Below are 118,859 nucleotides of genomic sequence, written 5' to 3' on the forward strand. Positions count from 1 at the left end.
AACATGTTCTCATAAAGCAGGGAGCCCGTGTATCCTTGAACTTATTGGCAAGAGCTTGAACCTTTTGGAATAAAGATCAAGGGGAAAGGCTGGGGAAGGAAGGGCTTCTGAGTGCATCATCGCAGGGGTTAAGTCAGCCATGAAATTAGCAAGAGGTTCATCTAACTTCCTTCTATCCAGATCTCTGTGTCTGGGCTTCACATTTGCTGAGATAAAGGTCTCCCATGGGGTTACCCCATGTCTTCAACAGAAGGATTCTTTCTTGGAGTCACTATTTTCAATGCTAATCAGAATACAGGATTCTGCTGAGGATCCAGCCCTAGTGCCCGCTGCCCCTCCTTGCACAAGAGGTCTACTCTCTCCTCCAGATCAAGAACATAGATGGTCGACTCTTCTACAAAGCACCAAGGCCAGCCTGGCCCCAGCCACTTGCTCTATTGCCTGCGCCTCTGAAGAGCCTGAGGCAAGGGACAGAACTTGCTAAGTGGCCCTGTCTTGCACCCACCTATTGTCCCTGTCCCTGATCATTGGGCTCAGCCTTAGCCTCTGACTAGATAGCAGGCTCCTAGTCCACATCCAAATAGCACCCTCAGCTTCCACCTTCCCAAACAGGCACAGAACAATCTCACCCATATCTAACAGCCTGGAAGAGGAGTCCAGCAACCGACTATCGAAACAGCCAAGACACCCACCTCCATCAGTTACTCTCTGTATGTCTCCAGACACGCTGATCATCTTCCTCCTGCTAGAGGGTGATGGAGTCGTAGTTCTGAGGCTCTCAGCCTGACATCCTATCACCCCTCCACTGAATCATCCCCAGATCATGGCCCTTCTCCTGCTACTCCCAAAGGTCTTATCACGCTGCCTCTGCTGCACCTTGGGACCTTGGGGCTTGGTCTCTTTCTCTTTCTTTCTCTCTCTCTCTCTCTCTCTCTCTCTCTCTCTCTCTCTAATTTTTTTGAGACAAAATTTCCTCTGCTCTCTGTAGCTGGCTCTGTAGACCAGGCTGCCTGCCTCTGCCTCCCGAGTGGTGGGATTAAAAGCCCCCTCCCCGGCTTGGGCTTGTACTTTCTCATTGCTCTCATGGAAGCATAATATCTTCTCATCCTTCAAGCAGAGATGGAGAGAGCCTTGTACTCATACAATTCAGCCAAAGCATGCAGTTGGAACAAATGTCCTGTACTCCAATGGCTTCTGGCCTGCAGGAATAATTTTTGCCCACATGCCCTTGTCTCAGGAGACCGTAACAGTCTCAGCTCTGCCCAAGTCTGCAGTATCAGAGGCTCAAGGTGGAGATGCAGGTCACACCCTGGGCCCATGGGGCTTGTGGGAAAGGGTGGAGACCAGTGGTTCACAACAACTCCTTGTCTCTTCACATTCTGCTCAGAGGAGGAAGAGGCCATCTAGATGTACTTGTGTCTCTTTGGCCAAAGCAACCTTATCATTGCCTTCTGTGTGGGTGTGATGTTGATCCTGATGGGAGGGGGCTGCTAGGGGAATGGCAGGAACCCAGATCTGACTGTGCACTTCAGAGCAGGCCATTCTTGGATAAAAACTCCTCCGTGATGAAGGCTTAGACACATGTCAGGGACCAGGCGAGCCTTCATGCATTCCCGCATGGGTGGAACCAAAGCGATCCGGCCATTTCACAGAAATGAGGCTCTGAGAGGGTGGGCAGAGGGACACGGGCTGCTGAGAGAAGCAGCCGGAAGGCAGAAGATCCCAGAAAACAGAGACTGATCAAGAGGGCAGGTACTCACAGGAGAGGGACCAAGATGGCGGGTGACCAGAGGAGGGAGTGAGGTAGTCTGAGGAGGGGAGGGTGAGCAGTGTCTTTGGTTGGTTGGTCTCACCTTTTTGTCCACAGCAGCTGCTTTTTTTTTCTGTAAAATATGTTTATCAATTTTATTTTTGTATAAAACACAAGGGAGAGACATGGCCAGTCAACACATGACTGACCACAGGGAAAGGAGTTTATCAAACTTCGAGAGTCTAAAAACATACAAATGTGTCTTTTGTCTACAGCAATTGTCTATGCTTCCCCACACACCGACTGGTACCCTCTGCCCAGTCACACACAGTGAGGACAGCAGGTCAGTGACTCACGTCCTAAGCAGTTTTCTGCTGCCCCTTCTTTCCGATCAGAGGCTTGTGGATGTGTGGAAGCACACCGCCCCCGGCTACGGTAGCATTGATCAGTGAATCCAACTCTTCGTCACCTCGGATTGCAAGCTGTAAGTGGCGTGGGGTGATGCGCTTTCCTTTGAGATCTTTAGAAGCGTTACCTGCCAAGTCCAACACCTCGGCTGTGAGGTACTCCAGAATTGCAGCACTGTACACAGCAGCAGGGGCGCCCACCCGTCCATGGCTTGTGGTGTGAGTCTTCACGTGTCTGTGGATGCGGTCCACAGGAAACTGGAGCCCAGCTCTCTGTGAGCGAGACACTGCCTTAGCCTTGGCCTTCCGGCTGTCTTTTCCAGCTTTGCCTCCTGCCATGGTCTCGGCCGCGCAACGCCCACTGCAACCCCGCGCCGCTGCCGCTGCTCTCCCACAGCAGCCACTCTTGAAAGCCTACCTCTAGCTACCCTGAGCTTGTCTAGGGTTAGAGAGGATTCACTGTTGGTGATAGGACGAGTCCTTTGTATTCTCATTTTCCCTCCATGATCCTGGGCTGCTAGAGGGTAGCCTGGATGCCCACGAGAAGGAGACACAACCAGCTTCCCAGGGCCAGAGGCTTTCTTTACAGTGCCTCCTGGACCCAGGGGACCAACAAGCTACTTCTACCACCTGCTTTAGTGAATGAACTTTAGCCTTTACACAGACTCCAACCCAGGATACCCAACCTAGACACGGCACTTAGATCCTCAAGCCACAGGCAGAGGAAGTAAGCACCACACACGTGCTCCTTCTGGGGATTTCGCAGAGCTGTATTTCTGGGGCTCTCAGAGGCCCTGGGTCTATCAAGAAGGTGGGGTGGCTTCAGGGGGGGGGTAGGGGAAGGTCTGGTGCAAGATGAGCAGGAGGGGGCTACAACAGTACTAAGCAGGTCCCTGTAACACAGCTTGGGGTTCATCCCATGACTTCAATAGCATCACTTCCTGACTACAAACAGGGAAAAGCATGCTGGGCCTCAGAATGTCACAGGGGGTGGCAAACACTTTTCATGTATCTCAGGGTAGAAGCAGAATGAGCACTGGACTGAGAGCCGCAGGTCTGCAAGTCATGACTCTCTGTCTCTGAGGGTCAGACTCATCTGAGCTTCTGTGAAATTGGGGTGACCTGCCTTCATCATACAACGGAGTGGCAAGAAGGCTCTTCCTGACCCCAGGATTCTCTACACATGGGACACTGGGTCCTGACTGAACATTTCAGACTTGTGTTTCAGGAAGGAACATGTAGCTCTCCATAGATGTGTGGAATGCCCTGAGGGATGCCACTTGATGGACTTGTCCTTGCCCTAAGAACCCCAGCTTGTTCCTCAGCAGACCCCCAGAGGACAGTGAAGAAACAAGAGTAAGCAAGAGTGATAAGTTTTGGGAATGTTCTGCTGACCCTGATTTCAGTGAAATCAGGAAAGCATAACGTCTGGCCCTACTGAGGGGATTGGAAGAGTCAAGGGACAACAGTGTAGGCTCCACAGTGGAGCCTTACGCCATGTTCCTGCACATAGCATTGTGTGCAAAGACCTGGACACCAATCTCAGAGTTAGGAAGTAAACACCAGGCTTGGGTGTGGCAGCTGGGGCAAGAGGGTCATGAGTTCAAGACCAGGCTGGGCTGAACTGTGAGACCCTGCCTCAAAACACAATAAAATTATTCCTCCTTCACACACAAAGATATAAAATGGACCCCCGTCTGCCCCCCACTGCTGATTTTAAGAAAGTAAAACACCTCTTTGGGAAAAGACAAAGTGACCAATTTGGCTACTGAGAGCAGACACTTGAATTGACACATATAATGCTTCCTGGGGGAGTTATGGCTTGGAAACACATCCCAGGACTCCACGTTAAGTATCAACAAGGCTGGGGAGGTGCTTTGATGTTACAACCTGCACAACTTTGGTCTTGACAAGACTGAGGTGAGAGAGAACAATGAAATGACAGGCACGGTAACATAAAGCTGAGACCAGCGAGCCGTGTGCCCAGACAGAGCCGCAGCCTGTACTGGAGACGCAGTAAGAAATTATACAGCGCTGGACGAGGAGGCCAGTGAACGACTCTCAGTAGGGAGGCCGTCTCAGGCTGTGGTCATCTTGGAGATGTGTGCTTGGACACTGTGATGGACACTTCCTGCACACACTGTCAACCTCCCTGCCTGGACCTGGGGAAGACCTTGCCATTCCCATGGGTCTGAGGCATTAGAGTCCTGTGCTCGTACCAACAACAGACGTGCACTCGGGACTTCATCTGCCCCTCTCCCCCACGCTTTAAAGTGTGCATTGATTCTTGGCTCCAAACCACATCGAATCCTTTCTGCTTTCACTTGGCTATATGCAAATTACATCGCCAATACAGGAACATCTGTTAATTAAAGGAGGGACTTGAATGGCTGCAGAAGCTCTGGTGCATGGCCACCTGCCCCTTGGCCAAGCATGAAGCCCTCCCTGAAGGCGACAGGTGGGTGTGTCCCTCCTTCTCGATGGTTTTCTGTTTAATTTGCATTTGCATATTTTGGGCTTCATGTGTGAATTAACACAAACGGTGCCCTACATATCCACACTTCTGCAATATGCTCTCTCTGCTTAATATAATCAGGGAAGAACTATCTATCTTAGTACATATAGGGCACCCTCATTCCTGAGGAGATGAATACGGACCACTTATTTGCACTTTTCTATGATGATGGACATAGGGGTTATTTCATTATATATATATATATATATATATTTATGCTTTGTGATTACAGACAGTTGTAAAAGGAGCGTCCTTGTACCTCTGTGTAGGAGGTGGGGACTCTTGGTCTAGGGCTCGCACATTTTGATTTAATAGCTATGTTCAGTTGTTCTCCAAACACTGCCCCGACTATTTCCTCACCAGTGTTCGTCAACCGACAAGTGAACATGCTCTTTGTATGTTGCCCGTGTTTTCGAGGCTCCAGTGTTTGGAATTCTTCTTAGAGTCACCTGTTCTTCACTGAGTTGTTGGTTTACCTCACTGATGTGTCGGGGGCGGGGTGCGCTTTGCCTATCAAATGCTCCTGTGTGGCCTCCCTGTGACTTTCCTTTTTTAAGTTAAAATTTGAAGTTAGTGGGGCTGGGAAGATCGCTCGGAGGTTAAGAGCACTGACTGCTCTTCCAGAGGTCCTGAGTTCAAATCCCAGCAACCACATGGTGGCTCATAACCATCTGTAATGGGATCCAATGCCCTCTTCTGGTGTGTCTGAAGACAGCTGCAGTGTACACACACACACACACACACACACACACACACACACACACACACAATCTTTAAATAAAAATACTTGAAGTTAGCATACAAACGAATGAGTTTTATTATGGTGCTTCATAAATATATCACTGTGCTTCTTTAATTTTTTTTTATTATTTTTTTTCGGAGCTGGGGACCGAACCCAGGGCCTTGTGCTTGCTAGGCAAGTGCTCTACCACTGAGCTAAATCCCCAACCCCGCTTCTTAAATTTTTAAGTTTAATGTGTTAGGTGTTTTGCCTGGATGTATATCTGTGTGCCCTGTGCCTGCAGAGGCAGAAGAGGGCAACAGATCCTCTGGGACTGGAGATGCAGATGATTGCGAGCTGCCATGTGGGTGCTGGGACTTGAGCCCCGATCCTTCGGAGAGCACCCCATGCTTGTAACTGTGGAGCCATCGCTCCAGCCCTATGATGCTTCACTCTTACTGCCTCCACCTCCCGCCCACTCTTGCTGTTCCCCCCCCCTTTCCCCAAATAGTCCCTCACACTGGGATGCCCTTACTACTTTTTCCCACTCTCCTCTCCTTCCTCCCATCCTCTTCCCTCTTTTGGTCACCTTTTAAATTTCACCACACAGCTGAATAAGACCCCCTTGTGTGTGTAGATCGCATTTTCATTATCCATTCATCCATTGCTGGATGGCTAACCCTTGTTCCTTTCTCAGTTACTGTGAGTAGTAGAGCAGTAAACATGGCAGCAGGACTGTCTCGGTGGTATGTTGACTTAAGTTCTCCCGGGATACACCAGGGAGTGGTATAACTCATCCCGTGGCAATAGTTCTAGTTTTAGTTTTCTGAGGCACATCCATCCAGAATTCTATAGTGGCTGCATGTGGTGGTTAGTGTTGTCCTCTTGATACAATGCAGACTCACCTGGGAGACGGCCTCTGGCATGCCTCTGGGGAGTATCTTGATTCATTGATGGAGGAAGACCCATCTTAACCTTTTAGAAATTTTATTCATTTGTGTGTGTGTGTGTGTGTGTGTGTGTGTGTGTGTGTGTGTGTGTCCCTGTGGAAGTCATCCTTGGATCCCAGATCAGTCTCAGCTGCTGTGGCTGAGATGCTGAGCCATCTGAGGTGAGGGCAAGACCGTCCCCTGGGCAGGGAATTCTCAAGAATGGGAACCGGGCAGTTGTGTGCACTCATCACTGTCTTCCTCTGACCTCAGCCATAATGGGATCACTTGCTTCCAAGTGCCCGTGATGGTTCTATTGTACTGTGAGCTACAACAAACCCTCCCATCCTGACGCTGTTTTTGTGTCTCAACAACAGAACGAGAAGCAGACATTGACATTTCTCCCAGTGGGGAACAAGGACTCCTCTTTCTCCACATCTTCCATGGTACTTGTTGCCACTGTGTTTGTGATGACAGTCATTTTGAGTGGCGTGAGACGGAAACAGCTTTAGTTTGCTTTTCCTGGATGGCTAATCCCACGGAACACCTTTCCAAGTGCCGGTCATTTGTACTTTGAAGAGTTGCATATCCAGTTTACCAGGCCATTTATTGATTGGATAATTTTTTTGAGGGTACTTACTTAATTTTTGCAGTCCTTCAGATATTCTAAATATAAATCCCATCACTGATATGTAGCTGGCAAAGATCATTTTCTCACTCTATAATCATTTCGGTGATTGTTATTATCATTATTTCTTGCTGTGCAGAAGACTTTCGAATTCATGTCATCTCGTTTGTCAATCTTGGAATTGCTTCTTGTGCTGTCGAGTCTTTCAGAAAGTTCTTGCTTACCCTACTGTCTTGAAGTCTTAGGCCTAATGTTGCTCTAGTGGCCTCCAGTCTTCAGATCTGTCTCTACCAGTCCAATACATTTAGAACTGGTTTTTGTGGGGGCTGACAGGTACAGTCTTCTTCTACAGAGACTGCTGGTTCTCCCAGCACCCCGCGTCAAGGCACCACCATCAGGTCTCAGAGTACTGGCCTTCCTACCTCAGTTATAGTCTCTTCATCCACAAATGCATTTAAAAATCATTTTTAAATAAGATTTATTTATTTTATGTATCTGAGTACACTGTACCTGTCTTCAGATGCACCAGAATAGGCATTGGGTTCCATTACAGATGTTAGTGAGCCACCATGTGATTGCTGGGAATCGAACTCAGGACCTCTGGAAGAGTAGTCAGTGCTCTCAACTGCTGAGTCATCTCTCCGGCCCCCTAAAAATCCTTTCTTTAATTTTACACTTTATAGCTTACTTTAAATTTGCCATGGGTTTTGCTTGTTTGTTTGTTTGTTTGTTTTGAGACAGTCTTTACCCTGAAACTCACCATGTAGACCAGGTTGGTATTAACCTCACAGAGATCCACCTGCCTTCCCCCCACCCCCCATCCCTGCAAAATGCTGGGATTTAAAGTGTGGGCCACTAGGCCTGACTTGCCATAGTTTCGTAAAACTTTAATTGTTTCTTTTTTAAAAATATATGTTTGATCGAAATAGAATCAGTTCACCCTCTCTGCAATCCTACCCATGTTCCTTCCACTCTCACCGACAGTCTCCTGTTCTTGATCATTGTCATTACATATGTGTCCATATGTATCTGTAGGAACACATGCACACACATGACCCCGAGTGTGTTTTGTTGTTAGTGTGTACATGGGTTCAGGGATGACTGCTATGCACTGGATGACCAACAAGGGGGCTGGTCCCTGGGAGAGTGTAACTCTCTTCCCAGAAGTCAGTAGTCGCCTGTAACTCTTTGTCTAGGAATGGCACTGCGTGAGAAATTTTCTCTTCCAGTCTTACTTATGCAACCATTTCCATGAAAGGTAGTTTCACAGCAGACTTCCTGGTATTCCGACTTTTACAATCCTTCAGGCTCCTCTTCCACAATATCCCCCGAGCCACAGATGCGGGAGCTGTAATCTGCAGAGGCGTCTATCAGGACTGGGCTCTAATGATCCATTGATCTCGGTATTGTGTCCAATTGTGGTTTTCCGCGATGGACTCCATTTGCCGTAAAGACAGGCTTCTTTGATGAGAGGCGGAAGCCACACTTATCTGTGGGTGAAGGGATAAGATAAAGGATGCAATTACAACCTCACACTTAGCTGCCACTGCAAAGTGGCAGTAGGAGATTCTCTTCTAAGGTCCAATGACCACACTGGCCATGGGACGCCAGGGAATCTAAACGGTCTAGGAATATAAACAGAGATCTAAATAGAATAAATAGAAATTGTTAAGAGATAACTCAAAGTGGTCGTCATTCTTCGCAATTAGGGAAATATAGGTTGAAACAATCCAGGCCCGATTTCCCTCCTGTTGAGTAGGCCTTAGGTTCCATTAGACGCTGTTGGGAACCACTGACATGTGAGCGTCACATTGTCTTTTGGATAGCTTGTCACGGTGGTCATTGACGAGGGTTTTAGGTATTCTGGCTGGGTAGAACTGTTTAAGTACTTTTCTCTCTTGGAAACTTGCATAGTATTTTCTGGTCCCAGTGAAGCTAGACCTTGGGAAAGAGGCTTTCAGGTTAGATCCAGCTGCAATCATCCGAGTCCTGTGTACTGAGTGCGTGGTATCTTTCCCACCAACCAAGCTCCTGAGAGGTACGGTCTGTATTGTTTTGGGAACTACTTGAGTTACCCTGACCACCACCTAAGAGGAGGTTTGTCATGCCCAGTGCAGGACTTTATCTGCCAGAGAATTAAGGCCAATGATTGACAACCAGGAGTTCAAAAAATTATAAAGCTTCTGTATAGCTAAGGAAATGGTCAACTGTGTGGAAAAGATGATCAATGGAATAGGAGAGAATCTTTGGCAGCTGTACCTCTGACAGAGGATTAATATCCAGGAGAGAGAGAGAGAGAGAGAGAGAGAGAGAGAGAGAGAGAGAGAGCGCATGTGTATGTGTCAAGGAATCAAATGGCCTAATTAATAAATGGGGTAGGGAATCTAAACAGAATTCTCAATAGAATAAATAAAAATGGTTAAGAAATACCCCCAAAAGAATTCATCTATTCTTCACAGTTAGGAAAATGAAAATGGTTTTTGAGAGTTCATCTCACCCCAGTCAGAATGGCTAAGGTCGACAGAACAGCTGGCAACCAACGCAACTGAGACGTGAGGAAGGGGCCTCGTTCACCTCGCTCACTGCTGGGGGGGGGTTACCAACTGGTGCAGTCACTCTGATAATCAGCATGGAGAATCCTCAAAGAATAAATCTACCATATGACCCACCTAGACCACTAGCATGTGCCCAAAAGGACTCAACATCACACTCCACAGATACTCCCTCAGCCATGTTCACAGCTGCTCTATTCACAATAGCCAAGAGGAAACACCCTCAATGTCCTTCCACAGAGGAGTGGATAATGAGCGCACGGTCAAATACTATTCAGCTGTAAAGGAAAACCAGACTCTGCAATGTGCAGGTAAATGGGTGGACCTGTGTGAGGTAACCCAGATCTGGAAAGACAGAAGCCACACGTTCCTGCCGGTCTGCAGTTCCTGCTGTCCAAACCCTCGGTTGTGAGTGTGCAGCACAGAGTGACCACAGGAACCAGGAAAATATAAAGGAGCCATGAAGGGGTGGTGGGAGCTGGGGGGAGCTGGGGCCTGGGGAGGGAATAGCAATACACAGATGATATGAGGTGGGAAATAGAAAAATGGGGAGCGAGGTCAATACAGAAGGAGAAAGAGAGCTGAGGCGGAAGAAACACCAAGGCTGTCTGATAAAGCCACAAGGAATCAATCACACTATTTTATATATCTACCTAAAATAATACACAATACAAGTAAGTGTACACACACACACACACACACACACACACACACACACACGGTAGTTGTGCTGACAATGCTCCTCATGAGGACCATAGATTAATTTATCTATTTGATCTGCATAGGTGTTTTGCCTGCATGTATGTTTCTGTACCATCTACACATCTGCTACCTCTGGAGGTAAGAAGAGGTTGCCAGATCTCCTGGAACTAATTACAGATGGTTGTGAGCTGCCATGTGGGCACTGGGACTTGAACCAGGGTCCTCTGCAATAGCAGTCAATGTCCTTAACCTCTCACTGGCCTCAGTTTGCCAGTTTTGGTAGACACATTGGATTTTTAGTGCTGTGAGATAGCTGTTTATTTATGATAGTACAGTGTCCTTAGTCAGTGCAGTATCTTTTCCCAGTGCTGAGGACTGTACTCGGGTCTCATGCATACAAACACTGTGACAACTGTGCTGAGCCTCCCAGTTTTTAAACTGGCCATTTTGTCCATTTATTTTTGAGCCAGGGCCTCACCATGCAGCCCTGGCTAGTTTATAACTGTATCCGGCTGGCTTACGTACTCACAGAGAGACACCCGCCTCTGCCTCTGCTTCCAGAGCTGGGCTGGGATTAAGAGTGTGCGCTGCTACCCCGGGCCCTTGTTTCAGGGCACTGTTCTGTTCCAAAGCGAGTATATATTTTTTATACCATTTCAATTATAATAGTTTATTATGTATATTATTAATTAAATTGCTTTTATACTATGCTTATATAATGCATTCTGATTATCCCTGCTTCTCTTTATCTCTACCCCGCCCCTGTCAACGTCCCCTTCTCCTCTCTACAAATCTCCTTCCCAAATCCCTGCCATTTATCTTGCCACCCACTGAGTCTAACCAGGGTCATCCATGTGACCACGGGTTTGAGACTATCCACTGGAGGCCTCTGAGCTCCTCAGTGGGTACGCAACAGAAGACATTGACCGCTCCCTCCCAGACTGTATTCATAGCCGGAAGTTCAACATGGAGGGCCAGGGTCCCTCCACTTCCCCATGCCCACCTGACTGCCGACAGGGTCAGTCTTCTTGAGGCTCAGGCAGCTGCTGTGCGCTCATGATTGCAATGGCTGTCACACTGGAAGGTAGCACTTGGCAGGCCCCCTCTCTCTTCTGGCTCTGAGGTTTTTTCCTGTGTCTTGGTGATAGCTTGTTACATAGTCTGATTGTATCTAAATTCTTACCTCACTGCTCTTCTTTTTGATGATTGACTTTGCTCTTCCTGAATGTTTTCACCTTCAAGTATTAGTCCGTTAGTTACACAGGGCAGTTCCTATCTGGTGGCAGTTGGTGCTGAATTTAATGAAACTGGAAATGTTGACATCTGTATCATGTTTAATCCTCCGACCCAGGAGCACAATCTATTTATTTTATTTATTCATACAGTTCCCATTAAAATGCTCCGCTCCGGGCTGGAGAGGTGGCTCAGTGGTTAAGAGCACCGACCGCTCTTCCAAAGGTCCTGAGTTCAAATCCCAGCAACCACATGGTGGCTCACAACCACCTGTAATGGAATCCGATGCCCTCTTCTGGTGTGTCTGAAGACAGCTACAGTGTACTCATATACAAAATAAATAAATAAATCTTTAAAAAAAAATGCTCCGCTCCATTTTGATGGCGTTACCCCAGCTGTGGTGTTGAGTGGCTGTCATGATTGACACCTGTCTTTGTGTATTATAACTCACCATAGCTGATAGCTGGGAGGCTTGGTGCAGGCAGGCAGCCCCTTAATGGATTTGATTTGTTTTGTTTTGTGACCTAGTTTTTCTTTAAGGGTTGTTAGTTCAATTTTCTAGAACACAGTGTATTGTTTGACAGCGTTGCAGGGTAAATTCTTACTCTTCTTACCCCATTCCTTACCTTGCCATCCCTATCTGCTGTGGCCATCTTGGATTACTTTGTGTAGTTAAAAATAAACATTACTTTAAATCACTATTATCACATTATTATTTATTAATAAACAGGAATAAAATTATCCATGGAGTTTTTAAACCACAGTCTCAGAAAAGGCTACAATCGGAGTCAGAGTTTGTTTTTTTCTGACCCTGGGGATCAAATAGAGAGCCTTGGGCAGATGAAGCCAGCCCTGTACTGAGCTACAACCCAGGCTGGAACCCAAGTTTTTCTTTTGATCTGAGATGGGATCTTGCTACGTGACCCAGGCCCCCAACTCACAGTCTCTGTCATCGGCCTCTTGAGGGCTGGGATTACAGGAGTGCACCTCCAAGGTAATTTTGTTGTAGTTTTCAGGATTGGTATTTAAATTCAGCTTAGCGCTCTCCCATAGCGCTACATCCGAGTCCCAAGCCAGAAAGCCTGGATGTGAAGAACGCCGTGCTTTTTGTTGCTTCCGGGTTGGACTGGAAGTGACTGTGTAGCTCAGGCTACCTCTCAGCTCCAGTCCAGCTCAGCCTACTGGTGTTGGGATCACAGGTGTCAGCCTTTGGACCTGTCTTGGCAGGTGACTTTGATGACTCCTTTCACCTGAAGCCCTGACTTGAGGTTGTCTCCGGTACTGTGAGGCGCCCCTCCCCCAACTTCTTTGAGGATGCTGGGAACTTCCTTTGCAGATTTCCAGATATTCGTGGAGAACCTGGCTTCAGGCGTCCTTGGAGTTTGTATTTGGTCTTTTTCCCGTCCCCAGTGAGATTGCTTTTCTACTTCAGTTCCATGGCTTGCTCTCTGGGCCTTCACCTGAGGTCTGGGCTCTGACACTTCTGGAACCTCTACATTTAGCAGGGCCAAAAAGGTGTGTTGGGACCAAGACTCTTGTTCGGAGACCGGGTTCTTGTGGCACACCCTCGCATCTTGCTCTGTCCTTCAGCTGTGGTACTAGATGGGATTCCATATGAGGATTCATCTTCTGCTTTAGCTTAGACTCCAGCAGTGAAGGACCCAGCGTTCTTCATCACTGAGTTTCTGTGCCTTGTCACTTTGAAGTATGGCCGAGGAAGCCTTCTTAGTCTTTTCTTGTCAACCTTCAATTTCTCTTCAATTTAGTTTCATATTTTATCTTTTCTTTTTCTCTATGACTTTCTTCAGACTTTGGAAAGATATTATATAGTCTTTCGCCTTGAGAGCTGACAAGTGAAAAGAGGGAAGGGAACTGTCTTCTCGGTTCTCAGGAACAGGTTTCAGGCTGTGGCACTTCTCTGATAAGTCCTCTGAAGGGTTTCTTCGGCAATGGAGGGCACAGTGGTGGGCGGAGACAGCATTCCTGCTCAACTGGAGAGGAGTGCTGCAAGAACCACTTTTAGAAATTCGTGTGACTAGGGGCTGGAGGGATGGCTCAGTGGTTAAGAGCACTGACTGCTCTTCCAGAGGTCCCAAGTTCAATTCCCAGCAACCACATGGTGGCTCACAACCATCTGTAATGGGATCTGATGCCCTCTTCTGGTGTGTCTGAAGACAGTTACAGTGTACTCACATACATTAAATAAATAAATACATACATACATACATACATACATACATACATATTTAAAGAAATGTGTGTGACAGTTCCCTCTGACAAAAATGCTTCCTGTGTAGTCTAGGCTAGCCTGGGACTCTCCATGTAGCCAAGGTGACCTTGAATTTCTGATTCCTCTCCCAGTGCTGACATTATAGGCATGGCCCGCCATGACTAATTTTTTTGTAGGGATCATGTATGTGAGGTGAGCACTCTTCTAATTGAGCCACATTCCAGACCCTTCTGGCTTTCTAGTTTGTTCCGGTGCAGTCAGGGGCTGCTAGACTCAAGGCCCAGGTGATAGTGGGGGCTGAACCAAACGTGGGGGAAGGCTGAGCTCTCAGATGCTCCTTCACCAGAGCAGACCCATGTGTTCGCAGGAGGCAAAGGTCCCTGTATGTTGCTCTTCATGCTGCCCTATAATTTCCTTCACAGTTTCTTTTTTTTTTTTTAAAGATTTATTTATTTATTTCGTATATGAGTACACTGTAGCTGTCTTCAGACACACCAGAAGGGGACATCAGATCCTATTACAGATGGTTGTGAGCCACCATGTGGTTGCTGGGATTTGAACTCAGGACCTCTGGAAGAGCAGTCGGTGCTCTTAACCACTGAGCCATCTCTCCAGCCCCCTCCTTCACAGTTTCTAACCTCTGCATGCCACATAGCCAGGGGCCCACCGGGACTTCCTGAACCTGCTTGTCTTTCATCTTTCCTGATATTCCCCACTTCTGTTCTCGCTCAGGGATCTGACCAGATGGAGCCAGACAAGGGACGACGCAGGCCCACTCAGCACAGAACCTCTGAGTGTTCCCTGTGTGTCTGTCCAACTTTCAGAACTCAGCTGTGTTTGGAGGGCCATCTTGGGTGTGATATTTGATTTCTGTTTCACTTTCCTTCCTTATCAATTACTTTATTTACCATTCTCGGGCTTATTTTAAACCTGGCTGTCTGGTTTTTTGAGCTGTACAAGTAACCTGTTCATTTTTAATCTTTGTTTTTCTCTGATAAATATATCCTGGGCTCTAGATACTGCTTTGAAAAAGGTTTGGAAGGGTCCCATCACCCATTTCTAAGTAGTTGATAATTTCCATCATGATGTTTTAGAGGCCAGGCCTATAATCCCTCTACTTAGGAGGCTGACACGGAGGATTTTGTGAACTCTAGGCCAACCAGGGGTATAGACCCAGTTTTTTTTTCTTTTTTCTTTTTTTCGGAGCTGGGGACCGAACCCAGGGCCTTGCGCTTGCTTAGACCCAGTTTTTAAAAAGAGGCCAGACCTGGTGGTGTTAACCCCACTAGGGAAGCAGGTGGATCTCTGTGAGTTTGAGGTCTAGCCTGGTCTACAAAGTGAGTTCCAGAACAGCCAGGTCTACACAGAGAAACCTTGCCTCAAAAAGAAATGAAGAAAGAAAGAAAGAGAAAGGGGTTGGGGATTTAGCTCAGTGGTAGAGTGCTTGCCTAGGAAGCGCAAGGCCCTGGGTTCGGTCCCCAGCTCCCCCCCAAAAAAAGAAAGAAAGAAAGAAAGATAGTCTGGGGTGCACACCTTTAATTGCAACTCTCTGGAGGCAAAGACAGGAGAATCTGTGAGTTCGAGGCTGGGCTGCTCTATAGTTCTCTATACATCAAGTTCGAAACCAGACAGGGCTACACAGAGAGACTGCCTCAAAAAACAAAACATGAAAGGGAACAAACAACAGAAGCATTAGTTCAGGAATGAAGTCATAGCACATTGCTTCATATGTGGGAGGTTCTGGGTTCCACCCCTCGAAACACACACACACACACACACACACACACACACACACACACACACACACACACACAAGGGGGAAAGTTTGAAAGAGGAAGGGAATCAGCAGAAGGGACTAAGAGAGAGGGTGAAGGGGGTGAATGTGATCAATGTACCTTATATACATTATGAAAATGTCACAATAAAATCCATCATATATGTAATTAATACATGCTATATAATGTTTAGCAACCCCTCTCTATCCAGGCCTGGGAGTGGAGCTCAGAGGTAGAAGCTTGGTGAGAGACTCTTGGTTCAATCACTAGCATCATCAAACAAACAAGAAGACAGAGCAACTTCTATCCTTCTTCTCCAGTTGCTAGCAGTCTCTAATCTGCTGTCTCTCAGTCTCAGTGAGAATGCTGTCCCAGGAACATGATGAGAATGCTCTCTGGGGCACATGATGGACATCTCTCATGACCATCTCCCTGCATCTTGCAACCTGTGGTGTCTTTGTCGTTGTATGTACTAGCTCAGCAGTTCTTTACAGGCCGCGTAACAGCCTTAGTCACGGGCACATGTGGCTCACCCATATGTCAGTCAGTCATCACTTTCATCATTTCTGTCTTTTGCTTTCTGTGGGTAATGCTAGTGACCAAGTGTCTGTATCAACAAGGACTAGATGTGCTATGTAATAAATGATGTCTATGCTTAGTCATTTTGGAGAGGGGAAACCAACTATTTTCTACCCTAGCTGTCCTGCTTTAACATTCCCACCAGCACTGTAGAAAGAGGCCAAGACCTTTGGGTTTCTAATGCAAGAAACCACTGTATGATCCAATGCTTTAGCACACCCCTGTTTTATTCTAAGAGGTGCATAGTCTTAGTCCTAATGTCTGAGTTCTACACAATTTCCAGTTAATTTTTGATGTCTGAGGGTGAGTTCCATTTTTGTCCTTTCCTACATCCATTTCCTACTTTTTGTTATAATGTAACAAGACTCTGTCTAAAGAGAAACCAAGCTTTCAATTTGGTCTTGTACCCTTGTACTTGGCTGAATGTCCCCATTAGCCCCAGCAATCACGTGCATGTGACATTTATTCCTTACGATTTTCTCCGATCTGTGTGTGTTTTTGTTCCCTTCCTTCCCACCCTGGATGTAGTTATTATTTGTAACTGAACACCTTCCTGTCTTCTATGCACACAGACTGCCGTTGGAGCACTGATTATGCTCATTCTAAAGTCTTACTCTGCTTGTTCAGTTACCTGTGCGTCCTTGAACATTTCCCATGATGCTCTCGCTTCAGCTTTTGTGACGCTTGTTTCCTTGGGTGTGTGTTCAATGAGGTTCAGGGCTCTGAGCTCACCCATGGCTTCTCATTTCCTGTTTACCAGTGAAGATGCTGCAGCTCTTCCTGCTGCTCCCTTCTAGGCATCAGGAAGGAGCATCTAGCCTTACATCTGTGAGCCCAGCAATGCACTTCCCAAAGTCGGATGACCTGGTCTAGTGGGGTTTTCTAGACTCTGGCCTCTAAAGCCCAGGAGTCTTAGCTTTTTGCAAGTTGAGGAAGGCACAGTGTTCAAACTTCTGCTCTCAGTAGCCTGGCATCTTGTGCACCTTTCCTTGCAGACTTAAACAGAGTCTGCCTTTCCCAGGATGTTTTATTTTATTATCTTGCCAATTGCGGTAGCAAGGAACTAAAATGACCGTACTGGCTTTATCCTGTTCTCTGTAGAAAATGAGTATACCACTCCTTTTCTCATGCGGTTGCCACGGGGTGGGCATGTTCTTTGTGCACTGCGGTCCCCTCAGTGTCTGAGAGCCGTCACATTACCTATTGGCAAACATGCCAGAAGGAGCCCATGGGGACTCATAGAATCAAACTGTCCAAGAGCCTTTCCACACTGAGTCCCGCCCACGAGAACTTTCCAGAGATTCTAGGGCTTCTCTGGCAGTGCCTGAGTATCCACTACACCCGCTGGCTGCTGTGACACCGTCCTAGTGCTGGTGTGGGCCCTTGTGCAGGCAGAAGGTACACACCCCTTCCCCTGCGGCATGGACTTGCATGCGTGAGAGCTTGGAAGCCTGCCGTACCCTGGAGTGGGTTATTCCTCCCTTTCCATGGCCACCTCTGTATTCTTCTCATCTTTTCCCATCCTGTCTCTCGGAATTTGCTGCCACTCCTTGTCTTGGCTGCGCTCCTATGGTAACCAGCTGTGCTGTGGGAAGTCATGAGAGACTGGATCAGGTCCAGGCCTTTCTACTGGCTCAGTCTCAGACCTGGGAGGTGAGGTTCATCTTCCCCACTGCCTTAGCTGAGGAGGTGTGGGTACATAATGAAAAAAAAAAGGCACCAGAGGCTCAGTTACAGAGGGCTCCTGTGGTAGTCACTCTCTATCTGGGGTGAGGCACAGGGCTCACTCTGCCATGTCTCATTCATTCCTGTCCAGGGCCACTCCTGAGGACACCACAGTGAAGTGGCTGATGGTGTTCATCTTTTATCTCACATTCTTGTCTTACCCTCCCTCCACGGCAAACACTGGGGCGTGTTCAAATAGGACGAGCGCCATTATTATTATTATTATTTTTTTTTTTTTGGGTTTTCTTTTTTTTTCGGAGCTGGGGACCGAACCCAGGGCCTTGCGCTTCCTAGGTAAGCGCTCTACCACTGAGCTAAATCCCCAAACCCGACGAGCGCCATTATTAACTTGGGATAACAACCTTAAATGCATTAGATGGCTAAAAGGTTGCCACATAGGATCTGACTATTCAAAGAGAACAGGTTTGAGCTCTCAGGGGGATGCTAGACAAGAACCCTTACTGCTTGGGAGACGTGTTACAGCTCTGGGAAGCTGGGAGAGTGGTGGTTCAGGGGTCAACTGGGAGCACTCCCTGGCAGGGCAAGTCTCTGGGAAGCGGCTCACCAATGGGGAGCAGCAGAAGTCTGCAGGAAGGAGTTCCCACCCACAGCCCAGGTTTTAGGGGCTGAAGCAGAAATGAGTCATCCTGCTTGCCACTAAGTCCCCGAGGCTGGCTATAGTCAGCTGTCCACGCAGAGGAGGTTAGGCAAAAGCCTCATGCGCAGGAACCTCTGCTGAGTCCATCTCCTGTGAGTCTCGAAGGCAGTCTTCCTCCCGTCTATTTTGTCTCAGGACAAATACAGTAGTTGAAAACTAGTTGGGTCCTGATTGGCTAAATGTGTGTATGCAAATAAGATGAGAAGTGGGACCAATCAGGAAAAGCAGAGCTATTACGATTCCCGTCTGCTCCAGTTGCTTCATCAATCTTGAAGGCTGCTGTCTGCTTCTCTTGCTTGGGGCTCTGCCAGTTTTATTCAGCTGGCTTACATTCAGCCAGGGGCTTAGGTTTCTTTTGCCCTTGTGGCTTAAGTAACTTGAAGGGAGCCTCATATCAGTCATGAAGCTGTGTGGGGCGGGGTGAAGGCGGGTGTAGGGGTGGCTCTCATCTCCATCCACAGGAGATGAACCCCATCTTCAGGTACAAACTGAAAGAATGGTTTCAGGTCCAAACTGGAAGTTGTCTGGGTACAAACAACTCAAACAAGGGGCAAGAGGCCCTAGGCTGGCCAGGTATGACCCTGAAGTCGGGATCAGCCACCCCCAGCCATTGGGACAGGTTGCCGACATCACACTCTATCTCCCTTTGCAAAATGGCTGTTACCATATGTGTGGGATGTGGCCATCCTGACCAGCCGAGCAAAGTCCTTCCTCGAATTTTCTAGTCTCCATCTGACTTTCTCTGTCTAGCCATTCATTCATTCATTCATTCATTCATTCATTCACATACTCATTCACTAATTCATCCAACAAGCGTGGTTGAAAGCCTACTGTGAGCAGCGCCATCCAAACATAGACCTCTGCGGACTTGAGTCACCATTCATGCTCCCATCCATCTAATGCCATTTCTGGGTGCTCCCAGCTCAGAGCCTATTGACTGCTTTCTCAAAGTTGACATGTCAGAGCTGAACAGCCAGAAGTGTAGACAGAGCTCTCTTTCCGGTTGGGATCTCTTGAGATAAAACTAAACATGTTAATAACAGCAGCCACATTAGAGTGAGACTCATGAGTGGGACTCACTGGGCACTGATCAAGTGTAAAGCATCGTTAGGATGATTAAAATCTGCCCAAATCAATGCTAGTATTAATAACAAGTTCTGAAAGATGATATGTTTTGCCTCCTGACATTCGTTTTCCAGTAAAGAAGCAAAGACAAGAGAGATGAGGCAATTAGGACCCCGAGGGACAGCTGTGGAATCCTTTCTTGATGCTCAGGGCGCGAACCACAGGGCTCTCCCAGTTTCCTTGTTGCTGTTGTGATACAACACTGAGCAAAACCAGCTTGGGGGAGGAAAGGTTTATGTGGCTTACAGGTTACGTCCACTGAAGGAAACTGAGGCAGGAAGCTGAAGGCAGAAATGGAAGCAGTGACCATGATAAAGGGCTGCTGATTGCCTTGCATTTTAAAAGTCCTGCAGCCTTTTAGAAAAATCCAAACACCGTCTCTTTTAAAATCTAAAGTCTTTTAACCATGGGCTCATGCAACATTAAGAAAAAAAAAAGGTTAAGTATTTTATTACTCCGAGAGAAAAGAGTTATAGCAGAGCTACAACCAGATTAAAGCGAAACCAACATCCAGCAACGCACATCTATTCCTGTAGCTCAGTGCCCAGTGTCTTGGACTCACCCATTAGCTTCTGGGTTCCGAAGACTCTGGGGAAATCCCAAGGTGAGACTCTGCCATCACAGCACACACAGATTGTCCAGTAGGCTCAGGACAGCTTCAACCACATCTGCTGCTGTCCTCAGTGGTCACCAGACAGTCTATGACATACCGGGGCCTCCGCTGCAACCACGGCTGTGTCTTCACCAATGGTTCCCTGGCCACTCTGCAGGGACTCTGACCTCCCACATGGTGGGAAACCCCTACAACCCCTTCAGTGCTGGGTTTCCATTGCGACTGAGGCTGCACCTCTACCCATGCCACTCCTGGCTCTCCAAGGAGACTGTGACCCTGCCACAAAGTGCCAAACCTCAGTTGATCTTCATGACCCTGCCACGTGTTCAAAGCTAGTGCCCCGAAGAAGACTCCTCTACACTACTGAGTTAGGCTACCAGCCTGAGGTGCAGCTTTGCGTGCTGACCCGAGATATTCACCCCAGAAGAGTTCTCCTTAGCAGTACTCGCCTCTTAGTAATGACGGCAGATTTTCCAGCCCCAGGTGACCAGTGTCCATTGTCAGCAAAGCATTGGCTTCTCTTCCAGATTCTTAATTAAAAGAAAAAGTTGCACAACTGGTGCCAGAAGAGTTTTTGATGGACCCTCAAGCTTCTCTCTGAAACTCAATATTCTTGTCCCCAGGGCTTCCACAATAGTCCCTTAAGATTAAGAACCTCCAGCACCAAATTATTTTTTAAAAAGATTTATTTTATGTATATGAGTTCTGTAGCTGTCTTCAGACACACCAGAAGAGGGCATCGGATCCCATTACAGATGGTTGCGAGCCACCATGTGGTTGCTGGGAATTGAACTCAGGACCTCTGGAAGAGCAGTCAGTGCTCTTAACTGCTGAGCCATCTCTCCAGCCCTCCAGCAGCAAATTCTAAATGCTTGATCCTCCCCATGTACCAACATGGTCATGTGTAGCACAGCAACACCCCACATTCCTGGTACCATTTCTGTCCCAGTTTGCTATTCTGTGGATAGGATAAAACACTGACCAAAAACACCCTACGGAAGGAAAGGGGTGTTTTACAGGTTAAGATCCATTATCTAGGGCAACCAGGACAGCATTCAAGGTAGGAACTGAAGCAGAGGCCATGGAGAAATGCTGCTTACTGGCTCACATTCTGCTAACTTACTTTTCCCTCCACTTTACATCTCTGTCAAAACCTCCCCTCCTCCCACTCTCTCCTCACACAGCTCCTTCCCCCCAGGCCCCTCTCCCCTTCTCCTCTGAGAAGGGCGAGCTCCCAGCCTGGCTCCTCAAGTCACTGCAAGACTAGGCACATCCTCTCCCACTGAGGCCAGACAAGGTAGCCCAGTTAGGGGAACAGACTCCACAGGCAGGCAACGGTACCAGCTAATTTTCTTATACAGCCCAGAGCCACCTAACCGGGGATAGCATCACCACAGCGGGCTGGGACCTCCTCTTTCAATTAGCAATTGTAACACTACCCCACACTATCCTGCGCCATCACCAAAGGATTTGCACATTCCTCATACCTGTCTCCCATCCTGTCCGGAAGGACTCTTTGGTCCAGGCTTTCATAATCGCAGGACTGCAAGAACAATTTCTACTTTGGCCACAGGGGGGCGCTTCCTGGGTGGAGAGACTGTTGTGACTAGTGCTAAGGATCAAGGCAGTGAGAGGGCTGTGAGAAGCTCCTCTGCGTTACCTCCCTGGTGTTGTAAAGCCAAGTCCAGTAAAGACTTGTTTTGGGTCTTTCCTTGGCCACTTTCACTAGTGCTGGCAGAGGGAGCAACACGAAGAGAGAAGCAGAGAGCCAAGGATTGTTGCATTAAGGACTACCGGAAAATCATCAGTTTTCAGCAATGACTTCACATCTGAGGACCTCAGGGCTCCTCTGTGATGTGGCCTAGCCTGGCGCCACCCTAGGACCCAATGCTACCCATGGCTGACCTGGACAGTGCTTGACTTAGGATCCCTGAGGCTGGGCTCCCAAACTGCTGGCACTTCCAAGCCTCAACTCAGCCTCTTAGTGCAATCTATCTGCATCTAATTTCATGGTTGTGAGAGTCTCTGCTGGCCTGGAAGGGGTCCCAGTGGCTGGAGCATGATTTCCAATGTCCTGGGCTCCTAAACATCCCTCCATGAGACCAGTGTTGTCTTCCACTGAAGAGCTACTGCCTTGGACTCACCCACCAACAATGTGTGCACCAGGAAACTGCTCTGTGGTGGGGATAGACCTGCTGATCCCTCCTGGTGACCCATCTACCCACTAGGATCAGCCTCTGGGGGTCACAAATGTCTGCTTCTGAGTGACCCAGGCAGTGCATGAAGTTCTTGAGAGGCTGCCAAGTTATGGCTCCTGAATGCTTTCCTGACAGAGGCAGGCGTCCCAGAAGCTGGCAGAGACCCCTGACAATGGATGTAACTGCTGAACAGCACCAAAATTGCTGAAGAGTGGGGGCAAAGGAGTAGAGCGCAGATGAAGGCCAGGAGAGTCCAGGCAGGAGAGCCGCAGACCCTGGTCACTGGAAGAGTACAGGGTTCAAAGTCCCCAGGGTCCCAGACCACAGCCTGAGAATTGCCAGCCTGCAACTGTAGCCCACACAGAACTTAGGCTCCTTGTCCTTGAGGCCTGCATGGAGACCAAATCAAACTGTACCTACCACTTTCCACTGCTACTCTCCTACTGCCACGGTCACTGCTGTCAAACACTGAGGCAAACAGAAGCCCTGGAGGCCAGCATGTAGGGACCCTAGTCACGTGATTTGTGACAGAATTCTTCTAGCTACATGAAAACATTTTATCTCAATTATAAAGGAGTCAGTTCACCTGTAAGGAGGCTTCGAAGCTGAACCCAGATAAGCACCTCAGCCTCCAGTAAAATGGGCACTCGGCAGTTTCCCCTCGGCAGAAAGAAATGGGCTCTGTGCACAGCTCTCCTCTTCCCAGTGGAGAGGTGAGGCGAGGAAGATATGCTGGAGATTTCCACTCCACTTAACATCCCAGCTGGTCCACCAGGTTCTGTATCTTTCCTTCTGGAAGAACCAAGCATCCTGATGGTGGTAGTGATCTTTTCAGTGATTTTGAGATATCTGAGATAGCTGGGCTTCCCAAGAAAAGTTTATTTAGCTTATGGTGCTGGAGGTGAAGGGTGTGGATCTGTTTTGGTGAGGGTTTCACCATGGCAGACAACAATGGCGGGAGGATGGATGGGGGAAGCAGACAGTCACTATGTGGGAAGCAAAAGAGAAGAACTCAGGGGTGGGGCCTTAACTCTCTTCCAAGAGCTGCCTCATCTCTTCTGATGACAGGGTCCCTGTGATCCAGGGCTCTCCCACCAGATCCCAGTTCTCTCTCTCTCTCTCTTTTTTAAGATCTATTTATTTATTTTATGTATGTGAGTACACTGTCACTGTCTTCAGACACACCAGAAGAGGGCATCAGATCTCATTACAGATGGTTGTGAGCCACCATGTGGTTGCTGGGATTTGAACTCAGTACCTCTAGAAGAGCAGTGAGTGCTCTTAACCACTGAGCCATCTCTCCAGCCCCCCAGATCCCAGCTCTAAAAGGTCCCATGGGCTCCCTAATACTGCTGCTTGGGGAGTCAAACTCCAAGTCACAGACCTTTGGGAGACAACCAAGTCATAGCCAAGGTGTAGCGACCCTCTCCCAGGCACGTCATCAGTTGACTTCCAAGAAACCCTGCCAGCCTCTGGGAGTTTATTATTCTGTAAAAAAATGTTTTATTCAAAACCCAGTTGCTGAGTGCCTGCCCTATTAGACTGGGTGAGGATGCTTTGGGAGACCATGTGTGTTTGTACTGCTGGTGGGCACTTTTCTTGACCTTACACGTGTCACCTCTACACTCATCTGAGGGGGTCTCACTTGACACCATTTGCTGACATTGAGACAGGAGTTTGGAGAGCCTGAGGGATGTGCCTACATGTGCATAGTCAGCGAGGGACATGGCCAGGACTAAGGCTGGCTGTGGTTGGTGCAGTCTGTAACAACCTAGATCTCCTTCCTGAAAACTGCTCTGTGTGGCTTCCAAGCAGTCCTGTCACCCAGAGCGCCTGGAGCGTCCAAATAAGAGAACCATGGGCCATGGAGGTCCTTAAGATCAACCTTTACAGGCCAGGGACTTGCTTACCATTTTGTGGGGGGCGGTTTCACATTGTACATTTCTTTCCAGGGAGGTTGTTCAGTGCCTAATTTTTGTGCACACCAGTGTGTGACCTCCTGGTCTTTAAGGAGTGGCAGCCGAGTTCCAGCTGGGCCGAGGAGAAAGGGACATTGTCTACGCAGTATCCTCAAGACACCTGCTACATCTTTTCAAGACCTTTCTTGGTCCTTCAGCCGGAACATCTGACCTTCAGGGATCTTCTGAAGGGCCACTTGGTTGCTGTCCTTGGTGCTGATCAGCAGGTTGCCTGCTTTGTGACCACCTTCCAAGGACCTCAGCCCCCAGTCCACCTCCCCAAGGCAGAGAAGGGGTTATCTGTTCTCTATATCAAGCTGGATTAGACTGGCTATGGTGGTACATCCTGTCATTCCTGCACTTGGGAAGCTGAGAAAGAATGGAGAACTCAAGATTGGCTGAGGTTTCATAGTGAGACCCTGTCTAAAGAAGACGAAGGAGGAGGAGGAGGAGGGAGAGGAGGAGGAGGAGGGGGGGAGGAAGAGAAAGAGGAGGGGGAGGAAGAGGAGGAGGAGGAAGAGGAGGAGGAGGAGGAAGAGGAGGGGGAGGAGGGGGAGGAGGGGGAGGAGGAGGAGGAGGAAGAGGAGGAAGAGGAGGAGGAGGGGGAGGAGGAGGAGGAGGAAGAGGAGGAAGAGGAGGAGGAGGGGGAGGAGGAGGAAGAGGAAGAGGAGGAGGAGGAGGAAGAGGAGGGGGAGGAAGAGGAGGAGGAGGGGGAGGAGGAGGAGGAGGAAGAGGAGGAAGAGGAGGAGGAGGGGGAGGAGGAGGAAGAGGAAGAGGAGGAAGAGGAGGGGGGAGGAAGAGAAAGAGGAGGGGGAGGAAGAGGAGGAGGAGGAGGAGGAGGAGGAGGAGGAGGGGGGGAAGCAGCAGTGGAGGTACAAGGCCCTGGGCGCGCCATTTTAGCCCTTCCTTATCTCCAGAGGAGGATGCTGAGCTCTTGTGAGGAGCCACTTCCCGTCGGGCAGTTAGTTGCAAGAGTGCCTGCTGAGATAGAAGCTCCCTTGGGTGGAAGCACATTAGTAATGGCTGTTACCCTGAATAAGCATTGCTCTGACAGTCCATTTCCCTTTTCACACACTCAGGAGGCTGAGGCTGGAGGATCATAAGTTCAAAGCCTGCCTGGATTACAGAGTTAGTTCAAGGCCAGTCTGAGTGATTTAGAAAAGTTATGCCTCAAAATAGAAAGTAAAAGGGGGCTGCGGGTCAGGGTAGAGTGCACATCTAGAGTGTGCGGGGCCCCGGATCTGATCCCTAGTACCGTGAAAACAAACAAGCGGCCGAGCAAAACAATGGCTGCACTCCAGCTCGGCGGCCTGCACCTTCTGCCTCTGCTTCCTTTTCTCAAGATGACAACCGGACCTCACAAACACATCTATTCGCCCTTCCCCCACCCTGCTGCTGGTACCTGTAAACATGGATCTACACTGTTCCTAGTGCTGACCCTCTCCTAGAGCAGTGGAGACCTGAAGGCTCTCATCCACACCCTCTCAGCTATCTGGACAGCTCACACCCAAGTGCACAACCCTAGGAAGAGCTTTGTATAAAAGCAGCTTTTCTAATGGGTCCATGATGGGAAAGTGAAATTCAGCCCAGGTCATACAAAACCTCTTCTTCCTTCTAGGTCCTTCTGGCCCTGTTAATTCCTCAAAGGCACACACCATACACTGGCTTCATGTGCAAGCTCTTGGTCCAGAGAGAGAAAACGTGCCTCAGGTTTATGTTGTACAGGCACGGAGAGTGTCCTTCCACATTCCCATGGAAATGGCCAGCGCCATAATAAGAAAACAGGAAAAGAAGAACCCATGGAGGAACTTAAGGCATGGTCCAGACACGTCAGAAAATTTAGAACCTTGTAAGAGCACAAAGGAAGAAAATACTTTTTAGGGGCTCAGCATTAAGAATTCCCTCTGACTTCTCTTCACAAACCAGGTAAGGAGAGAGGGGAGCGTTTTCACCTACAGAAGGGAGGCGGGTGCTCTGGGAATGGGAGGGAGGCGGGTGCTCTAAGAGAGTGGTGAGAAGAAGCCACAAAAAAAGCTTCTAAAGTTCTTGTTCTTCATTGTTCACACAGGTAAGCTTATCCAACAACAGTACGTTTGATGATGTGTGCTTGTGTGCACGCACATCCCTTTATGTATAAGTGAAGACAATGACCACAGTCCTGACCAGAACAGAGCAGAAGAGAGGCCATGCAAGGCACGGTGGGTGCAGCCGTCACCTTAGCACCTGGCAGGCAAAGACAAGGTTTGAAGAATTTGGTCGTGCTTCGCTTAGAGGCGGCTTTCATGCTTCCTGTTTATTTACTTTTCTGCCAGTTGAACTTTTTGGATATGTGATTTGCCATCTGGCATTAGTATAGGGGAGTCAGAATGTCGTTTTTGCCTTAACATTTTGTCTGGTCCCTTCCTACACTGATGTTCCCAGTATAGGAAGTACATAGTACATAGCTGTTCCACAGTTCTTAAATACCGTGGTCCGGGTTCGCACCCTGCATCTCCTTTCCACTCCGGGGGTTTGTCACTGTCACACTGGTACGTCTAGACATGCTTTCCTCATACACGCTGACAAGCCCACCCCAGTCATCTCTGGCTCAGCGTTCTCATTCATCGGTTGGGTCACAATAACTTTCCAGCCGCTTATCTGCTGGGCTGGAAGCCCGGTGTCCTCAGAGCAGAGCTGGAGAATGTCCCTGAGAGTCCTCTCAACCAGAAGAGGCCTGCTGTCACCACCCAGAAAATTCTTCCAAGGGGTTATTGAAATTCATGATGCTACCCCCATTTCTTTGACAGAAGACAAGAGTTCCCAATTGCTGACGTTAATGGAACCTTTTCTTCCTTCCTAAATGTGGCGGAAAATGTCACTTTCAAAGGAGGGAGAGACAACCATCAAGTTTAAGTGTTTGGAATCCCTGTTGAGCCATTGGTAAGGCTCCGTGAGAACGGTCTGAATTTTCCCATTTCCCTAGGCCTGGGAAGAAGAAAGAAAAGGTTTTCGTGTTGAGATTTTTAAGCCTATTGGTATTGGAACTTGAACCAAATGCATTTGTATTATGAGATGGTCATGGGCCAGGATTGAAATGTTATGGTTTAGATGGAAGATGTCCTCCTTAATAAGCCTGCCCATGTGTTTGAACATTTGTTTACCAGCTGCTGGTACTGTTTGGGGAGCTTGTGGAGTCTTTGGGAGGTAGGGCCCAGAGAAAGTGGATCTCTGGGTTTGGAGGGTGGGGGCCCTTGAGGTTCATAGCCCATGTCTACTTCCTAACTCATATGTACCTCCTGGTTTACTAAGATATGAGTAAGAAGCCTCGTGTTCCCATGGTCCTGGGCTAGCCTGCTACCATGGGGCTAGCCTGCTACCAGGATGGATGTCTCCCATCAAACTATCAACCAAAATAAACTCATCCCTTTAAAAGAATGGTTCTAATCCAACAGCTGGGTGTCAGAAAATTGGAAGATGATTTAAGGTATGCTTGTATGCATGTGTGTATGTGTTCTGGGAATTAAACAGGGCTTTGCACATGCAAATCAAACATCTCGCTATTAATATACACCTCCAGTCCAGAAAAAGAGACAATTCTGCAAAGAACCCTAGCTCTGAATGGGAGGAGACAGACTGTATGGAAGCTAGGAGGCATACACGGAGATGTCCAAAGTATCTTTTAGAAAGAAAGGTTAGATGTTCAAATGGAGGAAATCAAAGAGAGACTCAAGGGAAGGCGTCTATAGCAGAATGTGCCACTCAAAACATAGCTGCCTGAGACCAGACTATCACCCCTCAAAATATGCCTGGAAGAGACACAATAAGGCACTCAAAATATGTCTCTTTGGCTGGAGGACTATTTTGAGAACTAGCAGACACAGAAAGGATTGTCTCTTCTGGTGTTCAGGTACAAAAGTCCAGAACTACAGCTCCAAGGTCAAAAGAAATGTATGTATTCTACTTTTGGGGTGAAATGTCTAGTGTCCTCTAAAGTGGGCATTTCAATATCCACTCCTGTTGGCTGTGTGTGGAGGTCTCACTGGGCTGCTCTGACTGCCACCAAGTTGTTTGTCCCATGACTTTGAATCTGCCCCCTCCCCACTCCGTTGCAAACTTAAAAAGAAGAAATATTTATTTTGGATCATGGGTCCAGAGGTTGCTGTTATTGTCTATTATCCTGTTTCCCTGCCCCCGATTCACAAGAAAAATAACTTAGAAATTACCATTTCCCTTACATAAGAAACGTCTTATCAGGGCTGGGGATTTAGCTCAGTGGTAGAGCGCTTACCTAGGAAGCGCAAGGCCCTGGGTTCGGTCCCCAGCTCCGAAAAAAAAAGAACCAAAAAAAAAAAAAAAAGAAGCGTCTTATCATTTGCCCAATGTCTCCTTTTCCTCACCTACCCACTCCCGTTCTCTGGCAACTACCACGATACTTTTCTGCTTTTACGAATTGGACTGTTTCAGACCCCACATGCCCCCTCTGTAGCTAGGCCTGCCTATTCTGCACAGCCTGCTTGAACACTTATGGAATACGTGTCACAAATAAAAACAGCCAAGAACTGTAACTGAATTTGGTGTACCTTTGTCCTCTGTGTCAGACAAGAGCCTCCAAAGGGGGCTTCCACAGGGAACACGCTGGGCCCTGGTAGTGCCCATGGAATGACATACTGGATCCACAGTGTAAGTCTGGACTCAAGTGTATGTGAACTTTGCCCGTGGAGCCCACTAGTCTGGAGCACAGAGATCACCTGAGTTTTGTGAGCCGTTTCTCTACAATCCTATTTCAAGGAGTAGTGAGAACTTCTAAACTTGTTGTCAATTGGTTAGAAATTAGGGTGACCTGGGGACCCCTGAGTTTATAGCTGATGTAGTCAGGTCTGGGCCCTTTGCCCTATGACATCTGGGTTGTCATTGCCCTTGTGTGGTACAGACCCTCTTCTGCTTGTCTTAGTACAACCCTCTTCTGCCTTGGGTCCTCCACATCAGCTCACCCTCTGCTGGACTGACATGGTGCCTATCAGCCTCCCCTCCCCCAAATCCCCATGTGGCTGTCTGTCAGCCCAGCAGTGCACCCCAGGGAGCTCTTGCCATCTTCCAATGTGTAATGTAAATGGCCCATTTCCTTGGCATAGTGTAGCCATCCCCCTCTGCAGTGCCTGTGCAGGAAGGGACTTTTAAGTGTTTTGACCACTGTCCCAATACCTGGCACAGGGCAGATGTTCAAGGAATGCTAATTCACTGTATGGTTGCTCACACAACAATGTTCAAAGTAGCAAAACCATGACAGCCCTTTAAGTACCTACGAATGGTAAATGGAACATGCATGTTACAGTAATGTCCTAGTTAGGGTTTCCATCGCTGTGTGAAGGCACCATGACCAAAGGCCACTTGAGGAAGACAGGGTTTACTTTATCTTACAACTCTCATGCCAGAGTCCACCAGTGACAGTAAAGCTAAAGCAGGGCAGGGACTCAAGGCAGGAGCTGAAGCAGAAGCCGTGGAGGAGCACTGCTTACTGGCTTGCTTCTCATGGCTTGCGCAGCCTGCTTTCTTATGTAATGTGGGACCCATCACTCAAGGGTGGCACCATCCACAGTGAGTGGGCACCCCCCAATCAGTCATCAATCAAGAAAATGTCCTACAGACCCGCCCACAGCCCATCTGATGGCGGCATCTTCTCAAACGAGGTTCCTTCTTCCCAGATGTGTGTAGGTTTGTCTCATGTGACAAAAACCAACTGGCACAAGTATCTGTTTTTAAAAATTAATAAATAAAGTTGTATATATTTATGGCATACTGTTGTTTTGAAATATATATTGTTGTGGAATGGTTAAATTGAGGTAATTAGCATTTTAAAAATCTCACATATTTATCATTTCTAATTCTTGTTTTGTTTTGTTTTGTTTTTTGGGTTCTTTTTTTCGGAGCTGGGGACCGAACCCAGGGCCTTGCGCTTCCTAGGTAAGCGCTCTACCACTGAGCTAAATCCCCAGCCCCTTGTTTTGTTTTTTGAGACAGAGTCTGATGTAGTCAGGGTGGCCTCCAACTTAGCTGAAGGTGACTCTGAACATCTGGTGTTCCTTGCCTTCAGCTCCCGAGTGTGAGGATTATAGCTCCGTGTCACCAATGCCAGTTTCTGTGGTGCTGGGGATCAGACCTAAGGCTTCTTGGATGCTTCTACGCAAGCACTTACTGGGGAAGTCCCCAACCCTACTTGTCATTCTTTTGTGTTGACATATTAGGGCACACTTACACATCAGAGCACCAGACCATTATCATGATGAACAAATTATGTGTGATCTGCATAAAAACAGCTTGAGAATGCCTTACCCAGAATGCCTTACCCAGAATGCTCAGGCCAGACGTGTTTTGAAGTTTAGACATTGTCAGATTCTGAAATATTTGCATATGTCACAGTGAAATATCCAGGGGGCGGGACCCACACTCTGACACAAAGCTCACTTGTGCTTTGTACACATCTTACACAAATAACCCGGAACGTCTACCATATTTTAGAGTGTCTGCTTTTTGACTGACTGAAACCCATGGCAGGAAGATAGGTGTGGAATTTGCTGCTTGGGCTATTTTTTAAAAATCATATTTTGGCACGTTTTGAAGGTCAGATTTTTGGATTAGGGGCATTCAACCTGTTCACAGATGTGATGCAAAGTTATGACCCCATTTACAAGGTGAAAAAACCCACGACAGCTACCAGAATGGAAGGTTCATACAGCGAGAAGAACGATTCCTAAGCTGAGAGTCACTCGAGGGAGGAGGTCTGGGGCGAGTCACTGCCAAGGGACCTGAGAGGGTTCTCGGAAGCAGCACTGGCCTACTTCTTCCCCTCAGTGGTGTTTTTGTGGGCGTTCTCATTCTCATCGTCTCCAGGCGGTAAACAGACATTCACACGTTCTTCTGAATGTAGGGCATAGTTCACAATATAAAAACAGGAGAGTGGGTGCGGGGGGTGTGTGGCTGAGGGGTGGATGCTGGTGAATTTCGTGTGGGTTTAGTGTGACCACAGAGCCATGTGGCTTCCTCAACAACCCTCAGACAGCTGAGGGGCCACGTGGAGAAGGGGTAGCGGAGTTCATCTGTCACGGGAGAATGTCAGATCCAGAGGCAGAGGGAGGATTAAGATGCATGGTGAAGGTATGGGTAAGACTGTAACACAAGGCTGAGCAGGAGGCAGGAGAAGGCAGGAGAAGGCAGGAGAAGGCAGGAGAAGGCAGGAGAAGGCAGGAGAAGGCAGGAGAAGGCAGGAGAGAGAGGTCAAGTGGAGACCATCTGGCCATGGGACCAGAGACCCTGACAACCATAGATGCTTATGGGACCACAGTGTTGGCAGCTGGCCAGAGTGACAGTCATGGTGGCAGGTCCACATGAGAGAACTTCAGGGGACCACAAACCTTCAGGGGACAGCATCTGCATATGGCTGTGATGCTGAGCAGGAAAGAAAAGGGAAGTGGACCCAGGGGTCTACAGTGCAGTGGGGACTCACACAGAGTGGCACAGAAGGGGAACCCCACATCACACAAAGTGAGACAGGAAGCCTGCAGCTTGGGAGCACGTGGGAAGAGGGTTAGGATGGGTAAAGGTGGGCTGTGTCTGGGCCCACACAAAGCTACCTGCCTTTATCAGTCTGTGAGTAGCAGGCTGTGGTTGGCCACCGTTTTAGAGAGGTTGTCTTACAGCGTTTGTGATGTATGTGGTGTTACCTGGCACAATGACAGATATGGCCAAAATGGGTGTAGTTATGCCAAGGAGGCTTCTTAGAGACTATTTCTCATCTCCACAGCCTACACTCTCCATCCACTCAAAATCACCCCACTCGAACTCATGTGAGGGAGATCAGAACTACTCCCCAGTCCCTCAACCTGGATCTCAGCCATGGACAAGACACATCTTCAGGAAAGTATCATCAGGCAGCTCCACCACGGAAGGACACTGGGGAGGACACTGGGGAACGTGTCTGACCAATCCAACCCCCTGCATATGGTCTTTGGTTTCAGAATTTTACCATGGACCTGGGCTTGTATGCTCTGTTTGATCAAAAAGATTAATATGCAATTTAAATTTGATATAAAATGAAACCACATAGACACTCTACGTAGCTACCCTTGGGTCCTTCTTTTCTGTGACCCAAATACTTGTGGTTTTGTTTGCAGCACAAACCCAGTTGTGAACATTTTCTCCCCCCCCCTTTTAAAAAAAGATTTATTTATTTTATATATGTGAGGACACTGTCACTCTCTTCAGATACACCAGAAGAGGGCATCAGATCCCACTACGGATGGTTGTGAGCCACCATGTATGTGGTTGCTGGGAATTGAACTCAGGACCTCTGGAAGAGCAGTCAGTGCTCTTAACCACTGAGCCATCTCTCTAACCCAACACTTTCTGTTTCTATAGTCATAACTATCCTGGCCTAAGCGGTCTTCATCCTTAATCTGTTTATGATAATAGGTTTTTGTTTTGTTTTTTTAGCATTCTATTACAAAATACTTGAAGCTAGGCAGTGCATACAGAACAGAGGGTTATTTAGCTCATACTCTGGAGACTGGACTGATTGATCTGGTCTGTATGATACATGATCTACTCATTGGCCGTGCAAACCATTCACGTGGAGAAAACATCAGTGAGCAAGAGAAATCAGATAGAAAGGCATGACATCAGAGACTGGGAAAAGTTCCGTAGTTTATCAACAACCCTTTCCTGAGAACCCATCAGTATTCGAGAGAAGCACCCCAAATAGTCGAATCACTCCCACAGGGTTCTGTAACCCCAGCCCCAGAGGATCTGATACTCTCTTCTGAACTTGCTGGGTATTGTGTCCACATGGTTCACAGCCATACGTTCAGAGAAACACTCATCAGACACGTACAATAGAAATAAACCTTTAAAAAATATATTTAAAACCTATAGACAGTATCTGAAAAAAGATATGGCCAGATGTTTGCATTGGAAAGGATTTCAATTATTTTATAATCATTAAAAATAGTTTTTTTAAAAATAAATTTACACAAATCAAAATGTGTTTTATTTTGTTTTGGTGTATGGGATCATGTGATCAGCACTGAAACAAGGAGGCAGCTACAGTTTGTCACCTAAAGGTTTCTGGCACGCTAGTCAAGCTTTTCCTTGCCACCAAGCCGGGAAACCAACGACCAGTCTTCATCGCTACTGTCTTCTCTTTTCTAGGACACCACGTAAGAAGAGTTGGGCAGATGAATCTGAGCTTGGCGTCTCCTGAGTAACGCAGCCAAGAACCAGTCAAGTTGTGTTCAATACGAGCTCTCTTCTCTTTCACTGTTGGGATGCATTCTGTTGTCAGCTGCACTGCCTGTCTTTAATCCATCTATCTGCTGTAGAATTTGGGGGTTGTTTCTGGTCCGCGGCCACAGTAGAAATTTTTAGAAAGCCCTTTTCAGGAACCGATAGAATACAAGATCTGATCCAGTTAACAATTTAGAAAGTTTAGACTTCTTTAGCCAGCCCCACCCAGTTGGTGTATGTGTGGATTAGTCATGCTTTGCAAGGGCATGCAGGGCATTTCCTAAAAATAGAATACATCCTAAGCTGTAAATAACATAAGAACAAGCCAGGCACGGTGGAGCATGCCTGTTAATCTCAGCACCTGGGCGCTGAGGCAGTTGGGATGAAAGTCCCCCCTCACCCTGGGCTGCATAGAGCCTGTGACCATAATACCAACTACTCTGAGAATTAGGGGATGGTCTGCTTGACCTCGGAGTTCTGGATCATCCACAGCAGCATAGCAAGATCCCTTATCTTAGAAAGAGATCGGCAGATTGGTGATGCAACTCAGTGATACAATGCTTGTTTACGGTGTGTGAGAGGCTCTGGGTTTAACACACATGCGTGCGCGCGCGCGCGCGCGCGCACGCACTCACACACACACACACACACACACACACACACACACACACACACCCTGGTGATCTGTCATTGAAGTGCTCCCCACAATTAACAGGGAAACCCACAGCTAGACAGTGTGTAGAGAGAGGGAGGCTTTGGGATCACTCCGTCCTAAATGGGATGTCTTCAAAGCATCCCATCTGCCACGGATCAGGGATCTACGCGGAAGGGGAGGCAGAAGGATTCTAAGAGCCGGAAGTGGTGGAGGACTCCAAGGAAACAGTCTTCAGAATGGAGCAGCAACCACAGGATGGACACCAGTGCCCACCAATGAGAAGGGCGAAAGGATGTACAGTCCTACCCCTAGCCAAGATTGTGTTTGCAATGGACACCTACTAGGAACAGAAAATCAGCTTTCTTCCGTGGAGTGCTGGATCACCCACACTCCAGGGCAGGCCTCATGCTCCGGAGCAGCTGGCTCCCTTTTTTTGGGGGGGGCTTTTTGTCTTGTTATTTTATTTGCTTGCTTCCCCCCCCCTTTTAGAAAGAGAATGTACACGAAGTAGGTAGGATAGGGAGGTGGGGGAGAATCTGCAAAGGGTTGTGGGAAGGGAACCATGATAAAAATATATTGCAAGAAAATTTTAAATAATAATAAAAAAACACAAGCTGAATGTGCATTAAAGATGGGGGAGAGGGGACAAAAAACAAAACGAGAAAGAAGCAAAGGGGAGAAATCTTTTCAGAATGCAAATTCAGGGGCAAATGCCTATTAACGTAGTCACTGAATTGCTGTATTCTTTTAAAGCATCTATTGGACACACATTTGCTTTTGTTTATATGTTATACTTCCAAATGTTTTAAAGTTCACAGCAAATGAACAAACAAATAGTGGGAATGATGGGAAGAGATATAAATTAAAATTAGCCATAGTGAAGGTGGGCCGTTTGGCATGTTATACTTCGAATTCTCCTCCTCCCCCACCTTCTCCTCATCTTCTCCTCCTCCCCCACCTTCTCCTCCTCTTCTTGTCCCTCCTCCTCACCATCACCATGACCACCACCATCAGAGAGCTAACTCCTATGAGGCTTACTCACCACCACTGAGCTATCTCTTCAGTCTTGATCTCCATTATGGTAATGTCTCACATTTTCCGTAAAATACTTTTTTAAAAAACTGAGGTCATGGCATTATTGTGTAAAACCCTCCTGCTCCTCGGTTCTGTGTTAAAAACACAATGGGTTAGTGGCGACCAGGTCAGCTGCTCGGTCACTTGGCACATCCTGGGCTCTCTTCTCCACCACACCCACTCTGGCCTCCTTGGATCCTGGACCCCAGGACTTTTGCATTTGGTCTTCCCTGGGCCTGCGCTCTTCTGAGTCAGCATGGCTTGACTCCGACAGGTCTTTGTTCAAACGCCCTTTCATCGAAAGACTCCCTGGACCACCCCAAATAGATCCTCCAACTTGACTGCAACCACATTTCCTATCTGGATTTTGTTGCTATTCTTTCTTCCGGGGATCAGTGGTACCCAATGCTTGAATGGTTCTCAGACACCCCCCAACCCCAACCCCCCCCCCCCGTCTAGTCTACTTGCTATGACAATGTCAACTTCAGTGAGGCAGGGGCCGTCACATTTGTATTCTGTGACCAGATCAATGATAACATCTAGCATATAGTAGCTGTTCCAGAAACTCGCTGAATGAGTGAAAGGGGTCTTCGGTCTCTTCAAGATGTGTGGGGCCCCTCGCGATCTTCCGTACAGACCCTGCAACCTGTGGGCTTGCTGTGTTCTTCTGCTTGTTTGGATCTGGCTGCCTGCCCTGGACATTCTGGATCTTAAGGCCATCTTCTCAGAAGGTTCCACTAGAAGCCAGAATGCTCAGATCTTTCTCGTGGTTCTGGACAAATGGGAGCCATAGAATCTCTGAAGGTGACTTTGGAGCCTTGACCTGTCACTCACCGGCTCTGAGATCACGCAGGTTCATTTCACCTTCCTAGCATCAGTTTTTTTCATCTGCCCAGAGGGAACCCAAAGCCTACCAATCCCGCAGGGTGACTGGAAGAAGGGAGCACTTTCCCTTGCCAGGTACCACTGATAAACATGTTCGCAGCTCTCCTAGAGTCGCCAAATGGGTTTTAATGAGGCAGCCACATCATCTTTGGGGCTGTTGGCTGCCATATCCATTTTCAGAGAAAGCCTGGCCCGCCCTCTCCCGCGGCACCTTCGCCCCGCACCCTCCTCTGCTCGCCCCGCGCCCTCCCGCTCGCTCCCCGCGCTCGTGCTCCCGGGCGCCGGCTGCGGAGGGAACTGCTCTGCCCGCAGCTGGCGCAGCGCGGGGGCGGCCGCGGGTGGGCGGGAGCCGCGGGCCGGGGCGCCGAGCATGAGCCGCCGGCGCCGGCCGCGCGCTGCTCGGGGCCGGGCTGCGGCGCGAGGGCGGCGCGGGAGCGACGCTGGCGCGGACCGAGGTAGGCAGCGGCAGCCCCGCGCGCCCCTCGGCTCCTCCGGCGGGCCGTCCCCTCGGGTCGTCAGCGCGGGCGGGCGTGGGTCCGGGGATGGGCGCCGGGTAGGGCGACGTGGAGCCCCGCGTGGAGTTCCTGGAACTCCGCCCCGGGCTGGACGGCGGGACCCCTGCGCCTCCTGCACCTGCGGCGCACGGGGCGGCCGGGACGAGCATGGTGGGAGCGCACCGGGTGGCAGGCGTGGGCACCACTGGCAAGTCCACTGCCCAGGGCCTGGCGTGGGGGAGGGGGCCGGGGATCCGAGGAGCTCAGGGCTGCGCAGTTGGAAGTTTCCATTTGCTCTTGTGCGTTCTGGGTCTAGGGTGGTATCTCACGCCTTTGCTCTTTGGCAAGGAATTGGGACATAAGCACTGCATTTGAAGGTAGAGAGCCAGGGGGCATGGTGAGGTGCGTCCCTCCTCTGTCCCGTGGGCCGGGGTCATTTGAAGGACCGTTTGGGAGTGCACACTTTTGACAGGTACAGCTGGCTAGCTGTAGTCAGAATAAGCCTGTGTGTGTGTGTGTGTGTGTGTGTGTGTGTGTGTGTGTGTGTGTGTGTGTGTGTGTGTCCCCGTCCATCCTGCGGCCTGCTGACTGGGGAGGGACTGTGCTGATGGGTCCCTGATCTCTCCATCTCTAGCTACCTCTGAGAGATGCAGCTAGTGGATATTGACGGAACCCGCCTCTCAGAAGCTGCCTGGGGGTTGAGACTTGAGGTGATCAGGTTCCCTCTTTTCCTATTCAGGACATCGAACCTCCATTTATGTTCACATCACCTGCTTTTATTAGCTGTATCCCACTGTAGGACAAGGGAAAGACTCAGATGGCCTCCTGCTCTGGGTTTAGATCGGCACTCAGGGGCCTTCATTTCCCAGGGCTCTCCCATTTTCTTCTTGATTTGGTCTTGTCCACTTCAGCCTCTGTGGGCAAGAACCTTCTCTGCTGGGGCTTGGGCTCTCCAGAGCAAAACAGCACCCCTTATCCTGGTGGAGAGTTGGGAGACTTGTGAGCCATGGGCGGGCTGCAGGCCCCTCCGAGACCTGGCTTCAACAGAATCATACCATGGTTCTTAACACTCCTGGGGATTTCCATGCTGGCCTTCATGTACCACTTTAGGGCCATAGTACCTTAGCCCAGGAAGGAGCTCCAGGGTAGGAGGACATCAGGGACTCCAAGTTGTGTGGTCTGGGGACAGAAAAGTGAGTTCCCTGCCTGGCCAGCATTTCTTTTTTCTTTTTTTCTTCTATGGCTTTGGACTGTAATGGTCCAGCAACCCTTTGGGTGGTCATCAGCTTGAAGTGTGTGTGTGTGTGTGTGTGTGTGTGTGTGTGTGTGTGTGTGTGTGTATGTGTGTGTTTTCCTGGGCCCATAGCCTCTGCTTCTGAGAAGAGAGTAACAGATTGCATGATAAGGTGTGGAAGCTGTGTTCTCTTGCTCGTGTCCCCTGGGCTTTGGGAGCCCAAGCAGATGTTCTCAGACAGGGGTGCCAGTGTCCTGGTCCAAAAACCATCCAGGAGTTTGCTGTTTTGTTTTGTTTTGTTTTTCTGAGGTGTGTCTTCCTGCTGCCAGTGGATAGCTGTCTTTTACCTGGCAAATCATAGCAATGGAACCGTTCATACAGAACACATCGGGTTTTGGTGTAACTTAGCAACTGCAGACAGAGGAGGAAGGAGAGGAGAGGGAGGAAGAGAGTCGAAAGAGGAGGGAAGATGCTGGGCCCTACAGAGGCCTCGTTGAGGGGTTAAAGTCTCTCCCCCAGTACACAGGTGAGGAGCAGGCTTGCCTACGTGGTTGCTGGGTCCTGGAGAGGCAAGTAGAATTTGGAATATGCTGGAGTGGTCTGTTTCTTCATCCAGTAGAACTACTTCAAAGGGGCCTGCGGTGAACAGCTTAGTTGGCTGAATTTACATGTAGTCACGTCTTCCCTCCTTGGTGAGGACCACTCCACACTGGCTTGGGGCTTTGGCTAGTGTTGTCCAGGCAGCCGACAGGGCCTTGGAACGGTCTTAGAACTGCTGTCTCCCAGAAGCTACATCACAAAATAGGTCGAGAGAGAATGCCATGCCAAGGCAGGGGGTGGTGAGCTCCTCCCTGCTATGGAGGGTCTCAGTAGACAGTGATGCCCATGTCTGCCTGGCTCTATGCCATAGGTGAGGCCCTGCTGGGAAGAGACCTGGTCAAGGCATCTCTGGACTCTGCCAGGTCTCTACCTTCTGCTCTCGGATGGGACTCCTCCCTCCCTCCTTCCTGCTTCTCCTTCTGAGGCCATCTGCTCCAGCTATGGTCTGCTCTGGCTGTTTTTCTCTCAGAGCTTCCAGAATCTGCCTTGTGTGATTTCCGCCCACTCCAGGCTGCCTCCCAGGTTTCTTTGCTCTAGCTTGCCCACTTCCCTCCTGCCTGTGAGTGTGCACTTAGCAAGGAAGTGATGTGCTGAGGAAGGGAGGAGGCAGGGGTACTGTGGGGCATCTTGAAGGTGATGACTCTGGGGGAATGGCCCTGGTACCCTGGCCCTTTGGGGTCCCCTTTGGGGACACATGAGCCATTTCACTTTGGTGATCTGCCTTTCTCACATCTTTCTGGCCTAGAGATTGGGGCTGTTGATCCATTTGAGAGTTAGACACAAGGGATTTCCTGGCCCAGTTCAGAGTGGGCAAGCTGTTAACGAGTCCATCGGAACAATGTTGTTGGGTTGGGGTCACCAGGAGGGTTCCATACAGCAATCCTAGGACACAGTTGGGAAAGGGTGGCTGGCATCAGCAGGGCCATGGTGTGACTAGAACATGGCAGGGCAGGCAGAGTCCAAAGGGCCAGGATGTTGCAGCTCAGATCTGGAAAGTGCCTTGTGTTCTGGGAGAGCTGGCAAGTGGCTGCCTTAAGTACCATTCAGTGTTACCTGTGAGTTGAGGGCCTTAGGTGTAAATGTTATCCATTACTAACCCTACCTAAGGGTGACAAGGAGGGATGCTGCCCAGGGAGACCCAGATGACTATGAACCTCTTTGGAAAATCACCTTTGATCATTCAGGTACAATTGAGCATGATTTAGGATTACCCTTCCTGTGACCGTGAAGCTTCTCCCTCATCATTAAATTGACACAGAACTTCCTCAGGGATCCTTGGTTGGTCCTGGGATGTGAAATAGATTACTTAATGTGAAGTCACCCTCCACACTGTGAGGACCACTTTGGTTTGGAGCTACGCTTTGGCCAGTGCTGTCCAGGGCAGCTGACAGGGCCAGGGAAGCCAGTCTGTCCCTCTTGAGATGGCTGTGAAGTCAGGGAGCCGAGTACTAGATAACTCCCGGAAGGGAGGCCTGAAATTGAGCCTGTGGGACTTCCAATGACTCTGAGTAGAATAGCCTGGGGCTGGTGCTACACACACACACACACACACACACACACACACACACACACACACACACAGAGAGAGAGAGAGAGACAGACAGACAGACAGACATACACACACAGACATACACCAGTGGGAGCACTCCCAACATGGGGTGCTTTCAGTTCCTCAGTAGACAGGTGGTGGTCCTCAGAGGTGAAGGGATTTGCACAGGGCTCCTCTGTTCTTAAGTTCCCCAGTTCCTGCCCACCCTCATCCCCATGCACACTGACTTGAAGATGTGTTCTCTGCCTGCTTACTCCGCTGTCTCACCTCCCACTCACTTCCGCCCACTCCCATCTGGTACTCACCCCTTCATCAGGGAGACCCACTGCAGAGGCTGTGGACTTCACCGTCCCGGATTCCAGATGCTCGGTATCCAGGTCTGGCTGCCTGGCTCTTGGTCCTCCCTCTCCTTTGACCTCCCTGGAGGCCTCTCTATGGCTTTACTTCTTGTCCGAGGACAGTCCGTGTTTTTATCTGTCAGGACCTGGGCCCTACAGCTACAGCTTCCTTTCTTCACACTGAGCTGGCCCGGTCTCCCCGTAGCCCCAGCTTGGACCTGGGGCTCCTTTAGCATGTGAACTGTGTATGCTGGTTTCCTGGGTAACCATGGGTAACCAATCTACTACCATCCTTCCCCAGAGCCTCACCTGTCTCAATATTACCATCTGAACAGCCAGCTGCAGACCCCTCTTACATTAAGGCAACATCCAGGCTGGCCTAGCCCACCCTAGACTTGTCTTGAACACCCCCTTCCACTTCTGGTGTCCTTTCTTCTGAGCCTGAACAATTTCAATGGCTTCCTTCCTACGATACACTTGCCCTACACAGGTATGGTCTCTGTTACGTCTCCCTTGGCCCTTAACATTTTTTTCTTTTCTTTTCTTTTCTTTTTTTTTTTTTTTTGGAGCTGGGGACCGAACCCAGGGCCTTGTGCTTGCTAGGCAAGCGCTCTACCACTGAGCTAAATCCCCAACCCCGGCCCTTAACATTTTTTAAGTGAGTCTTCCTGTGTGGACATGATATAGAAGTACCCAAAGTCTGTTCATTGAGTGTCTCCAAGTGTCTTGTCTGTCAGTGATTCCCTAGACCTGTCTACTCAGTCCTTTTGGACCTCCCATCTCCTGGACTCCGGCCATTCTGAGGAGGTGCAGTTTGGGTTCTCTGAGCTGCTGGGCACATCAGGGAAGAGGTGGAGATCTGTGTCTGAGAACATTTTACATAGAGGCATAAGACATGTTGTTCTCCACCTTCAGGAGAAGAGAGAGGAATAGACTTAAGAGCTCTGGGACAGGAAGAGGGTGTGGGGAGAGGACCTGTCCTGGAGGGATAAGTGGGGACAGAGCTGGGGGGGTCAGTGCCCTGCCTGACACTACCATTTCAGTTTTCTCCAAGTATCACCCTCAGACTCTACCTTAAAGAGAGAGTTCTCCCTGGATGCAGTTGCCATGACAACACTGTTAACAAAGACTAGCTTCTGTGGAGGAGGCTGGCTCACCCAGAAGCTGAGGGTGTTGGGAAAGGGTGTGCATTCTGATGAGAGTATCTGCAGAGCCTTCTCTCCCCTCCCCCACCGAGGTCACCCAGATCTTGAGGACTGTCTCTGACTTTACAGGCCTCTGGAACCCAGACCTACCCAGTATGAATGTGGAGTGAGTCTATTGGAGCTAGGGCACAGGGCCAGGCTCAGGAAAGCCTGCTACCTGGTGTGTGGAATATGTCCAGTCCTCACCCCAGACACTTTCTAAGATGAGTTACTATAGTCTGTTGTAAAAGCCTGGGCACATAGGTAGGCTATAGTTCCTCCACAGATTCTGTGGCCCAGCTCCTCTGGGCTTTGAGCCCTGAGCAAACATGGGCTCCGTTCCCCAATGTACAGTGTGGTTTGGGTTAAATGAGGTAATGCAGCGGTGGTCCCAAGCAGGTCACAGGGTGGGTCTCTGAGCTTGTGGAGGGGATCCTTGGTGGGAAGATCCAGTTCCCTGTCCTGAGAGCCGTGAGAGTGTTGGCTGAGGTTGGTTGAGTATAGCAGCTAGGACATTAGGGCCAAGCCAGGCTGGAGGCTGGAGGCTTACAAAGGTACTTGGGAGGGGGGTTTCCTGGGGTGCTGAGATGCAGAGCAGGCAAGGGCATGATGTCAATGATTCATTTTATTATTATTAGCAGTAGCTCAGACACCCCCTTCTCCCCTCCCCCAGGCTGGGTGAAGAGAGGAGCCCCCAGGAGAGCAGCACAAGAGCCAGTGAGCATGTAGATTGGTCTAGGAGAGCCTCGGTCTTACCTACACTGTCCAGGAAACACAGGGCCCTACCAGATGGCTGCGCTTTGGGGAAGGGCTATCCCGTGCTCTTTGCCCATCCTTTCTCTGGCCGTGGCATTCCGGGGAGTCTGCTCACACAATCAAAGCGGAATCTTAAGATCTGCTGTGAGGAAACCTCTGCCGAGAAGGTGCCTGAGCCAAATCCCTTGTGCTGCCATGGGCACGGGGCTGAGGATCCTCAAAGGCCTTCAAGGAGGTATCGGCAGTGGTCCAACCTGTCAGGCCTGGCCAGACTGGGAGTACACAGGGCAGCATGGGGTGGAGGAGAGCTTCTGCATAGATGTGGTCTAAAGGGAACATGCTAACAACTCCATGTCGTCACCTGGGCCGCACTCCGAGTGATGTACACTTGTAGGTGTAGGAGCATCTGTGATCAGTACGCAGCAGCCATGCTAGTGAGAACTGCTGCAAACTGGAGGTGACTACCCCTCAATGGAGAACAGACAAAGACTGTTCTTCAGTCAGAACCCGTGATGCTGGTACAGTTCTTCCCAGCCTGTGGAGGAGACACCAGGAATTGGCACGAGGCCTGCAGAGGGCCAGGTGTGCTCGAGAGCATATGGAATGCCCTGGCCTCTCCCTGTGTCTGGAGAGCTTCCTGCCCTGTGGCATTAGGACACTAGAGACTTGGAAGCTGCTCTGCGGTCTGCAGCAACCGTTGCAGCTCCAGACGTGTCTTTAGATGACGCTGAGATAAGCAGCTGTGAGGAGCACTGTGCCATAAGAGCCATGAGAAGTTTCCTATATGGAGGTGCATGACTGAACCAGCCCTAGTCGGGATGGAGAGGGGAGCCCAGAAGGAGCTGCAGGGGTGTGGTCAGCGGGAGTGGGCCTACCCTGTCCCTGCTGTGACTTTGGTGTGATGGCATGGACGAGGGACTGTATGTGGAAGCATAGCCTGTGACAATATTCTGTTCAGTGTGTGTGTGTGTACCAGCCCACCTCAAACCCATCATTTCCCTGCAAACCTCCCTGTGTCCCACCTAAACCAACGTGACCAAGGGGCTGATTGGTGTAGCTCTGACTTTGGAGCATGCATTGCACACAAACACACCCCGGCCAGGGTCTGGGACAGCGTGGCTGGTGTCTCTGAGGGAAATGCCGTGCCAGGTTGGTCATGAAAGATGAGGAGTTGGGGGGGGGTCTTTAGTTGGCCTGTTGTTTATCTTAGGTCCCCTATCAGGACAGGATCTTCTTGGCAGGGCCAGGAGTGGATGCCTCACATCAGGATTAGACATACCTGCCTACTCAGATATGTGAGCTGCTAGGTTGAACTCAGAAACGCCATGCCTCAGTCTCCCCCATCTTTCAGCAAATGTTAAGTGTAGATATTTCTAGAGTACTGAACCTCTTACAAGACACAATCCCATCCCGGTAGCTCTGAGATCGTCTGGTACAGATATGGAGCATTATGGACCGTGAGGATGGAGTACTTCATATCCACCCATGACATCTCTCCAGCCCAGCTAGCGGCTTCACAGGCCTCAGCCTTGTGCTTGTCCACAGGCCGCGAACAGCGGGGGATGGGGGGGGGAGGCATCCCAGTTGAGTCTGTCAGGTCCAGGAACTCCAGCAGGGGAAGCAGTAGTGAGTCCACCAATCCCTAAGAAAACCTAGGTAGCAGCCACACCCAGACACTGTTCCATGGTGTAAAAATAACGAGACAGTCGGATGTAGCACCAGGGCTGGCACTGGAAAAGGAGGATGCGTGTCCTAGGCCTGCTTCCAAATAGATAGGGGACACCAGACTGTCCTGCCCTGTCTCAGTGCAGCACTGTGGGAGCATCAGGGACAGAGAGGGGCCCCATCCTGCTGGAAAGGGCCTGAGGCGCAGAGAGCTCAGCGGTGCTGGAGGGGGTTCCTCACTCTCGTCATCCACTGACTGCCTCTTTCCCAGCTCACTTCATTTATTTACTTATCCCCCTTTCCCTCCCTCCCTTCTCCCTTCCCTCCCTCTCTCCATTCTTTCTTCTTTTTACAACTTAGCCATCTTGGAGGCTCTGTCCCCCGGTTCTTTCTACCTGGCCCATGGTCTCCTTGGCCCCTGCCATTTTCTCTAATCACAGGTGGCCCTATGATTTCAGGAGCCAGGTCTGGACCAAGAGCCAAATTCCATATGCATGGCCTGCAGCCAGGTTATTATGCAAACCCCAAACCACTCTGCCCCCCTTGTTCTGTTCCCCATGTCCCATGCCACCCTACCTTCCCTGTCCATTGGGTCCCATGACCCTCGAAGAGGCTCAGTCAGCTTCCAGGGAGTTGGTTCTTCATCCTGCTCTCTCCACCCTCAGACATGGTATGCTCCTCCCTCAGACTTTCTCCACACGGAGTCCAGGCTGGCCCGGCCACACTCTAGGAGAACGCTCCTTTCAAGGGCCCCTTGTCCTTTCTGTTGATGTCTTCAGTGGGTGTTTGGTTCTCCTTGGGGCAGGCACACACCACTTTTCTCGTTACACACCAACACTCCCTGCCTCGCCTGTCACCTGCTCAGCTCAGCTGTCTTCACTGTCCCTGCCCCAAGGACCTCAAAGCTGGTGGTTCTGCTAGGGTTGAGGAGGGGCTGAAAGCTTTCTCTGGCCTCCAGTACTTGAGATTGTTGGTGGTTCCCGCCATCCCTCCCCAGTCTACGATGTCTGGTCTTGGCAGTCTGTGCCCTTGAAGCTGGCTTGCTTTCTTTTCCGTCTTTTGGCTTCTGACCTCTCAACTTCAGCTTACTTGTGACATTCTGCTGTCACACACCACCAGCTGGCTTCCGCCTTACCATAGCATGGCAATGGATAGGGAGGCAGGAACAGAACCTTTCTTGTCGTGGGGCCCCAGCAGCCCTCGGTGACCCGTCCTCTCCCGGGTGGTAGTAGTAATATAGCCCGCGATATCAGAGGGCACTAAGCTCAGAGATTAGCAGTCTTCAAATCGGGAGAGTCATGCAAAAGGCAGGGGCGGGCAAAGCTGCACGGGAACTCAGGGCTGCTGCACTTCACAAGTGCAGCAAGAGAGAGAGAGAGAGAGAGAGAGAGAGAGAGAGAGAGAGAGAGAGAGAGAGAGAGGAGCTGTGTTCCCTGGATGGAAAGTTAACTGTTTACTTAGAGCCCTCAGCCTATTTCTAAGCATGGCAAACTTGAAGTTGTGATGGCAGCAAGCAGAGGGGCTGGTGGGGGTGTTGGTGATGGTGGTGGTAGTGATGGCGGGGGGTGGGGGTGGGAGTGGAAGAGACTATGGTGCTGATGGGAAGGATGATGGCAGAGGTGTTGGCAATGGTCGTGGTGATGGTCGTTATGGTAATGGTGAAAATATTGGTGATGGTGGTTGTGATGGGTGTGGCTGTGGTGGCGGAGGAGGCAGTGGTGGTGATGGTGGAGGTGGTGACAGTGTGGAGGAGACAGGGGGATGGTGGGAGACGCTAGAGGGAGATGTGTTGCTTAGATGCTGGCAACAGAGCCATAAAAGCATGCTCGTAGCTGCTTGGTTGGAGGGGGGCCTTGCTAAGGAACAGTGAGACCGCACTTGCGGTGTGTGGGTGTGTCTGTAGGTGGGTACACACTTGGCTAGCTAGCTCTGCTCCCCGCCTTTCCTTCCCTCTGCCCTGGACATCTGCCCCAACACCTGTGGGAGCAGAGCAGTGCAAAGCTGCGCCCTGGAGAACAGCGGGGAGCAGACTGGCACCCCCATGTCTCCTGCGAGCTGAGTTGGGATGGAGGGGCAGGAGCAGGAATCTTAGCCACGAAGAGAGAGTGAATCATTTAGTTCCAGCCCCAAGCCTGCCGCCCCAAGCCTGTAAGGCAGTTGGCATTTCTCTGTGCTTCTCAACCTCAATTTTCACATCTGTGAAGTGAGCTCAGGTCTTCTTGGGATAATGGGAGTGGGGGGTGGGGGAATGAAATATCATCTGAGGATAAGCCCTGGTGCCTCCCGGTGTTCACTGAGTTACTGGTGCCGTGGTAGAGACTGCCTGTCAATATGGTCTCAGCAGAGCCAAGTGCCAGACTCGGTCTGACAGGAACGATCATGGGACTTGTGTTGGCTGGGCCCAGGGTACCAGGTTGTCTTAAGGGCAGACTCCAGGTTTAGGCTGACTCCTCGGAAGACCCAGGACCCCTGTTACTCCGAAGTTAGGCAACCAGGCTGGTCTAGACAGGAGACCTCAAGATGTATCCCTGGGGTGGGGAGCCAGAGGGTTGGAGAAGCCCTGGATCCTGTACTCCAGTTCCAAAGGGGAAAAGCTCAGCATTCGGGGAGGATGTAGCAGAGCTGGCTTGGTCTGAGTTTCTTGCCTCTTGTTCCTCCAGTTGCCATGGAAACAGACCAGCAAAGCTTCCTTCCCTATGCCCCACCCCTCGAAACTGATGGAAGAGGCAATCTGGAAGGAACACGGCAGCAGAGGGAGAGAAGCCGCAGACCAGCTCATCCTTGACCCTCAGATGGGAGGGTTGGAGGGGAAGAGCTGTCTCAGGGTCTGAGGGCGGTCGGGGCAAAGCCAGCGTGAGCGTGCAGACCCTTGTTCCTCCGCAGGGTACAAATCCCAGGGCTGCGTTTATTTTAATAGCCTTCGGAAAGTAATGTGGGTCCCTGTGGAAGTAGGTTCTCCCTGACTCCATGCGGCCCGTGTGTTTCGAAGTCCCCTGTGCACATTCCCAGCTTGCACCTAGAGCAACCTGGCACTCCATTTTATGTGGCATTTTATTTTATGAGGCCGTTAGGGTCATGTGTCTTGGTTTCACACGGATGCAACTGGGGGCGTCCTCTCTGAGTGTGGAGTGGGCTTTTCGTTTGTAGCAAAGTGACCTGAAGGGGCATTTGCCATGTTGCTAGATTTTGGCAAACCTTCCCCTATCACAGTACTAAGATAGACTCCTTTTTCCACCTGTGCTGGGCCTGTTTCTCTACTCCTTATCCTCGCCAGTCTGATTAATGAGATACACCTTATTCCCATTTCGGTTATCACGTCATTTTAGTTATCTCATGTAATGGATTGGATTGGGCATCTTTTCCTGCTTATAAGATCTTCCTGGGACCGTGGACATAGGTAGATAGCAAAACATTTGCTTAGCACATGGGAAGTCCTGGGTTCAGTCGCCAGCACTGAAAAAAAATTACCTGTATTTTTTGGTGTTCTTATCATGCACGAAGGCTTCAGCTGGACTGCTGGTCTCGTATGTCTGTTCTGTTTGGACAGCATCCGCCTTGTTCTGTAGCCCAGGTTGGTCGGGAATGCAGAATCTTCCCACTCAGCCTCCCGTCTGTTGGGATTGCAAGATGGACTGGTGTTTGTTTGTTTGTTTGGTTTATCAAGACAGGGTTTCTCTGTGCAACCCTGGCTGTCCTGGAACTCACTCTGTAGACCAGGCTGGACTTGAACACAGAGTTTCGCCTGCCTCCTGAGTGCTGGGATTAAAGGCGCGCACCACCACTGTCCAGCTGTCCGATCTTTTAATATTAGGAAACAGGTACTTCTGAGGATGAGTTACAAATGCTTTCCCTAATTTATCGTTTCCATTTCTCGTGTTTGGATTTTTGCAGACATTTTTAAAAATTTATTTATTATGTATACAATGTTCTCCCTGCATGTATGCATGCATGCCAGAAGAGGGCATCGGTTCCCACTACAGATGGTTGTGAGCCACCATGTGGTTGCTGGGAATTGAACTCAGGACCTCTGGAAGAGCAATCAGATCCTCTTAACCTCTGAGCCATCCCTCCAGCCCTTTTGCAGACATTCAAAATATAGGTAGCAAAAACAATTATTTCAAACTGACTTGGAGTTTTAGAAATATTCACATCGGGTACGAACCTGATGAAATTAGCTGCTGTGAGGGAGGGATGGGTGCCCGCCTGTAATTTTAGAGGTCTTAACCCAATAAGAAGCCTTCTCTGCAGCTATGAAGAAATCTCACATGAGTTTTCCATAGGCGTCTGGCTTTCTTTCTCAAATCGACGATTTCATCCATCGGGTAGGGATCTCTGATTATGTTTACCAGATGGCCACCATTTGCCCAGTGTCACTTGCTTAACCATCGTCTCTTCCGTGACCCAGAGCCTCATCTTCCACCCTGCACCAAAATGCACATGTCTGGGGTTACATTTAGGCTTTCCTGCGTGTGGCCTTGCTTTGGCTGTATATTAATATGCTAGTGCCAAGTTTTAAGTGGAAACTTATTTTGAGACAGAGGTCTTACTGTGTAGTCTGGTCTAGTCTTGAATATTTAATTCTCCTGCCTCAGCCTCCTGAATTATACGAGCCACTATGACCAACCCAACATGAGTAAAATCTTAGCTGGTGAGCTAAGATATATATATATAAAATATATCTTAAGATATATTAATATATATATATATATGTACATATCTCACATATACATACACACACAACAAAAGGGGGTTCTCCAGTTTGGCCAGCATAGTAGGAGCTGATAGTCCAATATGCACTCTGGGGAGGCCAGGAGTTGCTGAGTCACGAAGCTGGATATGACAGCTTCTCAGTGTGGTGCTAAAGGCCTGGAAGCCCCCTGCGGAGTTATTGGTATTTAGTTACTAGAAGTCTGGAGATGCCAAGAGCACAACAGAGGTACCTCCCAAGGGAGAGGAAGTGGAGGCAGGCAGGTGACCTGAGCCATCTGTTGGAAAGTGACACCCACATCGAAGGTGATTCTTCCTTTCTTGGCTAATCCTTTCTGGGAACTCCCTTATGGACATGCCCAGAGGTGTGTCTCTCACCTTGGTATAGATCCCATCAAGAAGACAGACCAGCCATCATGGATCTATCTGCCCTCGTCAACTTGATTCCCAACCACGTCGCCTTATGTTATAGTTAATGTCCAAATTAAGACAATGACAGCATTGTAATTCCACTTAATATAATCTGACTATCCCACATAGGGTGAGAAATACATTAATTATCCCTCCAGAAGAGGTGACCGTCTTGAGAAATGCTCGCTTTGTTAATACAAACCATACAGATTCAATAATACTTAAGTCTGGATCTCAATTGGATTGATGTGATGTTTTACAGTAACAGAACAGGAGGGGGAAATGCAGACATGTATCTGCTTAATTTATGTGTGCACACACATACTCTTCTGTAGTCTTTAAATTCCTAATGAGCCATCTCACTGACCTTTTCATGTAAAATCCATGACAGAGGATTTGTACTTACTTATTCATTTTATATGTATGAATGTTTTGCCTATATGCATGTCTGTGTATCATGTGTGTGCTACCCATGAAGACCAGAAGAAGATGTGAAATCCCCTGGAGCCAGCTACAGGCAGTTGTGAGGCACCATGTGGGTGCTGAGGACTGAACCCCAGATCCCCTGGAAGAGAGCCATGAGTGTTCTTAACCACTGATCCATCTTCCCAGCTCCTACAAACAGATTTTAAATAAAATAGTGCAGAAATACCCATGGCATCTATAATTCTCCTTTCTGGAACCAGAGTCCAGAATTTACTCAGAGGACAAGGGTTCGGAAACAGGAAACACGAACCTTGCTTCACTTACAGGGTGGGGCAGACCTCCAGTCCTGCTGCCTTTCCCAGCTACTGGAGCAGCTGTAGTGGATGCCGGCTGAAAGCACACACAGTCTCCTGGAGAGCCTTCCTCCAGCCCACCAAGCTGCTGTCCCCCAGCTGGCACAGTGACTGCATCTTTAAAAGGCCACCCCACTGAGAGTACCAGCTGCTTCAGGTTGGAGGAGGATGTGACAAGACGGGGAGCATTCCACAGGCAGGACCCACCCTTGTGTTTATTCGGTTGTGAAGTCAGTTCCTTGATCGGAAGTGGTGTGGAAAAGGCATTCTGTAACTGCACAGAGTGTAAGCATTACCGCGAAGAAGGGAAAACCCACGCCTAGAGTGAGTGTCCAGTCCAGGAAGAGTAAAGCACCTTCTTCTAACAATGGAAGTGGTACAATGCAGTCACCCTGCCACCAGATGGCTGGCTGGTCACCCTGGGAATGGCACCACACCAGGAACTCAGTGTTGGTGTTTGCTGCTGGCAGACCTGGCACTTGGCAGCCGCAGTAGACCGCTCAGCCTCAGTGAGTGGAAACCCATGTTGCCGAGCCTGTTTGCGTTGCTCTCTCCCTGATAGGATGGAATAACCTGACAAGGACCACCTAAGGAAGGGAGGGCCCGTTCTGACTTACAGTCGGAGCGTGCAGTCCCCCACCAAAGGGAAGGCTTGGTAGCAGGAGCATGAGGCCACTGGTCACGTTGTGTCCGTAGTCAGGAGGGACAGACATGAGTGCCAGTACTCCATCCAGTCCCTCATTTTATTCAGTCAGGACTCCAGCCCCTTGGATGGTGTCAGCACACGGAGGGGTAGCCTTCTCTTCCCAGTGAAGCCTTTTAGAATGATTATTTAAGTCACTCAATAGTGTTCTAATATAAAACGGCGTCCTTTTTTTTTTTAAAGATTTATTCATTTATTATATATAAGTACACTGTCCCTGTCTTCAGGCACACCAGAAGAGGGCATCGGATCTCATTACAGATGGATGTGAGCCACCATGTGTTTGCTGGGAATTGAACTCAGGACCTCTGGAAGAGCAGTCGGGGCTCTTAACCACAGAGCCATCTCTCCAGCCCCAACGGCGTCCTTCTTAATGTAACATTTTTAATTTCTTCTTTGAGAATTTTATACATGAGGCGATGTGTTTTGATAATGGTCACCCCCATTCCTCCTCCTGACACCACCCGGACTCTGTCCCCCAAATCTCCCTCCCAACTTCAAGTCCCCTTTTAATAACAGAAAAACTTACAGAATCTAATTAGTGTTTCCCATATGTGCCTGAGTGCGAAGCCATCTGCTGGAGCACGGCCAAGCTAAGAGAGGCCACATTCTTAAAGATCTGCAACCTATATTTTACTTATGTAAACGGACTGGCTGTTCCTTCCTAGTGTCATCCACTGTCAGTGAGCAGTGTCTAGGCGTAGGGGCTCCTGTGCCCCTCCCTTATCTGTACTAGAACATTGGTTCCCTTGATCTTGTGCAGGTTGCCTAAGCAGGCAACCGTGGTTGCCGTGAGTTCATGAGTGCAGTGGTCCTGTCCTGTTAGAAGACACTGTTTTGGGGTTGGGGATTTAGCTCAGTGGTAGAGCGCTTGCCTAGGAAGCACAAGGCCCTGGGTTCGGTCCCCAGCTCCGAAAAAAAGAACCAAAAAAAAAAAAAAAAAAAAAAAGAAGAAGACACTGTTTCACCCAAGTTCTCTCTAAGCTCTGGTCCTTAAAGTCTTGCCTCTCCCTCTTCCATGATGTTCTTTGAGTTCTGTGGGAAAGGCTCGTTACATGGATGTGCTATTAATTTAAATTAAAATTAAGATACAGTCACATCATTTCCTCTCTTTCCCATCTTCCTTCCACCCCTTCCATGTCCTTCCCCCGACTTCAGGTCCCTCTCAAATGCATGGCCTCTTTTGTGTTCCAGTATTTCACAGATGGGGCAGATGTCGTGGTGGGCTAACTCAAAGCCCTGGATCTGGGCCTGGGAGGTAGCTGAGTTGATCAGTCTGCCGGCACCCCGCTACCAGCATGAGCATGAGCTCTCCAGCACTGCCCAGCATCCAGTGCTGTGGCCAGGAAGGAGCAGAGCCAGCTCTCCACAGTCTCATGACCTCATTGCCACCTTTTTTCCCTGTCATAAGTGGCTAGGAGCAAGGGTGAGTGTGTGTGTGCGTGTGTGTACATGCGTGTGTGCACCTCTTCCTTGGCCACGCCACTGCACTGTAGACAAGTGGTAGGGCCAGCTCTCCCATGCTGGTCCCCTCAGGGCCATCTCACCCACGTGTGTGTGTGTGTGTGTGTGTGTGTGTGTGTGTGTGTGTGTGTGTATGAAATTATGCTCATGTAGTAAAGTCTCAGTAATATGTTCTTGTCTAAGACCCATGATCATATTAGCCCAGAGTAGTTGGCTGGGTTTCTAATATCAGGAATGGTTTTCCTTCTGAGTGGGCCTTAAGTCCAATTAGACGGTTGTTGGTTGCCACCTGAGATGTAAGTACCACGATTGTACCTTTTGGAATATCTTGCTCCTCTGTTCTTTGTTACACTTTGCCGGCACATCAGTCGGATGGAGCTGTTAATTTTGCTTCCCTCTATTGGAAGTTTACATAGTGCCTTCTGGTGCTTGAAAGCTAGACAACAGGAAAGAGGCTTTCAGGTTAGATCCAGCTAGAATCTTCTAAGCCCTGTGCCTGAAGGGTGAAGTGCCTTCAAGTTGAGGGCTTATCTCAGCCTCTGGAAGACACCCAAAGGGGAGCAGCAATATCCCATATTGCTTTGGGAGTCTCTTAGAGTACGTTGACAGCTTGAATGGAGGTTTTTCATGCCTGGTATTGAGGTCTTATTAGATAGTCTGTGGATTTTGTGTGTAGTGTTGTCAGCTAAAATCAAATCTACCACGTGACCCAGCTATACCATTTCAGGGCATATTCCCATGGACCAGACACCCTACTACACAGCAGGATTAGTACTCCACACTACTCACCAGTGTCCACTTCTCCACTTGCGATATCTAAGGAACAGAAACAACCTATCCTTCAACAGATGTATGGGTAATAAAGATATAATTCACACACACGACAGAGTACTATTCAGCTGTAAAGGAAAATGAAATCATGAAATTTGCAGCTAATGGATGGAACTAGAAAAGATCATCCTGAGTGAGGTAACCCAGACCCAAAATGACAAAGGCCACATAGTCTCTCTCGTCTGCAGTTCTCAGCTCCAAATCTTCAGATGTGAGTGTACGGCATGGAGTAACTGCAGAAACCACGGAGAAGGGACCAAGGTGGGAGTATAGAGTGTGAGTGGTGGGGATGGGGGGATTCAGGGGTATGAAGGGGGGGATGGGAAAATTTAGGAAGGGGTTCTAATTGAGGAAGGGGAGAAAGGCCAATACAGAGAGGAGATGGGAGAAGGGACAAATAACCCCAGAAAGCCCCAAAGAATTGTATTATTTTATACTTACCTAAACTGTCTGTCTGTCTGTCTGTCTGCCTCTCCATCCATCCATCTATCCATCCACCCATCCATCTATTTAATACACACACACACACACACACACACACACACACACACACACACGCATGCACGCACGCACACAGTCGCTTTCCATATGGATTTTTCAAACGTCCTTAGTTGTTCCCCTGCCCCTTCCTATGCTCTAGCCTCCCACCCTCTTCCTTCTCACTTAAATCTCCCCAGACATTACTCTTCTTCCCCTGTCTGTCTTCACTCCCTTTTGGTCTCTGTTTCCCCATTCAATGGCTCCTTCCTGGCCGGAACACTTTTCTTTCCTCTCCTTTTTTTGAAACAGGGTTTCAGTCTGTAGACCAGTCTGGCCTGGAACTCATCAAGCTCCTCCTGCTTCTGCCTCCTGAGTGCTGGCATTAAAGGTGTGTGCTGCTACTCCTGGGTAAAACGCTCTTGGAGACACACCCAGAGGTGTGCTTTCTAGGAGATTCTAAATCCTGTCAAGTTGACAATTTGGCTCAAACTTCGCACCACGAATAGCAAGACTAGTGAGCCACCTCCTTGTATAATCACGTGTGCCTCTGGGACCTGACAGAGCCTGGCCGCACGTATACCATTTCCATTTGCTGGTCGACTGCTATTGTGCACGTCTGACGTCATGGCTGTTAGGACAGATGAAACCCAGCTGATGGCAAGCCTCGTGGTAATTCAGTGGCCCATGACCAAGCCTTTCTACTACGGCTCAGTAGGAAGCCAAGCGCTCAGCTTCAGAGGGCGGGACGTTTGCAGACGATGTTTGAGCCTTGACACACGCTCTCTGCTGTGATTCACGTATGGCAGCCTGTCAGAGGCTCGTGCCTAGCTGCTGTTGACACCGAATCACTGGGTCTGCCAGTTCAGACGGCCAAACGGCAAAACACAGCAGCCTAGATCTGTTGAGGAGATTTTTTTTTCCTGTTCTAGGGTTCATTCAAAACTAGCAGCTTTCGGAGTCACTTGATGCATGTATGGGCTGGAGTAACACATCCAAAATAAGAAATGTGCAACTCACCAAGTCCAAGGCCAGCTAAGCACTGTGCTTCTTTCTTGGTGGTGGAAGGCCCTATGTTCAACAACTTAGCCTGCATCCCAGACACCACAAGATGCTCACAAGTTTTTGCTTGTTTGTCGATTTTTGTGATACAGGTTGTTTTATTTTTATTTTTTAATGTTGATTGGATTTATTTCCTGTCCTCTGGTGTGTAACTGCTTTATTAGCAACTCCAGAGTGGTTGCTGCCCTCCGTTCACTTAGGCCAGTATACGCAATGCCATTGGCTTACATCCCAGTGTGATACCTGGTGGCAGAGAAAGGTGGTCAAGGTCTTAGTATTCTAAGTTATGATCCAGGGCTGGAAAATGTACATGCCTCTGAGTCAGAACAATGGAAGTATTCTGATGGCATTGCCAGTCGAAAGCAGATTGCTTCATGTGGTCCTGCATAGGCCCGGAGGAAAAAAAAAGCATTTGCAAGGTCAGTAGCTTTGTACCAGGTACTGGGGAATCTGGAAATGAGTCAGGATCAGCCTGAGTGGGGAAATGACACCCGGTGCAGCACCTGAAGTTGAGGTTGTCACATGGTTAACCTTGTGATAACCAAGTGTTAGTTTCCAAGTTTCATCCATCTTCTGTCCACACCCCAGAGGAGACAGACAGAGGCGAGGTAGAAGCCACCAATCTTACATCTTTCAAGTCCTTATGGTGGCACAAAAAAAATGATAGTTTGACTTCTTTCCTTTCTAATCTTTTCATTAGAATTTTACATTATTACTTTTTGTTTTACATGTGAGGAACTTTTGCCTGCATGTATGTCTGTGCATCGTGCACATGCCTTGTGCCCAAGGAGACTATAAAAGGATGGGAGCCAGTTGTGAGCCAACATGTGTGTGCTGAGAACTGAACCTAGGTTCTCTGGGAGAAGAGCCAGGGCTCCTGACTGCTGAGCCGTCTCTGCTGAGCCGTCTTTCCGGCCCCTTCCTTTCTATCTGTATCTTTTCTTTCTTTCCCTTGTCTTACTGCTCTAGCTAAGACTTCAAGCACTGTATGGAATGGGAGTGGGAGCAAGGGACCTCCATAACTTGGTTCTGACCTTAGTGGGAATTTGAGACTGTTCATGTGGTGGAGTTCGTTTATTGACTTCCATATGTTGAACCTGCATCTCTGAAAGGAAGCCATCTTGATTATGGTGAATGATCTTTTTGACATGTTATTTTTTATTTTAATTTTCTCTATGAATGTGTGTGTGTGTGTGTGTGTGTACACACGTGTGCGCGCGTGCATATGTGTATACGTGTATACCACAGAACATAAACGAACATCAGAGGAGAAATTTTGGGAGTTGGTTCTCTCCTTGCACTGTGGGTTTTGGGGATCGAGTCCTGGTTAACAGGCTTCTGTGGCAAGACCTCGGCTGAGCCATCTTGATGGTATTTCATATGTTCTTGAATTCAGTTTGTAAATATTTTTTTGAGAATTTTTACCTTTATGATTATCGGAGAGATTGGTCCATAATTTTGCTTATTTTTTGAAGTGAAAACTTCTGGTTTCTTTGGAAAGTCAACTGATCAAATGATGTTTTGCTGGGGCTCACAGGTGAAAGGATGTCGTGCTAAAGCAGACACAGAAAGAACGTTTTCCTGAAGCATACACTGGTGGAAGGATGTTTTGTTATAGCAAACATGTGAAAGGATGCATGATGTTAGAAAGAATATAAATGTGGCCCCACAGGCAGAGGGCGCCTGATTATGGATTCGCTTTCCCCTGCCTCGATGGCTGGTCTTCTCTGGTGATGTACAAGTGTTGGTTCACCTTACACTGTGCTGCTGAACTTTGCTTGTGGCAACATCTCAGAGGGAAGCTCTCCAAGGAGCTTCTGGTGAGGTTCTGGATTGAACTGCCCTTGCTAATTCATGTGAGGTGTCTGCCAAGTGGACTGGACTTCAGCTGTTGATTCGTGTTTGGTGTTTGCCAGTGGACTGGACTGAGAACAACGAAGATTGGAATCGCCCCCAAGAACTCTTTCTAAACAGGTCTACTCCCCTCCCCCTGTATCCTAATAACCTTTCTTTCCCACTGCCTCTGGTTGGTGGTGGGCTTACAGGGGAGGTTGTGGAAAATTTATGCCTATAATTTTTGTTGTGTCCCAACTTGCTTTTTGTATAAAGGTGATGCTGGCTTTGTAAGAGCATTTGAAGTACTCCCTTGCTAGTTCATATTTTATAGAGTGACTTGAGAATGCTTGGTGCTGGTTCTTTGAGGGTTGCAGGACTCTGCAAGTGAGCCATGTAGGGGGCACTGCTTTTTAGCAGGGAGGCTATTTTATTATTGCCTTAGTTTTATGCTACTTATAGTTCTGTTTACAATACTTCTCTCACCTTGGTTTAACTTCGATGGGTCATATGCAGCTCCAAGTTTGCCGTCTTCTAATTCAGTGGACTATATGTTTTAATTTAATTTTTTTTTTTTTTTTTAGAGCTGGGGAACCGAACCCAGGGCCTTATGCTTCCTAGGCAAGTGCTCTACCGCTGAGCTAAATCCCCAACCCCGACTATATGTTTTAAAGGAACACCTTTATAATTTCCTGAATTTTATCAGTACTTGTCGTGGTCTTGCTTTTCTAATTTTATTAATTTGGGTCTTCTTTTTCTTTTTCCATATCATTTTTTGAGGTAGTATTTCTTTTCCCCTCCCTCCTTCCCTCCATTCCTTCTCTTCTTCTTACCAAAGTTTCTCTGTGTAGTCCTGGCTATCTTGGAACTCACTCTGTAAACCAGAATCGTGAGTCTGAGGCCACCCTGGGCTATATAGTAAATTTCAAGCTAGTGTAACCTACAGACATTGTCTTAAAACAAAACATAGACATATGGTGGCACATTTTAAAACTGTGTGTGCTGCAACATTAACTCAAATATCTGATTAGTAGATTTTTATCTATAAATTCAGTCCAAGTTGATATTAAATTCCTTCCTCCATTACAGCAAAGTCTTAAAACCCACTCCTAGGTATATAGTCACCAGACCTCTGCTTGTTGGAAATAGAAAACCCAAAAAGTTCTTAGGAAGTAATGATCTCCTCATGAGTCCCCTCTAGGGGTCTGCTGAGATGTGAGTCTGGTTATAGGTCTATTGGCAAAGATGGTGGTGACAATGGGTCCTGGGGTCATCAGCACTTCCTGTTGAGCATCTTTCTCCGAGAAGATAATTGCACAGCATTGATTCATTTAGGCAACAGTGATAGGCCAATAGTGAAGGTACCCACCACTGATATTGATCTTGATTTCTATCCCTACCCATATCTTATCCATGTTGATATAGTTCTATCATCTATCTATTATCTATCTATCTATCTATCTATCTATCTATCTATCTATCTATCTATCTATCCTCTGCAAGACGTTACCCTTATAATGCCTCTGCTAGTCAGTGTGGGTGTGTCTTTCCCTCTTTTTTTGCCCCCTGTTGTTTCCTTTCCCTTCCTTCCTTCCTTCCTTCCTTCCTCCCTTCCTTCCTTCCTTCCTTCCTTCCTTCCTTCCTCTCTTCCTTCCTTCCTTCCTTCCTCCCTCCCTCCCTCCCTCCCTTCCTTCCTTCCTCCCTCCCTCCCTCCCTCCCTCCCTCCCTTCCTTCCTTCCTTCCTTCCTTCCTTCCTTCCTTCCTTCTTTCTTTGAATAGGGTTTCTCTGTGTAGCCCTGGATGTCCTGGAACTCACTCCATAGACCAGTCTGGTTTCAAGCTCAGAGATCCACTTGTCGTTGCCTCCTAGATGTTGGGATTAAAGGTGTGTGGCACCACCTGGTTCTTTCTCCCCTTTTAAAGAAGACATGTCTTTACATGGAAGCTTCAGCTTGCCTGGAACTCACTTTGTAGCTCAGGCTGACCTTAAACTTTCAGTGAGATTCCTGTCTCAGGCTCTTGAGTGCCGTGACTATGGGTGTCTGTCGTAAACTGCAGTTTTCATTTTGTGATACTCACATGACTTCATCCAGGGTATTCTGTGATGCTTCTCAATCCTTCACACTGTGTTTCAGCAGGACCTAGTGTGTCGGGTCTGGTTGTGGTGGGCACAAGTAGGGTCATGGGTTCTGGTTTCCTGTCCTCTTTCAGTTCTGAGAGTTGAAACCATCAGAGGATGCTGTGCAAGTTCAAAGACACACAAGGATAAAATAGTGTCTTTCTATTATAGACCCCTCCCCCAAGTGTTAGGGATCCAATCCAGAACCCTGCACAGTCTAGGCAAACATCCTCCCAATGAGATATATAAGGATATATATATAAGGATATATATATAAGGATATATATATAAGGAGATATATATAAGGATATATAAATATAAGGAGATATATATAAGGAGATATATATAAGGAGATATATATATAAGGAGATATATATATGGATATATAAATATAAGGAGATATATATAAGGAGATATATATAAGGATATATATAAGGAGATATATATAAGGATATATATAAGGAGATATATATAAGGAGATATATGTAAGGAGATATATATATAAGGATATATATATATATAAGGAGATATATATATAAGGAGATATATATAAGGATAATATAAGGATATATATGTAAGGAGATATATATAAGGAGATATATATAAGGAGATATATGTAAGGAGATATATATATAAGGATATATATATAAGGAGATATATATAAGGATATATATATATAAGGATATATATATATATAAGGATATATATAAGGATATATATAAGGATATATATAAGGAGATATATATATAAGGAGATATATATAAGGAGATATATATATGGATATATAAATATAAGGAGATATATATAAGGATATATAAGGATATATATATATAATCTCCTTAGTAAGATGGAACCCTTTTTTTTTCACCCATCGGCCCCAATGAAACTCTTCTAATTCTGTCCTTCCTTATTCTTCCAAATGCCCTTGAAATGTTCCTCTCTGAATGATGCTTCTTCTTCAGCAGGACTGTTTGGCCACCGTGAGACAATTTAATTTGAAAGGACAGGATAAGCACGGTTAGCCCCCTGACCCTCCAATCTTTCCAGTTTCTGATTGTCTCCATGACTCAGCACATTCCCAGACACACCTTGTCCTTTCCTGCTGCCCTCTTCTGTGGGGAGACTCAGCACGGTGGTTTGCTGGGCTGTTTACTGAGGTTGTCACTGCTTGTCTGCTGTGCTGTGTTGTTTACTGAGGTTGGCACTGTGGCTGACCATCTAGCACTAATGTGGAATTGGAAACAGCAAGGTGGCCACCTTTCTTAGTTACCTTTAAATTGCTGTGATAAAACACCATAACCAAGGCAACTTATAAAAGAAAGCATTCAATTTGGGGCTCACTGTTGCGTGGGTTGGAGTCCATGACCATCACAGCAGGGAGCACCGTAGTAGGCAGGCAGGCAGGCATGGTGCTGGAGCAGCCGCTGAGAGCTTTCATCTGGAGAACACAATGGCTACCCCAGAGGCAGAGAGAGCTGGCTGGAAATGGTGTGGGGTTTTTGAAACTTTAGAGCTTGCCCCCAGTGACACACCTTCTCCAGCAAGGCTACACCTACTAGTCCTTCCCAAACTGTTCCTCAAGTTGGAGACGGAACGTCCACACACATGAGCCTACAGGACCATTCATATTCAAAACATCAGACCACCTAACCTATTTGCCTATCAGTCCTGGTATATTGAAGAGTGACCTGACACTGGGAAAGGTTTCCCCCAGAAAGATAGATATCACTGTGACAGAAATGTTTTCACATGTGGGAAGGGGGAAAGAGGTTGTGTGATGAGAGGTCTACGTAGGACATGGGGTTACACTCTAGCCATTCTGCCTGTGGGCATGAGCTCTCTGTGTTCTAGGAGAGATACTGATGGCTCCTAGCAAAGGGTTGATGAAGGCGCATGATGGACACCAGAGTTTCCTTTTATTACTGAGAATACAAGGAATACTTCCTAGTCTGCAGATGGCTCATACTCTGAGTTCCAGACATAGATGCCAGTTCCAGGGACGGAGAGGCAGGACTTACATAGGGCTGAGGCCAGAACCGAGGTTCAGGTGGAAGGTGAATTTCTACTCTGGAGCTCGCCCACTACAGTTTCCCAGGGCGCAGGCTGAGGCCTGAGGGGAGCATGAAGAGTGAACTGGCAGCATGAGGACTCCAAACCCCAGCCTAGCATTGTCTGTCTAGGCTTGGGGATCCCAGCTGCGCTGTTCATAGCCCTATGTATCTCTGGTGAAGCAGGGTGATGCTTGGATGTATTTTTATGGCTCTATAGTCTGGCCCTGGCTGCTCTCATGTTCACAAGGTTGGTCTTTTATATATTCTAGTTGGAGTGAGGTCACCCCATTGGCTTCTCAGAGGCTATAATTCCTACCTGACTTATCTGCCCCCTAAGACACCCAGGCTTTTCTGGTTCTGCTGACCGGTGGCTATCATGGTGGAGTCTAGCAGGGGTGCTGGATGCTGTGTGCTGTGCCTGCCTGCTGGCTCCTGCTTTCCATGCTCTCCCAACCTCTGCTTTTAGGCCCTCACTCCTCTAAAGATACCGGGGAGAGTGGAGCTTTCACAGACACCATGTAGTATGATGCCCACTAGCATCTGAAGACTCGGGGGTTCACAGACAAGGATACGATTCTTCTCGAACCTTTCCTGACCACAGCCAGCAGCAGTTCTATGCCTGTTTATCCTACAGAGCCTCAGGCCTCAGGGTGGGCTGAGGACAGGGGCCCGTCTGTGGACCTGTGCATGCTTCTGAGGATCAGCAGCTTGGGAGCTCAGGGTGAAGCACTGTACCAACCCTGCCCCAGACGAAGTGCGATCCGCTCTGGGGAGTTGCCCACACCAGGTGCAACACCACACTCACCTTCTCTTCCTCTTCACACTGCTCTCTTGAGAGTGCCTGTTTGGCTGATTCTTGGTGTCTGCCCCAGAATTAAGGGGCTAGGGAGATAGTTCACCCACTGAAGTGCTTGCTGAGCGAGCCAAGGATCTGAATTCAGATTCCAAGAACCTGCATAGAGCCCGGTTGTGCAGAGGACACTTACGCTCCTACTCTGAGATGGACGGTGGAGAGAGGACGGAATCCCAGAACCTTGTGAGCCAGCTGACCTGGCAACCAGGAAGAGACTCTGTCTCAAGCAAGGCAGTAGGTGAGGACGACCATGCATGGGCTGCCTCCTTGCATGGCCTCCAGCACTCAGGTGCATTAGGGTCTCTGATGGGGAAGCCATGGCTCCCTAGAAACCCAGTGTGTTTATCACATACAGGAGGACAGGGTTAGTGCATAGAGCTGAGAACAGGATACAGGATTATTACACACAGATAAATGAGGAAGCAGAGTTTATTATATACAGCCGAATCAAGGAGAAAGGCTTAGAAACCTTGGGAAGAGCGGGCTCTGTAGGGAACACTCCTCAGCCTGTAAATATCTGGGAGGAGGAAGTCATGATGGACAGTTCTGCATACACCATCGATATTAGTACTCGAATGGGAAGGCTTTACAATTAGAACATAGGTCTGGGCCTTTGAAGTTGTTGGCATGGCGGTGCCCATGTTAACAGCACACATTCACTTAGGACTTCACCACTCAGGGCTTCTTATGCCAGAGGTTGTCATCTGGCCTCCACATATGTGCTGTGTCACATGTGCACATAGGTACATACGTACACACAAATATACACATTACACCAGAAGTATACATAGTAGCTAGGTGTGGTGGCACATGCTTTTAATCCCAGTGCTTAAGAGACAGAGGAAGTCAGGTCTCAGTGAGTTTGAGGCCAGCCTGGTCCACATAGTAAGTTCTAGCACAGCCACAGCTACATAATGAGACCCTGTCTCAAAACAAAACAAAACAATGTGGTGGTGGTGGTGATGATGATGATGATGGTGATGATGGTGATGATGGTGATGATGGTGATGGTGATGATGATGGTGATGATGGTGATGATGATGATGATGATGATGATGGTGATGATGGTGATGATGATGATGGTGGTGATGATGATGGTGGTGATGATGGTGATGATGGTGATGATGATGGTGGTGGTGATGGTGGTGGTGATGATGATGATGATGATGGTGGTGGTGGTGGTGATGGTGGTGATGATGATGATGATGGTGATGATGGTGATGATGACGATGATGGTGATGATGGTGATGATGATGGTGATGATGATGGTGGTGATGATGATGATGATGACGACGACGACGACGATGATGCAGAAATCTGAAAACAGCATCACTGTATTCTTGGCGGTGGCTATCTGAGCTGTGTTCAAATCCTCCGCAGGAGGCCAACGACATCTCGAGGTCATTGTGCCCACTCCTCGGGCCACTCCTGTGTGTTACTCTGACACTCAGAGCTCATGGTATCACAGTCCAGTTTCTGAGCACATCTTTGAGTTCTGTAAGACTTCTTACAATTGGCATCCAGGAGTTTGGAAGCCTGGGTTTCCATGACCCTTACAGGCTGTTCTCAAACCTGTGTGAGGAGGACCCAGCAGCTTCAGGCAGCAGATGTGATCAGATCAGAGGTGGCATCGAGAGAGTCCTGGGTTGCAGCCTGTGCTCTGTTCCTGGTTTGTCTGAAGCCTAGAACTGGGGAGTGCCTCGGTGGGAGGGCACTTCTGGGGTATTGACCCTCCCTCCATCCCATCCATGTGGCAGAGGGCATTACATCTGAGGATGGGTCTTTGTGAAGGTGGTCAGACTGAGACCCAGGAAGGTCATTGCCTGTCTACCTAAGGGCCTGTGACTCCAGGAGACTTTGCCACATGTAGTGGTCAAGTGAACCACTGAATGTCCTCTCGAGGGCTACCACCTTCTAGAGTCTGGAAGGTGGGCCTCACCAGTTATCCTCTTCTTGCTAGATGAGGCCTCTAAGCTTTCAGGGTTCTGGGTAGGTTCTGGAAAATCCCAGAAGTCATGATATTTCATAGCTCAGGTCCAGGGTGTCCTAGGTGGGGCAGTGTCTGAGAATCCACCCCCTGCACCCTCAGCTCCATCTAGTAGGAGCCTCTCCACTCATAGCTCCACATGTTGCATTCATCGCAGCCTCCTGGTCCTTTGATTTCCCATAGGAAGCAGGTGAGAAATGCCAGGCCAGAGGGAAGTGCTGGGTGCCTGGGTCCTCCGCTGAGCCCTGCCTTCCAATCCCATTCTAAGAAGCAACAGAGCTTGGCCTGGCTTGGCCTGAACTTGACTCCTGAGAACTGGCACTGTCAGCCTGGACTTCCTGTGTTTCAGCCGTTCAGGTTCCAAGGTTTGAGTTAAAGTCCCATCAAGTCCCCATGATGCTGGACCAAGGCCCACCCAAGCCATGCGTGCAGCCCTTTTCCTTGCTTCTTCTGTCCAGACCCCTGTAGCTGAGCTGTGCTCTACCACCCAGACTGGCGACTCTGCCCCCAGCTGCACTCCCTGTGCCAGCATTTTGAGGTGTAGGTAAAGGAGGTACAGTTCCCCACTGCTACCATTCTCAGCCTCAAGGGGGCCCCTCAAATTTTAGGGACCTCAACTCAGGACAAGTCAGGATTCTTGGCTTCAACACTGCAAACAAAACGTTGAGGACTAGTAAGTTTATGAGGCAAGATTGGAAATTTTTTTTATTCAAGATCTTTTAATATATGCGTAAGCATAAGGACGAGGAAAAAAAGGAAGTACTCAGAGAAAGGAAGACATGCCCAAGTGTGGGTACGGCCCTCAAGGGAGGGACATAGCACATTGTTCTGGGAATAGTTGTATCCAGGATGGGTGGAGTTGAACTCTACTGTCTCATCGCTGGGTGGTTTCCCAGAAGCACCTGAGGAACTTAACACTGGGTACGCGGGGCACCTTCACTACAGTGTTGCTTGGGATTCCCAGGCAATAATTTGGAAAAGGAATGAGGTCCTGCACCAGGTGGTATACATGCAGGCCTAAGCCTGGTCATCAATATTTTGACATACATCTCTCTATGAAAGGAATATTAAGTTGGTGCCAGCAGCATTTACAGCACATGGTAATTGCGCTAGAATTCTCACTTCTCAGCTGGCAAGAGGCTTCAGTAGGATTCTGCAGTGACTTTCTTGTCATTTTAACACCTCACTTCCTGCTCCCCGCTCCCCTGCAGCCAAGCCCCTAACTCCCCCCTTCCTCCAGGGAACCCCATGCCACAGAGCCAAGGAAGCTGAATTCAGTCTGGTGGCGACCTCAGCTTTTTCCTGGAGCCAGAGAAAGGAGGAAATGACAGGGCAGACTCCTCCCCTGTAATCCCTCACTGTTCTCAGAGCACTTCGGCCCTCTCTGTGTGGCCCTGGGACCATGAGTGCACAGGGCCCATTGGAAGCTGTTCGTATCTGCCCACCTTAGTGGACTGTAAGGTGGATCTACCCAGAGGAGCCTCTGATCCCAGACCAATGGGTTAGGACAGGAATTAGGTGTGGGCGAGGATGTTTATATGCTGATGCCAACTCCGGGAGGCAAGGCTGCACCATGCCCATTTTGCACAGGGAACAAGCCAGAGGGTTTTGAGGAAGTCCTCTCTGATCCCATGCTGTGTCTTGACAGCAGGGAGGAGGGGCGCTGAGAGTCTTAAGGGAAGTTCCTGGTGTCTTGGAGCCTTCAGCATCCCACCCAAATGGGCTTGTAGGGAGGCTGCTGAGGGTATCAGAGGGCTGACCTAGTTTCTTCCAAGAGCCTGGTACCAGAAGTGGACGGGGACTTGGCAGAGAAGGGACCACCTGGTGTGATGTGATAAGAGGCTCAGACAGGGGTGTTGAGGGGCTAGCAAGGCTCCATAGGCCTCTTGCTGGAGCCTCTGTTTGTTTAGTGAGGCCTTTTGCCAAGGTCGTCATCTTCCATTCTCTCTTTCCTGGTTACTCTGTGTAGTCTCCCTGCTGTAATGGAGGTGGTCACTAGCCCCAGCCACAGAGGAAGGGAAAGCCATTGCTTTATCCCCTGGGATGGAAGAGGTCTAAGGCCGAAGGCCACTACATACTCACTGGCTTGGATATTTTATAGGGCCCCTGGGTCCTCCCCCTTTCCCTTTTGGTCCCGTTTAGAACCCAACCCCATGCTGTCCCACTCTTTCTCCTCACAATTTCTTCCAGGATCAAGAAGGCACCATCTTAGGGAGCCCACTTTGGCTTTCCTTGATTACCCATGTCCCTCTAACTTGGCCTTATCACCCTCTCTCAGAGATTGACTGCTGTCATGGGGAGGGGTCAGTGGCTGCTCTAGCTGCTTCACCCTGAGAGGAGGTCAGATTCTAGGGGTGTCAGTCAGAGGGGGAGGGGAAGGAGAAGGGGGAGGGGAGAGGGAAGGGGGAAGGGAGAAGGGGGAGGGGAGAGGGAAGAGAGAAGGTGAAGAAGAGGGAGGGAGAGAGAGAGAGAGAGAGAGACAGACAGACAGACAGACAGACAGACAGACAGACAGGCTGGCTTTTGGGCAAGATGTGGGAATTTCAGTAAGATTCTGGCATGCAGGCAGTCCATCTAACGTTCCATATGTAGGGCCATATGCAGGAGCAGAGGGACTGGAGGAATGGAGAGGAGATTGCCAGAAGATGCCACAGTAGCCCAGAGTAGGGTGACCATTCCCAGAAAGGCCCACATAGTATCAGTCAGCCCAGGCTGGTGCTGAGAGTGATGAATCCAGGCTCTACTCGCAGGCATTTCCATAGCTGTGGGATAGCTGAGGTCCCACCCAAAAGGCTTCTAGAGAGGAGGAAGAGATTTAGAAGAGGAAATTTAACCATAATTTTATATTTAGGTTAAAACAATAGCGGGCCTGTCTGTCTTGGCTGCAGGTAGGTGCTGTGTTAAATTAAGTGAAGGTCATGATGTCCTATATCTATCTGGGTAGCATTTTTCTTATCAAGAAGAAAATCGTTTGTGAGAAGCAGTTGTCTGGGCAGTGTAGGTTTGCCCCGATGAGTCTTCTCATCTCTTGGATCATGCACAGGAACGGGGGCTAACAAGGTTTCCTTTTAGAGTATTTAAGCTTTGCAAGGTCAGAGGTGAGTGGCAGGGAGCACATCCGGTCAAGGGGGATCGAGCTGTCAGAAGCATTTGCATTTACCAAGGTCTCCTCTGAGACCTTAGCTAGTGCTGGGGGGACCAGCTGCTTGGCAGCCAGCGGTGCCATCGTTGTCTTTTGAACTAATGAGAAGGTTCCATGAGTGTAGGTGGGTCCAAATTCTACACCATCTCCTACAAGGAAAACATCCAAAGGGGTACTGGGGCCATGCTTTACAACGAAGGAAGATCAGCTTATTTTTGTTTAAATATCTGAGGATCTAATTCTTTTTTAAAAAATTTATTTTACTTTTTTTGCAATCATTAAATTTTTATGTTTAAATTTAAATTTTATCCTGTTTTTTTTCTCTAAAGAGCTATGACTTTAAAACTCATGTAATCAGATTATAATAATCAGACTCCCTTGCAAAGTGACCTGGGAACTCCATGTTGCTTCTCTTAATTCTTTGAAGATTTTAATATATCGTCCGTGATAACTGTTTTCAAAATTTTCCATTCATTTGCTGGTGGTCTCAACAGGCCTATCAGAAGATCTTTTTATTCAGTTGTCTTTTCGATTTTTTATTTTTATTGAAAATGCTCCCCCCTACACACATATAATATATTCCAGTTACAGTGTCCCCTTCCTGTTCTCCTCCCAGTTCCTCCCCTCCATGATCCGACCCCCTTCTGTCTCTTAATAGAAAACAAACCGGCTTCTAAGGGATAATAATTAAGTAAAATATAGTAAGATCAAACAAACAACTACAAAACACTAAAATAGGACAAAACAAACAGGAAAAAAAAAACCGAGAAAAAGTACAAGAAATAGGTGTAGACTCAGAGACTTATTCCTCTGCACATTCTGGAATAGCATAAAAACGCAAAACCAGAATCCACATTACATATACAAAAAGACCTACATAGTTTTAAAAAAGAGAAGAAATAAAGATAAAAAGATAAATTTTACTCTCACTCTCCTCCTTTCTCAACTCCCCTTTCCCATGCCCTAAATAAACTCCATTTTACATTAAAAAAAGACAAACTTGAAAGAAAAGAGAGCAAAAGACGTGATGTTCTGAAACGCGGAAACTCCAAAGACGTCGTCAAGTTCGTTTTCTGTTGGCATCTACTGTTGGGCGTGCAGCCTGCCTTTAAGAGTGGTTTGTTTCCCCCGTGAGACTGGAGAAAGCTAAATGATCACTTACAAGTGGTCATCAGTTGGAGATAGCTTCTGTGTTAGGGATGGGACCGTGAGTCCATTTCTTTCCAATCTAGGACTCCATCTGGTGCAGACCTGTGTAGGCCCTGAGCATGCGTGCCTCAGTCTTCATGAGCTCATGTGTGTGTTGGCTCTGCAGTGTTTAGAAGGCCTTTTTTCCTTGGTGCCCTCCATTGACTTTGTCTCTTACATGATTTCTGTTTTCTCCTGTGTAGGGTTCCCTGAACCCTGAGGGAAGGAATTTGATGAAGACATCCCTTTTAGGGATTAGTGTTCCAAGGTCTCTTATTCTCATTTGTTTGGCTTTAAGTCTCTGTATTCTCATCTACTGCAGAAGGATGAACAAGGGACTGATCTGGGTATAGCAGAGTGTCATTAGGGGTCATTGTATTGCTACAGTCCTTTAGTAGAACAATAGTATTTGGTTTTCTCCTAGGTTCCTGCATTAGTCAGGGTTTTTTAGAGTCACAGAATTTATGGAATGTCTCCATATATTATCGGAACAACTTACAATCTGTAGTCCAACTCACCCAACAATGGGCACCTGTGAACGGGAAGTCTAAGAATCTAGCAGTTGCTCAGTCCTGGGCGTTTCAGCTGGGCTTCTGTAGAAGCTGGAATCCTGAAGAAGTGGGGTCTGATGGATGTGCTGACAGTAAGTGCAAGCAGGCAAAGAAGAGTAAGCCTTCCTTCTTCCAGTGTTCTTACGTCAGCCTCCAGCAGACGGTGTGGCCCAGATTAAGGTGTGTACCACCACACCTGGATTTGAACTTGCTTTGTTCCAGGCTAGCCTTGAATTCAGAGATCTGCTTGCCTCAGTCTCTGGGATCAAAGGCATGGATTACTTTGTCTGGGCCTAAGATTTTCATGGCCACTATGCCTCAAGATCTCCATGTCAAGATCCGGGTTAGAAGCCTGTGTCTTCTAGTCGCAAGATCTGGATCACAGGCGTACCCTCCATTTCTGGATTGTTCCAGATGTAGTCAAGCTGACAAGCAGGAATAGCCACCAGAGTTCCTGAGCTATCTAGTCTCAGGTTCTTGGTCACCCAAGCAGTATTGGGTCTGGGTTTTATCTTGTCAAATCAGACATTGGTTGGTCACTCCCATAAGCCTTGCGCCACCATTGCATTAGCATAGCTTGCAGGCAGGGCATCATTGTAGACTGAAGGATTTCCCCATTGATTGCATACAGAATACTTTCCAGTACCAACACTAGCCGTTAGGAGTGAAGATTTTAGGTACCAGCTTGACTTCTCTCTTGTGCAGGAAGTTTCTTCAGCACCAGAGTCTCACCATCCGTTTGTGAAGAACAACCATTAAGCTTCGGCAACAGCCTGGGTTGCTTGGGGGTTCCCAGGGGACGCCTTTGGCTAACAACTCAATTAGATACAACCCATTTCCAGGACTGGAAGCTTCAGTTGATGGCAAGAAGATGTCCAGATAGGGCTCTGTCTCCCACTACTTGGCGATTTCATTCATATCACCTTCAATTATGTATGTAATTTAGGAAGCTTCTACTATATTAGATTTCCATACTGTCCATCTAATGATCCTTAATTTTAGCTGTCTGTATCTGCATTCCCTCCCCTTATACCCCTCTACCCTCCCCTCCCCCATTTGATTCTTCCATTCCAATCCCACCCCTGTCTATCCATCTATCTATAACTATTCTATCTCTCTCCCCCAAGTCTGTACTCTATACCTAACTTCTATGGTTCTATGGGTTGTAGCTTGGCTATCATTGACCTTCCAGCTGGCCTCCACACATAAGTGAATATGTAGCATATTTTTCTTTCTGAGTCCTGGTTCCCTTACTCACAATGATTTTTTTTTCCTCATCTCAGTCAGTTTCCTGTGGAATTCATTGTTTAATTTAAAAAAAGTCTGAGTAATAGTCCATTGTATAAACGTACCACACTTTCATTATCCATCTATTCGTCTGTTGAGGGACATGAAGGTTGTTGCAGATTTTTGGGTATTATGAACGGAACAGCAATGAACGAACATGGTCGAGCAAGTGTCTCCACGGTGTGAAATGAATCAGCTTTGGGTCTATGCCCAGGAGCAGTATGGCGCAGACGGCTCTTGAGGTAGATCAGCTCCCATTTTCCCGAGGAACTGCCACACTGATTTCCACAGTGATTCTACAAGTTTGCACCCCCACCAGCAATGGAAGAGGGTTCCCTTTAGTCCGTATCCTCACCAGCACAAGCTGTCACTTGTTTTACTGATCTCGGCCATTCTGATGGATGTAAGGTGAAATCTCTAAGTAGTTGTGATTTGTATTTCCATGATGACTAAGGATGTTAAGTAGTTAAGTGTTTCCCAGCCACGTGTGTTTCACCTTTCGAGAATCCGCTGTTTAGATCTGCACCCCATTTCTAAATTGTGCTCTTCATTTTCTTGATATCAAGTTTGTCACGTTCTTTGTATATTTTGGAAATTAGCTTTCTATTGAATGTGTAGTTCATAAAAAAACTTTCCCCGTTCTGTAGGCTGCCGATCTGTCCGAATGATGGCGCCCTTTGCTGTGCAGAAGCTTTTCAATTTCATGGGGTTCCATTATTAATTGTTGATCTTAGTGACTATGCTAATGGTGTTTTGTGCAGAAGTTCTTTTCCTGCACCAGTGAGTTCAAGGCTCTTCCCCACTCTCTCTATGAGAGTCGGTGTGTCTGGTTTTTTTTTTTTTTTTTTTTTTTTTGTTGAGATCTTTGATTCATTTGGAGTTGAATCTTGTGCTGGGTGATAAGTATAGATCTATTTGGATTCTTTTACATGCAGACATCCTGTTTTCCAGCACCAGTTGTTGAAGATGCTGTCTTTTTTCCATTGTTTATTTCTGTCTTCTTTATTAAAAATTGGGTGTCCATAGATGTGTGGATTTGTGCCTGTTTCTTCAGTTTAATCCCATTGATCAACATGCCTGTTTCTGTGCCAGTGCCATGCTGTTTTTATTACTATAGCCCTGTAGTACAATTTGAGGTTGGGGATGGTGAGACCTCCCATAGTTCTTTTATTATTCATGATTGTTTTTAGATATCCTGAGTTTTCTAGGTTTCTATATGAAGCTGAAAATTCAAGATCTGTGTTGAATTGTGTTGGAATTTGATGGAATTGCATTGAGTCTGTAGAACCCTTATGTAGGAGACCATTTTTACTATATCAATCCTACCAAGGATCTGATTTTTGAGAATGCACCTGAGTGTCAACTTTGGAGGTATCTTGGAACCATTTTGTCTCAATTGCAATGAGATGGAGGAGGAAAGAGAGAAATCTTGGGTGAGGGTTGCCCATTCCCTAGCTGAATTCATGGATGGATATGCCCAGTCTGTCAATAGGGGGCAGCTAGTGTGGTCTGAAGAGACTAGACTAGACTAGACTAGAAATAGGTGGATTTCCACACCCATCTATAGCTTAGTCTGCTGTCATCTCTGTTTTTCTCCTTCAGTCTTCCTTAAGGCCATATTGCCATCTCATTCCTGGCCCAGGTCTCCTATAGTTCTGTTTCTCTATTCCAAGTTATTTAATGCCACCAGTCTTAAAACACTTGATTTGCCATAAGAGTCACTTTCTCTGTGTAGTACACAGCTCCAGGAGGCTCTAGAAGCTTCACTCATCAAGTTCATGGAGCGGCTCCAGCCTCACATGCCTTATGAGCTAAGGTTAAGATATTTCCAAGTGCCCAATGACTCCTCCAAGATCACAGAGCTGGAGACAGAGCCAGGTTGGAAGAGAGGTATTTGAGCTTCAGCTCTTCAGTCCATTGTGGGGCCCAACAGCCAAGAATTATCTGTCCCATTCTAGGACCCATCCACCTACCGATTCAGGTGTTAGTCATTTGCAGAAATTCAAGAGCCAGGCCTGTTGGCTCAGTGGTGGCTGCAGATGTTTGTTCTGGTGCTTATCACATTCCTATCTGGTACCCTGGTGACCAGACTGGAGACTTCTGGACAGGCAACTCCTGATTATTTAAGATTCACACCTGTGACTTGGGCAGACGCCTATCATCACCCAACTGAAGCAGGTCATATGTATGCAGCCCGTGGATACCTTTAGACTCAACCAGAAAGGTTTCCGACATATTCTCTCGGTCTGCAGTCAGGCCACTGGTACTTGCCAGTTTCTTGCCTGTTTTTCAATAGAAGCTGGCTGCTCACATCCATTTACCCACCCTACTACGCTTCAGTACGCAGTCATGAAGCTAAGGATTCAAGGTTGCAACAAGTAGTACTTGTAACATGGAAAGCAGTCATAGAGCATAGAGAAAAGCCTAAAGCTATCTCCGAAGGGACAAAGGTTGCCTAATTGGGAGAGAAAGTAGCTGGAGTCCTTAATGAAGATGGGTCATCAGGATAGAAGGGTCCAGGGCACAACCAATGGCCATCGATTGATGGGCAAGGAAAATCTTGGCCACTAGGATACCATATCTTCTACCCTCCCAAAGATCCTCTGGTCATGGAGACCAGGCCAGGGACAGGCCAAGGGGGTGGACACGGTGAGATTTGTTGCCCCCTCTCTCTGAATCGGTAGGGAGAACCTAGGAGAATCTCCCCAGTGCTCAGAACATGAACATGGCAGTCTGACTTAGGAGCCCCACAGTGTAATCTCTTCTTGTTCTGATCCTACAGTAGCAAGTGGTTTCAGACCTTCTGTGTCTGTCTGTTGCTTCCAAGGGTGGGGGACTTTCCTGAAGGTGATTCTTTTATTGGCAACACTGGGCAGAAATTCTGAAGTACATGGGAAATACAGGCACAGCCACTTAAGCTGCAGTCTGCCAGAAACTGTTCCATTTAACCTTCAGCCAAGTCAGGATCTCCTTACAGCTGTGGAGACTCTTGGCTTTATTGGTTTTTACATACTCTGACTGACTGAAGGCCACTTAAAGAAATCCTTCCGTCTATATTAGGCAAGGCAAGCATGCAGGTAAGTATTAGGTGTTCCTCTCAAACTAAAGATTATGATTTTGAGCATTGTAGTGATCTTAGTGACATGAATGTGGGTACCTGTATCCTCTTCTTCCTCGCTATCTATCGACCATGGAAGGAGGTGGGAGCTCTTCAGAATGTCTGCTCTATGTCACTCTTCAATACTCTGTGACCTTCAATCCCAATCTTACCTTGCTTGTGCAAGATCCACCATTCAACTCGTTGAATGTTTCCTTTGACTCCTCCACTCAAATGTATAATCTGTAAACAAGTGTGGTAAACACTCGGAGTGATTAGTTTGTAATCTAGAGACAATGAGATGTTCTTTTTCCTTAGCTTGTTTATGTCACAGCAACTAAAATGTAAAAACATAATTGAGGATGCCCAGGGCATGTGGGGGCAGAAACAAAAGCAGGAAGCAGGGAGGAAGAAAAGAGACAAACACGGCTTGGGGAAAGAATTGCAGTTGAGACCTGCATGGCGCCCTCTTCACCAGCCTCCGACCCCAGCTAGCTAACACCGCTTTGCCTCTCAGTGTCATTGGAACTTGGAAAAACACTGGAGCTGAGGTAGAGGGTCCTCTCTATTTCCTCCGTGGACTGACTGTTGCACGATGAGGATAGAACCCAGGGCCTCATGTGTAGGCCAAACTATGACCATAGAGCCCCACCTTCTGCCCCACAGCCATGCTCTGGCCACTGAAGGAACGTGTGCGTGAAGGGGGCATTTGTAAGGTCAGAGCTGTCATTGGCTAAGGAGACCCTGCTCCTGCCACCCTAGTCCCTGCCTTTGAGCTCACGTATGGGGACAGATATCTGTGGGGTAGAACATTCACACATCCCCTTTTGGGAGCTCCAAGGAAGGCAAGGACATGCCTCTGGTAATGAGGTGGGTTCCAGACAGGCAGGTGACACCTCGGTTGCTGGCACTTGCGTGTGCTTTCCTACACAGAGACAGAACTTTCCTTCCTAGCCCACCTCAGCCGCCTCCATTAGAATTTCAGGCACTCCCCACTAACTCAGAGCAGGCCGGGAGTCACTTTCTTTCCTCTGCCTTACTTCAGGCTTTACTTGCATGCCAGAACAGTTCAAGAAACAGAAGAGAGTTGAGAAAATCTTCCCTCCCCCCAGACAACCTACACGTGTGCCTACACTTCGCTATTCATAGCTCAAGGGCTCAAGAGTGCAGCATGGGGTGAGGAAGCTCTGATGCAGAGGAGTGAGCTTCCCAGCGGACCTTTCCTAGGTCTGCCAAGTGGGGAATCCACCCTCTGCCACCCTCCTTCTCTCCGAAGGAAGACAATGATTTGATTAGTTCTTTGGGAGGTCTGGTCTTCTCTGTGTGGTGACAGCTCTGTCAGTGTGCCGTGGGGAAAGGGTCTTTTCTCCCCTTCCTCCCTTGCACCAAGGCCCTGGGTGTTGGTGTTTTTCTAATGGTATATATTCATGTATATAATATCTATTTATATACATGTATGTCTCATGTATACATAAATGTTATCTCTCATATCTATGTATATCATCCTATAGCACCTGAACAGAGCTAGAATTAAGCTGACAGGCCATCTGAGTCTAGCAGAAGCAGTGGAGGATCCCTGCCTCAGTTTTGCCATCTGCGAAGTGGAACATCAGGTTGGGGATGCCTTAGTGGCTCTCCCTAGGGTGCAGAGGGCTCAGTGTACATTGCCGATTAGGGGGCAGCAAGTGGTGACATGAGACCTGGCCAGTGTCTCCCTGAAGAGGCCTCAGTCACCAGTGCCCTGGTCCTGCTCAGGGGCTTCCAGTAGGGAGGTTCGGCCCTTGCCTGTGTTTCACTGGCTGCCTGGACCCCAGAGCCTTTCTAGCATCGTGTGCCTGCCCTTCTTTCTGCTCTTTTGGAAAGTATGGTGACCTTGACTCCTCTTTTGTCTAAGGCCACCAGAGAACCCCCTGCCCACATGGTCATTTCCAATGGTCAGGCTGTTGATGAGATCCAGCCCAGCTTTGTTGCTTCCTGCCCTCTGCAAAGGCTGCCCCATCTAGGTCCTAGGTATGCTCTAGGGCAAAGCCAGGCTGCCGGTGCCTGGGGGGTGTCAGTTGGTGATCTGCCTGGTGACTGACTACCTGGTGCAGAGCATCCTGTCTAACTGGCACTGTCTGAGCTCTGTTCCCCAGATTCTAGGTCCAGACATTCCAAACACCCCTCCACAGGGGCGGTGTGAGCTCTTCTCTGACCCACTCCTCCTTCCTCTTGTTGCCAAGCAACATGAAAAGCTCGAGTGGCGTTTGGGCGGCTTTCTTCCTCTCCCTCTTTTCCTCCCTCTGTTAGACTGGCTGTAAGAAGGTATTCCTTGCTCAGGAAACACTGAAGGAGAAGGTTCTGATGAGATACATGGCAAGTACTGACTGTGCTAGCCAAATGCCTGCCTGGTGTGTGGTGTGTGTGTGTGTGTGTGTGTGTGTGTGTGTGTGTGTGTGTGTGTGTGTGTGTATACGTGTGATGCTGGCCCAGATTTATTTGGGTGTAGACAGCCTCTTCCCAAGGCAGTGATGTATCTAAGCTCTCAGGAATGGCCTTATGCCCACCAGCTTCTGTCCTTAGCCAAAGGCTGAGCCTTCTCTTACCCTTTGCATCAGTCTCTGGTGGGTTCTAATTCTGGTCCCGTGTCCTTGTTCCTTTCACATTTCCAACCTCAGTTTGTGTATCTGCAAAGTGGGCCAGTGGCCCTACTCATAGCACTTACTGTACTGGGCACTTGATTGCGTTGTGTGGTTTTGGTCTTGGGCTCACTTGGTCAACTCCCTTGGCACCAAGGTGAGAGCTAAAAGATGTGGGAGGCCCACTGAGCTTTGCTTGTGGTCTAAGAGATGCTTTGATTGTCCCCCCACCTTCCCATAAAGTGCAGCTTTGAGACCCAGCTAGGGCTGGGACCAGCTCTCCTATCTCAGCCTATCTGGCTATCTGGGGCATCCCTGAAGGGTCCAGGTTTAGGGTGGGAAGTAATACTAGAGAAGTGGCTGTGGGTGGGGCAGAAAGGAGTTCTGATGGGCAGTCTGGTGAGAAGACAGGAGGGTGTTGGCTCCTGGCTGGAGGCCACTGAGGGCAGTGGCTTTGGAGATTTTCCCGGATCTGGTGTACTTCCCTCCAGTCATTTCCACTTCAACTACGCTTCAGTCTAGCTGGACCAGAGTGCCTGAATGGGGTGGGGCTTACCTCTGCCAGGCAGTGACCTTTGCGGCTTTCTAAGAGCTCCCTGAAAAACGCAAATGCTGTTTCCTTTGAGATGCCTGGAGGTTCTACTCCTTGGCCAGCAGGAAAGTCTCTGGGATAGACAGGTCTCCATCCACCTCTGGGGTGGCTGGGCCCAGGCCCTTCTACCTTCTCTATGGTGCAGTGCTGATAGCCACACAAGGGTCCCAGGTGATCAGACCCAACATATACATGTCTAAATGACATGATTGCTCCTGTGCTCTGAAGGGGCTGTATTTTTGTTTTCCCTGTTTAGCCAAGGATTCCAGAGGCTGCAGGCAGGCCCTCACCTAGAGCATAACAGTGGCCTCATGCCTGTCCCATAGACACTTAGTGATCACAGCTCTGTGGCAGTGGGTGACCAGAGTGGCCCACTTGGATCAGGGCCTCCTATAATAGGGGTACAAGAGGCCCAGGTGTCACAGGGGTGGTTTTGCGTGTGGAGGGTCAACTGCAGGTCTTATTGACGGCACACTGTGCTTTGGATGAGAGTAGATGGGGGATTGGGAGGGCAAGCCGTGTGATTGGGAGCCCTGAGGCACAGAGAATGGGCAGGAAGAACCACACGAGAAAGTCTGATTCAGGCTAATTGGTTATTTGCTATGGGCCTGCCTCCTGGACGGTTTTCTGCCTTCTCTGGGTACAGGATCATGTGGGGAGTCACAGCTGGACCATGTCTTAATCAATGTTTTATTGGTGTGAAGAGACACCATGGCCAAGGCAACTCATAAAGGAAAGTATTTCATTGGGGCTGGCTTACAGTTCATCAGTTTAGTCCATTGTCATCATGGCGGGAAGCATGGTGGCATGCAGGGCGGACATGGTGCTGGAGAGGGAGCTGAGAGTTCTATATTCAGATTAATAGGCAGGAGGGAGGGAAGGAGAGAGGGATGGATGGATGGATGGATGGACAGATGAGCAGATGATAGATAGATAGATAGATAGATAGATAGATAGATAGATAGATAGAAAATGGACTTGTCTTTAGTATTTGAAAACCTCAAAGGCCACCTCTAAGTGACAAATTTCCTCCAATAAGACCACACCTCCTAATCCCTGTCAAAAAGTGCCCCTCCCTAGTGACCAAGTATTCAAATTTATGATCCTTTGGAGTCCATTCCTATTCAAACCACTGAAGACCCTGTTACTCATTCAGTGACCAGGTGAAGCCACTAGAAGGCAGTTTGTCACCTGAACCCGGCTGGGTGCTAATCAAGGTCTCGATCTCCAGTGGACACAGTTGTCCCACCTGACACATGGAGGCTTATCCTGCTTAACACCGAGGCCCCTTGCCTCTCCAGGCAGCCTTGTGGGAAATGCTTGCAAGATGTTGATTCCCATAAGCCCAGCCTCCTCCTGCTGATATTCATCAAGATCAAGGCCTCTGTTTCCCAGGTCTGGTCCTCTGCCTTCCCAGGTCTGGCCTACAGAGTTGGATTTGCCGTCCATTAGCTGTGTCTTAAGCACTGAATTAGTTACGTTTCTGTTGCTGTGATAAAAGACCATCCACGTAGCAGCAGGGCTTAGCTGAGGCTCACAGGTCCAGAGGGTTAGGAGTCCATCCCTATCATGATGGGGAGCATGGCAACAAGCAGGCAGCCATGACGCTGGATCAGCAGCTGAGAGCTGGAGTCCTGTTCCACAAACAGGAAGCAGAGAGTACACTGGGGACAGAAGGAGGCTTTTGAAACTTCAAACCCCACCCTTGAGACCCCCTCAAGGTCACACCTCCTAATCTTACCCAAACAGTTTCAACACTGGGAAATCAAATATTCTAACAGCTGAGCCTACGGCGGCCATTCCCATTCAAACCACTGCAGGTACCTTGTCCGGTACAGCACGTCTCCCCCAGGGCTCTGAGTGTAGGCCTCTGGCCTGGGCCAGGTCGGAGCTCATGCTTTACCTGTGTGCTTTTTGGATGGCCCTCATCCAGAAGGACCTCCCCATCTGTCTGTTCCTAGTCATCTATTGTGAGGACTTCCACCTCTAGACCCAGTAAGAGTGAGGAGGAAATTGGAAACTGGCCCATGGTCATTTTTGGGCAAGGCAGGCTTGAGTCCTTGTCTTGCATCACCCTGTCCTGTCAGTGACCTGGACTCCTGCTGATGTTAATGGCAAGGACCCTTCCCAGCAGAAGGGACCCTGGCCAGCTCAAGCGTTGCCCTTACCCCCCCCCTTCCTTTTGCCTTGGGGGAAAAACCCATTAGATTACCTTCCTTAAGCTATCCCCTTATTGGCCCCTTCCTTCTCCTGAGCCTGATTACCAAGGTCCAGCTTTAAAAGTACCGAAGTCCAGCAATTTAAAGGCCCCTTTGGTCCATCTAATTAACACGTTCAGTGAAAATGAAACACCTCATCCTCTCACAGGTTCCCCCTTTACGTCTAAAAACTGCATTTGCCCACGGGCTGCATCTGTCTCCTCTCTGTCCGGAGGCAGTCCCTTTGTCCTCCAAGGACGGATACCTTGTTCCCTTCTCCTTCTCCCTCATCTTCTATCCCCCGTCATTTCTTCCTCCTCTGGGGCAAATACATGTCCTTTGTGCTGAGAACTTGGTCTGGGGATCCCGGGCCGACCATTGCCTTACACCAGCTCCCACATTGAGCATCCTCACTACCTGCACAGAGCCCCCACAACTAGAGGGCAGTGTGGTCCCCTGACCCCTGTGGATGCATGGGAGCTGGCCGCAGGCTCCAGCGGTCCTCACAGTTGTCTGCATCCTTCACACGCCAGTGTCTCACTTAGCTGGAATCCAAAGGTGACTCAGCCAGTGTACGTGGCTTTATTTTCTCGTGTGTTCTGGAAGGCACCGGGGCTGCTGCAGAAATGGTACTTCCTGGAGCACTCCTGGTAGCAGGCGAATTTGCAGAATGGCAAGCAGGCCCTTTCTGGCATTGGGGTGGTGTTGCTGGCCCAGGCAGGCTGCATGCAGACCCCTCACTGCAGGGAGGATGACAAGGAATAGCAGGAACCTAATGCCAGATGCACAGGGATGCTTCTCAGTAGGGTGGTGGCTGATTGGTTCTCATGCTAGGGCTGGGATGGGAACAAAAACTGAGCCTCGGACATGGAGGTACAGAAGATCTACAAATCGGCCCCCACCATACCTCTTCTGGGGCATTCCTGGGTTTCTGGTGCCTTCTCAGCCATTCCCTCCTGGCCTGGTACTTACGGAGGGATCTTTGGCAAATCAGCCCTGCCAACTGGGAACCAGGAAATCCGTGAGTGCGCCAACTACACTGGGTTGAAGACTGGCTCCCTCCCTCCAGGACACAGTCTTAACAATGGCGGGGGGTGGGGGGTGGGGTGGGGTGGGGGGGGATTCCTGCCTGGCAGCTGTGCTGGGTCTCTTAGGTGCACAGCACCAAGCTACATTTTCCAAAAGAGGCTAAAGACTTTCGCTGACTCCTTTACCCTGTGAGACCCTGCTACAGGCTCTGTGCTGTCTCCCTCGGGGGCTGCACCTGCAGAGAGCACCGAATAAACTTGTTTTAAAAATATACATTGAACCTGCATATTAGCATGTTCCCGGGAGCATCGTCACCTGGCTAAGGACCTTGGTGGCTGTGTCAGTTTTTGGGATGGAGACCCGCAAAGCTCCAGGAGTATCCTTTGTCCTCGACTCCGTGGATGCCACAAGCCATGGACCCCCCAGAAAGTTCTTTCTGAGTGACATAGAGCTGGCCCACTGGTGATAATCCCAGTCGGCCAGAGCCGTGGGTAGACACTGACATACTCATTCTATGTTGGCTATGCAGGGCTTGGACGGTTCCATATCTTGCTGTGTGCTTGAGGACAGCATACATTCCTGAGGTGCTGAAGGCTTCAGAAACTTAGTGTAGAGTGGAGTGCTATTTTGGGTATTTCTGAATATAATGGGACAGTGTGGGCCTGCCAGATGTCACTCGTGTAAGGTCACAGGTTCTGAGACTTCTTTACAAGAGGTGCAAAGGTCATTAGTCCTTTTTACTACTCTGGAGAGATGGCTGGCAGCACCCTAGGAATGGGGGGAGGGGCGGGGAGAAGGGCACCTTCCCAACAGGGTAGACCCTGACCAACTGCCTGACCCTGACAGGGCTATACCTGGGGTCTCTCCATCTCGCACATCTCCTAGCCCTCCGTAGACTCATGGCCTAATCCCATTGTGACTCACCAGTAGTTGGCTCTTCCCAGGATGATAGACTTGCTAGTTTTTGTCAACTTGACACAAGTGAGGATCGTCTGGAAAGAGGGAACCTCAATCGAGAAAAGGCCCCTCAGATTGGCCTGTAAGCATGTCTGTGGGACATCTTCTTGATTAATGATTGATGTGAAAAGACCCAGCCCACTCTGGGCGATGCCATTGTTGGGCAGGTAGTCCTGGGGTGGATAAAAAAGCAGGCTGAGTAAGCCATGGGAGCAAGCCAATAAGCAGCATTCCTCCATGGCCTCTGCTTCAATCCCTGCCTCAGGTTCGAGGCTTGGGTGCCTGCCCTGTTATCCCTGGATGGTTTGTCATGATAGGTTCATGTAAGCCAAATAAACCTTTTCTTTCCAAAATTCCTTTTGTAGAAAGCAAACTTGGGGTGTACATGTGAATGAAGTGCCATTCTTAGCAAAAGTGTGTAGCATTCTGATGGGGTCAAATCCACCAGAAGAGGTTTGATGGGGAACCCTGTCCTTTGCTGTGATCTGCCACACAGGTCTGTGTTCTTCATTGTAAAAAGAGGTCCTCCTGGTTTCCTCCTCACACGTGACTATCATGTGATTTGGCTGGAACCTAAAAGGAGGGTACACTTGGAGGTCAGTGGCCATGGCCTCTTATTCCTAGTGTCTTCCTTGAGGCAATGTGGAGAGAAGTGGGGAAGGGAATGGGGAGAGAGAAAGAGGGCAAAAGGACAGAACAGAAACAAAAAGAGCAAGAGAGAGGAGGGGTTGAGCAGCTCCTTTTATGGTGAGTGAGGCATACCTGGCTGTTGCCAGGTAACTGTGGGGTGGAGCTTAGACAAAAAAACGCTAACACGCCCTGCCTGTGAGTTGTAGCCATCCGAGTTGCCAGGCTGTGTTGCAATGTTTACGTTCAAATCACCCACCCTCATTTTACTTAGTGGCCCCAAATCCCATGAACTGTGGGTGACCCCCAGTTCAGGGAACCTGACAACTGTGATATAGAGAGAGTTTGGCAGTGAGCTTGGGTTCGTGTGTTCACTGGGAGTTTATGGACGATGCGTACTGCGTACCACCGTAATTCAGGAAATCTCTACAAACCCATTTCCTGTCCCCGAAGCCTCACCAGGAACCGTTCTCCTCTCTGAGCTCCCCAGCTACGCTCCAGCAACATTGGCCTCCTCACTGGTCCTTTATAGACCACCGTGCTCCTGCCCAAGGCTTTTGCAGAGACGTTTCCTACAAAGGTTGCTCCTGGCAGATATGCCTTTAAACCTGTCTGCATAAACAGGGCTCCCGACCCATCCTGCCTACTCTCTTTCTCTGTAGCATTCCCTGCCCACTGCGGAATATGTTACTTAGTATTTACGTCTTCTTTAAACCAGGTTAGCCTCATGACCAGGACTTGCGTGTTCATATTTATGCTTCTTACCACTACTTGAAACAGTCCAAGCCCACCTATACTAACTAGGTAGATAATGACCGAATGGGTGAGGAAAAGCAGCAGCAGCAGCCACAACAACAACAACAACAACGACAACAACACCTCCACAAGCCAGTTGAATAAAGGTGAGGCCCTTGGAGAAACATTTTAAGAAAGAAGAATGTCTGGCTCTCATTCACCATTAAATAAATGGAGATTAAGTCTGCAGCAGTCCCCTGCCAACTATTGGTCTATGGAGAAGGGAGGGGCTTGGGTCCCATCCTGGGAGTGCACTGTCAGCCATCAATGGATTCAGATCCCGACTTGTATAGCGTAAGTCTTTTAAATGGCTAAACCAGTGACTTTCAGGCTATCTACAGGCTGCGGAATCATCACCACACTCCAGGACACTTTCATTATAAAAACGAAAGCCTGTCTCCATGAGCAGCCACCGCCCGTTCTCATACCCAGCAGCTCCCACCATCTGTACACAAGTGTTTGTGTGGGCATGTGCTCAAATGTCTTGGATATATATGTAGACATGGACTTGCCAAGTCCTGTAATAACCGTTTAGCGGTGTAAAGAACTGGCGGTCTGTTTTGCAAAGCAACTGCACAACCTCGAGTCTTCGCCAGCACTGTGAGTGTCAGCACCATCCGTATCCGTCTCTTGACAATACCTGTCTCAGTGGTGTGAGCTACTGCCTCATTGTGGTTTGGTTCTGTACTTTCCCGGCAATTAACTTTACTCAACAATTTCATGCGTTTACCAAGCATGAGTGTACCCTATTTGGAGAAATATATTTTCAGCTCTGTTTCCCATTTTTAATTATGATGTCTATCATTAAATTATTTTTAATATAATTAAAAGCTTCCACTGTGCATATTTATTGTACATGGTATTGTGTCATACAAGGGCATTCCACACAGGTATATATTGCTTATATAGAGTATCCTCTGGCCTTCCTATAGCTCCCTTTGTTCCCTGGGTGGTTTTTGTTTCTACTTTATGCCATATGCACACACAGGATTTTGTGTCGCTATACAAAATCTAGAAACAACAAACAACAGAGAGTGTATTTGTTTCTCTGGGATTGGCTTAATTAGCTCAATACGATTTCTTCAGTTGCATCCATTTTCCTGCAAACCAAGTGACTTCCTTTTTCTTTATGACTGAAAACAATCCGCTGTGTACATATGTGCATTAAAAAAATCTGTTCTTCTGTCGTTGGACACCTAGGCTCCGTCATTGAGTTCTAAGAGTTCTTTTTATATTCCGGATATTAGAGCTTTACGGCATTTGGGGTATGCACACATTCTTTTCCATTGTCTCTCTCTCTCTCTCTCTCTCTCTCTCTCTCTCTCTCTCTCTCTACCTCCCTCCTTCTCTTCCTTCTGTCCCTCTCTTCCTCCCTCCCTCCCTTACTCTTTCTTTCTCCCTTTCTTTCTTTCTTTCTTTCTTTCTTTCAACAGGATTTCACTGTGCATCTAAGGATGGCCTCAAGCCCATCATTCTCTTGCCTTAGCCACAGAGTGCTGGAATTACAGACACATGCCACCATGCATGCCTTGGACAATTTCTAAATAGTGTCTTTTGAGATAAGGTCCAACTTACCTGTTTTATTGTTGTTGTTTGTTTGTTTGGTTACTTATGGTTTGGGTGTCATAAAGGAAACACTGCCTAGCCTGAAGTCCTAGAGACTCACAGCTGTGATGGGCCACCATGGCTGGCTTTCTCCTTTATTTACATTTTTGGGTAGTTTTAGTGTGTAAAGAATTGTTAGACCTAGGCTCAGTGCACAGACTGTAATGCCTGAACTCAGGAGGCTGGAGGAGGAGAGTCAAGAGTCACAAGCTGTCCTGGCTGCATAGCAAGTCCCTGGCCCAAACAGGAAGGAATGGAAGTCCTCAAGGATTTTGTAGCTGTCCGTGCAGTCCTGGTCCCCCTAGGATCATGAAGCTTGTGCACCTGCCCAACCAGACTAAGTCTCACCCTTCATCAAAAAAGCTTCCTTTCCTCAGAAGATGGAGACAATTACAGCATCCACAGCTTGTTAAAATGCAGAGCACAGGTGACGGTGTGTGTGTGTGTGTGTGTGTGTGTGTGTGTGTGTGTGTGTGTGTGTCCCCAGCTCCAATTGGTACATTTACATTTCGACTCCTACAATAAGTCTCAGGGAACATCACAGAGGAGAGGATGGAAAGATTCTAAGTGCCTGGGGACCAGGACACCAGCTCATCTCTTCTACAGGACGCTGTACCCATGAAAGCCAATGATTTGGTTGCCCAAACAAGGCCTGCATGACAACCACAGCAGTCAACATGCCAACATGGATGCGGAGAATTTCACAAGGCCCACCTCACCATGATGCACCACAGACAACCAACACTGCTGAGAGAAAGAGAATCAGTTTCCTCTAGGGACAAGCTCTGTGATGGACTCTCCAACCCCAATCCAGCCCAAAGCGGGCAGCCTTAAACATAAGTACAAACGAACAATGCTAATATGTGATGTGTTATAAGCACATATCACCACACCCAACTCAGTGTGAGTGACAATAATAGAGAAAGGGTCATGAACTTGGGGGGACTTGGGGGAGCTGGAGGGGAAGAGGAAGGGATGTGAATTATGTAAATATATATTAATGTATGACATTCTTAAAAAATAAAAAAGAGGGCCTTGGGCAATGTGATATGTGCTTGTAACATGGCATTGAGGATCTCCGAGGGGCTCACTGGCCAGCCGGCCTGGTCTAATCTGTGAGAGACCCTGACTCAAAACCGAAGTGGACTGCACCCAAGAAATAATGCCTGGCACTGAGATCAGTCTCCACACATGTAAACCCTCGTATGAAAACACACACACTCTCTCACACACACTCACCCACACACTCAGAGACACACACATTTGCAAACACACACTCACACACTCATGCATACTCTCTTTCACACACATCCTCACATGTACACACATACATGCACAAATATGTGCGCGCTCTCTCTCTCTCTCTGTTTGGGGATCCACATGTGAAGAAAAACATGAAGTATGTCTTCCTGAATCTGGCTTATTCCAGTTAACATAATGATATACAGTTCTATCCACTTTCTTCAGGCTTCCTTTACCTTTATAGTTGGACAAAAATATATTCTGTAATGTGTCAAATTTTCTTTATCATTTATTGACAGATATCTAAGTTGGCTCTGTTTCTTGGGTACTGTGAGTAAAGCAGCAATACGGATGTGTGGATGTCTCTGTGGTATGTTGACATAGAATATTTCAAATATTTATTCCAAAAGTGGAACAGCCGTCTCTGATGGTCGCTGCAGTCGTTTTTTGAGAAATCTCCATACTGATTTCCAAAGTGGTCGTACCAGTTTACAACACTAGAGACTTCTCACATAATCTCTTCCCACATCCTCACCTGTATTTGTTGATTTCCTCTTCCTGTTCCTCTATTCCCTCCTCCTCCTCTTCATCTTCCTCCTCCTCTTCCTCTTCTTCCTCCTCTTCCTCCTCTTCTTCCTCTTCCTCCTCCTCCTCATCCTCCTCCTCCTATTCTTAAATAATTTTATGTGTGTGTTTGAGTGCTTTTGCCTGCATGTGAGTGCCTGGTGACCATAGACGACCACCTGGAACTGTTTGTAAACCACCATGTGGGGTGTGAACCTGGGTCCTCTGTAAGAGCAGAAAGTGCTTTTAACCACTGAACCATCTCTCCAGGCCTGTCACTTGATTTTTCTTTCACTTAATTTTTTAAAAATTATTTTGCGTGTATGGGTGTTTTGACTGCATACCACATACATGTAGTATACTACATACATGCAGTGCCCTCAGAGGCCAGAAGGTGGCGTTGGATCCCTTTGGATTGGAGGTACAGACAGTTATGAGCTGCCATGTGGGTGCTGGGAATCAAATCTGAGTCCTCTGTAAGAGTAGCCAGCGTTCTTATCCGCTGTGCCCTCTCTCCAGCCCCTTGTTTGATTTTTTTGGTGCTTGATGTACTTGTTAGTGTGGGCTAGTGCACATGTATATGTATGTGCACATGCATGCAGGAGCAGAGATCAACACGAGGCGTCTTTCTCAATGCTGCCCACTTTACTCCTTGAGTAGGGTCTCTCACTGAATCTGACGCTCACTGGCTGGTGTGCACTTCAGGACCCACTTGTCTCTGCCAGCACAGCATCGAGGTTACAGGTATGTGCCACCTGGCTCTTAAGTGGGCACTGGGCATCTCCCCACCCCCTGTATTGCTTTTGAGAGTTGTCTATTGACCTCAATCGCCCACTTATTGATGAGATAATTAGGGATTTTGCTAGGAATTCAGTTTTTACAATTCTGTATATATTCTCTATGTCCATCAAACACTTGTCCACTGTATACTTGAGAAATATTTTGCCCCTTTCTGTAACCTGATACTTTCACCCTGGCTCCTTCTCCTTGTGAAGGCTTCCCAATATTGTGCAAGTTCATTTGTTGACTCTTGGGATCATTCCCTGTAGTATTAGAGACTTTATTTCAAAAGCTCCTTGGCTACATGATGAAATGTTGCACCTCTATTCCCCTTTTCAGGTTCGAAGTTTCAGGTCTTATGCGAAGGCACAGAATCTGTTTTTGACTGGTTTTCCTGTGTGCTGAGGGGTGTAGGTTGAACTGTCACTCTCCTGCATGCCAAGACCCCACTCTCCCAGCAGCGTTGTCAGAGACGTTAGCTTTTCTCCACTGTGTGATATCTTTGTCAGAAGTAGATGGGCTGTTGCTACGTGTTTATTTCTGGGCCTTACCCTGTATTCTGTTGGTTTGGCTTTGTGACTGTGGCTCTGTGGTGCAGTTTGAGGTCAGGTATTGTGCTGCCTACAGTGTCGCTCTTTCTGCTATGGACTGCTTTGTCTCTTTGGGGTCTTCCGTATGGAAATATGAATTTGGGGATTTCTTAGCACTGGGGAAAGTATAATTGAGATTCCAATGGGGATACATTGACTGTGTAGATCGCTTTTGGTAATATGGCCGTTTTAAAAATATTAATTTCTAATCCAAGAGTACAGGGGGGGTCTTTCCATCTGTTGATGTCTTCTCCGGTCTCTTTCTCTAGTGTAGATGCCATCACCTCCTTGGCTAGATTTATTCCTAGGTGGGTTTTGTTTGTTTGTTTTTGTTTTCACTTTGAGACTGTTGATACTGGAGTTTGAGCAATATTCCGTATCATATTGAGTAAATGGGGAGAAGCAGGCAGCCTTGATTTATTCCAGAGTGTAGAAGAAATGCTTTCAGTTTCCCCTATTTATTTTGTCACCTATAGCCTTTGCTAGGTTTAGGTATGTGTGTTCTATTCCACATTTCTTCAGGGTTCTTTCTTTCCTTTTTTTTTTTTTTAAACAATAAAGGGATGTAGAACTTCACTGAAGCCCTTTCCTGCATTGAGTTGATTATGCAATTTCTGTCCTTATATGTATTAGATGAGGAGCACAGCTTTCCTCTTACTCATCCAGGAATGTCGAACCAGCCTTGCTTCTCAGGAATGGAGCCCGTCATGGTCTTACTAATGTGTTCCTGGATTCAGTTTGCAAAAATTTAACAACTTCCTTTTGTACCTATGTTCATAGTGGCCATTTTCTTTTTTGTTATGTACTTACCTGTTTTTGGTAAGTCTCTCTCTCTCTCTCTCTCTCTCTCTCTCTCTCTCTCTCTCTCTGTGTGTGTGTGTGTGTGTGTTCCTCTCCCTCCTTCTCTCCCTCTCCCTCTCTCTCCCTCTCCCTCCCCCTCCCTCTCTCTCCCTCCTTCTCTTCCTCTCCCTCCCCCTCCCCCTCCCTCTCTCTCCCTCCTTCTCTCCCTCCTTCTCTCCCTCTCCCTCCCCCTCTCCCTCCCTCTCTCTGTCTCTGAATTTAGCAGTGAATTTATCCAGTCCTAGGCTTTGCTGTGTTGGGAGCCTTTACTACTGCTTCAACATGGCTGCTTAGCATGGATCTGTCTAAGTTGTCTTATGCCCTCTTGGTTTAAGAAACAGATCATGAGATCATATGCGTGTAGGAATACATCCATCTCTCTTAGGTTTAAAAAATAGATTTTCAAAGTATTCCTTAATTATTCTCTGGGTCTCATTGGGATCTGTTGTAGTCTCCACTTTTTTTATACTTAATTCTATTAATTTGGTCTCCCTCCCTCTCTTTTTGAATTTATGTGGATGCATCTGTTCAAGTGGGTGACACCTATCTAGAGATTACTAGGATGAGGTGAAACCATTCATTTGTATGATATCAGAGTGTATCTAATTTTCATGCCCACTAGTGGTTTATAAAACTGGGAGCCTGGTTTGGAGTATATGTAATTACTATCATTATATTTTCTTGATGAGTTATTCCTTTTATTGGCAGGACCTTTTATTTTTAAGCTCTTCTGATCAATTCTGATTTGAAGTCTACTTTATCAACTATCAATAACTACACAATGTTTGTTTTAAGCTTCTTACTATTCACTTGACAAATGGTTTTACACCCCGTATCTCTCAGTTTGTGGTGTCTTTGCTAGTGAGGTGTGATTTTTGAAAACAAAAGATAGTTGAATTCCCCACCCCACTCTTTAATCTGGTCACCTACTCTACATTTCTGTAGTATCAGTGTGTTGGGGTCATTTATAGCTAAGGGCATTATTATGGTATGTCCAGTAATTAGATGTGTGTGTGTGCGTGTGTGCGTGTGCATGCACACACATGAATGCACTCATTTGTGTGTGCACTTAAAGGGGTTGGATGTCAGCTTTGGGTGTCTTCATCCACAAGTACTGCTACCTCAACTTCCGTGTCAGTGCCAGAGATTTGAACTGAGTTCTCGTGCTTTCTTCATAAGCACTTTCTTTGTTCATGGAGCCATTTCCCAGCCTGAATCTCTGTGACCGTGTTGGTTATTTATCCAATTGATTGGATACATTTTTACTATTTTCTTTCTCTCCAGTTACCTGCTAGTTCACTGCGTTGGAAATGGTAGATCGCTAGCCTTCCTCTGTTCACTCCTCCTGCGAGGGCTTTTCCTTCCCGTGCCTTATGATTGGAACTGTCCTTCTTCCTTTGTGTATAGTTTTCCCTTAGGGACCTTCTGAGGTGGTGGCTACATGGTAATGAAGTGCTCTGGGTTCTGCCTGTCTTGAGATGTCCTCTGTGGAGGGTGCCAGGGTTGGTTTTAGTTGGAAGCCATTGCAGACAATGCTCACGAGCCTCTAGGTGTCAGCCTGTGAGCATTTCTGCCAAGCCTGTATCCTCAGGGCGTACGCTCAGCTCCCAGAAGACAGTTGGTACTCACTTGCCCTCACATGGCTGCCCTGGCCATGTTGCCACCAGCAGCTGACGGTTTTGCCATCTTCTTGCCAGCACTTGGCATTTTCTGCTTTTTCATTTTTACCAGTCTGGTGGGTGTGTGGGACTCTCACAGTGTGGTTTTAGTTTCTTTCTGGCCGATGACTAATAAACTCTGGTGACTTAAACCTGCTGCTCTACCGTGAAGTACCTCTCCATAATTTATTCATTGCGAGAACAGGGTCTTTTGACTCGTTAAGTTCTTATATATTACGGATTTGAGCCCTGTGCTGCCTGTGCTGCCTATACCCACAACCACATCTATATCTCATACCTATATTTATCTCTCTATCCAAGTCTAGTTTTGCCCATAAATTCTTTCTTTACACATGCGGATCTATATCTTTATCCATATTCCATTGTCCTATCTCTATCCATTTCTGTTCATATCCACATATCAGGGTCACTAAATCCACACCACCAATCATATCCAACTCCGTGGCCACATCTGTATCTGCAGACATACAAGTGTGTACACACATGTGTTCCGTAGATGGATTCCCCCATGCCCTATGCACAGCCATGTTACTGATCGGTAATCCAGACTGAGTAACTGGATAATGCTGGACTGAGTAACTCAGGGAGGAAACCCAGTGTGAGGGAAGATGCAAGGTGACTTTTGAAGAAGTCATTGAGAAGATGACATATAGACAGACTCCTATGGGGGAGTGGCTCCATGCTAAGTCAGGTTAGAAGAACTGAGGTCCGAGCAGGGACAGAGCACCAGAACCCTGAGAACCCGGGATCATCACTGAGACATTGCAAGTTAAGGCCAGAGCTCCCAGACCTTACTTGGGCCCCAGTGGATTCCATCCACCTGCAGGATCAGACAAATGCTATAACCTAGCATTTTGTCCTGTGCTTATGAGGATGGCCCAGGTCACTGTCATCACAGAGCCAGGCTTCCCTGCCTTTTTTCAACCACTCTCATTGTAGTCTCTTATAGACAAGGACTGTTAAGTTCAGCCTTCACTGTCGGGAGTAAGGAGGGGCGCATCTTCTCCCACATGTTTGCCTTTCCAACAACCCCAGCAGATGTCTACAGACCACATCACTTCTCTATTTTCCAGAGCTAAGCCTAGAAAGGGCAGTGGTGCTGCGTTGGGCACCACAAGCCCTGGCTGTGGGATAGTTTTGAGCAGGACATCTAACAGGTGTTGGCGGTTAGCCTGCCAGTCTCCCTAAGTCCCTGGACACTGGGAAGGATATGGATTGCTGCATATATCAATGCTGAGGTCAGACTTGTGACAAAGACAGCTTCATCCATGTTTGCCACAGATGGGGCTAGATGGGCTCTCTTTCCTCTGGGGGTTGGGGGAATCTACTTCACCGATGATCTCGGATAATGCTGATGACGTTTGTGAGTATGCGCTACAGGAAGTGACTCTGGGACAGTACTGAAAGACATTAAGGGGCTCCACAGCCACCAGTGCCCTCCTATAGCCTGAGATGGTTATGTTCAGAGGGGCAGAGGGAAGAGCTTGCTCCAGAGAGGGTAGAAAACTGGGTTTTTTACTTCATGTGTGGGAGAAATGCCATCACCCTCTTAGGACCCAGGTGTCCTGCAGAGTCAAGGAACGGGGCGAAAGAAGGCAGGAATAGGTGCATTCCCAGAAGTAGGACTCCAGTTTTGCCCCTCTTGGTATTAGAGCAATCTGAAGGAATGACCCAAGCCTAGCAAGGGCCCAGCACCCAAGGGTCTAGGTGGGGTCTTGACAGGATCCACCAGCAGAGGTCACTGTGAGCTTTGCATCCCCTGGAAGGAGATGCAGGGCTGGAAGAGGGGGCCTGCCCGTCCTCAGGAGGTAATGAATACTCTGGGCTCTGAAGCCCCTGAGAAGAAAGGTGAGGTCCAGCTACTGCGTGAGCTGGTAGAGAAGTAAGGGAAGGCAGAACCCGGAGAACATGGATGTCGTCATGCCTTTGTGTCCTCCTAGGAGAGAAGGGATTGGCCTAGCATTCAGAGCTCCTCAAGACAGAACTCACTACCCAAGAGGGTCACCTGCTGACAGATCTTTGAGAAGAGAGCTGATGGAGAAGGAAGGGAAGGGAGATGGCAGGAGGGAAGTGCGCTTCTCCAGGCTGTTGGGCAGAGAGCAGACAGTGTGGGATAAAGTCCGGGTCATCAGTCTCCATCGGGCACCGTGGCTTGCTTGTGTGCTGTCGTAGGGTTGTCTCAGTCCCCTGGGCATCCTCTGCTCCTGTCTGTGGTTTCAGCTGAGAGCTCCTCCGTATAGCATGAGTGACCAGCTTTGACTCCTAGAGCCTGGGCCAGTTCTCTCTCCCTTCCCAGCCAGATCCCCAGAGGCGTTCTTCATTTCAGCCACCTCTGCCATCTAAACTCTCAGAGTTGGAGCAGCAGTGGGAGGCATCTGGCAGGATCCTTTCCTCGTGCTGGGGCTAGGGTGAGGTAGATCCTCTGAGCCACCGAGCCACGCGCCAGGCACGCCCCTTACTCTCACTCAGATTAGCAGCTGTTGTATCCCTGGTGTCCTGGGGGAAGATAGAAGGACAGAGAATTAAAGACACTTCAGACCACAGCTGTGTGGAGTGAGTACCCAGCAGGGGAGGCATTTGAACTAAGCGCTGCTTGGGCACCTGCGGTATTTCTGTAGTGTTCAGTATCCACGGAGGAGACAGGAGCCCTTCCTGGCTCTCCCAGGACTTCACCAGCAGACAACCCACCCCGCCCTTACGCCATCCTCAAAGCTAGAACCATGAGCCCCGCGGGTGCAAACGCCTCACTGTGCCTCGCCCTGTCCCTTGCTAGTGCCCCTCCCAGGGTCTTGTTCACGAGGCTCGCCAGCCCCGCCCAGGCCGGGAGGTGTCTAGGCCACCGAGGGAAGTCCCGGGGCTTGGGCGGCACTGGCTCAGCCCCGGAGGGTAGTCGAGAGCTTCTACACCGTCTGAGGGTCGGTCAGGTAGCGGGAGCCGCAGCCAGGATGTTTCTGGAGCGCCAGGTAGGGCTGTGGCAGTGCGGGACTGCGGGTTAGGAGCACTCCAGGGCAGTGTCTTGACCACAGCAGAGCAGCAAGGTTAAGGTTTCTGTGCTCCGGAGCTTGGAAAGCGAGGCCAGTAGGGAGCTGGCCCAGGACAGCCAGGGCAACTCTCTCTCCTGTCCCTACCCGGACACCTGCCGCCACTTGGACCTCACCCAAAGTGCAGCTGCTGCCTTCCTAGCTTCTGTTGACACCAGAGACTCCGAAGTAAAGCGCCACTTGAAAATCTTTGGGGGTGGGCGTGGGGGTGGGGGTGTTCGGCGGTGGGGTCGGGGTGCAGCAGAAGAAAGCAAAGGCTGCCCCGGACAGGGCACACTTGTAAAGAGCAGTGGCGATCCTGGAATTTTCCCCATCCCTGGGCTCAGAACCACTATTTACTCCATAAGTGCTTGGAGTGGGGGCGGTCTGTGATGGAGTGGTTGATCATGTGGGAGGTGTGTGCTTGTATGTGCGATGTGTGGGCGGGAGAGAGGACGTGTTTATATGTGGGAGGTTTAAGTGAGAGCCGTTAAGAGGAGGCAAGTGTGGGGGCAAGGCTGTGCCTGTGCATTCTCAAATGTCATGTGTTTAAAGAAAAGAGTGGCCGGTGTGGGGAAGGCTGAGAATTTCCCTAAAATTAACCCTGAGCCGGAGCCATCCCTGTACCTTCCTAGCTGTTTCGTAGAAGCCTTTTTTGAGCCACGGTGGGCAGTGCGATTCAGGAGCAGTACACAGACCTGCCTAGACCAGGCCAGTGCAGAGCAGTGATGTGGAAGGGTGGAGAGGGAGGGCCAACACGGATGGGCTGAAGATGCAGGATACCCAACACACATTTATTAAGCACCTGCTGTGCACTGTCACTGTGGTTTGCAGGGAACTAACCAGGCCACAGTTCACACCCTCGTGGAGCTCAGAAAGTCATCTGGGTTTCAGAAAGTCATTGGTTCTTAACCCGTCGGTTTAACCCTTGGGTTAAAGCCCCTCTCACAGGGGCTGCCTCTCAGATAGCCTGCATATCAGATATTTACATTACAATTCGTTACAGTAGCAAAATTATAGTTATGAAGTACCAACAAAATAAGTTTTATTGTTGGGGACTCAGAGCACAGCAGGAGGAACCATATTAGAGGGTCGCAGCATTAGGAAGGTTAAGAACCCCCGCAGTGATATACGTGGCATGTTACATTAAGGACTGAAGATGAACATGGAGGAGTAGCCCACAACAGGAGTGCATCAGGAAGGATGCTTCTGGGTGTTCTGCAGAGGCAAAACAATGCTCAACTTCATTGGCTCACGGCACAGGTGCTGTTTCCTCTGCTAATACCCGTCCCCGGTCACCTCTGCTGTGCTGCCCACTTCTTGTAGAGGAACAGGTTGGCAGGGTCATAGACAGGGAGGGGCCCTGTATTGACATCTCAGTGCTCCAGCTCAGTGAGACACATCATTCTAACCACCAGGGGGCTACATGACCTGCCCCGGTCTCCCTAGGGATGTGTGGCACACTCGTGTCCAGTGAGCTGACTACCAGTGTGGGGAGGTGTTTGTGCCTTTGGCAGGGTGGCCAGAGGAGGCCACAGAGATGTTCTGTGGGTATAAGGACCCTACTGGGGAAGAGTGAGGGAGAGCTAAGTGGATGGGAACATTTAAGGAATGTCACCTGTGTGGGAGGTTGGGCTTTTGGGAGCACCTGAGACTGTCATGGCAGGCTATTGTCCCTAGGGTCTTGGGAGGGATGACTATGCCTGGGGCCTTCAGGCCATCATTGGATGCTTCACGGGGAGGGTCAAGGATAGTGCTGGCCAGGACAGGGCCAATCAGGGAACATAATCAGGGAGCTCGGATTCTAGCAACAGAGACAATAGAAGATGAGAGGGAGGTGATTTGGTGTGTTTCGATGGCACAGCAGAGGCCTTGCAGCTGATAGGTCCATGGGCATTGAGGGTCGGTCTAGGGTGGAGGCATCATTAGCCCCTGCAGAGACCACGGAGTCTGTAGTCTGCAAGGGTGGTGTGAAATGCAGCTGGGGGCTGTGCAGTCTACTGTACGGAAGTCTGATGGGTTTACTCCATCCTGGTGCCCCTCAGCTGGGCTGCCTGCCCCTGTCTGCTGGCCCAAGTCTTTGCTCAAGCCCCTTGATCTTTTTCTCTGTGCTCCTGAGCGGAGGCAGCTGAGGAATCTAGCCTCTGGCAGTGGTGGCCCTTGGGTGCCTAGGGCTGGAAGACAGTGGACACAGCACCCCTGTCAGTTGTATCCGTGAGTGCTGAAGCCCAGGACGCAAAGCAACCTGTGGCAGTCGTCATCCTGGGCTTGCCTCACTGTCGGGAGTACTGACCCATTTCCCGAAGTCTGCCATCAGCCCTGTGGTACCTGCAGCTCTCCGTTCTCACCCCAGTCCCACACTCATTGCCGAGTTGCTCACAGGGAATGGATTTACAGTTTCATCACGGCTTTCCTGTACCCAGCTGAGCCATCGACAGTTTCTGCCGAGCCTATCGATGTGTTGACTTATGCACTTTGTCCCCATGTTCCTGGAATAAATCTGGCTAGGCCAGGCTCTACTGTGTTGTAAAGGGTTACCGAGTTTGCTTCGTGGATGTGATGCTGTTTCCTGGTGTATTTTCCAGCTATAGGTGTCTCGCACTTCCATTCCTCAGATGCTGGTCTCCTCTGGAGCTCTTGGCCTCATAGGATGAGCAGGAAAGCTTTTCTGAAGGAGCGTATGGCTGAAGTAATTTGTTTGTCTGTTTGTTTAGTTAGTTTTTGTTTTGGAGGTAGGCATAGCATCTCTTCTTTTAGCTCTGGCTGTTCTGGGTTTACTATGGAACCCAGGCTGACCTTCAACTCATAGAGATCTGCCTTCAGAGCAGTGGGATCAAAGGCATACACCACCTGTCTGGCTTTGAGTGGTTTAAGTATGGTACAAAATTCTCTGATTCTCGAAGGCATAAAATAATTCATTTTAGGAGCCCTCTTGGCCTGCTTTTGTGTCCTCCCAAGCTTCAGGTGGCCGCCAACTTCCTTAATGTGCGTTGTGCTTACTGGTCTACTCAAGTTCTAAACACGGTTAGTCTGTTCTGATTATTTGTATTTTTGAGGAAGATGCCAGTTCAAAGGGCTTCCAGATCATGTAAAACTTTCCAGAGTAGAGGTTCGTAAAAAGCTTCCCCCTCATTTTACGTTCCTTTTGTTGCTTAGATGGATGGTCTTTCTCTCCCTGTCTCTGACTCTCAGTGGAAACCAGGGCCTTGTACATGTTAGGCCTGTACTGACCACTGAGCCATGCTTCCACCCCAGTCCCGGGAAAGTTGGTTTGTTTGGTGTTTTTGTGACTTAAGTCTCACTGTGTGGCCCAGGCTGACCTGGAACTTCTGATCCTCCTGCCTCAGTCTCCCAAGTGCTGGAATTAAAGATGTGAACCGCTGTGCCCCATTGCAAGATGTTAACTTTTTAGTTGTGTTTCTAAGAGGCAGCTCTTGAATTTAAGGAGTTCTTCTGCCTCCACTAAATCTATTTACCTCCCGGCAAGTCCTTCCCCTGTTTCCACTGCCATAATTTTGTTTTATTCAGAACTTTTGTGAGGGCTACCCTCCTCCACCTGGTTTGGTCTCTCAAGATCTAGCTACTCTCTTCAGCTTTCACCCCAGGCTGCCCCAACCTTCCCAAGAGTCCTCTACTGTTGGCTATGTGAGGGATCCCTGAGGATGGTGTCTCCACTCAAAGGTCTTAAACACCCTGAGAATCACCTATCGGCTGTAAGTCCTGGGATGATGGCTTCAGTCCCTTGGACATTTGTAGTTTTTCCTGGAAGACAAGATGTAGGAACGTGAGTTGCCCTAGGGAAGGACAGGGGTGGCCATGTCACTGGCCCTGGATGAACCTCCAGGGCCTGGGCACACAGGAATGCTGCCCTGTATGCAGCATGGGGAGACTTGGCCGTGTGTCCTGTCCTGCCTCCGAGTCTGCAGCCACTGGACAAGGGCCCAGCAGAGAGGTGGGCACCCCTCCACCACCCTTCCCACTCACTGACTCACAGAAGGCTCCCTGTTTCAAGCCATATGGGTCTCAGGGATGTGTCTCTGGACATCTGCCAAGATGAAAATCCAAGCAAGTGGAATGATTTGTTTTTAAACACAAAGAAGAAAAAAAATCTTTGCTCGGTCTAATTAAGTGTCATTTAAATTAAAAGGACCCCCGTTCCTTGTCTAAATTCAGCATCCACAGGCAGCCATGGAGGGTGGCTGACAGCTCTGAGAAGTGCCTGCCTTCCTCCTCCCTCCCATCCATCCTTCTGGTCTACCCTCCTTAGGGCCCTCGCCTCTGACCCCACCAGCTTGTTGCCTCTGTCATGCCATGAGCCTTGCGCAGGGCTATGGCTGGGGCCAAGCTGTCAGTAGTGTGCTCAGGTCTCTTCCTGTTGGATCCGGGCAAGAGTCCTGGCTGCAGCACTAGGCTCTGACTGGCAACAGAGCCTCCTATTCCAGTGTTCTTCGGGGACACTGTTTGGGAAAGAGGACCCCACGAGGGTGGCTTCCCACGGCACTTCTCCTCCCTCCTCCATAGCTCCCTGGAAAACTCCTAGGAAGAGGATGGCCGTTTGCTAAGATTCCCTATTTGCCTGTTGTCCATGTCTGTGGCCAGCTGGGCTCCAGAAATACGAGATCCAGAAGCCAAACTGCACGCAAGGGAGGCGGTTAATTCCTACAGAGTCAGCATCAGAGGAGATGACAGCATAGGCCAAGAGCTGCAACTTTCCAAGCCCCGGGTTGGTGGGAGGCAAGCTTGCAGCTACCCCGCTGCTGGGAAAGGCCAGGGATTCTCTGAAATCCTACCTGCTCCCAGCCCACGGCTCTCGGACTTTGAGAATGGGGTAGTTATTGGTGGACAATGACATACTGTCCCCCGAGCAGCCACCAGAAGAAGCTGCTGGACAAGAAGGAGCAGTGAGGGAGGGAAGAGGATGGGGAATGCTCAGACGTAGCAGGATCTGTAGCTAGGAGTGTGGAGATGGCAGCATTCCTCCGTTAATTCATAGTAAATATGGTAATAGAGAGGATTTCAGAAGGAAAACACGAGCCATGCGCCTGCAACAAAGCTTCAATTATCCGTGTTGTGCTCAGGCCCTGCCTTTGTGGAGAAGTACCAGAGGAGGTGCTGTGGCTGGCTCTCTGGTTCCCATGGCAGCCGCCTCCTTGTGGGATCCCAGCCCGCTACCCTATGCCAGGCCCTGGCCCATTCTAAGAGCAAGGCAAACTCGATCCTTCTTTAAGAGAAGATACGTGTGTGTGTGTGTGTGTGTGTGTGTGTGTGTGTGTGTGTGTGTGTGTATGTGGTGTGTGTGTATGTGGTGTTGTGTTTGTGTGTGTGCGTACATGTGTGTGTATGTGTGTGTGCATATGTGTGTGTGTGTGGTATGTGTGGGTTGTGTGTGTATGTGGTGTGCGTGTGCGTGGTGTGGTGTTTGTGTTTGTGTGTGTGTGGTGTGGTGTTTGTGTGTGTCTATGTGGTGTGTGTGTATGTGGTGTATGTGTGCATGTGTGTGTGAATGTGTGAGTGTCTGTGTGTGTGTGTATGTGTGACACGTGCCACAGCATGGATCACAGATAACAGCAAGGGTCCTCTATTTCCACCATGTGGGTTCTGGTGCTCAAACTCAGGTAGACCTTTGGTCTTGGTACAAGTGCCTTTACGTAGGAGCCATCTTACCAGCCCCAAATGTGGCCTTCCTTTATGGCATTGTAACTATGGCTTCTTGAGGTTAACCTTATGTGGGAGTTAATGTGTGACCCATTGACCTCCAGCTATCTCATGGCCACTGGGCTTGGTGTTCCCATAGCTCAGCCACTGGATTAGGGGCCAGTACTCCCAAGAACTTGCTTGCTGTAGAAAGCACAGGAGGGTGACAACTAGAGTGGCCTCTGAGCAGAAGGAAGCTTGCTATTTCTACACCCCTAATAAAAAGACAGGAGGCAAGTGGTCACCCTGGGCCACAGCCGCTCTGAGCCTCCATGCCTGAGATAGGACTGAATAGCAGGCCAAAGGAATCCATCTGCCAGGAGTCAGAGGCAGCCTCTGTCTTTCCCTCTGTGCCATGGGCCAACTGGCTGCCTTACAAGGTGTTAACAGGGGGCCCAGAGGCCTGGCCGGGGAAAGGCCAGTACCAGCTCCCAGTCTCTGTCCTGCCCTTGTCAAAGCAGCCAGGTGCATCCCAAGCCTCGAGCCTTGAAGCTTCACTTTGCTGTCATGTGTTACGGGGAGAGGTGCTTCATCTCAACAGAATGATGTAGTTGCTTTCTGGCCAGCTCAGGCCTAGGCTATGCTTGTGGCTGGACCTTGCCTACCGGCTGTGTGTGGATCCAGAGGATGGGATCACAACAGGAGCTCAAGGGAGGAGCTCGAGAGATGTCTCCGCTTAGCCTGGAAGGCCATTTATCTGATCGTGTAGAGGACCTGGGTTTGAGGGAGTCTGGATAGAGCCTGTGCTGACTCTCAGACAGTAGCTTACCTGTAGCTCAGGTCATGGGCCAAACCCCCGGGGGGGGGGACTGGGCCATGGGCTCCCCAAGTATCTCCTGCTTCAAGTGGATATGGGAAATGAGAACTGCAGATAGAAGGGCAGGGGGATTGATGCTAAAGTTTTTGTTAGCATAGGGCAGAAGAGAGCCTGTTAACTGCATGGAAGCCTTGTTTTTCCTCAGCAGATTCCTGACTGGCCCTCAGTACAAATGATACTCCAGATCCTGAGGGAGTAGTAGTGACAAAAGGGTACAGTGAGGTGATGTGGAAGTGCCTGTCCTGAGGGGACTTTGGCTGGAGAGGTGTGAAGTTCATTTGTGTCCCCTGTTGGTCCCAAGTGAGGGCCTAGTAGTTTCCAAACCAGGAGATGCTTGGCTCTCGGGCCTCTCCTTTCAAGGCTGAGTGGCTGAGCCTGTGGAGAGGTGTGCCCTGACTCACCTAACACACCAAGTCTTCTAATTGCACCTTCCCAGTGCCCGCTCCGATTCCTAGTTACAATTTAGAACTGCTGTATTCGAGAGTGTGGTGGCCCTGCCAGTGATCTGATGGCAACCTTCTGGAGATGTGACAGAGAGGCCCAAAGCCTCTGAGGTAAATTCTCTGGCCCACTGAAGCCTTACTGAAGGGTTTGTACCGGCTCCAGGAAGCTGGCTGTGTACTTAGGGGGCATCCATTAATGAACAAGGAGTGAACGCCCTGGCATCTCTCTCCTTGCCCCAGCTCAGTGCTAATGTTTTCTGGAAAGAGTGATTAGAAGCCATTTTGTAGGGTCCCTGGCAGAGTTGGGCTCATGTGCCCTCCACCTGAGTCCAAGCAGCCAGCACAGCCCTGACTGCGACCTCTGATCTGCCCTTTTGGTTTTGTGCCCTTGAGGGTAGGGGCACAGGGCTGGGTCCCAGCTCCATCCTGGATCACCCCCGCCCAGCCAGCAGTGGAGAGACAGGCAGGATGTGTAATTTTCAGTTGCTAATTGTGATGTCCTGCAGCTTGCCGAGCTAAAAATAGCCTCAGTTTTTGTTGAGTTAAAAAATAGAAGCCTGGTGCTGCCTCAGAAAGCAGACCCCTCCCCAAGCTGGCGGAGGCGGGGAGGGGGTGAGGGGAGCCGGCTGATGGCCCCCTCCACCTTCTGGCAGCACCCTGGGTATTTATGCAAAGTACACCCTCAGGGCCATTTTTGTCCTAGTTTTTCAGAAATCCTGGTTGCTTTGCCTGGGGCCTTAAGGACAACCCTCTGGGAGCCTCAGAGCCCCTGAAACCATGTGCAGAACACTGAAGGAACACTACCTTCATCCACCTGTCCATCTGGGCGGAGGGTCGGCCCTCCTCTCTCCCTCACAGCCTTCCTTCGTGCTCCTGAGGAGATGGTGAGGGGTTGTGGGGGAAGGCGAGCCCAGGCTTACCCGCACATCACTGCCAGCCTGAGCAGTTGGATGCAGGTCCCGAGGGCCAGGGCTTGCTGTCCTTATCTGAGAAAGGAGCATCCTTCTGTGCTATAGGAGAGTCCGTTTTATGTGAGTCCAGTTACTTTGACGCCCAGCCCATGGCTTCCTCTGATTTCTAGTAATAGGATTTAAAAATTCAACCAGGTTGGCTGAGAGCTACTTCGACATTTCTTAGAAATTTCTAGAACCACAGACTCGAATCTGGGAAGGGCCCTGGAATTCCGAATGCCCTTGGCGATCCCCCCTGTGGCAGTTCTTTCCTTCAGAGTTGTAGAGAGGATGCCCGACTCTTGCTTACCAGCTCTAGGTAAAACTGGTTCCTTCTTAGGCCATTGCCCTACTCTGCTGGGATGGGGTTGGCTGTGTTTAAGGGCAGCCCTCTGGGACATCCACAGTTCTCCCCCTAGTGTCTCTGGGATGGAGAGTTGCACTTTATAAAAGATACTTGGGGGGTTGGGGATTTAGCTCAGCGGTAGAGCACTTGCCTAGGGAGCGCAAGGCCCTGGGTTCGGTCCCCAGCTCCGAAAAAAAAAGAAAAAAAAAAGATACTTGGGGTGAGGTGTACTGGGAAGACTGCTGACCCTTACCTCTTCTTGGGAAGGAACCTGCTAGAGAAAGTCGGTGTTAGAAGCAGGCAGCTGGGTTTCAGAAGTTCCAGGATCCAGAGCTGTCCTTTGGAACAGGCTGCACTGCCCCTCTCTATACCCCCTGCTGTTCCCATCTCCTGAAGGAAAATGCTCTGGTCCCAGCTAATCATTTAGAGCTTCACTCTGCTTACCCCATTCCCAAACTTGCTGTCTAGAGCCTCTGAGGTATCAAGTTAAAGACTGACGGGATAAAAATAAGGGCGTGTTTCCTGAGAATATCCCCAAAGCATGCATACAGTCACAGGGTGGGGTGCAGACTCCGGGACAGGAGTGAGGGGAGCAGCCTGCAGTGACTTGACTCTGTCCTGAAGTCAGCAACTCTGCTTCCCCTGGGTCCCACTAGGCTGATTGTTAGCAGCCAGGGGCTAAGTCTTTAATGAGACCTCTGGAGGCCAAACCACACCCAGGCTTCCCCACTCTACCTAGCTCTTGTCCTCCATGGGTATCCTTAGTAGAGGAAGCAGGAAAAGCACACAAGAGAGGGAAAGAAAGGACAGCAGAATGGCCCAGGCCGTTCACATCCAAGAGTGGATGTGAAGAAGCCCCACACAGCATGTAGTGAGGTAAGGCGGTACCCCTGGTCTGGACCCTTGGGTCTCCATTGCAGCAGCCAATCTCAGTTCCAGCACTCCCCCCAGGGGGCAGAGTCGCTTAGCCCATCTAGAGTTTATAAGTAGAGGGCAGTAGTCTCCAAACACAGCTTCTCCACTGTGGACACAGTGTGACCTGTTGCCTCAAGCCCCTGCTTCTAAGCCTTCCCACCAAGACCGCGAGTTAAAGCAAGCCTGTTCTCATTTCAGCCCTGTTGCTTGGTATTTTATCACAGCCAGCTAGGTCTGTGCTGCTTGGAGCCTAGAAGAGCACTAAAATCTCTGCCGGGATTGGAAGAGGGGACCTTCTTCACGATCTGTTGCCAAATCTTGTTGACCGCCTTGTCCTTTCGCAGGGTATCCTGCAGCTGTAGACAAACTGCTAATGCTCTTACTCTCTCAGCTCTGTCAGGTCCAGAGTCTCTCTGCCCTGGCTGCCTGCCACTGGGGTTGTGCTGTGCTCTGGCACACAGCTGCCAGAAGCATCTCCGGGGTCATTATTCCTTCCCCGTACTGCAGCCTGCCCGGCTCACATCTCACTGGGCTTGTTCTGAGCTTGAAGCCATCCTTTATGTACCCCACTACTACACTTCCCGCGGTCAGCTGGCCGTGCTGCAGTCTGCGGGTGCGGGGGTCCCGAGGTTTACAAAGACGCAATGATTACTCCCATCAACAGCTGGAGGGAAGCTGGCTCTCTGCTAGGTGTGCTAGGTGTGCTAGGTGTGCAGTTCCTCACCCTTACACTTACACTTCGGAGCCATCCACGTGAGCACGTTCCGGATGCTGGAAGGGCACGGGAGAGGAACAAGGACTGCTCTCTTCCAGGCCCAGATCCCCAGAGCTGTGTTTGAGCGCTCCATTGGGGAGTGTGGTCCCCGGGGGGGGGGGAAGCAGCAGGGGGAGTGCAGAGTTGGGAGAATGTTTGCACACCACAGGGTGTCTTTGGCAGAGCTCGGTGACTAACTGGAGTGAGGGGTAGAGCTTCCTTACTGGTCTCTGGGTCCCACGATGGAAATCTGCATAAGAGGCTTAGACATTCCTTGGCCTCACCTGTAGCCACCCCAGACTCTGGTATGCACGTGGCAGAATGGGTCTGCCACTCCCCTGCCTCAGCAAGAGCTTCAGTGTGTACAGATGGCTCTGCGGCCTTAGGTCAGAGGCCATGGTCAGAATCAGGAAGAACCAGTGAACCAAGGGTCAGGGCACATCGCAGGTGACGTGGCCATATCTGGTACTGCCCTGGGAACACACACATTCTCCTTTTCATCTTCTGACTTAGCCCCACATGACCCTACAGGGAGGAGGGATAAGAAATCTGCCTGGGGGGTTGGGGATTTAGCTCAGTGGTAGAGCGCTTGCCTAGGAAGCGCAAGGCCCTGGGTTCGGTCCCCAGCTCCGAAAAAAAGAACCAAAAAAAAAAAAAGAAATCTGCCTGGTTAGGTCTGAGGGAACAGGCATGGAGAGGCTAGAGGTGACAGGGCCCAGAGGTTTTATCACAGATGTGGAGACGGAGAACATATTCTTGAATCCACAGGACAAGCTCTCGCTCCCATGTCCTGGGTCTAGGACCTGCAGTGACAGGAGAAAGCTTAGGGAAATGGGGGCTGGATGGTCAGAGGTGGGGTGTAGACCTGACTGAGACAACATCCCAAGGCAGTGCCTTCCTTGTTGGGCCCAGGAGGGGGCAGCACGCATGGGTCTGGCGGCAGGGCCCCCACAAGCTGCTTCTTGACCAGGAAGGAGCAGGAGACTTCTGAGCAGGCACCGAGGTCGAGCCTTGAGGGAAAAAAAGGCTGTGCAGAGGTAGTGGCAGGGGAGCTGGGAAGAGGCAATGGGGTAGTGACAGGAAGCTCCTAGACCTGCCGCGTTTGGCCGTCTTGTCTCTGGCCAGTTGGCCAGCCTGCAGCTCATCCGTGTCAGTGGCTTCTTTCCTCACTTCTGCTAGGCAGCCCTCCATGAGCACCCCGACCCTGAAGGTCTCTGTAGTTCCAAAGGCACTGGGTGTGGTCTGCTCACCCAGCCTCAGGCCAGGAGAACTCTGCCCATGTTGGGAGGTTACCTTCCTCAGTGGTGGCTCCACAGAGCTAGGTAAACCCAGGTGTCGAAACTGGTTCCTTCCCTCCGGCCAGGAGAGACCCTTCTGGTAGCCCTGCAGCCTGGATCCCTGGACCTGCCCTCATGTCATCCGGCTTGATGTGGGAATCGAAAAGCTTTAGCGACTGTCAGCAAGGAGACAGTGAGTCACTTGGATCGTCTGGCTGCAAGGTGCTTTACGGAGTTGATTAGGTCTGTAATTAGAAGGCGCTTGTTTTCTTGCTTGAATAGAGAGGAAGGGGGGAGGAGCTGTAAAGCCAGATAGGTACAGCCTGTTCCCCATGCATGTAAGGACTGCAGTGTGGCCCAGCATAACTTCTTTTGGATTAAGGGCAGAGGCAAAGATGGGCCTCAGAAAGCAGCCCACTCCAGGTCTATCCTAGTCCCTCTGGCTGGCCTGGGAGACTTCCTGAGTCCTCTGGAATGGTTGCAGCCTCACTGGGGGTCTGGGTCTGCCTTGCAGGGGACTTCCTGATGCTCCTTTGCACCTGGACAACTTCAGAAAATGCCAGTGCCAAGTTTGCCCCCAGATGGTTTGAGAGCTGAGTAAGGTGGCTTTGAGACATCTCTGCTATGTATAGCCACAGTGGTGGGAACCTCATTTAGCTGGCACAAGACATTGGAGGCTGGGGATGTGCAGGAGGCTGGGGTACAGATTCCCTGGCCTTCTGTTTGCCTGCACGGGAGACACTCCTGTGTCTTGGTCAGGGGCAGGTTCTCGGTGATCCAGGCCCGGAACAAGATCTTGAATTTTAACAAGACTATGTGCCAGCAACCACATTTACTATTCACAGAGAATCCATGCAGGGTGGGCTCCCTGTGCACATGTGACATGTAAGTGACACCAATCAGTGGCATCTGCGGTGCAGGTGATGGGGCCCTGGCACTGACACTTTATAGTTTTGGCTTCCTAGCAGACTTCAGAAGCAACACTTCCACTGCCCCGAGGTTCCCAGAGCCTGAGGCTCCCAACTCAAGCCTTTCTCCTCCTGCCTTTGCTGCTCTCTCTCTCTGCATCCTGGCCTCCCCTTGTCCGTGAGACCGGTGGCTGTGACTTGACCTCTGTGTGAGCTTTCAGGGAAGAGTAGAATGCCAGTACAGAATAGATGGGATGATTCGGTGCTACCACTTACTGTCATTTACAACACTGTGTTAGCTTTTGCCCTGTGTCCCCTCCAAGTGATTCCTGCAGACTTCAGATTCTCACGGTGGGGTAGCCTTTGGGGAACTGTGCCTGCCCCAAGGACTCCTACTGGTTCTGCAGGCCTCTCTCCTTGAAGGTAGCAAACCTCGCTGTCCCCTGTGTAGCAGCAGAATCACAGAATATTGAGACCCATGCAGCCTCCACCTGGCCTTGGTTCTCCCAGCAGACTGAATATGGCAGCCTTGCTCGAGGGGCTCGACAGAGGCCATATGAGTTAGTGGGAAGTTAGAGCAGGTCCTGCCCTTGCCCTTACCCTCAATAACACCTCTCCAGAGCCCTACTGCCTCTGTAGAGACAAAACCCCAGTGGTGTGGGATGTGGAGGTGCTATTAGCCAAGGCTTTTATATCTGTCAGTCACCTTTTGAATGTTCAGAATCATGTGAACATGAGTTCCACCCTAGCCTCTGTGAGACTTGAAGGCCAGCAGGACCACTGTGGGTGACAAGAGCCCACCACAACCAACCAGTGTTGTCTGACTGTGAAGTTGGTCACCAAGTACCGTGCTGGGCTTGTGGAAGGACCCAAGAGTCAATGTACAGCCTCTTCCGGCCTTGTAGATTGGCTGAAGAAGAGGGCAGGGAGGCTTCCTGGAGATGAACACTCAGACTGCTCTTGGTAGTCTTAGGATTTCTTTTCTCGAAGTCTACCTCAGATGGCCTCAGTTTTGTGGTCTGAAAACTGAAGGCTTTTTCTTAAGTCAGGGGCTCGCAGGCTTGATGTAGAGATCCCTGGCAAACTTCCTGGGGCAAAGGATCGAGCTTGCGCCTGTGTTTCTGATGCAGCAGAGCCAGGCTGTGTCTGAAAATATTGTGTACCTAACTCGTGTGAGGTACCCCAGCTGTGAGGCTGCTGACTACCTGAACTTTAAGGGGTACATTACGGTATGGGCTCCTCTCTGCTTGTTTTGGGAGTTTTCTTGAGTTCCCATACTCACAGCAAATGATTTTTTTTTTCTAAGAATTACAAGGAAACCACAGGTTTCTCTCTCAGCCATCCAGAGTAGGCAGTCCCAGGATGCAGCCCTGCCTGCTTTAGCACCAATTCACTGTCCAGATGCCAGTTACAAATGTTCCCTAGACCCTGTCTGTTACTCTGTGTTGTGCTGGTACGTGGTGCAAGCTTGACAGTTCTTCAAAGTATCCAAGGTCAGTTCCATCCCCCTCATCTGCTGTTACTTGGCCAGACAAGCCTTCCCAGTGAACCATCAAAACCAAATAACCATCTTCCAAACGCCTCTCTTGCTGTATCTCTTAGCTCCTCTGCTTAGAGCAGACTCCAAGCTCTTACATCATCATCGTCATTGTCATCGTCAGCAGCAGCGCACTATACAGTAACCCTACAGCATACACAGATTAGCACAGCCCTCAGATTACTGCCCCTGCTAATCCCTTAACCTCTCCATGCATCAGCCTCAGAAGCTGGCCTCTGCTGCCCTGAAGGGAGTTCCTTGGCTCTCCTCAGGAGTTGCGTAGCTAGTGATCAACAGTTACACGTATCTATCATTTACCCTCCGTCACTTCAGCTGTCTTGACCACAGGCTCTCTCTACTTGCTCTTGAGTTTAGCCTCCTGCTGGGTACAATCCCAGGAGGCCTATGATTGGGGTACAGAGAACCTACACTGAGTGAGGGCCTCTGGAGTGAGATCTAGCATGCAAGGAGCAGGTGGTAAAGAAACTCTCATCAGAGCTGCAGTATCGGGGGGAGCACCAAGCTGCCCAAGCTCCACTCCTTGGGGCTTCTAGTCAGCCTTGCATGCACATAGATATATTGCCACCTGGGATATATCTTACACCCTCGTTCTTCTTTCCCAGGAAGCTATGCCCCAGACATCTGTGGTCTTCTCCGGCACCCTTGGGCCCAACTGTAACAGACCGGTGCAGCCTGGCATGGGGGAAAGAGGAGGTGGGGCCAGCAGCGGCTCCAAGGACCTCATTTTTCAAGATGGACGCCTCACTTCCGGGTCCTTGGAGGCCTTGATGGAGCACCTGGTCCCGACGGTGGACTATTATCCTGATGTGAGTGGCTAAGACCTGAGGGAGCTGGAGCAGTGGCAAGTAAAAGGAAGGGGAAATCGGGGCTCCAAAGAAGGCCTGCTTCTGGGAGGAAAGGGAGGCCCAAATGGGGCTATAGAGTTAGACAGAGCGGGGAGGCATGGGTGGGTGGCAGGGCCAGAAATGTCTGCTGGGCCTTCAGCACCTTCTACTGTGCACATAAAAGCTGAACTAACTTCCCCCTGTCCCATTAGATAAAATTAGGAAGCACACACAGGTCCCGCCCCTGGAGGAAGGGAAGGCCAGCATCAGGGTCCTGTGACCTGGTAGCCCAGATTACTTCCTAGAGCTCATCCTGAGCTGAGAAGCATGGATTCCCAGGGAAGAAGAGCCACCCCTTCTCTGAGGCATGGGGATGCGGGAGCCTTTCCCTGCGTGTCCAAAGCCTTCTTCCTTACCTCAAGATGGCATCGGGCATTCTGGGAACAGAGAAGGCAGTCTCTTGTCGTGTTTGGCTCTCCTTCCACCTCTGATGGCTCTGAGCCATCTCTCCAGCCTCTCTTCAGGCACTTGGCTTCTCTGTCTAGGAAGGCACCCTTGCCCTCCCTGGGCTCCAGGAGGACAAGCCTTTCCTGTCCTTCCTTCCTTCCCTCCATCCATTCTATACGCCCTGTCTAGGACTAGTTAGGGCTGACTATAGTTCTGGTGGTACAGAATGGGTGGTGAGAGACTGGGACAGAGGAAGCCTAGGTCCAGAAGAAACCCATGGCAGGGCCACAGTCCCTTAGCCCCGACTGCTATGAATCCGTGATCTTGAACCAAAGCATGGAAAGAGCCCCAGATGGGCTATCACAGAGGATTCTAGCCTGCTACTACTCAGCTAGTTCTCAGAACGTTGTGCCCTGGGATACCCCGTACAGGTTCCCAGGGTGGGGCAGCAGGTCAAGAAGTAGAGCGGGTGTCCAGCAGAGCATTGGGTCGTCTTCAGAGTTTCTGATCTTCCCTCCTTGTACAACTGCTGAGCATACTGTAAGAACATACCAGAAGATCTCTACTTCTTGTGGGGTGGAGATAAGAGCCCAGGATGTGACCCTAATATGCTCTTCAATTACAATCATCTGGGGTGCCTGAGCACTGACACTGTTCACCCCAGGACAGGTCACGGGAAGTTTGCAGGGTCAGAGGAACACCTAGTGTCACAGGGAGGGCTACCTCCCATAGCCTTGCACACTCCTGTGACACGAACATGTCCTGCTTCAGGCTGCGTGCACCCTCTGCTGACTAAGCCCAGCTGGCCTCAGATTGGAGCAAGTAAATTCCTGTCCTGTGGCTTTGGAGAAGGGGCCTAGGGACCTAGGCTGCCCAGCTTACATCAGCCAAATGGGGGTAGACCCAGGTCCAAGCATGATAGAATCCCTTAGAGGACTCCAACCTGCAGTGCCACCTGCCCATGGGCAGGAACCTATGAAGATCCTGTAAGAACAGATCCATGGAAGACACAAGTCATGAGAACCATTGATCACAGGTTGTCACCTAAGCAACCTGGCAACAGGCCTGGAGGGCCACTCTCCCCCATTTTGGGGCAGGACAGAGGGTACTGGTGAATTCCAACAGAGCTGTGCCTCTTAAGTGTGCAGACCTAGTGATAGAAAGAAACAAGGTTGTACAAGATAAAGGAAGCCGTGTAGGCAGAGAAGCCGGGCCAAGTACAGCCAGGCACACCCACGGGAATGCTCTGGTCACCATCCACCCTCTCTCCTTCCTCCAGCGGACATACATCTTCACGTTTCTCCTGAGTTCACGGGTCTTCATGCCCCCTCATGACCTTCTGGCTCGAGTAGGGCAGATCTGCCTGGAGCAGAGGCAACAGCTAGAGGCTGGGCCCGAGAAGGTAAGCCACTGAAGGGGTGATGGTCCTTTGTCTTCTAGGTTGAAGAGGGGCGGTGAATAGAGAAGGTGGGCAGGGTACGAGTGGGTCAGCCTGGAGGTCCGGTACAGGCAGAGCTGCTCTGCCCTGCAGCACCCCTGAGGAGTGGCCCCTTGGGCCTAAAGGTGCAACATTAGAACTAAGTCGCTGGGATTTAGAGCTGGTGCCAGGCTTGTACCCTCCCGAGGTGAGGGCCCACAGACAGCTGGCTTCCTATCAGTGCCAGGTTCCCTGAAATGAGGTTATACAGCAAAGGTACCAGAGGGGGTCTTAGTCACTGCTACCTTTGTGGGGGCTGTGCCTTTAGGATAGCAACCACTCACACAGGCACGTTCAGTAGTCCCAGTGGTCCTTCTGGATTGAGACATTTGGGCAGGAAGCCACCATTACTCTGATGCCCTGGAGGTCAGAATCCTGGGTCAGTATCCGTTGGCCCCAGTGTCCAGGACAGGTGCTAGACTAGGCTAGACTGAGCCGGGCAAAGCCTCGTGACCCTGCAGGTTGGGTCTGAGGAGAGTGGGCCCTCACTGCAGTAGGGATCTTGAAGCCGATACTATAGTTTGGTTTGGGCAGTGGCAACAATGCTAAACCAATTAAGGCCTGGAAGTAGTCATGGCGGTGCCAGAGGGCTTTGGCCTGTGTGGGCACAGTTGAGTCTCTTGAGTTTCTCTGATTTCCTCTCTGGGGCAGAGGCTACCCAGGCATTTTGAGCAGAACAAATAGCCTTCCCCAGCATACCCCACCCCGGAACCCAGCCCTGTAGCCCTGTGTTTGGCTTCCTCCTCAGGGCTGTACCTCCTCCCAATACCTGCCAAACTCACCTTTGGCAGAGAAGGGCAGAGCAGTTTTGCATCTACTGTGATCCTTCTTGGCTGGATGCTTTTTAATGGGCCATGTTTAACCATTGCAAGTAAAATTGTTTTCTGTCGTGGTGGTAGTGCGTTTTGGTTTTGAAAGTGAATTTAAGTGAAAAAGTCCACTTCAGGGAAGTAAGAGGCAAATGCAGGCCACACACTCTGGTGTAGCCACAGCAGCATCTCATGTGCACACGGGGGCTGTGTGCCAAGCACAGGGCCTGGGGAGGGCATGGCACTAAAGTAAGGGGCAAGCTCTCAAACTCTTACTGTTGCCATTGTATAGTCTCCTCTGACTTGGGGGGTCTCGCACATCCCCCACTGTCCCAGGCCAAGCTGAAGTCCTTCTCTACCAAGATTGTGCAACTGTTGAAGGAGTGGACGGAGGCCTTCCCTTACGACTTCCAGGATGAGAAGGCCATGGCGGAGCTCAAGGCCATCGCACACCGCGTCACTCAGTGTGACGAGGTGAGGTCCTCTCTTGGTCCTTGGCCAGGCTGCTTGGGTATTTTTACTGGGGGACAGTTTCTACAGGGATATCCTCATATATGGTCCCTTTCCTTGGGACTTCCAAGAGGGTAGCATGCACAGGCAATAGCTTAGCAAGGCCAGCAATGGGCAAGATGAATCTGTGTCATCCTAACAATTGTCCTGACTCTGCCCCTGCCTGTGGCACCCCCATGCCTTTGTAGGATCTATCTGTCTGCTCTTCCCTGCTCCCAGACTTGTCTTGGCCTTGGCAGAAACAGAAGCTGAGAAGCTGCATGGCCTCTCCCCAGGGTGGAGAACCCTGTGCTTAGCAGCTCCTGTTTGCTGGGTAGGGATGCCTGGGGAGAGATTCTTGAGAGGCCAGTGAGCCTAGGATACCCCACCCAGGGAGAAAACCCTTCTTGGGGTGTTTTCAGCAACTATCCTGACAACCTCTGGGAAAGTTGCTTTCCAGACCCATGAACCAAGTTCTAGCCCTTCCTTCTGCCCTCTCCCCTGGCAGGACAGTTCACTATACCCTTCCTTCTCTGAAGTCCCAGGGAGCCGCTCTGGGCCTAAAGGTGTACTTAGGTCTGGATAGGTGGGTCGGAGTTGAAGGTCAGGTATAGCTCTGGACTTGAGATGGGGCTCTTGTGTGGTGGCGGTGGTGGCCTTGTCAATCTTCTCCAGCACCTGATGCAGCCAGCCCTGACCCTCACAGGAGAACGGCACAGTGAAGAAAGCCATTACCCAAATGATACAAAGTTTGCTGCTGTCCCTGGCTGCCCGAAGTCAGCTCCAAGAGCTGCGGGAGAAGCTCCGGTCACCAGTTGTGGACAAAGGGCCTGTCCTTAAGGCCAAGCCACCAGCCGCCCAGAAAGACATCCTGGGTGTGTGTAGCGACCCCCTGGTGCTGGCCCAGCAGCTGACTCACATCGAACTGGTCAGTGCTGCTGCATGCTCCGGCATTGTATGGAGTGGGGTCGGGCCACACTTGCCATTGCTTAGGCAGTGGTGCTGCAAGGATGCCTCTCTGCTGGTCAATCTGGGCCGTGCAAGGGAAGCTGGCTTGCTAGCTCTTGCCTTGACTGTTGCAGTCAGTTGTGTATTTATCCACCGGAGCAATGGGTACTTCTGTCTGGCGCTGGGTCTGTAAGAATGTGTCCTTGTGTGAGTGGAAGGGGGAGGGTAGCACGGGCCTCCGTCACACTCCCTTGAAGCTCCGACCTCTCTCCTTGTTGTCCCCTGTTGAAGGAGCGGGTCAACAGTATCCGCCCTGAGGACCTGATGCAGATCATCAGCCACATGGACTCCTTGGACAATCACAGGGTACGTGTGGACACTCTGGGAGGCATGGCTGGTAGCTGGCCTAGCTGAGCCCGGCACTTGCACCCTAACATAGGCTGGGTGTGGGCCTTACCTAGTATGCGATATGCACTTTTGAGTACTGGATGTGCCACCCAATAGGTGTGGCTGTGGCCTTTCAGGGACTTAGCATGGAGCTTAGCGATAACTATACAGAGCGGTGCATCATGGGAGAAGCCAGTTTGGACCGATGAGTTAGTCTGTCAGAACGGCTGAGGAACATGTAGGCATGGTCCACGCCAAGCTTTGGCCTTGAGACTTGGCTAACCATGGTAACTGGCTTGTCCAAGCAGGGTCCCCAGGGCTCCCTGTGACACACTTTGTCCCTCTAGTGCCGAGGAGACATGACTAAGACCTACAGTTTGGAAGCCTATGACAACTGGTTCAACTGCTTGAGCATGCTTGTGGCTACAGAGGTGTGCCGGGTAAGTTTCTGCCATAGCAGACCTGGGTAAGCCAGCTTCCCCGACCATCTCTGCAAGGCTGACTCCTTCCCTCACAGAACTCAAGTAAATGCACGTGGTGTCCACTACCAGGCTCTCAGCCTGCTCCTGACAGCCAACTCATAGATACGACAACGATATCCAAGTCCCCATCTCTGGAGTGCTCTCCTTGTGTCCACCGCTACTGAGCTAATTATAGTGACTTTCATTGTTCTCAGTCTATGAGGCAGTGGATAAGATGGAGCAGTGTTAGGATACACCAGACAGACAGACAGACAGACAGACACACATTCTATAGCCCCAGAAAATGCAGCCCCCAGGCGTTTGGCAGTTAGGTCCAATGCCCTCCCTGCAGTCTTTGCCCAGTGGCCCCCTGGCGGTTCCATACTGAGGCAGACCCACTGTTTCCAGGTGGTAAAGAAGAAACACCGGACCCGGATGCTGGAGTTCTTCATTGATGTGGCCCGAGAGTGTTTCAACATTGGGAACTTCAACTCCATGATGGCCATCATATGTGAGTGTTCAGGCACAGGTGGGGCTGTTTCTGTCACCCATTCCCTCATGGCCTGACCTCTGCCCATGTCCCTCTAGCTGGCATGAACCTCAGTCCAGTGGCACGGCTGAAGAAAACGTGGTCCAAAGTCAAGACAGCCAAGTTTGATGTCTTGGAGGTACTGGTGTCTGACCCTCCCCCATCTTATTTTGTCCAGAGGGTCCTGGGCAGCAGGGGGTGGGATCTTTCCTGTCACGGTTATGCAAATGGGGCTGGCCTCATAGGTGCTGGACACTTGAGCTCTCCTTGGCCCCGTTGCTTTGGATTTAGCTCCTAAAGCGATAGCAAGAGCTTGAACCAAGTGATGCCGGCCACCAAGCAGTCACTGTCTCTCGATTCCAGGTCACCTATGTCCCCAGGGGCTGGCAGACAGGTCATCTGAAGCTCTGCATAGATGTATTTGGTCTCAGGCACTTTGTGTTTAGAAAACACGGGGTAGTTATGCCTCATGGAGCGGGCAAGGCCTGAGTGGTGTTGGTTTGAGAAGTGGAGCAAAGGAAGGCTCTAGAGCAGCATTTCTCGACCTTCCGGATGCTACAACCCTTTAACACAGTTCCTCATACTGTGGTGACCCCAGCCATAAAACGGTTCCGTTGCTTCTTCATTACTGTAATTTTGCTACTGTTATGAATTTAATGGAAACACCTGTGTTTTCTGATGGTCTTAGGCAACTCCTGTAAAAGGGTCAGTTGACCCCCCACGACCTACAGGTTGAGAAACACTGCTTTAAAGGACCAAGGACCCAGCAGGGCACTCAGGGCTGTACCGCTCCTCTATAGGTCTCCAAGTCCTGGAGGCTTAGCGGGGGATTTGGGCCTTTCCTCCCCCTGCCGACTGCTGGGCCCCTAGGACTGTGCCCTCTCCGTTGTTGTCTCACAGTCCGCAGGGCAATCCTCACTCCATCTTCCCTGTGCCTGCAGCACCACATGGACCCCTCCAGCAACTTCTGCAACTACCGCACAGCCCTGCAGGGGGCGACGCAGAGGTCCCAGACAGCCAACAGCAGTCGCGAGAAGATTGTCATACCTGTGTTCAACCTCTTCGTTAAGGACATCTACTTTCTGCACAAAATCCACACCAACCACCTGCCCAGTGGGCACATTAACTTCAAAGTGAGCCCAGCCCCTTGAGGTGCCAGCGTGGGTGGGGCAGCCAGAGCTTTCCTGTAGCGCTATGGCCACCAGACAGTGGCTTTGTAGCAGGGGGTTAGTGTCCAAGTCCCCTCTGAGCTCTAGAAGGTCCTTCAGGGCCAGATGAACTAGGAAGGGACGCTGTTCACTCAGTCCTAAGGTGCAGCTCCTGTCTTTCTGGTGGGGACAGCAGATCTCGGAGCTTGTTACCACAGGGTCTGCATTTATCCAGGGTCCCAGTGCTGACTCCACTAAGGAGGCAGAGGAGAAGCCATCCTTAGGGACTTGGGGGTGAAGAGGGGCTTAGGTAAAGAAAGGACTGGAGCAGGATTCCAGAGAAACTGGAGAACAGAGCAAATGTACCGTGGGAAGCGTAGGCACATTAACGTTGAAGTTGGATACTGTGCATTCATACTAGTGCCCTGGTAAAGAAGCCTGTGGCTTGTTCTTCTGGTGTCGCTCCCCATGCTGGGTGTGGCTGGGGAGTGCCTAAGGCTGGAATGACAGAGGGGCCTTCTGGGTCCCCTGTGCAGGAGAGACACAGGCCCTGTCATAAGCCTAATTGCCTGTGCAGGGGTGCAAGACAGAGTGGCCTCAGGAATTTCTGCCATCTCTGATGCTCTACAAGCTGCCATAGTGGCAGCCAGGTCGGCACGCTCGTCTTCCTCCTTCTGGGCCTAACAACGTAAGCAGCAGACAGCTGCAGGAACCGTGCCTCTGGCTCAGATGCTTTAAGTTTGTTCGTTCAGGTGAACATACCGTTGATGTTTTTGTCCTTTCAGAAATTTTGGGAAATCTCCAGACAGATCCATGAGTTCATGACATGGACACGGGTAGAGTGTCCCTTTGAGAAGGACAAGAAGATTCAGAGTTACCTGCTCACGGCGCCCATCTACAGCGAGGAAGGTAAGGGTGTGTCTTTGACAGCTCAGTCATCTCCCCAGGAGCACAATTATTCCAAGCCCACCGAGGCTCCTTGACCTTTTGAGGTGGCCGGAGAAGTCAGTCAGGGCCTAGTTAGAGTTCCTGGTCTTCTTGTCCTGGACCCCCTGTGACCCTGGAAGGGCAGCCCACCTATGGGGGTGCTGGCTCTCAGGGGCTCTCCTCCTCAGCTCTCTTCATCGCCTCCTTTGAAAGTGAAGGTCCTGAGAATCACATGGAGAAGGACAGCTGGAAGGCACTCAGGTAGGACATGCCAGGAACACCTGAGCTGGGGAGGGAGAGGGTGGGGTGGGCCAGGTACACCTGAGCTGGGGAGGGAGAGGGTGGGGTGGGCCAGGTACACCTGAGCTGGGGAGGGAGAGGGTGGGGTGGGCCAGGAACACCTGAGCTGGGGAGGGAGAGGGTGGGGTGGGCCAGGTACACCTGAGCTGGGGAGGGGGGAGAGGGTAGGGTGGGCCAGGTACACCTGAGCTGGGGAGGGAGAGGGTGGTGTGGACCACGTACACCTGAGCTGGGGGGGGGCGGAGAGGGTGGGGTGGGCCAGGTACACCTGAGCTGGGGAGGGAGAGGGTGGGGTGGACCAGGTACACCTGAGCTGAGGGGGGAGAGGGTAGGTGTGGGCTAGGTACACCTGAGCTGGGGAGGGAGAGGGTGGGGTGGGCCAGGTACACCTGAGCTGGGGAGGGAGAGGGTGGGGTGGACCAGGAACACCTGAGCTGGGGAGGGAGAGGGTAGGTGTGGGCCAGGTACACCTGAGCTGGGGAGGGAGAGGGTGGGGTGGACCAGGTACACCTGAGCTGGGGGGGGAGAGAAGGTAGGTGTGGGCCAGGTACACCTGAGCTGGGGAGGGAGAGGGTGGGGTGGGCCAGGTACACCTGAGCTGAGGGGGGAGAGGGTAGGTGTGGGCTAGGTACACCTGAGCTGGGGAGGGAGAGGGTGGGGTGGGCCAGGTACACCTGAGCTGGGGAGGGAGAGGGTGGGGTGGACCAGGAACACCTGAGCTGGGGAGGGAGAGGGTAGGTGTGGGCCAGGTACACCTGAGCTGGGGAGGGAGAGGGTGGGGTGGGCCAGGTACACCTGAGCTGGGGAGGGAGAGGGTGGGGTGGACCAGGAACACCTGAGCTGGGGAGGGAGAGGGTAGGTGTGGGCCAGGTACACCTGAGCTGGGGAGGGAGAGGGTGGGGTGGGCCAGGTACACCTGAGCTGGGGAGGGAGAGGGTGGGGTGGACCAGGAACACCTGAGCTGGGGAGGGAGAGGGTAGGGTGGGCCAGGTACACCTGAGCTGGTGGGGGAGAGGGTAGGTGTGGCAGAAACAGATCTGGCCCTCCCAATGGCTGGTTTGGTAAGATGCTGAAGACTGGGCTGGGCTGGGCTTTCTCCTCACAGAGATATGGGCTTGCCCTCTGCCTGCTCAGAGGAGCCTGAGGCAGCCCCTTCTGTCCACCTGCAGGACTACTCTCCTAAACAGAGCCTGAGGACACAGCCTGCGGATGCCAGATGAAGGATAAAACAGAATCACGTTGAAGTTGTGATGGGTATAGGATAAGAGTGGCGAGGCCTCACTGGCTGGGGTCCATTTTGTATATAACTTTTATGACCAAGAAAACCGTAATTATCTCACGCATCAGCCTTCGGCGCTTACACAGTCCTCTCTTTTTTTGTTGTTGTTGTTATTTATTTTAAACGGGGCAGGGCCCTGTTTTGGGGAGGGGCGGGAAAGAGTATCATGGGAGATGGTAACCATGGTAACACCTTATTCTAATGAAATGTAGATTTTTATTTTCTACTTTTGATGATTAACATCCTATAAAGAAAATTTAAAATAACCCAACCAAAACCAATGTGAGCCCTGCCTGCTCGGACGCCTCTCCAGCCAGTGTCTCTGATGTTGGGGTTAGTGCCTTAGAGGGTACTGGGGGTCCAGTCTTCCTGTTCCATTGTTGGAACTGAAGCCAACTCTGTCCTGTGCCACAAGGAGCCCACCCTCAGCAGCCTGGGCCACCAGGTTCCCACAGGAAGGGCTGGAGGGGCCAGGCTGTCTCGTGTGCACACTTCTGGAAGGGAACCTTTCCATAGGGCTTTCCAAAGTTTACATTTTCATTTTCCTTTTTCAGGGATTTATGGGGTTGGGAGGGGCAAGGGGACGCCTGACAACATATTTTCTGTGAGAATATGTTTGGCAAATCATTCTTCAATTGTGTTTTAGAAGAGGTTTTAAAAAAAATGCTGTGACGATCTCGGGAGAGCATTGTAGTGCTGTCAGTCTTCCAGGCGCGGAGACGCTGCAAGGGAGAACGCACAAAGCAGACTCGAGGATGGCAAAGCTGTGTCTGAAGCGGGTACACAAAGAGAAGGAAAAGAAAAATGGGTGTGTGGCACACAGCCTCCCCTCCCTCTGGTAGGAACCCCCCTCCCCCCATGGGTAATCTGAAACTCTATCAGCCAGGCAGCCTCCACCACCCGGAGCACTTCCGGATTAAACTGCCCAACACAGAGCAGTGCACTTCTGATCCAAACAGGGGATTGGGGTTCATCTTTCCTGTCGACTTCCTGGCGTGGACCCTGGGTCTTACGGATCATGGGTGGGATGGCTCTGTCCCTCAGACAGCTGGAATATCTACACTGACTTGCTTGGCTTGGGTGGGAGCTGCCAGTCAAGAGGCCCAGTGTGGAATGGATGGTCCCATTCCCAGAGCTTCGTTAGACAGCCTGGAGATGGCTGGCCAGGCCATCGGGAGGTGGGCGAAGTGGTCACTCTCAGCCTTGGGGAGCCGAGTAGCTACACTGTATTGTCACAGTGTGTTTGCACTTTTCAGACCTTCTAGCCGGTATAGATTGTATATTGATGGTACATATCGATTTGTTTGTGTCTTTGAGAGAAAGGCTGGAAGCTTGAGAATATATATTTGGAATATAATGTTCGAGCATTTTCTGTACATGTGTTAAGAGCCTTCAGTCCATGTGTGCTTCAGGGGTCACTGGTTCCAGTATCTTCTTGAGAAAGTGTCTACATTGCTATTTTACCGCCCCGGTTTGATACACACTCCATTCGATGTTTTGGTATTTGGAGTTGATCTCTGATATAAAGCTGTACCATATGCAGGATGTCAGTTGTGGTGTGACTGGATGTACTTGCATCAATAAAAGAACATGTTGCTCTTCTCCCTTGCCTGTGTGTGCTAAGGAGCCCGGAGTTAGGGAGGAGGTGGGAGGGACTGCAGGAATCCCTCAGCTTCAGCTGGTCAGAATCTCTTGTCCTGGTAAAGCGCAAGTTTCACTTCCAATGACTCTAGATTCAGATATATCACACAAAGGGGCCTGACAGAGTCTCCAGGGGATGCTCAAGCTTCCCTCTAGAACTCAACAAGCCACCTTTCCATATCTACATTATATAGGTGCTGATTTCAAGTTCCCCCAATAGCTTATTAAGTTTCAAGTACTCCACGGCTCTCTGTCCCAAAACTCCAAAATCTTCTACCTCTCTCCCCGAAAAAGTCCAAGGCACAAAAGTCATATGGTCAGGTCCATCACAGCGACCCCACTCTTGGTACTGATTTCTGTCTTAGTTTGTTTTCTGTTGCTGAATGAACAATGGGAACAAGAGCAACTTTGGTCTAAGTTGCACAGCAGCCTGCTTAGCACCTTGGACACGCTGACGTGTCCTATGCTGTTTTGTTCAATTCATATTAGTCAGCATTGTCTACAGGAACAGAATCCATATGTATATGATATATTATATGTAATTACATATATTATTAACTGGCTTATGTTACAATAGTAACAATGATTTTCTCACACTGAGTGACTGTGAACCTGGTAATTATTTAACCCTCATCAGTCAGAGTAACGCCACAGTAGCTGTCACCCTGGGGAGGCTGACAAGCTAGTAGTTAAGTCCATGAATCTGGCTGTCTCAGCAGTCCCAGTCTGGCACATAAGACCTAGAATCTTCCGGGAGAGTCTCAGTCAATGATAGAAGCCTGGAAATATTGGAACTGATATCAGTGAAGGGACCGTCAGGAGCAATAATAGGTTTCTTTCTCTCCATCAGTGACGCAGAGATAAGCCAGATTCAACCAGATTAAAAACAGATAAATGCCAGTTTGCTAGGAGGCACCTCTCCATCTGGTTCACTGATCTCACAGGAGCAGGTAAGCATCCCGGCTCAGCAAGGGCATGTTATAGACCTTAGGCGAGGAGTGATGACGTGCCAGCTAGGAGCTGGGACTGTGGTAAAACACGGAGCCCCTGGGCGGGCACTCTTGGGTGGATTGCCGGAAACGCAGAGACTGGGAGTGATGACATATTAGTCTGGGGTTTTCTCCAAGCAGATGGGCAAGTTTTCTCTGTCTGGGAGGGGTTGGGGGTGGGTTTCCCAGCTTGTGCAGGGGTAAGCAGGGGTTCCAGCCTAACAAGCAACAACAGGGCAAACCAACTCAGGGCGAGGGAAGGCCAGCGAGCAAACCCGGAACTGTCTTTCTTCGGACACTGAAGGATGCCCCCAGACTTGGATCATGTCTTCCCACAGGACAATTCTTCAGCTAAGGCTTCCTTTGCAGGTGACATTTCAGTTGTGGCAAGTTAAAATCCAAAGTAAACCATTAAAAAAAAATTGGCAAAAACAAAACAAAACAAAACAAAAACCATGACCAAGTATTTCCCAAGAGATGGCCAATGACCAGATGCTGTTACCCACCACCTCGTCCCTAAGAATAAACTAAATTAAAGCCAAAATGGGATGTTCACACCTACCAGAGGTTAGACTTGACATTTTTGTTTTTTATTAACTAAAGACATGAAAATTAGCATGTAGGGAGGATTTGAAGCCACTGGTCTCCTGTGACTGATAAGGGTTATTTACTGCAAAGGACCGGAAATAGTTTGCCAACCCTGACGAGGCTGACAAAATCAGAAAACACAAATAAAAAAAATCAGAAGACACAAATAAATGATACCAGTAATGACAACGAGGTGGCGTTAGCCTAAATTCTGCCTACAACACAGAAAGCAAGATGATAGTCCAAGCAACTTTGTGGATTTCTTCTAAACTTAATTTTACCATCATAA

General features: G+C 49.4%; 2 protein-coding genes and 2 long non-coding RNA genes across 7 annotated transcripts; 2 read left to right on the top strand and 2 right to left on the bottom strand.

Annotated features, from left to right (window-relative positions):
- Positions 1-1,890: 1,890 nt before the first annotated feature.
- Positions 1,891-2,545, bottom strand: H2az2l1 (H2A.Z histone variant 2 like 1). The gene has a single exon (XM_006237209.5). The coding sequence runs from the start codon at positions 2,494-2,496 to the stop codon at positions 2,110-2,112; it is 387 nt and encodes a 128-aa protein (XP_006237271.1). The 5' UTR covers positions 2,497-2,545; the 3' UTR covers positions 1,891-2,109.
- A 22,764-nt stretch (positions 2,546-25,309) lies between these two features.
- On the top strand, positions 25,310-28,637 carry LOC120102376 (uncharacterized). The gene is made up of 2 exons (XR_005503849.2): positions 25,310-26,224; positions 26,367-28,637. It is a non-coding gene; the product is annotated as an uncharacterized LOC120102376 (long non-coding RNA).
- Positions 28,638-36,488: 7,851 nt separating this feature from the next.
- Rasgef1a (RasGEF domain family, member 1A) lies at positions 36,489-116,954 on the top strand. 4 transcript variants are annotated; one of them, XM_006237211.5, is made up of 13 exons: positions 36,489-36,622; positions 105,930-106,133; positions 107,878-108,000; positions 109,221-109,358; positions 110,080-110,301; positions 110,613-110,687; positions 111,056-111,148; positions 111,578-111,680; positions 111,758-111,837; positions 112,640-112,831; positions 113,632-113,755; positions 113,962-114,034; positions 115,243-116,954. In XM_006237211.5, the coding sequence occupies exons 2-13, from the start codon at positions 105,936-105,938 to the stop codon at positions 115,265-115,267; spliced, it is 1,446 nt and encodes a 481-aa protein (XP_006237273.1). In that variant the 5' UTR covers positions 36,489-36,622; positions 105,930-105,935; the 3' UTR covers positions 115,268-116,954. The 4 variants fall into 4 exon arrangements, with proteins under 4 accessions (XP_006237273.1, XP_063143046.1, XP_232315.7 ...); XM_063286976.1 differs by lacking the exon at positions 36,489-36,622 and adding an exon at positions 36,741-36,873 and having other exon boundaries at positions 105,934-106,133; XM_232315.10 differs by lacking the exon at positions 36,489-36,622 and adding an exon at positions 91,457-91,608.
- On the bottom strand, positions 37,416-41,900 carry LOC134486839 (uncharacterized). Its single transcript, XR_010066262.1, has 2 exons — positions 40,350-41,900; positions 37,416-39,548 (listed from the first exon to the last, which is right to left on the bottom strand). It is a non-coding gene; the product is annotated as an uncharacterized LOC134486839 (long non-coding RNA).
- Positions 116,955-118,859: the final 1,905 nt, after the last annotated feature.

Source organism: Rattus norvegicus, chromosome 4, assembly GCF_036323735.1.
Source record: "Rattus norvegicus strain BN/NHsdMcwi chromosome 4, GRCr8, whole genome shotgun sequence".
In the NCBI taxonomy this organism is placed as follows: domain Eukaryota; kingdom Metazoa; phylum Chordata; class Mammalia; order Rodentia; family Muridae; genus Rattus; species Rattus norvegicus.

Coding starts and splice junctions, on each gene's coding strand:
- H2az2l1 (XM_006237209.5), bottom strand. CDS start 2,496: ATGGCAGGAGGCAAAGCTGGAAAAGACAGCCGGAAGGCCAAGGCTAAG.
- Rasgef1a (XM_232315.10), top strand. Junction 110,302..110,612: donor AGCTGACTCACATCGAACTG/GTCAGTGCTGCT, acceptor CCCCTGTTGAAG/GAGCGGGTCAACAGTATCCG. Junction 114,035..115,242: donor GACAGCTGGAAGGCACTCAG/GTAGGACATGCC, acceptor GTCCACCTGCAG/GACTACTCTCCTAAACAGAG.